We start from the raw sequence: 117,639 nt of genomic DNA on the forward strand, positions 1-117,639 counted from the left end.
TTGCCGCCTCTCATAAAACACTGTCTTCTGACATAAAGTGCTGCGTGGGTGTCACTATTTTTATTTTTCCCTTCTACCGCGAAAAAGGGGCTTGTTTTTTTGCAGAGGCTTCCCAGCCTTGCCCGCGGAGGGGGGTGCTGTGCCTCCCCCTCGCCGGCTCCGGCCGCTGTCTGCGGCGGGGATCGCCCCCCCCACGCTTCCACGCCTCCAATTATTGGCGGTGGCCGCCGCCGCCCGCGCCGTGCCTCCGCGCCCCTCCGCGCCCTGCCGCCGCTCCGCGCCTCCCGCCGCGCCGCGCCCGCCCGCCCGCTCCCCCTCTCTCTCCCCGGCACTGCAGCAGAGGCTTCACCGCAACACAGCCACTCCGGTCCGCCCCTCCTCTGGTCTGTCACGCTTGGCGGCTCCTCCGGGAGGCTCCTCGCTCCCTCCCGCAGCCTCACGCCGCGAGCAGGAGGCAGGCGGCAGCGGGAGCGGAGGGAGCCGGGAACGCCCCGCAGCCCGGCCGCGCCGCGGCTCTCCGCCGCCTGCCCCGCCGGTAAGTGATGCTCCGGGCAGTCAGGCGGCCGCTGCTGCTCCCGGGCAACTTTTCCCTTTTTTTTCCTTTTCTTTTTCGCATGCTTGCGGCGGCGGAGGACTTCTACTTTTCCACGGGACTCATAGGGGGTTTGCTCGCCGGGGAGGGGGGAGAGCTCTCTTCGGGGCAGGTCGAAGGTTACAGGGAGCGCGGGGTTCCCTCGCATCTCGGCGGTGAGCGGGAGCCGTCTTCGCTCGGCTGCTGCTCGCTCCAGCTCTATCCAGAGCTCGCTCGCTCTTTTGCACAGAGAGAGCAGGTTGCACGGATGCGAGGCGGTGTGAGCGTCTAATCTCTGCTTTTGAAGCTGACTGGCATATTAAGGCTGGCAGAACTTTTGCACGCTAGGGGAGCAAAACCCAGGGGTGTTGAGGTTCACAGACTCCAGATGTTAGAAGAAAACAAGCTTGCAGACGTCCTAGCGGTAAGGCTGCTGAGGAAAATAAAAGATGCAGGAAGGGTGTCGAGATTCCAGCTCCTTAGGGAACCGGCACTTTGTAAGATGCGTTTAGAAGGGAACAGGCAGACCCTGCAACAGAAAAGAAAAAAAAAAAAAAGAAAAGAAAGAAAGAAATAAACCGTTTAAGTGCTTTTGAAAACTATGTTGCTTTTCTCGCTGTAGGTTGCCTTCAAAGATCATAACTCACATTGACTATGTTGGGAGAATAGTTTAGCATTCATGACCCATAAGGGGGAGAGGGAGGCTCCCTTCCTTGCAGCTACAGGACTTGTTCAAGACATGCTAAGTTACTGCTTTCCTGGTGCTTTGGGAATTTAGATCCCAAGGCGCCTGCAGCAGTATATGGGGAGGGGAGCATGGAGAAGGCATAGTGTGGAAAATCATAAGTCAAGTCCCAGGGTTAGGAAGAGCCTTGGGATGATGAGTTTTTCCAAGGCAACCCGCATCTAATTTAAAGAGGATTGCAGGGCAGAAGAGCCTGAGGGATGCAAAGTGGCAGAGGAGCTGGTCTGGCAGTCCTGAGTGGAGGAAGGACACCCCAGGGACCTGAGGACCAGGTGACATGGGGGTAATTGAGCATGGAGGTCACTGATGAGTCTTGGGAGCTTAACCCTGCAAAGCACTGTGGGCGCAGTGCGAGTGGGGGGCGAGGGTGGGAGCTGAGTCATGCTGGCTGGGGCGGCCACAGCACATCTGTACAGAAAGAGAGGCCGAGGAGAGAAGGAAGAGATGGGGAAGAAGTGCATAAAGATAGGCGGGGAGGAGGGAGATCGTCTCATCGAAAGATGCTGAGATCATCCAGAGGCTTCTCTGTGATTGATAGTATCCTGCTCTCCTTCCCGTAAAGGGTTAGGAGGCTGATGAGTGTATCTCTGATGGGGGGGCGGGGGGAGTGCGGATTGCAGAGGTTAGTACAACACAAGGGAAACCTACTCAAACACAATTGGTACTGCTGATACTTGGGCTGCATTGCACTGCAGTGCAGGGAGCTCACAGCGACTTCTGCCTTAGGAGAGAGAGGGAGATGCTGAATTGATCTGTAGAGGTGGCACAAACTATGCCAAAAATTACTGCTTTGAGAGGGAATTACAGATAGAACTGGAAGTAGAGCTGTAAGGAGATATTGGAAGGAACTTCCTGATGAATTTATAATTAATCACAAAGGATTTTAGGAAAAAAAAACCAACACCCAAACCAAATAAAGTTCTCAGATTAGAATAACTGTAAATGGTATGCTTCTGTTGGAAGTGGTTTTCCTCTGAGTTCCCCATGGGGAAGAGCCCTGCTTTAACTATGCCATATGTCCTCCTGAATCATTGAAGTTTTACAATGGATCTTCTTTTCATGGATTGAGGTCCCTGTGGGAATGAAAACTACCATTGCACTGTTATTAAGCATTTATTCAGCATTTTCATAGAGAACAAGGCACCGTGATAAACCGGAGACCCCAGTCCTTCCCTCTCACCTAGCCATTTTCTGCAAATTTACTGAATGGTAACATGCATTAAATCTTACTCTTTTGGTGCTTATTTTGTTTTTTTTTAATCTCTTTCCATAATGTGAGAGTGATAAGCATTGCTTTTCTGTATTTGAAAGAAATGCAGCATTCGCTAAAATATAGTCACAGTAAGTTCCAAGTGGACTTTTATATATTTTTTGGAGGAAAGATTTGTGTAGGCCAAATATTGACAAAAAGACAGTCTCAATTAAAATTATTGACACACATTGAGCCTCCAAACATCTTCAAATGATACTTGAAGAAAAAGAAGAAACAATCGTTTAATGTCTCTATTTCTGAAGCTGTATTCCTACTGCTTATTCAATAAAGATGACCCTGAATATCAGTAGTACACACTAGACATAGACTTTCGCTGATGGCAACTTGATGTAAAATCACATGTCATTGCATTCTGGAAAAATGGATTTGTATTTGGCCAAATGAGATCAAACCAAGTGTTTTCTGATTATATATTTGAGATATCTAATTAATTGTTAATAATAGTAAAGCAAAGGCGTTAAGTTTTTTCTCAGTTCTGAGCAACATGCAAGAAAAATGTTTGCAACAAAGGAAAATCACATGAAGCGCTCAGTTACGTTTGCAAAACATGGTGTTACCTCAGGTGACAACGTGAAACCTATAATCGAGTTTACATGTACCTGAGTGTATAAGCTTGTATAAGTTGTTCAAGTAATGGCGGATTTCAAATTAATTTTTTAAATTATGTGTTCCAAAACACAGAGGACAGACATTTATCCACAATGGTCCTGATCGTCCCATTAAAATCAGTGTGAATTGTATTGTAAATTTCAGTGGGAACCAGAATGAATCCACCTATATAATTATATAGGGGTTTTTGTATGAAAATATATTAATGAAGATAGTTCACATTTTCACAACAGAAAAGTTGATTCAGCGTCACAGGCAGACTGCTTGGGCTGTATGTTGCTGTGAATCTTTGCAACCCATATGCATCACAGGATGCATATCAATGCTTGTTTAAACAAAAGCTGATCAATTAGATTAAATGTGTTTGTAAACCTGTGATAGGGAACCTACAGCTGATGCCACCGCCTTCATATTATGTAGTGCATAACATTTTCCTCTTAAAACAGAATGGAGTCCTTTTTAAAATGATTCAGAGGACTGGATTTAGAGCTTGTCTTCTTTTAAGTGTTTGTAAGCAGTAAAATGGAAAAATTAATTGAAAGTATGCTCAAAGTATTTGCTCTGGGAAGAAAAAGGTAGCTAAATTTTTCTTTTAAATTAGCAAACTGTTTCAGTTTTAAATTAAATGTGATATATTCTCTAGTAACTATATTACAAAACATAGTGGGCCTTTTTTTCCAAAAAAACACTGGTTGATAGCCTCACAGGCTTTTAATTTACCTTTGATTTTGTGTATTGCTACGTGGTTCTTCTAGAGATGTTCTTAACATGCAGAGCACCTATTCTCCTGTAAATATATATGTTGCCGGTCTGTGATATGTTAGTCAGGTTTCGTTTCAAATTACCATTTTTATGTCAGTGAGAGATAAATACCTGTGCATTAAATATAATCAAATGCAAATTTCTTTAGCGTGATTATTATTGAAGCTGTTGTCCGTTTATTAAAAAACCAAACGAGGGGTAAAGCAATGCCGAGCACGTCTCCTTCTCCGTGGTTCAAACTCCTAGTCACTTTCCCACACAGAGAGGCTAATAAAAGTTTAAATGTTGCAGACACAACAATGAAATTGCTTAAGGTATAACACAGTGTAATGTAGTGTAATGCGATTAAGATATCGTAATGTCCTTTCTTTTTTAAGACTGAATTCTTACCTCTGTTTTTCTGCATTTCCGCTGATCGACTGCTGACAGTAAAGGCTTGCCGTGCATCAACAAAACATCAGAGACTTTCATGATTAGGTGGGCATTCCATCCAAATATTTCTAATTCAACTAAAAATGCACCGTATTGAAAACACGAACGACACCTACCACGTAATGTAGCTGTTTCAGCACACAAGGCATATAGCTTTATATGGATCTGAGACTCATGAAAAATATGGTGTTGCTGCAGCTTCATGTTTCCTTGCCAGCAGCAAGATTTTTTAAAGATAATGCAGCATCCCTGTAGCTGGCTCTGTCCTTCTCAGCAGGTTGTTTTTGTGGTCATGGCCGTGTGGGTCTGGTTACGTGCTTTGTTCTAGGATGGTAGTCTATGTCTCACAAGCACGTCTAGTTTTTTGACTGAAAATTCACGTTACAATGAATACAGTCGGTGGCAGCGTTAAAGCATCCTGCAGAATTTTTCTCCCTTTAATGATCATGTGAGTTTTTATATCAGGAAAAGCTTTGTGAAATACGTCATGGAAACTAATTATTTAGAAATACAGGTAACCATGGAATTGAGAGGTGACTTTGCTCATAGAATCTCATAGGGCCTCTGGGTCTTTAAGTGGCACCATTTTCATGCCATACAGAGCTGGGGGATAAACTTCCCTTTCTGTAAGAGTAACAGTGCTAATTCCAAGAAGCTGGTTTTGCAAACTGGATTCCAGCCGCCCCGCCACGGGACGTGTTGCTTTTATCGGGGAATCCCAGCCATTGCTGCAGCCTTACAAATGAAGTGGTCTTCTGAACGGCTCCTAAGGCTGAGAAATGAGTGATTCCTTGGAGCAGCACTTCCAGCTGGAAGTCACTGCTCTCTAACATGTAGCTTTTTGGTTTCTCTTTTATTTGTGTGGATTCTTGAAATCCTGCCTCTTGGACAGCTGATGATATGTCTCACATACTTGCTGTCTATAAAAATAGGACAAAATACATATTTATTTTCATTAAAAAGGAATGCACTTGAAAATTCCATCACAAAATATATCCAAGCACCAAACAATAAAGATAAGATCAACAGTGTATTTTTCCATTTCCTGATCATGTTGAAAGCTCTCTGCAGCGCACTTGTGATATCTTTCTTGTACAGGTATGAAGACAGCAGATACTGTTTGGCATTTTCCTTTTTAACTCTCAAGCCAACAAATTAAATTGCTTGGTACAGGCTATGGAAAATCCTATAGCGACGGCTTGTTAGTGCTTTTTGAGGGGATTTCTGGATCTGTGAATGGTTGGGGTGCTTCTTCATAGGTCATACGAGGCTGGTTCTGAAAGGTAAGGTAAGGTAAGACCAAGTGTTACCATGATCTCCTGTGAGTCTAGAAAATGCATATTCTTGATTTTACAGAGCAAAGTTCTCCTCAGTTTTTACTGAGCTGCATTTGAGCTGGTTTTAATCAAGAAGTTAAAAGAAGATAATTGTAAGTGCAGTAGGTGAAGATACCAAATGTAAACATTTCACGCATCTTGGCCTCCTACTTTTCATGTCAGCATGTAACTGTGCAGTTGATGGTGGCTTTTGCTTTTGGACAGTATTCTTCTTGGTGTCTAGACATCACCTCTCATGAGCAGGACTCACTGCCTTTCTTCATGTGTAGCTTGTGCACAGACAGCCACTGACAGCGGATTCACTTATCTTTTTAACATTCTTTCTCAGTGTGCGAGCAGCACCTTGTTTTCAAATAACTCAATTGTTATTTCCTCTCAGCTTTGTTAAACAAATCAAGTTCCAGCAACAGGGAGAGTATCAGAGAAAAATGCACTTAGTGATGTAAGACATATAACTAACAAACTCATTACTGTGCCTGGAAATCTTGTAGGGGTGATCTGTTCAGAAAAAAAAAAAAGAGGAGTATTAAGGCTTGTGGGAGTCTCTGCTATGCAGATGGAGTCTGTCTTTCTCTCAGTATGCCATTCATCACTGGCTGCACTATACTCTAGACATGATGGAGACGTTTAAAATATCTAGTTTCTGTGGCAGCCTAGTAGACCAGTATGACGCTCTGAACAAATTGCAGACATGCTTGAGGTTATCCTACAGTGTGGACTGTGATGCAGATAGATCGCCCTCCAATCAAAGCTGACTAGTTTAAAACTTGCAAGAGGGTTTCTGCACAACACTGCAGCAATGCAAGAGAATAATGGAATAATCTACATTTGAAGGGACTCCTTGAAGTAATTTCATCCAGTCCCCTTCTAAAAGCTGGGCCAACTTTCATATATCGGATTGCTCAGGGCCTTGCCCAGTCAAAGTTTGAATATCTCCAGGGATGGGGACCCCAAAGCTTCTCTGTGCAACCATTCCCATGCTTCACCAGCCTCATCATGAAGAATTTCTTCCTTATAACTAGGTGTTGGTAAGGGGGGCAAAATTGGCCATACTAATCCAGATGTAGCTTCACAAGCGGAGGGGAATAATTACTGCAGGTAAAACTCCTGTTAATGCATCCCAGGATGTGGTTATCCTTCAATACCACAGGGTACCCTGTGGTGTATAGCAACATAAGTTAAAATGGGACCCCTTTGCCTTAATACTGGCATTGGTACAGAGGCCCTGATTTTTCTCGTAGAAAACATTTCCCATTATCTCTTAGGAAGATGTTACTGTGCATGATTTTTGAAGTGTGATAATCCATGAAAAATATTTTGAGACATGACTGCCTATAAACAGCATGAAGATAAATGTCCCACTGAGATACCAGGTATTATGTCAGGGCTCAAGAGTCAGTTAACAAAGATGTCCTCCACAGGTGGCTTCACCTCAGTTGTGAAAGAAGGGACACCACAGATTACTACAGATATACATACATACATATCTTGACTATTTAAGTCCCAGTATAACCCACTGTAATTCAAATGAGGTGAGTGGAACTGCATTCAGTGGGGATTTGGCTCAGAATCTGTCAGTCTAGACGTTTTGTTGGAGAAAAAGGGCTATATAAGTCATTGATCTTTTTCTCTGATAATTATTTTCTCTTTGATTTTAAGTGGTCTTAACTACATTGATAAATAAATAAGCATTTGACCAGAAAATGTGTATCCTGCTAAGATTCCACGTATCTGGAAATATCTAAAACTTGTATTTAAATAGAACCTACATGGTTAGCCTTGGCAGATATTGTCATGTTAGCATGGAAAAATTCAGACGGATGTGTTTGTCAGTACCATAAATAAAAAAATCACGTATCTTCTTTGTGGGTGTATACCTACCTTATACAATCTTATAAAGATTATAAAGCCATACCTTCAGCTTTAAAGAGAAAAAACTGTATTTTCTGTATGTACGTTTTAATACTTTTGTAGTTGTTTATTACACCTAAAAGGACTGAAGTTGAAGATGACAAAAGGAAAAATCACTTTTAAAGGAATTAAAAGCCTTTTCCCATATATTTTATGCATTGCACACTATTTTATATATAGCTGCCCTCACAGATTTCCCCCACGTATCTTGTAACTTAAAAGGGTTATGCACTCGCACGGATCTGACGTAAAAACAGGAGAGAGGAGAGCATGAAAAATGAAAGCTATATATATTGTGGTAGTAATGTCACAAAAACTGGTAGGAAAACCAGTGGTATATCTGCAATCACTTTCAAATACTTTTTAAAACAGAGTGTTGTCTAGTTGATGGCATCCCTTTAGTTCCATTTATCATCATGGTCTCATCTAGCCTTATTAGAATTTATGAAGTGTCGCTCCTATCAGTTTCATAATTTGACTATTTACATGTTGAACTCAGAACAAAGCTTTTCCTTATAGCATAACCTCTGTATGGAGTGAGTGGTCAGAAGAATAAATGTTTTGTAGTATTCCAGTTTTTAAATGTTAGGATACACAATGTAAATGAGGAATGCTATTTGGTTTTGTAAATGTATATACGTACTTACTGTGTAAAGAACAGAGAATTATTAAACCAAATCACACTCTGACTTAAAAAAAAAAAATACATCTTCTGTAAGTGTATGACATTCAGATTTCTAACTTATTTTAGGTCACTACATTTCCCTGTTGAGGGGGTAGTCCCTATGGGTAACAGTAAGTGTACACTTAAAGTGTATTCTTTGGTGTTGTAAACTATCAAATAGATTCCTAAGTCTAATACATTTCATAGGGCTTTCCAAGTTGGGTAGGCCAAGACTGATGCAGCAAAAATTCAGCCCATTTATTGGGAAAACCAGGAAAGTCTTACATGTTAGTCTTTGATAATTTCTTTGGTCCATTTAGCTGGAATAATAATTCCTTTCCAGTCCTCTTCTTTCCTGCATATGAAGTCCTGAAAAGAAGAAAAGAAACAACTTGGACATGGAGAAGTGAGGATGCTTTTCTTTTTTTTCTCAGAAAACACAAAAAGTTGGTAGAAGCGTTAGACACTATATAAGAACATCTAGCAGCTGTCTGCTAAAATGAATTCAATTTTGTTTAATTTTTGTTTCTTCAAATAAAATTCCATGTTCAGTTCACATCTGAACTTGGGAGACTCCAAGCACTTACTAATTGTAAATCTCTTAAAAGCTTTGTTTAGTACGTGGTGCTAAGGATCTGAGCCATCTTCTACTCCATAGACACACTCCTTAAACTTCGAGTATCTAAACATAAATATTTAGACCCATATTTATAATCATAAATATCATGGTCTGACTTTCAGAGACCCTGGAAATTCTCTCACTAGAAGACATATTCCAGTTGAATGCAGTACATACCTGTATTAAAAAAATAATTGTCAGTTCTTGTACACCTTGAACAACCAAACAGCAAATTCCCAGAAATTAAAAGATAATGCCATCAGGGTGGTTCTGTGTATTTGCTCAGAAGAACTACAAGGCAGGGGAAAAAAACCCAAACCGCTAACCAATTGTCCAAACACATTTTAGCAAATGGATGTCTAGAAAATGGTGTTAATTGGCTAAAATGAGTTCTTGTCAAAGACCATTATTTTTTAGGTCCTATATGGAACAGAGCAAAATTTGCTCCTACCTTAAGAACCTTAACAGCTAAAATAAAAATGAACAAAACATAAACATCCGATATGGTATTTGCTGGAGTTATGGCTTGGCCCTCCACTGTCTGTCCATGACCATGTCTGTCCACGGAGAAAGTAGCCGTCCAAGACGTGGCACTACTCATTAGTAGTCTAGAAGCAACCCTAATACTTTGGTACTGGACACCTTACCTCCTCAAGGCAGTTTTGTCTGGAATGCTGCTTGTTTTGGACTAGCTTCCTTTGTAGAAATAGAGAGAATCCTGGAAATTCTCTTTCAGTTCACAATTGTTCAACGGTTAAAACAATGAGCTTTTTTTTCATTACGGTTTTGATTACAAAACTGGAACAACCAATGAAAATAAAGCGTTGAAAAAAATACTGAGAATTTCTCTGAGACAGGTTTTGACTGAAGTGACTAAGGACTACCTCAAGAGTAGCCCATTCAGGGTGCTTTCCTCTATTGTATCAAAGCCATTCTTTGGCTTATCAATGACTTTAGAAAATATTAGTGTACTTCAATTTGTGAAAATTCAGGAAATGTTTCTCAAATCCCTGTCTGGGATTGAAATTCATAAAACCTTTGAGTAATAGTTATTTCTGATATCTGGCTCACCCTCTTGCCTAGGAATATGACTGAATTGCCTCCTGTGTGATATTCACTCTCCCACATAGCATGAAAAACTTTCTATGATGTCATAATAACTTAAAGATGTTAAGTATCATCTTCCTTCTCACTTTTAAAGTTTCAGTTTTATTCCAGCTACAGTTTCATGGCAGAAAACTACCAAAAGTCACAGAATTAATTTAAGTTCTTTTTTTTTCAGTATTTAGTGAATGTTTGCCATTCACGTGGTCTTGGAGCACAATATAGAAAATTCCTTACTATGACTAACTGTACAAAATGGTTAAGTAGAATGGCACTTCGCTGTCATTCTACTTAATCATTTAGTAGATGGGAAAACTGTTTTTTCCTGGGAAATTAGGTATCTCTGAGAAGAACAAATTTTCACTGGAGAAATTGCTTGCTAATTTCTGTATTACAGTAAGAAATGAGTATGGTGACTCCCTGCTCCATAGTCCAAAGGAAGAAAATCTGTTTTCCAGTATTTGCAAAACTATTGCAAACCAACTTCTGTCAATCTGTTGGTGGTATGACTGCTCTCTAAAGTAAATGTTACTTGTAGAAATCACCAAAGGGTCATTTTATTGTGTGTATTTGCTGAAATACGAGTAACTCAAGTGTGCAAACACTTGGTGTTTTAAGGGATGTGTGTTGTTCTGGTAGGGAGAGGAAGAAAATGTTTGCTAAATGTTCTAGGCTTCTGGAGCACTTGGTCCATGTACAGTCTTTCGGAATAGAACAACTACAGTCTGCACCCAGTGAAGAAAGACACTGACTGACTGACAGTCTAGCAGGCGGTTGGGGCACACGATACGTAAGAGGCTCTGGGTTTGCTCAGTTGGGAAGAGAAGGCCAAAGGAAGATGGGGGGGATCTAATTGCTGTCTTCCATCATCTAATGAGTGATTAGAAAGAAGATGGGGTCAGGAAAGGGAATGGAAATTTGAACAAGATAGAAGGAAGAAATTCTTCACTGTATGGGTGGTGAAGTAGTAGAGTAGGTGCCCAGGAATGCTGTGGCATCTCTGTCCTTGGAGATGCTCAAAACTTGCCTAGACATGGCCCTGGGCAACCTGATCTAATTTTGAGGCTAGCCTGGCTTTCAGCAGGAGACTGGAGTAGCAAACCTCCAGAAATCCCTTCTGACCTTCATTATTCTGTAATTCTACTGATATAAGGGACTACTGGTACTACTGGACCATGTACTACTAAAAGTTAGTAAATCAGGGAATTCAGTCTCCCTCTCCTGTGAGCACTTCTACTCATGTCAGAATAGTATCTGGTCAAGATCAGGGCGTCTTTTTACAATTGTTTACAAATTCAGTAAATGTATATCTAGGAGAGAAGAATTTAGAGGGAATTTGATTACTAAAAGCAAAATACTCCATCCTGTTAAACTGTATTCTGTAAAATCTCTCTTATCTGGCTAGAAATTCTTGTACTGGCACAGACTGAGAGGCAAAATCAAGATAATTACCTTGATCAAAAAATTGGTTTAGCTCATAAATGATGTAATTTGTTCTATTCTTAAAGGGCCAAACTGTAGAACTGCTGAATCATTTAATTCTCTGTTTATGGAGATGCAGTAGCTTATAGTGTCAGCTCATAGCTGGCCATGATTTGACTTTCCGGCCACTTTTCTCCTCCTAGGGAACTGTACACAGATAGAATTTGAGTAAAAGTTACTGTAATTTATAGTTAAATACAGTTATTTTAAGGCTGAAATAATAAAATATGTTGAATAAATCTCCTCACATGGGATCAGAAAACACAGAGACAGTAGGAGTTTTTTTACCAGTCCAAGCTGCTTTGTGTAGTGCTTGCTCATGAGATACAAAGTTCACCTGCAGTATCCAAGTTCACATCTGACAGGTATAGTTAATTATTTTCTTTTCTTGGAAACACATAAGGGTTTTTGTATGCTGGGCTGCTGAGTTTTTCCTGACTTGGAGGGGCACAAGAGCTTTGGCATATTTTCCTTGAGATTTTCTCATATGGTTTATCTTAAAAATAATGCAATCAGATGCACCATTTCATTTTCACCAATACTCACTTTTACTAGCTCTATGGCCAATGTTGTACAGAAGCAGACTGTGAGAATTCAAAACACAGAAATGTTATTCCTAAAAAACATCTAGTGGAGGTTGTTCCCCCTGCATTGCCTTCCTCTGAGGCTGGGTGATTTACAGGAGTGCTTTCTTGTAGTTTGTGCACTTAGCTCCTATCCCAGAGGAGGATAGAGGAATACATTGCTGTTCTTACAAATATTTTTTTATATATATAATCTAATTTATTGCAATAGGTTTGTTTATATGAATTATTTTACTCAAGGGCATAAGTTCTTGCAGAATAAGACCACTTGCTTGATAAAGTGGAAATCTTGTGGCAAGTAAGTGTTGACAGTGTAAGCCTCTGCCAGGAGACAGGTAGGAAATGGAACTGAATTACCAATTAAAACTTTTTCAGTCAAACACTGATGATTCTTTATTAAATGTGTAATGTGTTTTTGGGTCTATTTTATTTTTGGTTATTGGGTAAAAATGTATTTTTTCCTAGTTGGGAGAAATTGTTTTATACTGTACCTCTTATACTTGAAATAAATGGAAGCTGTTATGTATGTCTGTATTTCAATATCTAGTAACAGGAATGAGTTACAGGTTCCACACTGCCTTCCTCCACTCCTGTGACTGGGAAAACTAATTTCTGTGAGCAGAAATATCCTGTCATTGGCTGAACTCTATGCCAGAAATTTTCTTTAAACTATGGCTTTTGTTAAAATATTAAATTCAATTTTATTTAATATTTTAAAACAGTGGAAGTAGTAATTCTGTGATGCCTTTGGTCTTTAATATTCTAGTAATGTGCATTTTTAATTAGGAAGCTATTTTCATTCAATAAAACTTTCTGAGAAAGTGTATGGCATAACTGGAATAGGGTTGATGCAAGGAAACTGTTGCTCTACTTCATAAGGGCTCTCTAAACATGTAGAAGTTTTTAAAAAGATCCAAGTAAATGTTAAAAATACAATTAAGAAAACCTGTTGCCTGCTGGTTTAACAGTGCTATAACAGCATAGAATGCAAGGGTTATATACTGCGCGTGTGAACTGTACCACTGAAAGCTGTGGAGGGATTAGAAGAAGAGCACATGCAGTGGACAGAAAGGATATACTGATTCAAATTCCTGTGAAATTTTGGATTAAATTAAAAACTGCTCTTCCTTAATGGAAGAGCTCTAGTCCCTTGCTCTAGGAGTGCAAGCACTGATCATTGCATCTGCAAAACTATTTTCAACGATAGCTGGTACACATACATTCAAGGAACTAAGCACTTAATCAATTTGTTGTATATCCAGAGGCCACCACAATGACATGCTTTTAAAAAGCTTGTAAGCTATAAGCGAGAACTAATTGCCTGATGAAGCAAGAATTTCTTTTCTAAAATTGCTTTGCCTATTAAATTTAAACATTTATGACATCTGATTGTTTTTCTCTTGTTTTTTTTTTTTTTTTTTCCTAGAACAGGAAAATTACTTTAAGAGCTTGGCTGCTGTGTTTTACTGGGATTTAACTTGTTGTTTATTTTGCTTACTTTGGAGCTATGCCTCTGCATACACACAAGTGAAGTGTTTCTTCTTATACTCTCTTCAGCCTCCCCCAGTCACTGAACAGGCAAGAAACCTGCTTGGAGCATAACACCAATTTCCCTCATTAGTCAGCTGGCACTGGCGGCATACAGATCACTTTCTGTCCTTGAATCAAAAATATTATCTGATATGAGTCATCCAGGACCCCCCTTTGTGGGTGGGTAAGGGGAGTCTTAATGTTTCTTTTGAATAAGAAAAGTGATAATAATAGGCCTGAAGAGAAAAAAATGGAAATGCATATAAATGCCCATTAGTAATGTAGAATATTTAAATAGTTTGCTGCCCGAGTATGAGGGTAAATGAGAACCCACTGGAGGAGCCTGCCAAGTGTGAATAGTGGTCCTTCAGTGTGCTTTGTGAGTGTGTGTAATTGAAGTGCTGATAAAGGGATGGTCCACCTTATCTGTGGCATTCAGGGGACGTTATTGATGTGGCATTTCTTCCCTGATTTACTAATACTAGCAATGTCTTTAGTTACACAAAAAGCACACGTGAACATGGTACCACTATGCACACTTTTGTACTCGATTACCTGCTGAAGAGCCAGGATTGGTTTTGTTCAAGGGCAATATCATTAAAAAGCCAAAATGTAAAATAGCGATAATGATTAATCAAGTTGAAGACAGAAATTCAAGAGAAATTTCTTCGGAACACAGCCGGGCTGGGATGGTACCTGTCCTGGTTCCAGCTGGGACAGAGTTAACTTTCTTCCCAGTAGCTTGGGGGGTGTGCTGTGTTTTGGGTTCGGTGTGAAAGGAGCGTTGACGCTTTGGCTGTTGCTGGGTGATGCTTGCACCGGGAGGGGGGAGCACAGCCGGGGTGGTGGACCCAGCTGGCCAATGGGGTATTCTATACCATGTGACATCACGCTCAGTATAAAAACCGGGGGGGGGGCCTCGCCCCCCGTTCGTGACACGCGGTCGGTGAGCGGTTGTGTTGCGCACTGCCTGTTTTGTGTATTCTGTTATTGTTGTTGTTCTCATTGTTATTATTACTGTTCTGCTTAGTTTTATTTCAACTATTAAACTGTTTTTATCTCAACCCGGGAGCTTTTCCTACTTGTGCCCTCCCGATTCTCTCCCCCATCCCACCGGGGGGCGGGGGGTGATCGAGTGGCTGCGTGGCGTTTATTTTTGCTGGCTGGGATTAAACCCCGACAGTACCTTATTGACCTTTCCAGTGTCAGAAAGCAAGAACATTGTTGCTATAAGTCTAGCAAAGATAAAACCAAGTTGGTGAAAACTTGGAGTAATTCTTACCTCTTGGGGAATGTATGGTTTTTAGGGATTGAGCCAGTCTGAAGTTAGACTTCAGGAAATTACCAGATACTTTTTATTTTGTAACAGATATTCTTGATATGTTTTTTGCTTTCCTGACTGTCACATTAAGTGCTCTAAACATGGCCGATATTCCACCTTTTAAAACATGGAGGTAACATGAAAAATTAAATAAGGCTGCTGTGTACTCTGTCTCTTAATGGTTTGGTTTATGAAATTATGTTGAATCTTGGGGGTTAGAAGAAAACCATTAATACAACTGTGTAGCTCCTCTGTGCTACAGTCCACGTTGCTATTAAGAACAAATACTTCCTTTAGCAGGAAGACATGCAATAAGATGCAGGGATTTTTTCATTATTAAGCAACTATTGCTCATTTTTCAATCTGTAAAGAATAATTTTGACTTTTTTCCCCACATTTTTATTCCAGTTCCTTTTCATGAAAACCCTTTTAAGGTGAATTAAGAAAGGAGAGGAATTCATACATTCAGTCCCAGCAACTGGCAGCAGTAGTATGTTGTCCTCCCTTCAGAACTGTGAGGTTAAATTTTTCTTAGTGTACTCCAAACCTAAGACTCAACCAACTTAAGACTTTTGATATCACCCCCTCCAGAAAATGTCTAATTGCTCCTACTCCTGTCTTTATATATGATAGAATAGATCCTGCTCTGATAATATTTCTAATATGCTATTTGAGTGGCAGCAGAGGAAATCAAACCCATGGCCCCCAAGCGCAGTAGCATCGCAAAGATCCTGTTCTTTCAGCATTCTGTTCTTTCAAGGGTTTCTTTCAATGATGTTTTTCTCCTTGCATATTCATTCATTATGTAAAAAATGACGAATTGCTATAAATTCATAATCCCAGTTAATGGTAAAAGTTGTGCAAAATTTTGGGTTGTTTCTTACATGTTTTTAGCATGCACTCCTAATAAACTGCTGAACCACTCCATAAAAGCTGGTACGTGTTCATTCCAAATCGCACTGGCTTCAGAGTAAGCATTTTAATTAATTCTAATCCAGTCCCAAATGTTCATTCTTAACGTCCCTTGCAAACAGCCTCTTCAGACTTGAAGTGTGTGTTGCTGTTTCGTGTAGCAGAATAGAAAAACAAGATCACAGACAGATAACAGAGGCTTGATGCTAAAACTGGCAGTTCGTCAGCTGAAATGCAGTGTGTATTCCCCATGTCTCACCAGAAAGGAGAACTAAACCAACATCTGTTTGTAGACTAGACTTGCTACATATGCCAAAAGTGAGCTTTCTACTAGCCATTCTGATAACAGCTATAATCAGTGATTGCTAATGAAAAATATTGCCACGTTTTCCAATACATGTCTTTCTCTAGCTCTTACTGGCGCTCTTCTAGATGGTATTTTGGTCACAACAAGCTTCGTAGTTTTGGATATACCATTCTGTATGCATAAAGCAGTTTTCAACCTTTTGGAGTTTAGAGATGCCTTCAGATTTTCCAGTGGAGGTAAGGAGCCATGTGTAGAGAATTTCAGCCTGCTGGCAGTAGTCTGTCTGTTTTTAGTGAGCTTTCGCAGACCTAAGGGTGGTCTGCAAGTCGGGCACATACCCTCAGTCTCTGTGAGGATGCTGAGTGCCCTAACAGACCTTTGTTTGCCCTGATGAGCCTCACCTGGATCCCTCATGCAAGCGCCTTCTGCCTGCTGGTCCAGGAGCTCTGTTCAAGCTCAGGCTTTAGTCTTTGTGAGAGCTGCCAGGGAGCAGCAACCATGAGACTGCTCCAGGAGGGAAAAGAAGGCAGGAGCTGAGGGGGACACAGTGCAGGCAGGGCAGTGCCTTCGCTGGAGCACGGTCCCCAGGCAGGGTGTGCAGAGAAGGCAAAAGCAACAGCTTTCCATTAACAGTCTGGTGCTCATCAGACAAGGTGAGGCAGTGTTATGTCCAAGATCAGTCAGTTAAATCCAGTCTGAGATTCAGGAGCAACAGGGGATAGGAGACAGGTACCCTATGGTGTAGCTCAGGCAGAGTTGGGGTGCCCAGGTCTTAAAGGGAGCTTGAGTCCATAGCAGAAGATACGAGTGCCTGGGAGAGGTCCCAGGTGACACTAGTCAGGGCGACTAAGGCCTCTTGAGGCACTTGGGGCCCTGACAGTCAACTAAAACTCTCCAGGAGAAGAAAGAAAAAAAATTTAAAAGCAGGGAACTGCAGGAAGATGGTCAACTTCGCTGTTGGGTGTCAAGTGTTTTAAGAACTAGACTAAGAATTAGGCTAAGAATAAGTGGAAAGACTGAGGATCTCAGTGAACTGGAGAATTGTCCATGTCCATAAAGCACACACTGAGAAAAAAGGTTGTCATGGGTCATTCTGCTTTAAAATAAAACAGAAATGGTTTCATATGACAGAATTTATTTCTGAGATGTTTCAGCTCACCACACCTTGTTGCTATGTAGAGTCAAACACAGGGAACAGAACATTTTTTTCAGGTTGGCAAGTAGGTTGTTTTCAAAATAAGCTGCAGGAAGCTTACTGAAATTGAAAAAAATGTTCACCAGCTCTTCTATCTTCATTTTGCTGTCTATTCTGTGCTTTTGATGACAGAGCACTGTGTTTGTTCAGTTGTGCTATCCACCTCTACATATTCTACTCAAGGGAAGAAAGCCACACTGAGGTAGTGCTCAGATTGCATAATGCACTCCGACATATAGATAAATCCCATTTTGTCAGATATCTAAGCTGCAGAATCTGAAAAACTAGGGACTGCTGCATTTTCAGTACAGACTCTGTTCATCAGTCCATTATTTTAGTCTCTTTCTGTGCTCCCTTCTCACCTATGTTATCAAATCTACAAAATAAAGGCTTATGAAGTTTAGTGAACCAGATAGGGATATAAAATATAAGCTGCTAAAATATTAAAATTGTGATTTAATGGAAGCCACACACCTGCAGCCACTTGGATTCATTTACTTTAGAACTGAAGTTTTCTTACACTTACTGAAAAACTGCATGTGCTAAGGCACATGTGCGCTGTGCAACTTGCAATAATAGTGTGATTCAGGATAACAAAATGAAGAGACCTAATTAAACCTGTTGTCAGCAGTCTGAATATGGCTAAAACCTGAGTTTATGGGAATCTTTGAGAAGTTTTTTTTTTTCCAGTGTGGAATAAAAATTATTTTAACAATTTGTACAATTATAAGTCAGTGCAACCTTAAAAAAATGCAATTGGATTTTTAGCAGCAGCATTTATATTTGGGGAGTTTAGAGTGCTCATGATTTCCTTTCTTACCCAGTTAAAGCCTAGAAGACAATGAGTCAGCCTTAATTGTGAAAAAAGTAATTTCCACTTGAATCTGTTAAATTTTCCCCAGGGAGAGGTAAGACTTTATGAGTGTGCAGAATCACTCTTTTTAATGCAGCAGAACTAGCACTCTATTTGGATATCATGTTCCCTAATCTTTGATAGCCAAGGTATGTCTGAAGCAGAGGGATACGTTACTGTGATCACAGGCTTCCAGTAAAAACACTGTATCTAGCACGCTGCAGAAAACAGTCCTAGGAAAACCCTAAAGGAACAGGATGAAATAGAAAAGATTGGTGTACATCATCTGGAATATACACAGTACAGTTTTTTTCAGCCAAATAATTTAGAAAGTACCCTGTTCTTTAAGAATAACAGAGAAAAGCTAAGGTGGATGTAAAACCTAATCACTTTGTTTGCAAGAAGGAACCTAGCGCTCTTGGTTGTACTTGTACAAAAATGTTTGAGAAGAATTTAGGTTTGCAGGCTTGTCCTAGTTTCAGCTGGGATAGGGTTAAATTTCTTCCTAGTGCTGTGTTTTGGATTTAGTATGAGGAAAATGTTGATAACACACCAATGTTTTCAGTTGTTGCTAAGTGCCCTCCTAGTCCAAGGACAGCTCCCGTGCCTACTTACTGAGCTAGGTACACAAGGTGGGAGGGAACATAATCAGGACAGCCAGCCCAGCTGGCCAATGGGGTATTCCATACCATGTGACGTCATGCTCAGTATATGAATGGTAGGCGTGATCCAGGAAGTGCCGATCGCTACTTGGTTATCGGTCAGCGCGGGTGGTGAGCAATTGTATTGTGCATCACTCATTTTGTATATTCTATTATTATTATTATTATTATTTTCCCTCTTCTGTTCTATTAAACTGTCTTTATCTCAACCCACGAGTTTTTCTCACTCCTACCCTTCCGATTCTCTCCCCGTCCCACTGGGAGGGGCGGGGGGAGTGAGCGAGCGGCTGTGTGGTATTTGGCTGCCTGCTAGGTTAAACCACGACAAGGCTACTTTTAAAATACAATAATCTGTTCATTAACATCCTTCCTCTTTTATACGAGATGCCAAGATGTTTTAAAACAGATCATCAACTTTTAATTGTTTCAGAATGAAAAATAAAGTAAAAGTATGTAAAGCTTTTAAATTTAATGCCTACTTAAATATGCAGGAAAATTTTTTTGCTATTTATAAACCTATTTTGAAAGCACTGAAAGTACATTTTGCCAAGGTACCTGTATCTGCATATTATCAGACTGTTTTTATGACAGCTCTCTATGAATGTTCTTCCTGTCATTCTTGATTTTAGCTGAGTTCCCATATTGATGAATTTCCATATCACAGATTCTGAAAGTCATTGTTACTTCTTATGTGCAAGTTCCCTTCTTATCAACTTTGTTATGGCCTTATTCTGTGTAATGATCTGTACCTGACATGTACAGCTTTTCCTTCTGTAGGTAGGCAGCTTTCTATTTTGAGTTTGGGTTTTTTTGAGTTGTTTTCTCTCAGAAGTAGCAAGTTCATGGAAAAACACAAGGAACAAATGATCTACAATTCAAAGAGCAATGTGTTGAAATTACCAAATACTAATTTTAAGTCCTATTTTGATGCATGCCCATGTCAAGTTGGCCAAGTGACCTAACTTTTCTGTGCTTCAGTTGCCACTATTTCAGAGCAGGAAAGAGAAAATTATTAATTACCCTGCCTGTGTAGTTTATCTAAGGTACTCATCTAAAAGCAAATTCTGTCTAAAGCATTTGTTATGTATTTCCTGTATATCCTAATTCATTTGCAACAAGAAACATAGAGGCTATATGCCATCTAGTTTTGCTTTTCAAAACAGCAAAAATAGTAGGCATATTCACCAAAGTGACATTTTTTTGTGTTTCAAAATCACTAAAGATCAGACCTTTTGAACTAGAACAAAATCATAAAAATGTTAGCATTTTTATGGCACGACAGGGACGTGACAAATACCTGATCTATATTTAATCACTGTTCAGATCTGACATCTTTGCCAAATGCTTCTCCAAGACCAAATTTGTATGAAAACAGAAGACTCTCTTACTTTTCTCACATGGGCAATGGTTGTTTAACCAGTTTTAGCTAACCATTTAGGCTTTGTGACCTTTGGGTGCATATATGCCACCTGTCCTCCAGAGTCTGCTGAGGTGTCCCTTACTCTCTTTCTAGTCTTCCAGACTGGATTCTGAACCTTTTCAGTTATTCTATGAAAGATATATTTTTACACTGTCATATTCAGCACTTGACACTTAATCTTTATTTATAAAAATGAGCTCTTCATTTAATATGGGACAATTGAATTAAAAAAAAAGGTATTAGAATATTAGAATAATTTAGGTGGGGAAGGACCTCTGGAGGTCATCTAGTCTCAAACCTGGACTTAGGTAGCTCAGAGTCTTGTCCAGTTGAGTTTTGAATACCTCCAAGGCTGGGGACCCCAGAGTTCCTCTGCAGCCATTCCAGCCTCACCATGAAGAATTTCTTCCTTAGAAATGGCTGGAATTTCCCTTGCTGCAGGTTGCAGCTGTTTCCTCTTTTCTTTTAGTTCTTTACCCCTGAAAAGAGCCTGATCCCATTGTCTTTATAATCCCTCAATAGATGATGGAACATGATGATTAGATTCCTCCGTAAGCTTTCTTCTCTGGAGGCTGAGCAAACACAGCTCCCTCTCTTTGTGTATCATGCATCCCAGGCCTTTAACCACCCTGGTAATCCTCTCCCTCTCCAGTTTGTCATTGTCTTTTTTAGATTGTGGTGGTGGTGAGGAGGGCGAAATAGGAAGTGGTAGTCTAGATGTGGCTGCACAGGTGGAGGGGAAAAACTCCCTTCAGGCAGCGGGCGGCACTGCTGCTAATGCAACCCAGGATGCAACCCATGTCTCATGGGAGAAAGGGCACTCCGCAGGTTTGTGTTCAGACTGTTATTCACCTGGACCCTCAGGTCCATTTCTGCAGACTAAATGCAGTGACTTAAATCTAACCTATGTAAACATTGATTTAACTCAGAGAATACATTCCCCATCTTAAATTTGCATTTTGGTGTAATTCGCTTAATGAGATATAGTAATGACACACCTCTATATTAAAATTGTTATCAGAGAATGCTTTGTTTGTTCATTTCCTTCATTGCTTTCTAGCACTAGTGGGATAACAAACTCCAAACAAACCAGCCTATGCCACTGTGGTGGATTGACCCTGGCTGGATGTCAGGTGCCCACCAAGCTGCTCTATCACTCCCTCTCCTCAGCTGGACAGGGGAGAGAAAATATAATGAAAGGCTCGTGGGTCGAGATAAGGACAGGGAGCCATTCACCAATGGGCAAAACAGACTCAACTAGGGGAAATTAATTTAATTTATTACCAACGAAATCAGAGTTGGATAATGAGAAGTAAAAACTAAACCTTAAAACCCCTTCGCCCCACCCCTCCCTTCTTCCTGCACTCAACTTTACTCCCTAATTCTCCACCTCCTCCCCCCGAGCAGCACAGGGGAACGGGCAATGGGGGTTCCGGTCAGTTCACCACATGTTATCTCTGCTGCTCCTTCCTCCTCAGGGGGGGGACGACTCCCCACACTCTTCCCCTGCTCCAGCGTGGGTTCCCTCCTATGGGAGACAGTCCCCCACGAACTGCTCCAACGTGAGTCCTTTCCAGGGGATGCAGTCCTTCAGGAACTGACTACTCCAGTGTGGGTCCCCCGTGAGGCCACAGGTCCTGACAGAAGACCTGCTTCAGTGTAGGCTCCTCTCATTGGACCACAGGTCCTGACACGAGCCTGCTCCAGCGCAGGCTTTCCACAGGGTCACAGCCTCCTTCAGGCAACCACCTGCTCCGGCACGGGGTCCTCCACAGGCTGCAGGTGGATATCTGCTCTACCATGAACTCCATGCGCTGCAGGGGGACAGCCTGCCTCACCATGGTCTTCACCACGGGCCGCAGGGGTGATATATTATCCCAGAGGTGCTACCACCGTGGCTGATGGGCTCAGCCTTGGCCACCGGCAGGTCTGTTTTGGAGCCGGCTGGCATTGGCTCTGTTGACATGGGGGAGGCTTCCAGCAGCTTCTCACAGAAGCCACCCCTATAGCCCCCCTGCTACCAAAACCTTGCCATGCAAGCCCAATACAGCCACCAAGCACAAGTGTTTCTTTTTTGATTGAACTTGTGAATTCTTCCCATCTAGTTAGTAGTCACTAATGATTTGTTTATAGTGAAGCATTTTGTTATATACATGCATATGCATACAATATATTAATATATTAATTATATGTATATATGAATAGAGATACATGTATCTATACATATATATGTAATTTTTTTTTAGTTAGACACACTGATATATTTCATGTTCTCCACCCAGACTCACTTCATTTTGCTATACACCTGGAATTATTCCGTTTTTTCCCCTCACTATTTAGGTCAAATTGACGAATGCTCAGTTTCTTCTCAGATTCCCACAGCTGAAGCAGTCACCACAAAAGCATAGTATTTCATTCTTGTTTTTATTATTTATCTATTTTCACAAGATATTTTGGCAAGGATGCTGGCTGAATGCCAGTGAGAAAATGGGCTTTCAGTCACAGAAAGAACTATATGTAGTTTGTCACTTTTTTTGCTCAGGAGAGACAATGCAAACATCTTTCACTGAAGGACAGCAGGTTAAAATGAGTTCTTGGGATTCTCAGAACTAGCATCAGTCTGATGTTGAGCTTGTGAAACACAGAAATAAAACTGAAATAGCAAGTTCAGCTGTTACCATGCTGAAAATGCAGCGAAATAAAATATTTAGGAAATGAGAACTATGGAATTCTAAAAAAGGATTTTTTTTTCTGACTTTTCATATCCTGTTACAAACAATAAAAAGTAACAGGTGCTAAAGATAAAAAAGAAAGAATATGTGCTTTGGGTGAATAGTAAAATGCCTGGAACGCAGCGTGGGTTAAAAACCAGAATGTTAAAGTATCTTTTAACATTATGCCAAGGAACCACTCATCTCTTACCAAGGTTTCTTGGCCACAACAGCTGATTCCCCGTGAGGCGGCCAATATAAACCAGCAGCAAAGAAGGAGGGACTTGGCAGACCATATTAGCTCAGAACTGAGAAGAGTCTTGGGACTCTAATTCTGCAGGTGCGGGGATGACGTGCCCCAGCAGAAAGCCGGCAGCATGAAAAGCTGATTCTTTTCAGAAAGTTTTTCCCAGTGGGAGCTGAGACTGTGACCTTGTATTTCCTCCTGAAATGTAAAGAATGCTTGCCTATTTTATTCCAGGAGGAAAGGAAAGGTGCTTAATTCCAGCTTGTAATACAGCTTGCCTTACAAGATGCCCTTCAACCTTCCCGTGTTTTCCCTAAGCTCCGGCTCTGTTCTGTGGCATCTGTCAGTCTAGTATTTGTATGGTTGCTGTTTCATAGTACCGGCGCATCACATTTTTGCAGAGTAATTCCAGAAACGGCTGCTTGAGTGGTTGAGGCTTGTCCTGTTGCGTTTGCAGATTTTATTCCCTGGAGACTTTCTACAATGCATTATTTTTTTACTTTTTTTCCAGGGTAGGACTTCTCGGCTATCGTTCTTAGAACTTCACTTCAGTCTCGGCACTTTTAAAATACATTTTTCTAGATACCTATCCCCAGGTTTTCTATCTGTCTTCTGCATTGTGAGGAGAATTATTTTACTTTCTTTTTTCTGACCTTGAGCCATTGTTGACACTGGTGGGCTTTTACTTTCAGAGGAAACTCTTGTCTGCTTTCTGTGCAGCAGCAAACATGGTCATGGTGGATACAAGAAAGAAAGTGCTGGTTGGTGTGATTTTGGTAGGGCTTTTTTTTGGTTGGTAGTGTTGAGCAATGAAATCTTGCTTGTCTACCTGTTTTATGCTATTTCTTCACTATTGAAATGCAGGATAATTGTTTTCACTGTGATTTTGTACGGAAAAATACAAAACATATCGGATGCATATACCACAACGAAGAAAGTGAATTTTCAAGAGAAATAAGTATGAAAAGGAGGATAGCTCTCAGCTCCAGTGGGAAATACAATTTTCTTTTACTGTGATAGTCTGAAAAGTGCAGAAGTATGTTTAAATATGTTTGGTTAAAATGAAAGTTTTGAAAATAATGACATTTCAACTTCCCCAAGATTTGGGTAGTCATTGCAGGTAATGTGGGTACAGTATGCAATCTCATTGACTTTCACTGTAAAGACTTAGTTTATGTCATCCAGTCTGGCTGAAATTTCTCCTTGCTTGATTCTTGTCAATACTTATTGAACCAGTTGATTATTTTAGTAACCATCACTCAACACAGATCCTGGAAATGTTCATTTAAGAGGTCCACAGGAAGCATGGAAGAGAGTTCAAAGTGCAAATTAAAACCACAATGTTGGAAGAGCATTCCAACGGTCCTGCCTTGCCTTTAATGAGAACAAATTTTTCATTGTTTGCCAAGTAAAAGCAACAAGTAGCATCTTTAAGTGGCCAGATAGTGATCAGACTGATTGCAAAACCAACAAAAGCAATTAAAACTCCGGTATTTAAGTACAATAAGGCAAAGCAAGTAATTAGCATTAGATTTTAAAAAAACTTATTAGTACAGTTATTTTCTTTGTATGTGCTATTCTCCATTATTAGTTTACTGTGTAAAAGATAACAAGAAATTTCAAAGTATGTCCTATTTTTTTGTTCAATCACCTTTTCCTAGAAAAGTAAGCTTTTGATTCAAAAAAATTCAAAGGAAAGGATCACTGCACTGTAGAGTCTTATTGGTTTACTGCTATAATTTAATTAATAGATATGACTATTTCAGTTTTGTAGTCCAGTCCTACTATTGGGAGAGCATTGAGCAGAATCTGCTTCTAAGGAATTACATGGTTTGGTAAGTCTTGCAACCAGAAAGTAGAAAGCATCTTCCCTTACAGTAATAAAGCTATTTTGTAGGTCAAAAGAAAGCATGAAAAGAGCTTAATAAGAGAGGGTGGACCACAGATGAATCCTCAATCCAGACCATGACCTCAGGTGGAACTGTGGATCAGAGGGGTTTAGAAGCCTGAGTGTATTTAATGAGGACAGCTGCATTAGACATATCTATGTCACTGTTTAAAAGGATGGTGGTGTTCATAAAACTTATCAGCATTGTGGCACCCTGCTTCAGGATTTCTTTGAAAGATATTTAGAGCACAGAAGTAATGCAGGGAGGAGTAATGTAGTGCAAGTATAAGGTGAAGAATGGCCCACCTCCTAACTTTGCATCTACCATTTTCTACTCTGGCTCCCATGGTTAAAGGAGAATTCATTTTTACAATATTATTGAATTTTTATCACAGATGATTCAGTTAAGATTTCCTCATTTTCACTGGACAGAGTTTTTCATTTTTGGTCTTATGTACGTATTTGGTCTGATTTCATTGTGCCATTAGCTTTTAGGGTTTGTACTGTTTTAAGCAGAGCTTTTACAGATCATGTTTCTGTGCTTATATATCCAGTTGTAAGTGAGGAAGAATTAGGCCTGTGATCAAAAGCACTGTGAGAAAAGAATTAATAGACTTATTTGTTTTTGGTGATACTTTAAGGCCCTAAGAGGCAGTTAAAGATAGTATTTTTTGTAAATGGCTGATGTATACAGAAAAAATGAACATGTTTTCAGGCAATAATGTCCCTTTTTTTTTTTTTCTGATGAAGTTTATCAGATTTCAAGCAAAAAAACAAGTTAAAAGCAATCCCTCTGGTTTTATTCTAATTAGGTAAAGTTAAATACCTTAAGAGAAGCTGGGCAGATAGAGCATATAGTGCAGAGAGAGAAACAGTTATCTCTGCTGGTTTAATGAGGAAGGAAAGGAATAAAATGGGAAGGGAGAGATTGCAGTGTACCATGAAACCCCCGTCTCTGCTGAGCTCATGACCATTGATATACACTAGACTAATGAATTCCCAGGCTCATCCTGTGTATGTGTTTTGTAACTGCACTGAGGATGAATAGTGAAAAGTGCTGGTACAGGACAAGTTGTGAGAATGCCATCCGAACTGGGAGAGGGCTGGGGACGGCCGCTGTTTGTGGCACTGCAGCCTTACAGTGATTTATATGGCTTTGGCAACTGCAGCCGAAGATAGCAGAGTTGCAGCCTGGGTGTGTGACTCTCAACATGAGAGAAAGAAAATTTGTTTAGACTATAGAAGCTTATCTTTTAATCTACTAACATTACCCGAAAAGAATCCCACTCTCACCAGCTTTGGCGCCAGCTCTTATTTACTATAAGTACCTCTATAAATAAATATATATAATACTTCTATAAATAAATACCTTTTATTGAGGTATCTATTCTTTATCGGGGGATACTGAAGCAAGTACTACCCTGAAACAATAAAAGAACAGCTCTTCCAGAACAGTTTTGTGCATGAAGAGATGAGGAGGACGTTTGCTGGTATCCCACTAAATTCAAAGATGGGTTGTACCTCTGCATCTGGCTCTGGTCTGTGGTGACTTGTAGGATTGCATCCTTTGTGTTATTTGAACTGTACCATGTAAAAATTTTTGGAGAACTTTAGTACAATTTGAATACCATTGCTCTTTGTCATGACACAGCAATGCGTAATACTTTTCTATTTTTTCTTACCCTTTTTTTATAACAGAGGGCACATGCAAGAAAAAAGCATCCTCTGTTTGTGAGTTTACATAGTTCAGGTTCCTATATTTCACCTGGAAATAAAATCATTTGACACATCTGAGTAGTATAATTAGAAGTAGTTATGATCTAACAGAAGATTTTATCTTCAGATGAAGACTAACTTGGAGCAACAGATAAACTCAGAAGAAATAAAACACTTGTATCCATGCAAAGGTCATTGATAATAAAAAATGAAGGTAGAAAAGCAGAAATCAAACCAGAATCAAAATGTTGGGTAAAATGTGCATTTAAAAAGGCATCAACTTAAATAAGAAATGGTTTTTAGTATTTTCTTTTTCTCTGAAAAGGAATTACAGATTCAAAAGAAAAGCAGGAAAGATACTATACTAGGTCCCCAAGTGTATGTGAAATGCCATAGCTCCATTTGAGTGTGACTTCCAGGTCTATTCTGAAAAATTTGTTGTCTGAAGATATGCATATAGTTAATATCATGTGTTGTTAGTCTTCAGTGAGTCTTCTCATGGCGTATGTTAAGCAAAGATGTAAGTCTTTGTGGGATTGGGTTTTCTGACATCTCATAGATTTACATCTTCATGGGACATTGCTGATTTAGTTTGTAATGTCCGACCTTTATTTCAGATGTAACACAATATGTACGAAGTACTAACTGAAATTTGTGAATATAACAGGATGGAAAAGAATAAACATTAGAGCAAACAAAAAATTTTTTTTTTTTTTGTGCATGCATCTTCGAGGGTTTTGGTAAAAAATTTTTGTATTTCTTGAAATAGTATTTTTATTTCAGGTGAAATCACTATTTTCTTGGGATTTTTTTTTTTAATTGAAGGAATTGAATAGGAATGTGGTGTTTAGATTAGTCAAAGTAAGCAGGCTTGTTGGGTAAGACAGATGGCACAAACAGGAGTATATGGCTAGACCCTCATCTGTGCTTTTGCTGCTTTATGCTACTCAGGTAGTCATTAATCCTCACTCTTTCAGACTTTCCAGTTGCTTACTTGTATCGATCAGTCCAACATAATTAAAAGGGTGGGGAGCTATCATGCATGGGCTGTAAATAGTTCCTCTTTGTACTTATCACCCTTAAGGCAGGGATTTCAGTTCATTGAGAAAGCAAAGCTGTTTAAAAGAACAGTGTTCAACTTAGGTGTGCTGCTTGGAAACTTAGGCAAGATAAAGAGAAATTTCTGCTTTCATACTCAGTAAATCTTTCAGAAATTTGACTTGGTCTATGTGCAGGCTTTTGCTGGCAGAGTTATGCTGTTAATGAGTTGGAACAGGTGTTCCTTATTGACATACCAGGTCTAGCATAAACTATAGTGTAAGCTCAGTTGCTTTTGCAAATTTGTGTTTTTAGAGTCTGCTGAACTCATGTGGTAGGTGTCACTATAGGAGTGCAAAGCACGGTTTTGCCAGTGTTGGCATTTAGACTTTATGGTCATTCACTATTCCTAAACTCGTGCTGTCTTCCCTCTGTAGACACACCCTACAGGAAAATGAATTTGACAACTAAAAATCCTTAAAAGAAGACTGTACTCACTGGAAAAAAACGCCCAGTAATCTAAGAATTAGAGGAATTCAGAGTTTAGGTTAAATAGGGTGCATATGCACTCTAAAATAATCTAAAATGGTCAAAATCTAAGAACACTTTGTAACGATTAACCCTCAGAAGAGTGCCTGTTAGGAGTTCATGAAGGTCTTGCAAGTATTTGCAGAAGGCTACAGCAGAGCCAGTGAATGTTTTTATGCATTGCAGGTTCAATAACAGCTAGTAGATCCCGTAGTCATACACAGGTAGCACTAAGGATCAGATGCCTAATTCAGTGCACAAAAAATAACTTCTAAGGAGCGCCTTGAAAACTGAAAAGCTCTAATTAGAGAAACTGCCTTAGCATAAAAGATTCACCAGGATGACCTATTTAGAAGGATTGTCATGTACCTAAAATCAGGCTACAGTTTTCAGTCATAAATATTACATCTTGCATTTCTCTTCCAGTAAATGCTTCAGTTTGCATTGAATAGCTGAATAGTGTCATCACATCTGATTTCTTTGAGAAACATTCACAGTGTATGAAATCAATCTAGAGGAAAGGACTAAAAATAAAGATATTTTCCACTATAGGTGAATTTCTATAGTCATTATAAAAAAAGCCAGGGAATTATCTTTTAGCTTCTTAAGTCATATTACCTGCATGTTTGTGTGATTTTAGTGTTGTTTTTCTTTTATCAGAAGTACCTCATGTGCTTAGTTTATCTAATGCAGTCCGTAGTTCTTCCTATCCCTCAAAATAGTATCAGTCTTAAAACTGATGTCTGGAAATTACTTCTGGGGACAGTGTTTACAACCAAATGAATAAAGGACAGCTTCTAAAAGCACTACCCTGATCTTCACCCATGGAGCTCAGGGGACAGTTCACACTACTTAGGATTTGCTTCAGAAATTTCCAGCCATTTATTCTTACTCCTGCATTACATCTCACTGCCTCCTTAAGTGGTGCTACTGCATCTTTTTCTGAGGTTATCCCGGAAAATAGATCATTAAAATTATCATGGTTAAAAATAACCTTTTCCCCAAGCTGGAAGTAGGCAGTGTTTTCTTGGAAGCACTGCTACAGAAATTTTAGCTTGCTTTCTCCCAGAGGTGAGGCTTCTCAGTGCCCAGTGCCCCGCCTCAGCTTTAGACACATGAGTAATGGTGCAGTTTTGCAATTGATTTCAGGTGTTCCAACTATGGACTGTTGCCAAAGAAGGATCCTGCATTTCTTCCCTCCCTCTGCTTGCAGGCTGCTGCTGTTTCTTTCTACTACCCCTAGTGATTGTGCAGATGTGTGATGAGCAAATTGCCTTGCTGATATGTCTGAAAACTGCCCAGAAAAGAAGGGAATGGTTAGTCTTTGGTCAAATAAGCAAGCTGCTCTTGACGCATTGTGTCCGCATGTGTGATTTTGGGGCTGCATGAAGGAAGAGATGGAAAGGCACAGCAGGGGAGCAGGGAGGGTGACTGGGACAAAATGTCTTGGTGCTTTCATGCCACTAGATTGGTGTGAGCTCACGCCGGACTAACACACTCTGGGGTGAATTAGCAGATGCTGTACAGTTGCTCCAGGCTGCCCTTACTGTCACTATGGACAGGAGAGAGAGGCATGTGTCTGTCCATGATTTAGGTATAAGAAACCTTCAAAGTTTGAAAGTGCCACCAATTCCATCCACCCAGCTCCTTGCGCTGATTTTTTTAGGGTGGAACGACATACTGTTAACACTCAGTGTGAATGGACTGTGAATGCATTGGCCAAGTTCAGTCAGCTTTGAAAGACTGGTACAGATCTCAGGAATAATAACTCCATACAAGATTCGTATAAGTGGGAGGCTGGACAGAGAACAGATGTTTCATGGCAACTCATGGAGAGAAAAGCTAATATTTTATTACATAGCAGGGTGTTCAAATGGGGAAGGACAGTGCAGACAGAGTCAATATGATGTATGGTGCATGGAATTGCTTGTTCTCTTGGTATCCATTGAAAGACTAGAGTGTAATAAATTTCACTCTGAAAAATGGTATCAATTTTAGATTTCTCTTCAGAGTATTTTCCTTGTAACCTGGGATATTTGCATCTCTGAAGAAAATCCAGATTTGTATATTTGAAGTCCTGAACTGTGGTGTCCAGTGCTTAAATGAAGCTTGGTATGGTACCATATCAGTGTGTTGTGCTTTAAACCCAACTGGCGGCTGAGCACCACACAGCCGCTCACTCACTCCTCACCCCGGTGGGATGGGGGAGAGAATCAGAACAGTAAAAGTGACAAAACTCGTGGATTGAGATAAGGACAGTTTAATAATTGAAATAAAATAAAATAGTAATAGTAATAATAAAATTAATAAAATTAATAATAATAATAATAATAATAATAATAATAATAATAATAATAGAATATGCAAAGCAAGTGATGCGCGATGCAATTGGTCACCACCCTCTGACCGATGCCCAGCCCAGTCCCCAAACAGCGGCTCTCTGGCCAGCTTTCCCCTATTTTATATACTGAGCATGAAGCATGACGTCATATGGTGTGGAATATCCCTTTGGCCAGTTTGGGTCAGCTGTCCTGGCTGTGCCCCCTCCCAGCTTCTTGTGCGTCTCCAGCCTTCTCAATCGGTAGAGCATGAAAAGCTGAAAAGACCTTGGCAATGTAAGCACTACTTATAAACAACTAAAATACCAGTGTGTTATCATTATTTTCATATTACATCCAAAACACAACACTATACCAGCTACTAGGAAGAAAATTAACTCTATCCCAGCCGAAATCAGGACACAGTGTGAAGAAGCAACTAAGAAGGAGCAAAGTATAAACTTTTTTCTCTCATATTTTGCAGGTTGAATATTACAGCTTCACATGTGCTTGCGTTTTTTCTACTGATGTCCAACACGCAACAGATATTCTAAACGGTATTCAGCAGGTCTCTCTGCAGCACAACATCAGTTCTTCTTTGATACAAGATGGAGGAAACATACAAAGATAGGACTTCATTTGTGAAAGGGGCAAAAGATATTGCCAAAGAGGTGAAGAGGCAAGCGGTGAAAAAAGTGAATAAAGCTGTTGACAAAGCTCAGGATGGCTACACACAGAGGTCCTACAACCGATTCCAGGATGAGGAAGATGACGATGATTACTATGTCCAAGGAGGAAATTATGGTGTAGAAGCTAATGATGATGAAGGATCGAGTGAAGCAACTGAAGGGCATGATGAAGATGATGAAATTTATGAAGGGGAGTATCAGGGAATCCCCAAAATGGGGCAGGGCAAGGATGGCATGGTGGCCTTAGGTCAGCCTATGGGTGATGAATATAAGGATCGTCATGAACTTGAAACAGAGAGGAAAGCTGATGAAGAAGAGCTAGCACAGCAGTACGAGCTGATAATACAGGAATGTGGCCATGGTCGTTTCCAGTGGGCCCTCTTCTTTGTGTTGGGAATGGCCCTAATGGCTGATGGGGTTGAAGTTTTTGTAGTTGGATTTGTGTTGCCCAGTGCTGAAACAGATATGTGTATACCCAATTCAGGATCAGGATGGCTTGGTGAGTAAAATCTTTGCTCTGTCTTTGTGCTATTACACGTGTTGCTTACAGTACGCCTAAATATGTATTTGTCAACACCAATGCTTATACAAAAATATGTTTGTATTGAATATAAATAAGTAAGCCACAAGTGCATTAATAGATAATATGGATTTAATGAAGATTATAATTTTATTTTTGGATAATTGTTTTCTTTTTCAGTCAGTAAGTATAAATAAATCACTAAAGTGGAAGACTGCACAGTAAAATTTAAGAGGAGAGGGATACATTTTGTTCTCGTGTACAAGAATAGACATCCAGATGAACTAATTTGAAAAAACAAACAAACAAACCACAGTTGGAGTATTGGAGTTCTGCTGCATTTATACAGGTGTAATAAAGAGTAGATAATATAACTGTCCAGCAACATTGTCATACTGTGTGGGAGCCTTCCCAAGGGCGAGCCGGAATGCAATCTGGGAAATGTAGGAAATCCAGGGAAAATGCTGTCTAGTCTTTTCCCTCCTTTTGTCTCTTACTCCTTTTACCCCAATGACTGTTCTCTAACCATCAAAAAAGTATGATGTTTATTTTGAGTTGGGGGGGGCAGAAGTCAGCAGGACAAATGGCTGAAGATGAGCCTGGGGTATGAGTTTTATGTCTGTTCAGTTGAGGATAAGCTGTGTCTCATCCTGCTGCCTCTTCCCTCCAGCGGTGTGGCAAACAGCAGGCTAAGCCAGCCTTGTGTGACTCGGTGAGAGCAGTAGCACTGCGAGCAGGTCCGTGTTTGCCCTCCCTGGGCGTGCCCGGGCACAGCAGAGAAAGCAAGGCTGTCATGGGGCAGGGCTGGGGGGAAAAGACGTAGAAATGTTTCCCGGAGGAAGAGGGGAGGTAGGAGCATGGGGGCTTGGGACGTGGCAGAAAATGGAATATACGTGTGTAGATAAGCGGCTCGGGCCTGAAGGACACAGGCTATTACAGAAAAGGAGGGCTTCTTATAAAATATTTAGGAACCTTTGTCTTCTAACAGATGTACTGTTTGTTCCCTGCATCTTTACAGCACATAGTTCTGTTGCAACAGTCTCATTTTAACTTAGCTCAGTTTCCTGATTTTATTCCTTTGCTCACTATCAATTAGAAGGACCCTAAGATACCAACTGCATCAAAATTAGATTCGGAATTTTATATAGCACAAGGTTATTTGTGCTATTTAAATAACACAGAAGCTTTCTCAGTAGACCATTAAGCCCATGACAGATTGGATTCCTGACATATCGTTACTTACAGTGTGGCTTTATAGGTTTCAATAAAGTGGACTGTATTCACCCTCATTTATATATCTGAGCCTCTCTCCAGTCAGAGGATCATAAGTGGAAACGGGAGCTGAGTTCTCAGATGGTTGGATCCTTTGAGGCATTCCTTGCCATTTGATCATTTGTTGTTAGAAATGACCTACTCTGCCTATTTATACAGTGCGTTGATTAAACTTATAATAAAATAAATTAAATTATCTAAGTTTTTATGGTTAAAGAGGCTGCATGCATGTAATCTGTTTGATACTGCTTGTTTACACAAATTTACAAACATCATATTTGTCATGCTTGGACTCGTGAGTTTTTCAGATCTACTTTTTACAGAAAGAACGTGCATAAACATGTCTATTTATAGCCATTTTGGAGCTCTAGAAGTAATTCAAGGAGTAGAGAGAAAGAAGAGAAACCAAAGCAGCCCCAAAAGGTATCTCTAGATAAATGTTACTGTGTCAGTGCAGATAATAACACAGAATACATTTTACAAAAGCCCAATGCTTTTAATGTGATTTTCTTACCCGGTACTTGGCAGTTGAGGACATCTTTGAACTCTACTAATCGATTTTTATAAGTCCTCTCTATTGTTGGAACAAAAATGATGGATCTAAACCCCCTTTTTTAATTACTGATAACCCTGTTTGTTTTACCACATGCACCCTTCCAATACATTGAATGGTCAAAGTTGTCTTTGTTCTCTAGGATGATAACAGTGAAAGGGTAGCCACCAAATCTCTCTGCAATTAGTTCGTATGGGGTTAAGGAAAAGAACAAAGTTATGCAACATTAAGAAGGAGCTTCATGATGCTTGCACATCTGGTAGCTTACTGTTCCTTCCACTTCCAATGTGCAGTTCCTTCCACTTACATTAAATGTTAAACTGGGAAATGGATATTTTAATGATTAAGACATTCTGAACACTTTAGTACTCCTGGCTTCTCTGATTGTCAAGTTACAAGTGTGGAGAACATGGCCATAACATTTTTCTTTGTTACACCTGCTATATAGAATTGAAATTTGGAGGCAAATACATTATATTTTCTAAAAATAGTGTTTCATTTAAACAGTTACTGTAAGCATTATGAAGGTGTCTAGAATTGGGAGTATTGTCCCTACAGTAGCAGGTGGCCATGAGGATTCACAGCCACCTCTTAAGGTGTGACACATGTCAAGAAGAGGGTTGAGGACTTCCCTGTCGGTAGACTTCTTATGATGCGGTCGTGAGATATATCAGAATGACTCTCAATGTTTAACTAAAATTCAATGTAGAAGCTGTAAAATACCTCAGAGAGATATATGTGTGTGTGTATATATATATAAAAGATGCTTGCTGATAAAATTAAGAAAACAGCTCTGGAAGGCTTAAGTGTGCAAACAATGTGTTCTCATGCCTAAAATACAGAAGTTGTAATGGATATCCCCATATCTTCCTTTTGTAATAATATAACACTAGCCCCTGTGTTGTGGTATTAGCAAACAAATAATTCTATGCTAAAAGATTAACACACAAAAGCAGGAAAGAACAGAGATAAAGCAGTTTCTTTCCAAGTATGTATCGAAGGCATTGCAACACGTGGTGGTTTTATCAATAATTTCACATAAATGATATTACTTGCGCATTGCTGATAGAAATATATTGTAGACTGCAATCCGTCAGTACACTGATGAACGTATTGCTTATAACCAGTGTAGATATACAGCTTTTGCAGCATAACCATAATTCCAGTGATACAAAATATTCATCAGGGCAGTGAATGCTTAATGAAAGCATTTTTATATGATCATAACTAGGCCCTCACAGCCATGTATTTCTATTACTTTGCTGTTGTGATTTCACATCATAATTACATCCTAACTGGGGTCTTCCAGACAGGCATAATTTGTTTTCATGATTATAATTCCATAATGCAGAGGGTTTTAATGTTGTTAGAATACTAAAGTCATGGGACCAGTGCTAGGAGTTATAAAGTGGAATTGGTACACATACACAATATTTATTTTCCAGGCAATTTTCTAGACTGCTAAGTAACAGAATAAGAACATGATAATTTGTCATTGAAAAAGCACTCATTGATGGAGTTGTAAAAACTGATTTCTCATATGTCATGCCATGATAGTTTACTAGGGAACACGAGCTAATTAAAAGCATGTGACAACATTCATAGAGCCTTCCTGTTGCATTTTTTTAAATTTACTTGCACCAGGACAATTTCCCAAATTCCCTCCCTATTGACCCTTGTATGAGCTTGAAGTCACTGTTGATTGATCACCAGCAGCATTTCAGAGCCCATAAAGCTACATGATGAAAGCGTTGATCAAAATCATGAACTGGTTTCTCAATGCCTTTGGGTTAAATAATAATATATTTTTTCATCTCCAAGCAGTTGTTTTATTAAAAATAGGGAATCTGACTTGCTTAAACTCTTCCAAGATTATAGTGACGTGTCACTAAGTGTGTGGGAAAGGCCTCCTCTCCCTGCTCTATAACTTGGCTGTGTTTGTGAACTCCTGCACGTATGTGGGTCCATTTTGACCTCTTGGGTTCTGGCACCAATGAGGAAGGACTGTATCTTCATGAGACAGGTTGGAGGCTCAGGCCTGAAGACGTTGTTTTACCTCTTTTCCTGCCTGCATCTTATCCCTTTGATTTTACATGCAGCTCAGAACTTGACTGATTTTAGGTTAATTCTCTGGGCTCTGATTTGGATGTACTTTTCTCTGTAACTTTGTTTCTATGTCTTCACATGCAGATTGTTCTTAAGTTTTATACATAATTTTTTTTCTATAAAGTTTAAATTACAGCCTTTTCTTTCCTCAGCATCTCTGCATCTGAAATAATGAACCGTTCTTTTCCCTAAGCTAGGCAAAGCTAGACTTTCCCAGCTGTATCTCTTCAGGATGCCATGCCACTGCTGACCATCTCCTTAATGGTTCCCCTATGGAACCTGTAAGCGGTCACCTTCACATGCAAGACTCTTGATAGCTGCACTGCTGTCACCAGTGCTAGCAGTAGATACAGGCTGACTCCTGCTTGATTGGCCCATGATGCCAGTCTTCATGGCCTCGGCACATTTTTCAGGCGGATAACTCTATCCCTTTTTTGTACTTTATCACATCAGCACTAGAAAAAAAATCATATAAATGTCCCAGGATTAAGTGATTATCTTCTTGAAACCTTTTTTGCATTCATGACAACAAAACCTGACAACAGGTTAGCCACTCATATGCTCTGATTGCCATCTTTTCCAGAGACCAATGGTTCCTCATTGCTTCCTTATAGTCTTCCTGATCTGTTTTGAATTTATATATCATCCTGTGTATGAAGTTTAGACTGAATGATCTCTTGAACATGAATAGTCTTTTTTTGTTCTGTGTTACTTACCATTGTGTTAAGCAATGTGTTATCCAAGTCCTTGATAAGGGCTCATAGATGGTACAATAACAAAACCGGAAATAATGTCTATATGTAAAATATATTCTTAGTTGATTAGCCATACAGACAGTTTCTTCCATCTAAAACACTCAAGTACCATGGTAAATCACTGGTATTGTGGATACCTGGATAATACAGGTGCTGTGAATATGACTAGCAACAAACAGCTTAGAATTATAGAGTCATAGACTCGTTTAGGTTGCAAAAGACCCTTAAGATCATCAAGTCCAACCGTTAACCTAAGGCTGCCAAGTTCACCATGAAACCATGTCCCTAAGTGCCACATCTACACCTCTTTTAAATACCTCCAGGGATGGTGACTCAACTATTTCCCTGGGCAGCCTGTTCCAATGATTGACAACCCTTTTGGTGAAGAAATTTTTCCCACTATCCAATCTAAACCTCCCCAGTGCAACTTGAGGCTGTTTCCTTTCGTCCTATCGCTTGTTACTTGGGAGAAGAGACCGACCCCCACCTCGCTACAACCTCCTTTCAGGTAGTTATAGAGTGCAATAAGGTCTTCCCTCAGCCTCCTTTTCTCCAGACTAAACAACCCCAGTTCCCTCAGCCGCTCCTCAAGGATCTAGACTTGTGCTCTAGACCCTTCACCAGCTTCGTTGCCCTTCTTTGGACATGCTCCAGCACCTCAACGTCCTTCTTGTAGTGAGGGACCCAAAACTGAACACAGTATTCGAGCTGCGGCCTCACCAGTGCCGAGTACAGGGGCACGATCACCTCCCTACTCCTGCTGGCCACACTATCTCTGATACAGGCCAGGATGCCATTGGCCTTCTTGGCCACCTGGGCACACTGCTGGCTCATGTTCAGCCGGCTGTCAATCAGCACCCCCAGGTCCTTTTCCTCCGGGCAGCTTTCCAGCCACTCTTCCCCAAGCCTGTAGCATTGCCTGGGGTTGTTGTGACCCAAGTGCAGGAGCCGGCACTTGGCCTTGTTGAACCTCATACAGTTGGCCTCAGCCCATCGATCCAGCCTGTCCAGGTCCCTCTGCAGAGCCTTCCTACCCTCAAGCAGATCAACACTCCTGCCCAGCTTGGTGTCATCTGTAAACTTACTGAGGGTGCACTCGATCTCCTTGTCCAGATCATTGATAAAGATATTAAACAGAACTGGCCCTAATACTGAGCCCAGGACCACTTGTGACCAGCTGCCAACTGGATTTAACTCCATTCATCACAACTCTTTGGGCCCTGCCATCCCGCTAGCTTCTTACCCAGCGAAGAGTGCACCTGTCTAAGCCGTGAGCTGCCAGTTTCTCCAGCGGAATGCTGTGGGAAATGGTGTCAAAGGCTTTACTAAAGTCTAGGTAGACAACATCCACAGTCTTTCCCTCATCCACTAAAGAGGTCATCTTGTCATAGAAGGAGATCAGGTTAGTCAAGCAGGACCTGCCTTTCATAAACCCATGCTGACTGGGCCTGATCACCTGGTTGTCCTGTACGTGCCGTGTGACGGCACTCAAGATGATCTGCTCCATAACCTTCCCCAGCACCGAGGTCAGACTGAGAGGCCTGTAGTTCCCTGGATCCTCCTTCCGGCCCTTCTTGTAGATGGGCATCACATTTGCTAACTTCCAGTCAGCTGGGACCTCCCTGGGCCTGCTGATAAATTATCAAAAGTGGCTTAGTGAGCACTTCCACCAGCTTCCTCAGTACCCTTGGGCGGATCCCATCCAGCCCTGTAGACTTGTGTGTGACTAAGTGGTGTAGCAGGTTGCTAATGATTTCCCCTTGGATTATGGGGGCTTCATTCTGCTCCCTGTCCCTGTCTTCCAGCTCAGGGGGCTGGGTACCCCGAGAACAATTGGTTTTACTATTAAAGGCTGAGGCAAAGAAGGCATTAAGTACCTCAGCCTTTTCCTCATCCGTTGTCACTATATTTCCCCCCACATCCAATAAAGGATGGAGATTCTTCTTAGCTCTCCTTTTGTTGCTAATGTATTTATAGAAACATTTTTTATTGTCTTTTATGGCAGTAGCCAGATTAAGTTCTAGTTGGGCTTTGGCCCTTCTAATTTTCTCCCTGCATAGCCTCACAACATCCTTGTAGTCCTCCTGAGTTGCCTGCCCCTTCTTCCAGAGGTCACAAACTCTTCTTTTTTTCCTGAGTTCCAGCCAAAGCTCTCTGTTCAGCCAGGCCACTCTTCTTCCCCCCAGGCTTGTCTTTTGGCACATGGGGACAGCCTGCTCCTGCACCTTTAAGATTTCCTTCTTGAAGAATATCCAGCCTTCCTGGACTCCTTTGAAAGTCCCTTCAGAACTGCCTCCCAAGGGACACTGTCAACCAGTCTCCTGAACAGGCCGAAGTCTGCCCTCCGGAAGTCCAGGGTAGCAGTTCTGCTGACCCCCATCCTTACTTCTCTAAGAATCGAAAACTCCATCATTTTGTGATCGCTATGCCCAAGATGGCCTTGCTTCAGAAATCAAAAGATTTTCTGAAATCCCACATTTAGTGCCAAATAATGCCTTGATGTAATAGCTTTGTCTATTATCAGAATATAATATTCACATTTTGTGTAATATTTGTAGGAAGAAGAGTGTCAGAGGTGTTAACTAGGTCTTTTGGGCTGAAGTAGTTTTCAGTCTGGGACAACAGGCATGCACCTGCCTGCATTGATTGCCAATTTGCATAGTAGCTAGTTTAATGTAATGCTTCCTACATCTACTCTGTCTTAAAACCTACTAAACAAAGCCCAGCATAATTCTAATCCAGACAGTTCTTCCTCTTACGTGTGAGAAAGTGCTCCCCAGAGGCTCAGTAGTTGATGTGAAGTGCTTATAAACTCCGCATATAGGGAATACCAGATGATGAATACTGAATTTCCGCCCCTCCCCCAACCCCCCGGTTTAAAAAAGTACTAGCTTGCCAGATCTTTGCTACTTAATTTCATTCTGGTTTTGCACTGATCTTTGGCAACGACTTTATATTCAACAACAAATACTTTCCATGAAATTTATCAATGACAAATACAAGTCCTTCACCTGGGATAGAATTACCCAAATCACTGGTACAGGCTAGGTACTGACCTGCTTGGTACAAAACAGCTCTGCGGAAGACAATCTAGGGCTCCTAGTAAGAAACACGTTGAACCATGGGTCAGCAATGCCTTGCAGCAATAAAGGCTAACAGCATTCTGGGCTGCGTTGGCAAGAGAGGCCAGTAAGTAGAGGGAAGTGATTATTTTCCTTTCTCAATGCTAGTGAGGCCACATGTGGGATTCTCTGTCCTGTTGTGGAGCCACCTGAAAGAACAGATTAACAAGTTAGGGCAAATCCAGTAAAGGACCAGCAAGGTCGTTAGAGGTCTGGAATACCTGGCATGTAAAAAGAAGCAAAAGGAACTGGGCTTGTTTAGCTTGGAGGAAAGAGATCTAAGAGGGGATCTGTCTGTACTATTTGATGATGTAATTGAAGAAGGCTATAGAGAAGGTGGAGTCAAATTTTTCTCAGAAGGGCACAGGAGGTCAGAAGTTGCAACCAGGAAATCTCTGGTATAACGAAGAAAGTTCACAGTGAGGTGGTCAACCACTGGGAGCACAGAGAAGCTGTGGGATCTTTTGGAGATTTTCAAAAGTTGATTGAAGAAGGCCCAAAACAATGTGCTTTCACTCTGAAAGTAACCCTGTTTTTAGCAGGAGTTCAGACTAGAGCTCTCCAAAGGTCCCTCCCAACTCAAGTTTTTCTGATTCCATAAATTAAAAAATACCTGTCTGTAAATGTACAATACTTCCAGCTTTTTATAATTAAGAGAGATACTGCAGTTACACTTGACTGAACCTTTAAAGAAAAGAGTGTTCTGAAGTCATGGGTTGTACACAGGCTTTCTGTTTTAAACACAGACTAGAGTCTAGATTCATTTGGGCAAGATCATATAGCTTGAGTTATTTGTACCCCTTCTGAGCCTGTATGGATTTTCTCTGAATCTGCAGAAATCTGCGATCATTCCACAAAATGTCAGTGTATAAAGGACTGCAGGACCATTTTGTAAACATTCAGACATCTACATGCCTAGAGGGATTCTCCAACATGCTTAGGGACCTCACTACATCACTGGACACTTTGCACACATTCTTAGAGACATAAATATATGGACAAATCTGGAATCAAATTGTTATTCTCAGACTGTGGTTACCCTTTTTCATGCTTGGGTTGGTTTCCTTCACGTAACTTCTTGTTGAGGCAACAAACTTCCCTTTTAGAGAGATTTCTCGTGTAGTAGAGGTTGAAAATAAAATTATCTTAAGCAAAATTTTATGTTGAGTTTTCTTTGACATTCAGTGCTTGTGATATTGCTTTGTTTTCCCACCTATTAAGTAGCTATACATCCTCTGTGTAGGCCATATACTTAGACCCATCGTGATTTGGAGGGGAGGAGGAGCTTTACTGGGATTGTTAATCTTTTTGACGACTATGTTTTAATACGGAAGCTAAAGATTTTGTCTTGTTAATTGATGGTTAAGTAAATGTTTTATCACAAGTTTTTCTTTTTGCCAGTTGTAAATAAAAGTGCTTTTAAAGCTTGAAAAAATGCCATAAAAATATATTGATCTTAATGATCAATTAAGATTACTCCTGTTTGTGTATTCATTAAAACTGTTTTTAACCAGCCTCATTTATGCTAGGTTATACTACACTTGTGGCTTAACTGAAATCTTCAGGGCCAAGTCCAGAATTCAACAACTGAAAACTAAGGAAGTATAATACTGAGCAGCTGATTTTCAGTTTTGCATTTTTTCTTAAAATTCAGACATTTAAGACTTTATTTCAAAACAAAATCTACTGCAGGCATTATGGTTTTCTCTTATCTACTCAATTCCAGTGATACTTAGTTTTGACAGCGTGGTTCCTCCATATACGGTCATGCAGAATACATGAACAGTTAACCATATATTTGACACTTCTTTACTTATTAAAAGACCTGGATTTTAATAGATTGTCACAAAGCTGTCCTTACATAGCAGTGAGCAAAACTCCTTCCTGCTGCTATAAATAGGCATCTCTGTATAGGACTGTTCTCTGTTATTGTTAAATATTATTATAGGTCGTTAGATACAGGTGAGATTTATTGCATGTTCCTGCATAGCATACAGTAGGAGAAAGTGAGTGAGTGTCTTCTGGTTATTGCAGCGTACCAGATTTTTGATGACATAATAGACTACAAGTGACGTAAAATAAAGGAAAACCAGGCTCTGCCACTCTATATTTTACTGTTATGTGCAGCTAGTAGATGTGCTCCTATAGAGTTGAAACTTCCTGGGGAAGATCTATATTTTTATTATGGAAAGCATGTTGAAGTTTTTTTTTTTTAAATGATCTTAGACTTCAGGGATAGAGGAAGAGATTCAGTACTAATTTTTTAAGGTGGACTCTTGGCCATGGTATAAATTTTATTGAAGAGAGCACAGATGTCAAAATGTTAGGTACTTTTATATGTGTCTGAGAATTACTGTATTCACAGGAAATGCATCTAGGTTAAGAATACTTAGTGAAACCATAGCAGACCTTTGAGTGTGAGGAATCTCATTGAAATAACAGTGAGAGTCCATTGCACTTACAGTTAATAGTAGCAATAAATCTTTAGCAGCAATAGAGAGATTTAGAAATGGAGCTGCAGTCATTGAAATGTGCGCTAAATATTCTGGAGCAAGGTGAAAACTGGTATGTAGGATTAATGTCTTATTTCTTCTGAAGGAGATGCCAGAAATACAAATGCCATCATGCATGCTGTTCACCTTTGGTACAGTCCAGTTCCCTTGCAATTACATTATTAAAGCACTCCTACTGCGGTGTTTTTTCTGCTTGCCTTCCAAACACAATTATTTGAGGGAGAAAAATTAAAAGACAGATCCTTCTCCATTCTAAGCAGCTACATTATGTGGACCAGTAGACATGGTGGTTATATTTGTTTTTCTTTTCTGAGGGGAATAAAGGGACAGTAGAGAGAGTATGCAATGTAATTTTTGTCTGTTACAAACTGGACTAAACCTGTATCACATGGAATATCATGGGCTTGTCACAAGACAGGAACTGGGAGCACAGATTTGAAACATTAGCGAAACACAGTGTATTCAGTCCTCTGCGCTGTTGCAGACTCCCATTATAAGCCAGTATTTAAGATGGGTCACAGCTGTCGCCTTCGTACGGCGTGGCGACCTGGTTCAGGAACGGCACGGCGACCCCCCTCCCCGGGGCACTCGGGCCATCGACTCGCAGACACCAATGTGGTGGACGGCAAATGGCGTTTATTGGTAGATAACACGGTGTTATATACCTTGGGTTTACGACGTCATTTCCGCCTGCTTACTTCACACCTAAATGCTACTGGCTATTAGGGGAGGGGGTCCTATCTTTCCGTACAGCGCGATATCTTCCGGCTGCCTGATCCTAACTACCCACACACAGCTGCCCTCCTTTTCTGAGGATGATGTTGTTCCTAAACCACCTTATTGAAGCTGGTGCTAACAGGGAGAACAATACCACCAATGTCAAATGTTTTTCCTCTTTTACGGCATTCCTGCATGCAGCTTTACTGAGAAATACAAGCTATTGGACACCGTTAACTTACACGTTCACTCCTTGCTTTTAAGAGGTTCACCATTTAGCCTAGGGTTAAATATATTTCCCTGGCTCAATACCCAGTTTCAGTCATGCAGTTCTAACCTGAATAACACACTCAATACAAGCCAACATGAAATGACTGCATTGCAGTTCATAGCCGAGAGCCTTGGTGTTTGCATGCATTTTCAGCACAGCCAAATGCAGTTTTAACCAACTTATCTTTTGAGAGCTCCGTAAGTAGTGTAATACTTACTTATTACTTTTTTTAGTTAAGTGGACCTAACTACACTTGCATACCTTGCAATAATGTCAGAGACCAATCAGTGTACATACAGCTAGTAAAGTACTAGGTTACTTTTTGAGCAAGACATTTCTTGCCAGAATATAACATTTCTTCAAGGTTTCAGCTATGCTTGTTTCAACTGAATTCGATGAGTACAGTGGATATTGGGAAACTTACTTTTATTTAAATGATGAAAAATACAGCCTGCAATTGGGATAACGTATGTATATGTGAAGATTGTATGAGTAGCCAGTACATTTAAGCACCTACAAACATGCATTACCACCATGTGCAAATATGCCTGTACTGTTTATTTGCACACAAAAATAAAGCTAAATAATTATGTGCTTGTAGTTATCTTCAAATCTGTGTCTCGGAGATTGATTGTGTCTAAAATAGTTGAAGATCACTGGGCTGCTTTTTTATGCACTGCAGGTTATTTTCTGACTCTGCCTATCCCATCAGAGATCAGTGATTTTACCATTTATGCCACACAAATTTATAATCTTACAAAAGTGGCCAAAAGAAGGAAATGCCTCCCAAAGGAAAAGCCTGAGGGCCATGGTGATTTCACACATTTAATTTGGCTGTCGCCTACAGTTTTTCCTCCCTCTCTCAAATGCCATGGGATCTCTGGCTGATGATACATCACTTCTTAAATCAATGTGTCAAATGGAGTTTTTTAATCAAAATGAACATTTTAAATATGATGGTGCACTCTCTTCCAAGTCCCTGTTTGATTAATTCTGCAAAGTATTTAAGTTACGATCTGCAAGCTTTCATTTATAGAAATGTTCATCTTCATTATTTGTGTATTTGTAGCTCTAACTTTGCATCTTGCATCAAACTTTGGGCTATGAAATGAAAGAGAGGACGTATGAGCTCCTTGGCAAGAAGAAGAAATATTTTCACAGAGAAAATGTTAATGAACTTCATTAAGACATGGAACGAAAATAATTTAATGGCTCTTTGTCACAGCTGAGTAAATGTCTTCCTTCCAAATGTTGTTGTTGGATTTAATCAAACAAGGATCTTAGAACCTTTCGAAGTCTGACTTGTCATTTTATCTTATACTACTAGTATTTCAAAGAATTGGAAGCAAATTGTATATTGTGATAGATACGATTTGAAATAGCTACTTATTCCGGACCTTTGGCTTGTTTAAGGGAATGACAGTGCTGAAAAGTATGGAACACAATTAATTTTTTAACCTACTCTGACTCTATTTTAGAGCAGATGTAATTCTTTCCTTGAGATGGGTACATATATTCTCATTGTACACACCTGGTTCCCCTGTTTGAAGTACCAGTTTGGTATTGTTTCAAATGTATGGAATATCACTACTTTCATAGCTGATGCAGAATCAAAGTCACTATACTATACAAGTATAAATACTTAAATGAAGGAATCATCCCGAGTTACTGCTAGAATAGGTACATGAATATGACATATGTAAATTTTTTAAACTATTCATGCAAAAACTTGTTTAACAACAGCTATGGGGATAATTAACAGTTTATCCAGGACACTGTTATTTACTGACATTTATAATACAGTTTATTTTTTCATTTATTCTTACCCACTTTGTCAGCCCTATACCGAATGGGAAGGCTTGATAGGAGGGGATGATATAAATGTAATGTTTTGCAGTTTCATGTACTACAACAAACTAACAGGCCACAGGAGTCCGAGAGGAATTACTCGCAGATTTATTATGTGACTGGAACAGTGGGCGACTTAGCAAAGTTCTGTCCATATTTTTTTTTTGTTGAAGAATCTCGGATTTTACACCCAGGCCAACTCTACTTATTACTCAGACTTCTAGATGAGCAAGAGAATGAACTATTCTCTTCCCTACTAACTGTAAAATATTGTTCTCTGGCTCTCTTAAACCAATGACCCTTTTACCCAACATCTAGAAGTCTTTGTTCCAGCTAGTGGAAAAAAACCCAAGAGTTTTTGATGACATGTTACATACGTCAAGTTATTCCAGTTTTTCTTAATAAGTAAGCTTTTCTCGGGACAAACATGTCATGGACAAGTGTCTTCAAAGACTCACAAAAACCCATTTATCAGGCAGACAGATGTTTTTATCTGACTTTTTTGGGGGATTGTAGAAAGTTGGAGAGTAATGTAAAGTAGGAAAATTAAGAAAATGGTGTAAAGTGACACTGGCTTTAAATCCATAGTGTTAAAAAAGATCTACATTCTCAAGGATAGGCAAAGGGGGCCCATTTGCAAATTTTTTCATGTTACGTTAGCTGGACTGAAATTATTTGCTGTATACTGGTTAGCAGTGGAGAGCCTCATATGAAGTTGAGGGAGTATGGATGAACATAACCCATGTGATGTGTGATTCTCTATTGTACTGTGTATTGCTTTTGTCTGGCATTTGTCAGACCTGCTCATTTTCACAGAGCACAAATATTTTTCTAATCCGCTAGAATTCAGGGTGATTTTCAAGGTTGGTTCTGAAGTTGCCACTAGCAAGTCTTGTTAAACGGAGATCATGAACTGATAGATACAGCCATCTAAACAATTTTCCATTTAGACATTTTAACAGTGCCTTCTGGCACTATTGTAAATACGTAATTAAAAAGCCTGTTTAGCATCACCAGCACCTGCAGGTGTATTGGCACCACGCAGAGGATTATTCTGATCTGTTATTCTTCATTCTGACATTGGATTAGTTAATCTATTTCATTGACTCTAAATGGGAAAGCAGAAATAAGATGTGGGACCATTAGCAATGGAAGTTTCCTTTTTCATTCGTATGCTGTTGTGTGCTAGATGAGGTAGACCAGGTCTTTTGTCAGGCACTCTGAGGGATGTGTGAGTTTCAGACCTTTATTAATTTTGCTAACCTCTTCCTAATGAGGTTAGGCCTAATTCAATGTCTTTTTCTGAAACCAGTGGAAGGTCTTTGGTTTGGGGTGGGGTTTTTTTGTTGTTGTTGGTTTTTTAAATTTTTTTTTAACATCGTTTCTCTTGCCCCACCCTTTCACTTCTTTGGAACAAAGGTGGTAACAGCCACTCTATGGATAATGCAAAATAAAAAAAGTTATTTCCGCCCATTTACAAGGAAAGAAGTTTACACAGTAGTGGAATATAGTTACAGTAAGGGGAGTTAATGGCTGATTAAACACTGAAGAAATAATCAACTCTTAGCTTTAATATCGTACAGATACCTTCACTAGGAGCATAGTTTTATTAATTAGTTCTTAGTATCATATGCTTTGATCTGCTGAGTTGGATACATCTGTTATTAATGTAGGTGTATATACTTTGGGCTTTTTGTTTTAATTCAGCACACTAATTAAAAGTTAGTGATATTCATGGACTCTGCTCTGTTTTGAGTCAGAAGCAGGACTAGGCAAATAAGAAATTAACATTCAGGCAATAAAACATGTAGCCAAAATGAACAGTTTTGATATGAAATGAGATGATTAGCGTAGATGATTGCGTGGGCAATTTAAAGCTTTAGTGAAATACACTTTTTTGCTTTGAAAGTTAATTAATCCTAACACATTGCACAGTGCTATGCACTGTTCCATCATATGCAGCATTTATAATCATTCTCATTCCCAGCATTGCCATGGAAGGGCATTTCAAATTGCAAAGTCACAGCAATTTCTAGCATGCCAGGGTCAATTCAGAGATGGGCAAAAGAGGCATTGAATTTAGCATCTAAATCTGAGAGCAGAAAAATCCAGAGGAACCTCCACAGTTGCAGTGAAAGCAAACAGGAATTAGGGGTATTAGGACAGCTTAACTACGTGTATTTTATCTGAAGCTTGTCTGTTAGGGTATTCTCGCTAATGCCAGGGAGAACTGTTGGATCAAAGGAGAAGAGAGTGTGAAAATCATATGTTCAGTGATAACACCTAGGGAATCTGTCAACAGCTTCACATCATCACCTGGGATTATCTGAGTTTTTGTTAAAGTCTGTGCTCTATATAGTGCATATTAGTAACAACCATCTTGTAAAAATATTGTTTATGTGGAAAGAAAAATATCACGTATTGGCTGGTTCTTACAGCCCTGTGTTGCTAAATTTGAATGCTGATTGATTATTTCTGTTGTGAGTATCAAGGAAGCAGTGCTTTGGTCTTTTTCTTTATAATGCATTGTTGATTTAGCTAGCCAAGCAATGTGCTGCTGTTTGCTGCAATAATCACTACCAGTATTCAGTTTGTAAAGGATTCTAATGAAGAAAATGGAATAACTCTGATCAATTTTGTTTCTGAGAAATCTGTTATGGAATAAATAAAAATGATGTTAACATCTGGTAGTAGATGGCACTTTTTTAAAAGACTTACTTATTGATATGATAACGTTCTTAAAACAGAAGTGATGATGACAATGTACTGCAAAGGTTTACCATATTCTCTATTTTGCTGCCTTATCAGAAAATACAGCTATGAAGAAAATTGCCCATCCTAGCAAGTAATCTATTACCTGTCACAATCTCTGCAGTTACTGAGCTTCTTCTATGCATTTATTAATTTATCTAATTTGGATCTGAGGAAAAGCAGGAGCAGTTATTCCTTTTGTTAGTACAGTGTTTCAATTAAAACAATATCTGAGTACACGGGAAACTCATCTGTTAAGACAGAGTATTATTTCATTAGTAAAAAAACATATATCAGCACACTTCCTTGTGTAAATTTTAGATATATTATAAGGTGAACATCCCTAGAACTGTAAGAAGAGTTTAGCACACAGACTCTTAAAGCAAGAAAATATTTTATTTTTCAAAATTAACAGATAATGTAAAGGTCCAGAGCTAAATCACCTTGTTCTGCACTTAATCCATGAACCAGAATTAGTCTCATTGACCCAATGAGAGGAAACATGGAAGCAAAATGCCAATTTTTTTTTCCTGTTGGAATTAAATCGAGCCTATACCACAAACACTTCGGGTCATAAAACTCACACCTGAGATACAGGAAACAAATGAAAAGTAGACATATTAACTACATAAATTTAATACAAGCATGCCAGAGGAAACAAAAATATTAACTAATACCTCAATGAAATTTGTGTGAATGATTGTTGTGGAACCTTTGACTTCCATGTGGATGGTATTTCTGTTATAGCACTGGAAAAGCTTTGGTCAAACCTTTCCAGCTATGGATTTTCATGTCTGGAATTTCCTTCAGGGTGGACACACACTGGAGTAGATTCATGATGTGGAAATACATGCAAGTTGTTTTCCTGGAAAAAACTGTGGTGGTTTTTTTTTAATTTAATGGAGAGGACAGAACTGCTCTCACTTCTCCTTTCTTCCCAAGGAAAAAAATTGTCTTCCTGGCTCATCTTTGATCTTTGTAAGAGCACAGCTGGGTGATGAGTTTGGGTAACCATGCCATGAGACAATTTTCACTTCAGTCTCAATGTTAAATCAAGACAAATATATTGTAGGTCTAAATTGGTCTAAAATTTTGCTGACCAATTTTGTATTGTCAAATTTTGTCTTGCATTAGATGCTTTCTGCTTTCTGAGCATTCCATATGTCCTATTCACTTAGTTTCAGTTGTCTTCCAACTATCTTGGAGGTTCAATAGTGGGCTTCTACATCTACTTCACTTTTTCAGTTTGGTTGTCTGGAAAATTTGGACTTGATCCTTTTAAAAGGGAAAAAATTATGGAAAAAATTGTGGTGTTTTTTTTTTAATTTCCATTTAATATTTTGGACTTTTTCTAGGCTTTATCTTTGTTTTGTATTTGTGAGACTTCTCTTTAGAAGTACAGTACTTGCCTACCTCATGACAGTTTTCCTTTGGTTAAATCAATCATCAAATTATGCCTGTCATACTATTACAAACCTGTATTGTTTGAGTTGCTTGTGTTGCTGATGATGTTTTTTCCCTTATTATCTTAAAGGTCGTAAATCAGTTTACACGTAGAACTCTTGAGTTACTTGCTCTTTCATTTTCCTATCTATGCTGGTCAACTGAGTGTGATCTTGCTTTTGCTCAGCTTTGCTTTTCGTTCCATTTTCCTGGCTTTCATGGTTGAGTTCTTCTATCTAATATTGCAGTTCATCAGTATTGTCTGAGAACAGGATCATTTTGTCTGAGAACCAGATACAGTTCACTTGATTTCTATTTATGTGGAGTTTCTGGATTGGTATCAGATTGAATGTCATCAGATATTTTGTAGGTATATTTGAAAGTGGTATAAGAAGGTGCTTGTTTTCTTTTTTTCTCTTGATAGAGCAAAAGGACTATTTATTGTATTGTTTTTATTTGATTTATTTGTGCTAGGAATTATATGCTGTGTATTTTTGTAGCCTTTACATCAGAGCATTTCCCTGAGTTGTTTTCCTGTGTAAATAGTAGAGAAACGGACTTTTAGAAATTAATAAACATTTTTTAAAACTTGTTTTCGATTGAAACAATGTTTTTTAGTTTTCTTCCTTTCACGAAAACATTAACATTTCTGTATTGCTCAGCATGTTTCAGAAGAGGAGACGAGGTTGTCTTTTTTTTCACTGATCTCGCTGGGATTCATTCATTCATTGCAATGAGTGTGAATTTATATCTTTCTTTAGTTATTATGGAGATAAAGTTGTCCTTTTTTAGTGACTGTGAAAAATATCCAGAATGTCTACTAAGCTAAAAAAATATACAAAAGCTAAATGGTCTGCCATCCGAAGACTTGTCACTTTGGAATTATTAGTATTAGAGAACTAAGGATGCAGGTTACTCAGCTGCAAGTCACACTCGAAAGTCCAAGAATCACTGCAGTGTGATAGATACTGTACTAACATTTATATTGAGACTGACTACTCAGCATTCATTTTAAAATAGCCTTATACCTTTACTGTATTTAAACAGATAACCCTATTACCATGATTGCTAAAAATACTTCTAATAACGTAATAGTAAGTAAAACTTGACTGTTTGTAAATATATATATCAAGCAGAAGAGCAAAAATCTTCAAAACAAATGTGTAATTAAGCATTTGCACTATAGAGTATGAAATTGCAGATTGAAGCCTGTCCGCAGCTGTCCTGGAAAGGAATGCAGGAGGAGTGGATTAGTCTGAAGAGTAGTAATAGAAAAAGAGCTTGATATGCTGTGGCATTTGGGGATTTGCATATATTGCATATTATTAGGTAAGAGCAATCATTTAACATCTGAAGTTAAAACACAAAATGATTGCTGTGGAAAACAGCTAGCATTTACATAAAGGAAATCCATGGCTTGAGAAGTCTTGCACTTGCAAATACTCATGCAATCTTTTAATTTTAGTTAATATGGTGACTGGCTCACACGTTTTTTGGAAAACAGTACCCATCAACTTTTTCAGATGGCTGAACAATTAATGTTTTACTCCTTTAACCACTTACATCTACACCTTAAAAACTTCCCATTCCATAAATATAGAGTTTGTTGTTCCACCACTTCAAGCGCTGTTTAAAGAAAAGAAGAATAGTTGTTACAGAGGAATATTAGTTTGCGGCAGTTCTTTGTGTAAGAATGTTGGAGTGTTAGTACCTCTGAGGAGGTGAATGGCATAATATAGCAAATAAGAACTGAAGACCCAATATTCTGACTACACAGATGGTTTTAGACATCCAAAGACAGTGGCTTTAGAAAATGGAATTCTTCCACCAATTTTGGATTTATTACAGTTTTCTTATATTTATCATCTTAACGGAAAAGTGTTTGCTTTAATTACCTCCCATTATAAATAGTTAATTAGACGTTATGTTTGACTGAAGTTAGTTGCAGCATGGGCTGCGATTGTTTTCCAAGTCTTTTCTGATCGAAGAAACTAATCACAGATTATAATTAAGTATAGTTCTGAAAGATTATAATCTTTAAACTCTGAATATGCTGTTTATCAGAGTTAAAATAAAGATAAATTTGGATATTCTTACTCATTAGGCTACTTACAGGCATTGGAGTTCTTCACTATGAATTGTTATATTCTCAACAATAGCTATACGGGAAGATCCTACTGCAAGTGAATAGAACACTGATTGAAGTACAGTATAACTCTTATGAAAGGAGTTTTTCTTCTCCTGGAGCTCTCTTAGGACCACATCTATAATCTCATTTTCCAAAATACAAATAATATTTTAATCTTTTTTTTTAGAGTCTTTTTTTTTAATGAGAGTACTTTTCCCAGTTGTATGAAATGCATTCCTCACTCAGACAAATGACCTGAACAACACAACAGGAAAAAAACAAATTCAGGCTAGTTTTATATCATCTTTATAATAGGTGTGTTAAAGCAAAAGACGACCATCAGTGAGTCCCACAGCCTGAGTCTTCCTGTTTCAAGGAAGTTTGACTCTACTTTCATTGCTTTATTTTCTGGTGGTGAAGTTGTATGCTTACAGACTGATTTCTCAGAAGGGTTTGACTATCATTCAGATACCAGGCTATGAATTGCAACAGACAGTGGCAAGTAATGAAGTTATGACAGCACAAGGAGTAAAATACTGTTTAACTGAACCTCAGTGACTGATCATGCATGTGTTCTTATCCCATTGCTTAAATTGCCCATAACTAGCATTTGGATACCGAGGGAGTTGTTGGTCAGCTGCTTTGTAAGGTTAAGCTGTTGCTAGCAACCTGAAAGATGCTGTGTGCACATTCATTTAAAAAATATCTAGCCACCTGGTAACCAAAGTGTGTGCATGGTGTAAACCAATTCCAGACTCGGGTCCCCTCATCTGAAGAGCATGCAAATGTGTATTTTGCACATATGTACAATGAGGAAAATCATTGAAGTATGTAGAATTTCTGCTGTGGAAAGAAAGTACAGGTTGTTAAAACTTGATAGAAGACAATATTCATTTTAGCATGGTGTGAGTTTCTTTTCAGCTGCCAGTTGCCTCTTCTCAGTGCCTTTCCATCAAATGACAGAGTTTGAGATTACACATTATTTTGTGGGGAAAATCGATGACTTGTGTTACAGATATCATTAGTAGTCTTTGTATTTTAAAATAAAGATTGATTTTTAAAAATGTGTTCCTAGGATCATGCTGGATGTCAAATCAGTGTGTGCCTTGTGCCAAATAAGCTAACTTCTTTAGAGGCACAAGTGTGCTGTAGCAAAAAGAAAAAGAAAACCAGCTAGTTTTGTGATGAGTAGTAGCTGCTCAAAAAGGGAGTACAACCCTCAGAATGACATGCTAGATTAAAATCTGTATACATATATGTACACCCATACAGTTATTGTTTTGATGACCAGTGTTTAAAGATAATGAGAAAAGGGAGCAAGGTCTGACCAACAACAGGGTATTTAATTTTTATGTAAAATGTAATATGTGATTTATGAAAGATGTACAAAAAAATTATAGTGTTTTCCCCATGAGATTTATGTTCTGACCAGTGGCATGACATAGAGCTACAAAGTTTGGAAAGGAAGGGATGATGAAGGGTAAAATGATAATCTGATGTCATTGGTTACTTGCATCTGTTTGTTAAGTGGTTTTCAGCTATTTTAACTGTTCATAGTTAAGAGTTCCCCTTTGTCACTTTCATGGCTTATTGTGAATGTTGCTGCAGGGGCGAAAGGTCTTAAAGAATGATTTGAAAGTTGAAAGGAACAGGACTTCCTTTATGGGCTGCAGGCAGGGTTATGTTCTGTGTAAAGAGAGACAGAAAATATGAAAAAGAAGACAGACAGGAAAATACACTGAAACAGGTAGTATTGGTAGCTGCAGTAGGTTCAGGATGGAAGGAATAGAGATCTTTGGTGGGCGTGAGGGATTGTGGAGGGTCTGCAAGGCACTTAGGAAAAAATTCGAAGTTAATATAATGGGAAAGAATAAGCTAATGGTGCAGCTCAGAGAGCAGCTTATTTATAGCAGTTTATTGATAGGAGGAGAATATTATTTTTAGCAGCATTTTTTGAATGCTTTTCAGAAGAATTACATGGGTATAAGAGAGGCCAAAGCACAGTACAATGACCAAAGGACTTGTCATGAAAAAGAAAGGTTAATGTTTTTAAACTTTTTTCATTCATCATTCACAATGTTTTGATATTTCTGGGCATCACAAGGAGAGTAGTTACTTGTAAAATTAAGATTATTTGCATAAAATATTTAAAAGTTATCTCTATAAAGAAATACAAAACTATTCGATTGGCCTTCTCTGAGTATTTCTAATATTAGAGTGTTGACTGGGAAAGCCCAACAATGTTTACGTATGAAAGAATGTAAGGAATTTCATTTTAACAGTAAAAATTAACAATTTTATTTGCCTTTTTGAAATCAGTCCACTGGCAATGCAGCTATTGAACTATTTTTGCTAAGTTCTTTCAACCAATATTGACAAGCAAGCACCAGCTCTGCTGGATAGAGTTTCCAAACTGCTTGTGAGCACTGGTCTACCTGCAGCATGGTACAGTAACCTTGCCCACAGGAGAGATCTTAAAGCAGTTGAGCGAATATGCTAAGCCACTTGCGAAGCTTTGTCTCTTTAGGACCAGAAAATGTATGAGCTGTGTGTGCATTCTCAGGAAAATCTCAATTATTGGAATAAAAATTTCTGATCAGAATGAAGGAGCTATCTGATAAAGGTCTGTTGCTAAACACCTCTAAATCAAAAAGAATATTGTAATGTCTGTGTCCTTCCTGGGCTAAGACGAAAGAGAACAAAGATACCTTAGGAATTCTGTGAATTCTGGATTTACCTACATTCTCATCAATATCCTTTGATGAAAGACTAAGATCCCAGTAATAGCTAGAAAATGTCCATTGACAAAAGTTGTCTTGAGAGGACATTTAACTTGTTCTTAAGGAACTTTTTGGTCTTGCTTAGGTAAAGAGATAGTTAATGCTTCTGTGATGAGCAGCAACGGATCTGTCATCCTGTCCTGAGGGACTCATGGAGAAGACAGTCAGTCTAGAAATATCCTGTTCTTATTTTATGTTGGCTAAAAAGGCAGCTTCAGGAAAGACTGATTCGCTAGTATTAGTGACAGTCAATGGCAAAGGGCATTGATAAAAACAGCATACTCAACCTAACCAAAATATAAATATCTTGCTAATCATTTAACACAATGTGTGTTCTATCAAATGTTTTAAAATGATGTCTCATAAGGAAGCAGCAGTTGAAACTACTTGTACAAAACAGGAGGGGGAACACGGACATTTTGGAGTGCATGAGACCCTGCAGATGTCAGCACTTCAGATGTTAACATCTGGAATTCCAAGCATGGAAATACTGATGAATGATCTCTACATTAATATGCAGTTAACCAAGCCCAGGCATTTAAGTATTTCTTTCCGTTTTCTTTCCTTCCAACTGCCTTCTGCAAGACAGAGGGGATTCTTTGGGAGGCCAGAATTTTACACAACAGCAATTAAAGCCCAGCAGAGTTGCTGGGGAATTTGTCTGTTCTTGTTCTTGTTCTTGATCGAAAAGAGACACAGGACAAGGATTGCTAGTATTTTAGCTGCTTCCAGCTACTTTATATTTAATTCCTGCTCTGTAGTAGACGTATAAGATAGTAGCAACTGCTAGGTAGATAAAACCCAATCTGGGAAGTTCAATAAGAAAGTAGGTGGAAAAAGAATAATACGTGTGTCAAACAAAATACAAATCTGGTTGGTTCTGTCCAAAGCTTTGGGCAAAGGGAACTACTTTTTCTTCTGACAGTCTGCTCAATGTGTTGTGCATCTTTGCCAAATGTCCCACAGAAGGTTTGTCCCTGGAATGGAAATAATGTACAATATGCTAAGATGTGAATGGTCAGAGTGTTAAATATTTAATATACCTTTCTGGGGAAAGTACTTCACGTTGAAAACATCATTAATGTTAAAAAAAAATCACTCCAAAATAATTTTTCCCTATCTCTTTCTAATGTATGTAGCTAAATAGTAATGTATCTGTTCAAAATTTTTTTTTTTTTGGGGGGGGGGGGCAATCAAAACATTCCAGTGCTCTTCTGTATACAGGACAGTGCCTTTTTAAATAAAGCAGTACACTGAAGTAGGAGGGAGAAAAAAAACAATCAAGCTGAACATCTTTAATTCTATAGATCTCAAATGGAAAGTGTCTGTTTCATAAGCAGCTTCCTTTAGACTTAACATTTCTTACTACCAGTGGTTAATCCCCTACAGAACTGCTTTTATTCTAGAAATGTTCAGACAATTTGTTTCTGTAGGGGAAGTTACATTTTTTGCAGTATTTAACATGAATGCAGTTTATTACTGAGGAAATAGAGGCATTCTTTCTCCCATTCAGTCTTATTTGCCTGTATTTTAATTGTTTTAGCTAGAGGCACCTTGTTTAATAATTATGTTAAGCTTCAGTATGTCTGGTAACAGATGACAAAGACACAATAGGAAATCTGTTCTCCCTAGATACATTGGCAAAGCTATGCATATAATTTCTATTCACTGAGAAAGGATAAATTAATCTCTATACTGTTTGTTTTGTAAATATAGAAGATCAACTACTTTTGGTGTGGTCAATTGTGGTCAGTTATGTAGCTCACAAAACAACATCTTTTTTTTTTGTGTATTGCAGGTAGCATAGTGTACCTTGGGATGATGGTGGGGGCATTCTTCTGGGGAGGCTTGGCAGACAAGGTGGGAAGGAGACAGTCACTCCTGATATGCATGTCTGTCAATGGATTCTTTGCCTTCCTTTCATCATTTGTCCAGGGCTATGGCTTCTTCCTCTTCTGTCGCTTGTTTTCTGGATTTGGGTAAGCTCCTCTGGTTTTGTTCATTTCCACAATTCTGTGTGATGATAAAACTTTCCTATTTGCAAAAACACATTATTTAATGTAGAAATACAGTCTGTGTCAGGGGCGGGAGAATTAAACAAGGCAGCTATTACACTCCTAAATAACAACCTGAAGGGGAAGAATAATGATTTTAGGGGAAAGACACAGACTGCAAATTGTGAGATTGGGTCCTGTTCTTATTTTGCAACAGACTGTTTTGTGAACTTGATCAACTTGTTTAACTCTTTTATGCCTCTATTGCTTGTTCAGTCAGCAAAAAAATACCCTCCTCACAGGTGTACTGTAACATTTCAGTAATGTTTGTAAAGTTTCTCATGTCTTTCTGTGCATAATATTGTTTATAATATCACTGCAGTCAAGACTGTCAAATTTAAAATGGGGCCCTAGAGTGTGCCAAATGTTATTGCTGTCTCCAGAAGAATGGTGTTTGTGGCCCTGTGTTTGCTTTACTTTTCTTTCCATTTAAATAACTTCTCAGTTGTTGGAAAAGTTTAAGATAGTATGGTGTTTGATTAAGTTTATAATTTTAAACTTACATGAGCAGAGATTGAGATATACAAGTAAATTACTATGAGAAAGCTCTACCTTTACTGCACCCTTGGATAATCAAGAGTTCTGTTCTGCAGAGTGGTTGGTTTAGCACTTCTGATAATTGTTTAATTCAGATTAAAACTCCCAATTACAATTCCATTTTAGGCCACTATCAATCTTTAGGATGCTGAACAGGCAGGAGCAAGTGAGAGAACAGTATGCTGTGTCATAAAGCCATGTACATGAAGTCCACTGTTTGTGTGGTTTGTTGGCTTTGGTTTATGTAGCCTTCACTTGTGTGATGTTTGCAGTTTTAGAAACCCCAGAACTGGTCTGAAGTAGGGTAGGGCTAGACACCCATACCAAAAAGAAACTGCCTTAGCACTGAGTACTATTAAACTGATTTAGGAAGGGGGATGGAAGGACAAGGGGAGAGAGGAAGGAGATGTGATGAGTCCTCTTGCTAGAGGAATCTCCTTAGTCTGTCACCAAAATGTCAGATATGACTCTAAAAGAGATCAAGAGGAAAAGGCAACTGTTCTAATTCTTTAAAAAAACTTAGAAAAACAAAACAAAAAAATTCCATCCAGCTTCTTTACATGTTTTTCATATCATAGGTCATTATTAGTTCCAGGTGCTATGTTTTGTCTCTCCATAGAGAAACATAAGTCATATTGCATGACACTTTCACTCTTCCATGATCCTGTCAAAGTTCAGAAGCTTGTTGTATTCCCACTTAGCCTGCCCAATTCATGAGGGCAGTACTGAACCCTTGTGCCACAAAGGTTTTTCTTTTGGCAGACATGTTTGTGACACTGTTGGCTTTCACCCAGATTGTCCCTCTTGGGGCATGCGGCAAAATATGTATTTGTCATGCCTCATGCCAAACTTGCCTGCAGGGTCTCCTCCTCACCAGTAGCAGTAGCTTTTCCAGTAACGTACAGTGCCTGGAGCTTTACTTGTGATAGATGAATGTCCTGGATTGAGAAGCATGTTCCATTGTGTACCCAGCTTATAATTAATGGTTTTTGAAGGAGCAGACCCTTCATATCTGTATCTTATACCTCTGTGTGGGTCCCCACTGTGTCCTCCTACCTCATCTTTGAGAGCTGCATGAATAGATGATAGATAATTTGCCACCATGTACTACTATTTTAAACCCCCCCCAAAAAAACCAACCAACCAACCAACCACAACAACAACAAAACCAAGGCAGCATGAGCTGCAGAGTCATTACTCACAGCAATTACTGCAGAGAAAGATTCATGACTGGCTCACATTTGCTGTTTTCTTCAAAGACCGGATTTTTCCCCAGAATAACCTCTTTCAGCTGCTATCAGAGTTGTATTGTAAAAGCCACGAGACTTCTAGAACTGAATCTGTGCTTCATACTCTCAAGATGAGGGGAAGCTCTTCCTTCTTCTGTTCTCACTGTTTGCCTGTGGTGATGCAGTTTTCCCACCAGACTTTACATGTTTGGAGCCCTTCTTTTGCATCTGCTCACTCACTCTCAGAGAAGGATTACTTTTCACTTAAGAGCGATATTCAAGATGGTATTTGTGTCACATCTGCCTTTCCTCTTTTTTTTGATCCCGTTTTGGGTATGATCTTATGTTGAGAGCAGCTGTAACAGCAACAGACACATCATATGCCAAGCACCAGGAAAGAAGGGGGAGGCTAGACTGTTTCAGCTGCAGAGGCAGGAAAATAAAATCTTCTCAATTTAAACAGCTGGGCACAAATATACCCGCTATTAGAGCATACATCTTACAGGTCTCTGTTTCCAGATACTTTGCATCAGCTGCTGTGCAAGAAGGCATATTCTTTTTTGTATTGCTTACTGAGGAACTCCCAGATATTTGCACCAGCTTTGAAGCCGTATCTTCTTGCAGTATGACAGGAAATTTACTTAAAGGGTTTGAATCAAATCTTAAACATTTATTGCATTCTTTACTACATACCATGTCTTGCTTGAATGAAAAAGAAGTTGTGTCAGTTGAATGGGAATAGAAATTCAACTTAATTTGCCTTTATAACCTCTCCTCATCTTAGAGGTCCTGTCTTTGGACAGCAGATGTAAGTTCCCCTTTCTTACTGATATATACTGAATATCTATCTCTGTTACCAACTGAGGAGGCTTTGTTCCAGTAATTTTGTGTGCATCAAAGAGCCCAAATGTGAAATAGGAGTAATATTAAGCAAAGAACTGAATAGTATGTTTTAAAGGCAAAATAGTACCATTATTCAGATTGGAGAAGAGCTTTCTCAAGGGGTAGGGAGTTATCTGGACAATTTCATATAATTAAAAGTCAATAAAATATTAAGAAGTATTCAAAAGATATAAAATCATTTAGGTGTATAGAGTTTAAACTGTTCTGTTATCTTCCAGATAATATAAAAACAGATTCAGAAGCATGAAAAATAAAACCAGTATCTGATAGAAGATTTTATTTATAAAAAATAGTATAAAATCAATTCTTCTCAGATTCTCTTGCAGTCAAAATGCGTTTATACAAGTAAACTGCTCAAGGAAAAAAAATCCCTTCTCATCATTTTTTTTTGCATCTGAAAAACCTAAAATTAGTAAAAATTTTGCATGCGAAAAAGTGATTTGGAATACAAAACAGTATAAATAATATTAAGATATTGCTGCGTAAAGAGCATTGAGGAATATGAAAATCTGAATGGTGAACTTAACTTAGTGAAAAGAATAAAGAAATGTTGGACAGTCTGCAAAATCATTTCCTCTTACAGAAAATATCATAACTGTGATTCTTCCATTGATTAATCCAAAATCAAAACTCAAAAGGAAATTGAATCCAAAAGCCTGATAAAGGTCTAGGGGCTTTAGACAGGGCTTCCTATCAAGTAAAAAGACCTAGATAAGAAACTGTAAGCTGTATTCATCATTAGCCATTGGGGGAATGTGCAAAGATTTATCATCAAAAAGCACCTTGTTACATCTGTCTTTGAAATTGTCAAAGGAAGGTGTCTCTCATACCAGAACATAACTCATAACATCGCTGCTAACTTGAATGGAACTGGAGTTGTTGCCTATTCAACACTGCCATTGTGAAGTATTATTCTCAGCTAGAGAATTTTATCTAACTTCTACTACAAAAACAATGTATTTATTTAATTTAAGCTATTACTTTACTATTTTTTATACTTTTAGAAACTGCAGTTTTTCTAAGCACAACAACTCAATTTAGAATAAAGTGCTTAAAATGCACTATATATTTGTATTATCCTAGCAAATTTCATTTTGTTTGTTTTGAAATAACCAAAGATGATACACGTTGGGAAAATGTATCATGCTTATCCAGCCCAAATGTTAATTCTAAAAGTAATAGAAATTTTCATGCAGTAGGAAGCTAGCTGAAATAAACATCCTGAGATGAACTACAGTTTAGAAATTCTTCAGACAACCTCATATGTTTGCTCCCATATGAAACAGATTGTTTTTCATAAGCAAAATAAAAAATGCTAAATAAATGTGTCCTATTTTACAAACCAGACATTATGTCCAGACTACAGAGATTTCTCTTAATTTGCCAAAACTGCCAGTTTGGCCAAATTTCTTCTCCAAACACACAGAAATATTGCCCCTTGTAAATAAGAGTCTTTCTCAAGATGTACTATCATATAGGGTTTTTTTTCCAGAATACTTTAGGCTATACTTCCTTAAATGTGAGACGCACCTTCAGACAGTTTTCTTAACACTTCCTCAGAAAATATCTCTAAAGCTACCTGCAGTACTCCTTCCACATTACTGGAATCTACCAAAGAATGCAGGTGTCAATGTAGTAGCACTAAACTCATCATTTAGATCTTTTCTCAAATTCTTCACACTCTTGTGAGGAATCAACAGTTAGCAAAAATCCAAAACTGTGGATGAAATTTCTTGTAACTAGCAGTTTTGAGGTGATTGCCTGTGCAAATCCACCCACACTAACTTTAACCACCACTTTTGTACATTATGTGTAGTGTTGTATATTCCCCTTCTCTTAATGGCCAAGACAGGAAGGACATATAAGCAGTCCATATGCATAACAACTGTAAAAATGTTCCAGCAGAGATATGGACCATGTGGACACAGCACAAGATTGTTGCCCTACACAAGCAGTTGCCTTTAGGAACTTCAGATCTAGACCAACAGGCTGCTTTTATCATAGAATCATAAAATCATAGAATAGTTTGGGTTGGAAGGGACCTTTAAAGGTCATCTTGTTCAACCCCCCCTGCCTCGGGCAGCGACATTTTCAACTAGATCAGGTTGCTCAGAGCCCCGTCCAATCTGACCTTGAATGTTTCCATTCAAGGAAATGGGGCATCTACCACCTCTCTGGGCAACCTGTTCCAACGTTTCACCATGCTCATTGTAAAATATTTCTTCCTTATATCTAGTCTAAATCTACCCTCCTTTAGTTTAAAACCATTCCCCCTTGTCCTGGCGCCACAGGCCCTGCTAAAAAGTCTGTCCACATCTTTCTTATAAGCCCCCTTTAAGTACTGGAAGGCTGCAATAAGGTCTCCCCGGGGCCTTCTCTTCTCTTCTAAACAACCCCAACTCTCTCAGCCTTTCCTCATAGGAGAGGTGTTCCACCCCCCTGATCATTTTTGTGGCCCTCCGCTGGACCTGCTCCAACAGGTCCATGTCTTTCCTGGGCTGAGAGCTCCAGAGCTGGACGCAGTACTCCAGGTGGGGTCTCACCAGAGCAGAGTAGAGGGGCAGAATCACCTCCCTCGACCTGCTGGCCACGCTTCTTTTGATGTAGGCCAGGATACGGTTGGCCTTCTGGGCTGCGAGTGCACATTGCTGGCTTATGTTCAGCTTTTCCTCCACCAGTAGCCCCAAGTCTTTCTCGGCAGGGCTGCTCTCAATCCCTTCATCCCCCAGCCTGTATTGACACCAGTTGCCCCAGCCCAGCTGCTGGACCTTGCCCTTGGCCTTGTTGAACCTCATGAGGTTCACACAGGCCCACTTCTCGAGCTTGTCCAGGTCCCTCTGGATGGTATCCCGTCCCTCAGGTGTGTCAACCGCACCACTCAGTTTGGTGTCATCTGCAAACTTGCTGAGGGTGCACTCGATCCCACTGTCTATGTCATTGATGAAGATATTAAACAGTACTGGTCCCAATACGGACCCCTGTGGGACACCACTCGACACCAATCTCGCTCCGGACATTGAGCCGTTGACCACTACTCTCTGGATATGTCCATCCAATCCAATTCCTCACCCACTGGACAGTCCACCTATCAAGTCTGTCTCTCTCCAACTTAGGGAGAAGGACGTTAGTAGGGGACCGTGTCAAAGGCCTTGCAGAGGTCCAGATAGATGACATCTGTAGCCCTTCCCGTGTCCACTGATGTAGTCACTCCATCATAGAAGGCCACTAGGTTGATTAGGCAGGACTTGCCCTTGGTGAAGACTTGCTGGTTGTCTCGAATCACCTCCCTGTCTTCCATGTGCCTTAGCATAGCTCCCAGGAGGATCTGTTCCATGATTTTCCCAGGCACAGAGGTGACACTGACTGCCCTGTAGTTCTAACTGCCTGTAGTTATAATTGTGTGTTATCAGTATTTAGTATCATGTTGTGTTTATCTTTTACCTCTTCATACCCACTTGCTCCACTTCTTTCTCATGAAACACCTTGTGTCCTCTCACCCTCAAAAGGTTGTAATCCTACCGCGTCTAATTCCTCTCCAGCTCCCAGCTGTCTCCCACCCATGGCTATCAATGTTTTCACACCGTGAGCTAATCGATAGCTCTGCAGGTGACTGGCTTCAAAGCTGATAGTGTATGCCAAAAGGGTAAATATGCTTCTTAGTCAAAACAAGGAAGCAGCTGGCAAGATCTGAGCTTTCCAAATAGCTTTGATCCAGCCCTTGCAGCTTCAGCTGTGGGTAAAGGATGCCTAATGTAAACCTGGGATAGCTGGGAGAGAAGTGGTCTTTCCTAAGACTGTTAGGAGAAGAGGACAGTATTCTTACGTGAAAAGGAAGACTATACAAAAGGGAGAGAAAGACTAGATAAGGGAAACATGTCAATAAGGTGGAGAGCCTACATGACAGAAAACAATCAAAAGAAAAAGTAAAAACTTGAAAAGAGCAATGAAAAAGAAGCAGCAGCAGCAGAAGAAAATCTGCAAAAGAAAGTGTTCATAGACAATGATTTTGTGATTACCCATACTGGCAGATCTGAAAGCAATTTGTCTGACCTATCTAGCTGAGCAAGTACTGCAGGCAAATTCTTTGCAATTATATGCTTGAATTTGACATCAAATTTGACTTCATTTTTTAAATAGTGTTGGGTAAATTTAGGGAATGAATTATTTACTCATCAGTTCAGCTTCCATCAGAACTGACAGCACTGTAGAGTTCAGTAAATAATCACATGAATCTTTACCACAAAGACTCTCTTGCTATTAACAGCATACAGACCACATGTGTACCTGAAAGACAACATCTCTAGTATACATAGTCCAAAGAGGCACTTGTATTTAAACATAGGTAGAATGATCAGCAAAGCTTAACCTATAGCATGCAGCAGCTTTGTAGGGCTTTATCAAGCCAGTTCTCAAGGAGAGCTGGTCAATCTGGCTGCTCACTCTTAGATACTTTGCCAGTCTAATGGCAGTTCTGAAAGGAAAACAACAGAGATGTTTTTTAATGAGATTTGTGGTAGTGGGGGTACAGAACTGTTAATAAGAAGAGGGAAGAGTAGGTGCAATTGGACAGAAGGACAAAGGGTGGTGCGTTGTTTCCAAATCTCAGGAGTGTAACACTGAGTCTACGTTTTGAGCTCTATCACTTTTTAACAAATCGAAGATAACAAGGTGACAACTTGAAAATGCCATCTCACACAGACACTATCTTTATTTTTAGTCTGGATGTTGTCTATGTTTAAAAGAGAAGAAGACAAGGCATGTTAGAAGAAGACCATCGTACCTTGTGCATTTAGTATTCTGTAAGGGTTTTTTTCATACAAGGATCTCTATTCCTTGTATGCTTTTGCATTTCAAACCCCTTTGGCTAGTGAATCTGCAAATACACAAAGGCTTCTGCCTGAAGCCAGAGGTTCCTGAATACCTTGCCGAAGTGTTTTCATACCAGCTGTCACACTGTGCAGTTGCCAAAATCTGTTGTGACAAATCAGAGCTCTGAAGGTAGGTTAGCAGACATTTATCATTTTTCTTTGTGACAAAGAAAACCCAAATGTACCTTAGCTTATTGTTTGTTTCACTGAATCCTACTCTCCTAGGGTGTATCACTTAAATGTCCTTTTGGTGTCTCCCTCCCCATAATTTCACAGAACAAACATGAATAGAGAGTGTAGAGAAATAACATTATAAAGGCATAGCTTTCAGTTTGGATGATTTTCTGGGGTCAGAAATTGAACCTTCTTTTGCTGAAAAGTGGGATTAGATCAGTTATTTCTGTATTGACATTTGCCCCTGAATAACTGTTGTTCTTTTTGCATCTAAAATTAAAAAAAAAAAAAATTGCATCAAAATGTTGGCTAAGGAGCCACCCTTCCTTGTGAATAAATAGAAGAAATGGTACAACTTTTTTTTTTGAAATAACAGAACTGAGCAAATATGACCTACCGCTCAAAACACATGCCATATGCATGCTGAGTGGAAGCTGAACTATGCAGGAGATGGCTTTCACTAGAGACTAAATGCAGCTGCAGGGCATAGGTACCAGACAGCGGAAGACTCTGTGTATATGAGTCTGTATATAAGCAAAAGCAGACAGAAAGAGGTAGCCAAAACCTAAAAATGTAGCTAGAAAGATACTAAGAACATAATTCTGAAAAAAAACAGAGTAAGAAGTAAGAGTAAAATAAGAATTTGGGAGCATCAAATAACATGTTCAGTCATTATTTTTTTCTCCAAACAGAAGTAACCCATAAGGCTCCAAAACCAGCTCGTCTTTTGCATCAAAAAGAGTAACAATATGCTGATTAGTTGTATTTCCTCCCAATTGAATTACATGTTTCTGAGAAAATACCAAAAATTTATGCATTCTGCTCTTGCTCTGCCTACTTCTGATGGGGTTTATTACAGAAGATGAAGAATAACTGAAAAAGATCATGACTGATGTTTGTCATTCTTTTGACTGACATTTATGCCATTCTTTCCATATATGGAGCAATATGTGAAGTAGAAAAAGGCTCCTGCTGTTTGTTAAGTGTTGTTCTTGCATATATTCCTATATATTTATTAAAAAAGACAAGGCTGAAGGAATGCATCCTGTTGTTTTAGGTGCAGAGACTGATCCTTATAGAGTGAGAGAGTTTATTTTATGGTCTTGAGCCAAGCTCACGATCATCAACCCAGAGGTTTAGACCAGTGGTTTTTTAATTTAAAAAAAAGTGTTCAGGCTCTACACAATTTTCCAGTGGAGGTATAAAAACCCCGTATAGTTAATTTGTACATACTCACAATATATTTGCACCTCATAGATACTTTTTGTGACCCTTTAGGAAGTAATGCATGGACTCCCCTCTGTGATCTGTGAATAACAAGTTTATGTCCGCTGCTTTGGCTGTGATGACAGAAGAAGTAACATACATGAATTACAGATGAGATGTAAAAACTTCAGTTTGCTTGAATCATTTGTATTTAAGGAAGTTAAAATCCTTCCCATCTTTTAGAATAAACATTCTTCTCAAGTCAGCATGGTTTTCACAGGCTTTTCATTTGCACATGCAGACGTGTGAAGGGAAGAATGTAGTTTCATGTATCAAAATCTTTTCTATGAATGAGGATGAGCCATATAATTTATAAACACAATAATAGCAAACAGCCCACTGTATTGAACCAACTAATTGCCAGAAGCAGACTTAATACTGTATCCTTGGGAAAATAGTGTTTGCATTTCCCGTAAAACAAAAGATGAAGTCTTCCTACTTTAAAATCAGTGGAAACTCTGCCTTCGATTTTGTGTGGAATTCCCTCCTCTGCATGCCGCCATCCATTCCACACAGTGTTGGTGGGATACCAAAGAAGCAGTCTGCTTTCAAACTTGTAATATAAAAATGTTGAGGATCAAATTCTGTTCCTTCCATGTAAATATGGAAGGGCTCAACTGGAGCCACTGAATTATTAAGGTCTTATATGAGTGTAAGTGAAGGTGGGATCTATCCTTGGATTTTTTTTACTATAGAAAGTGCATTCTTCCTTGCAGCTGTTGGGTGATATGGTGGGGTTTTTTTTAATATGAACATTTGATTAATTAATTCATAATGTGCAATAGCTGCTGAAGTATGTGAAAGATCCTCACAAGACAGTGATGGATTGCTCTGATCTTCTCTTGCCCAAGTCTTTGAGAGATAGTTTATGCTTCTGCTAGCAATGTTCAGGATACCAGATACCACATTAGTTCTATAACAGTAAATGGCTGTGGTACCAAGCACACATTAAAATTTCTGCAAGACTCAGACAGAAATTTCTTTGCTCCTTAACAATGTCCACTAGGTCCACGCAGTTTTTAAGGAGTTTCCTCGTTTGTTGTGATAACAGCTGTAACTCTTCCTGCTCTCCTTTTCTGCTGTCACTTGCTCTGCATTTGGGAGCAAGTTTTACAGAGCGGACGCATGGCTACTGCCACCCTCAGATTGTCCAGCATAAGAGCAAAAGAACGGTATTCTGCAGCAGGATGCTTCCTTTCCATCTCCTTCCTCTCTCCTCCAATTCAGCTGTTGATTAACCTCTCTAAGATTTTCATAATAGTTTCTTAGTCATTGTAATAGCTTTGCATTAGTGACATAGGAAGAGCTTTTTAGGTACTGGTATCCTAAAACCTTCTAGCAGTATCTCTCCACACTTAAATGAGGCCAGAAGGAAGAATATAACCAACTGAGAATTAAGTTTTCCATTCACACCATTAAGGTGTGAAGAAGTGCACAACACACTTCACTACACAGTTGCTATGAAACAGAGACATACAACTCTAAAAAGCAGCTGTTGTCTGTATGATGAAAACACATCCTTTATTTCTCCTTTAGACAGCAGACAAGTTGTTTTCACTGTTTAATCAATATGAACATAGTATCTGGACTTTTAAGCTTTTCTTAGCTTGTTGGTGTACTTACTGGAAATGTCAACTTAATCGCATCAGATGAAACAGAAAAACTGGGTTTTTTCAAAGCTGATTAATTTTTTTTCTGTTTATTTGCATATCCTAAATAATCATTTAGGTTTGCTGGCTCCAAAGTTCCTCTTCCATGTCTAAAAGGTCTATTTGTTAGAAACTTGCCCTATTAAATTGGTCAGTACAGACAATGCTTCTGTAGCCTTGGAGGACCATTAGGACATAGCATATGAGTCAACCCACCTAAACCAGCATCAACCTCCCATCCTCCATGGTACAGTTGTTTCATGCTGACAGGTAGGAGATGCCTTTTTTGCTGCCTCTGGTCAGGATCTCTGTACATTTTATGACATTAAGATAGGTATGTTCTTTCCACTTGAAGCATCCACCCATTTCCTAAACCATCATCCCATAAACATTTGTATGACCTACAGATGCATGACTTACTCCACCCATTGGAAACTCTACACAAGACCCACTTCATCGGAATTCCAGCCTAGGAAATTTAAGGGGGATTTCAAGAAGATTATATGTTGAGTCTTGAATTTCATAAGCATAAGGACTGTGTTTGCCTGAAACAAATCCTTTATAGAGAACGTTTTCAAGCACTTTGCAATAGGAAAACTATTAAAGTGTTAAATGTGATTTATTATCAATTGTGCTATATAGCACAGATGGTTTCAGGCTATATTTGCTACCATAGTAACTGCATTATAAAATAAAGAGAAGATACTGTACTTCATGAAAAGACATATGAAATGAAGAAAATTGTAAATTTAGAAGAACAGATTGGATAATGCAGCAGGAAAATTACCAAATATATATTTACTTACCACTCTCCATACTTTTCTTAATAAGCAGAAGCAATCAGAGAAAAAAGCACTTACCAAAATTATTCTCTTTAGGTGTAGGGTGTTATCGCATGAATGATACTGCCCTACATGCCACGAGCAATCTACTACATTAGGTCCTCTTGAAAGTGGGCACCTATAACTCCTCTTCAGCAGTTTCCAGCTTAGGCAGGAAAGAGGAAGACCTTGTTTGTGGTTCTGCTAATGAATTTTCAACATCAGAAAAAGAACTCTAATTAGATCCATGAGTACTGTATTTGGGCAATATTGTGGGAGTGCAATTCAAAGCTGTGCCTGAGCCCTGGAGGGTTAAGAAATCATAGCTGTAATCTGCTTACAGTTTGGGAACTGGAGACCCCCGAGTCCATAGCACCACTGAGGCGGCAGAGCTTCCCCACCACAGGAAAATGAGCTGTGATTCCGCGCTTGACCATGCCCCTTCCACTGTTCCTCACTCCAGGCTTGCAGGAGAACCTCGGAGGACAATGTCTCCCGTTGCCTATGACAGGGCAGTTCACTAGTGAAGACTTTTAATGTTTTCATCCATGAGAAGAAATGAGATATAGCCCTTGTTAGCTCTATATCTTACAAGAATTCATGGAGGTATAAACCTTTGCAGAACTGGCAGAGAGTATAAGAGCTAGCAGGCTCAACTATGGGAAACATTCATTGTAAAGCTAAGAGTTAACCAGTGGTACTTCATGAAGAGCTGTCTAGAAGGAAGTGACAAAGCAGCAGATCCCTAAACAAGTATAACAGCTCAATCCAATATTTCATCGTTGTACCTGAAGACGTCTTAAAATAAACTGTATTGCTATGGCACTGAATTTTCTTAGAGGTGAAATACCATTTCTCTATTCATGTTTTCCTTTTCAATATTTGTTTTAATCTGTTTCAAGCTTCCTTCTTTTTGCTCTCAGTTTGGCAGCTCCCAGATGACAGCATAAATATGCATTTATCTTTAAAATTCAGTTAAAAATTCAAACCATGCAAGATACTGCTTTAAAGTATGTAATGTGGTATGTGAGAATATCTCTTCAAGCTTGACCAGTATTTTCTTCAACAGGAAAAATAAAATCCACAAGGACTTGTTCTGTTGTGGAACGTTTGACAGCTTGCATTGATAGTGAAGAGATAAAGACAGTAAAAGATGATCTGGAGGCTGATACTGAAAATTATACATAATTTGAGTTACTCTAATTTTTATAAAATCAAGTAGAACTCTTATTTTTGTCCAACAAGCCTTCAGACAGTGTTTATTTTTACCATGTGAAAAACTGAATATTATATGAATGTATAGGCTTTTCATAAAAAACTTAAGTAAAAAAACAGCATGGGCTTAGCAAATCACATAGTGCAACTGAATAGAACATCTTTTTAAATATGCGTAAAATAAAATGTATTAGTAATGTAGTTGGCATTTAGTCACTTCTTGATTATCTAAAGCATCGGAGATAAGACTTGGAGAAATATGTATTATTCCTTGCAAAAATGACTAATATTTTCAGTTAAAAGCAATGTATTTTGACAGGTGTCAGTAGACTGCCTTGATTTCAGGATTTTTGTATGGTGAAAGTCAACGCTTTGTGCTGGTTTCTGTTCCAGCTGCTGGCATATTGACAATCCCCTTGAATCACTGAATGCAACGAATTGTACACAGAGTTTTCAAGGAAACATTTGACTAAAACTGTGTCCAAACAGGAAAGTTTCCTCAAGAGTTCCCCAATACATGGTGCAATTTGAGAAAAAACACTCTTGCCAGAAAAGCTGCTTCTAGTTTGGATTTTCAATGACTGCAGCTTGTTCAATGGGCTTGTTCAAACTTCAACTAGCTGTTACTCTCTCACTTAATCCATGATCTGTATCTCCTTTTAGGATTGGTGGAGCTGTGCCTACAGTCTTCTCCTATTTTTCGGAAGTGCTTGCTCGAGAGAAACGAGGTGAACACCTGAGTTGGCTCTGTATGTTTTGGATGATTGGCGGCATCTATGCTTCTGCAATGGCTTGGGCAATAATTCCTCATTATGGTAAGAAAAACATCTCCTTGTGATTTGTAGCTCTTCTAGTATGAAAGTACTCCTGAAGTGTAGTTTAAAGAGAAGGCTTCATGTCTGTTCTCAAAATACTAACCCTGCTGTTAAGAAAAATACTGATTCCTTTTGGTGAAAATAATAAGAATAGGTTGTACCCTAAATAACAAACAATATATTAAAAAGCACAAAAATTAGTCAATACCCATGTTTAGTCAGATTCTTCAGATTACTGAAAAACTGGACACATGAAAATATAATTGGAGTTATTGTTGATTCTGGAGAAAATAGGGAATGTGGAGACTTGCATCAGAGAAAATAAATTTTAAACTGCTAGATGTGAAATTTTTGCTCGCTTTGTTTGTTTGTTTGATACAGAGGTAAAATGTCAATTATTCAATCTTGAGAAAGAAGAGTAAGGACTATCTTAATGTTTGTAGCACTAGTTCTGAATATAATGCTGTGCTGTATGTTTCATTCTTAGTAGATCTTTTTAATGGTGTAGAAATGGAGAAATTGAACAGAGTGCACTTAAATGCTGTAGGGGTGAGTGAGGGCAAATGACAATCTTGCATTGAAAGCTTGCAATGGCTGAAGCTGTACACATATGTAATATAAGCCACTTTGTGAAAGAGCTCTTTACTGCCCTGACATGGTTAAACGTTATGTGGAGGTACAGATTCAATCTCTTGGGCTTGCCTTTTAGAAGAGTTAAGTGCTCATGGGTCTCCAGGATTGCTGAGACTGCTCAGGGATTCTTAAAAATCAGCCTCTGCAAGCGCTTCTCCCTGGCACTCCTCAAGACAAGTAAAGCAGCACTGTGAGTTAGCTGGCGTCCAAAGCAGCTTCCTTTAGCCAAGCAATGAGGTTTATCGCAGTTGGATTGTGAAAGAGAGAACAACTTCGTAAGGTTTGCCCAAAGTGATTGGAACATTTAGCAAGCGGTAATGGCCAGAAATAAATTATAATCATGCAGACTAATCAAATTTCTAGACTGTTGCATTAAAATTAATTTTAGAGTCCAGTACACCCAACCTGAATCTATGTCTTCAACCTTGCCTTTTGGCTTTGAATTGCTGGAATCAAAGAGAGGAATTTTTGCGGACAAGGCACATGTGGATAATTTATTTTTTTTTCCAATTAGTAAATTGCTCTGGATGCCAAGTACTTTTTGCTTTCCTATGGATTTTTATTTTCTTTATCTTTCAGTGGAAAATGCAAACATTATGACAGACTGATTTACATAGGTTGTCTAATTTCATTGTAGATTTTTTAAATAACTCAATAACCCTTACTGAGGTGCTTTTAAAATGTCACATGGCAGTATATCTCAATGAATAATAATGCACTTCCTGATACCGAAGCAGTGGCACTAGAGGAAATAATTTTCTTCTGTCTTTAACAGTGGAAGAATATCAGCAACAAAAAGCTATGCCGCACTGATTTCTTTTTTGTGTCCTTTTGCAAAACTCTTATGAAATCTCTTAAGAAAAAAGAATGTAAAAACCAATTTTAAAAGACAGTATTCTTCGGATATAAATCACTCTTCTTGCAGAATATTAAGGAAGGTTGTAATAGCCAAAAGGAGGGCTAAAAAGCAAGCTATAAACAACAGAAACAATCCTTTCTCACAGGAAAAGTAGTCAGTTTACACATCGTTTTGGCAAAATTAAACAGAATTTATTTATGGGGTTTGATAGGGTCTTAAAATTGTCTTCACTTTAAATTAGACTTTTTTGTTATGTTGTGAAGTTTAAAACCTGTGTCTTAGTTCCTAGTACAAATGTGGAATCACCCCAGCTCAGGACCAGAGGCAAACGGCTTTGTTGTCAGGATGCTGTGCTGAGCTCTCAGGCATTGCCAAGGACTCCCAGGGCAAACCCTGCTCTGGTACTCGGGAGAATGTGGTCACACGTTTGCTGTACCATTCTGGAAATGCTCCAGTCCAGACGAATACCAGCACAGATGTCTGCACCGTTTGTATCCCATGCTCTCATGAGGAGGTTCTTGTAGTGGTATTTTCTCTTGTTTCTACATGGTTTCCATGGAATTATTTTGCCAGAATTAAGGAAAGGTGCAGATTTTAATCCAAATCACTTCCAGTTCTTCTCATCATTCACACCTCTGACCAGGAAGCAAAACATAATTATAAACAAAGCAGCCCACCTACTTCTAAGGCTCATTTATATAGTGCATAGGGATTTCTGAACTCTCTATTTCTCACATGAGGAGTAAACAGAGTTGATTTTTCCCAGCTGAACTCAGAAGTTACTCGACGTCAGTGAATGTAGTTGCATCTGTTGAAAAGCAATAAACCGCCATTGAGCCCAGTGGAATTATTCTTAAATGAATAGAAAAATACCAGGCCAACAGACTAGAATAATTTAGTAGATTTTTTTTTCCTCCCTCTTTCACAAATATATTCCGTTCATTTGTACTGCCTCTTACATAAACCACTTTAAAAAGTCCTAGATTCACAGCCTGTATACATTAACTAGCCCAAGGCAGCCAATGGAGGTATACAAGTTTACCAGTTGAACATTCAGCTCTATCTTTCTGTGAGAATACAAAGATTACATTCTCTATATATAAGTTTATCTCTGTTTCTGTTCAAGCAGCACAGGACTGTCTGAAACCTGAGTAATGCTCTGAAAAACAAAATAAAGGGAAGCTAACAGTTGCCTTGGCATCAGTGTGTTGTTCAGAGGAATCAGCGTGATGTAGTGCTTCAGTGGCCACATGTGGAAAGGCTAATATCTGGAAGACAAGCACCTCTGTCTCAGGGCTTCTTGAAGTCTATAGCTGTTGGCTTTTGTTTAAAAATTGAAAATGGATGTAGATTTGTTCAGGATCTCTGAAAGAGGAGTTCAGGTCATGGAGAAGACATTAGAAGAAACATCAGTAAAGAAATGCTTTTAATTGCTGCCAATCAACAAAGTCCCAGGTTAGGCTGTTACAAAGAAATTGCTTTATGCACTACTTAGGTCAGGCTGGATAAGAAGGATAATTACCATTTTATAAATCATTTTGCAAGTGCAACTTTAAATTTAGCGTCATGTTTCAAGGTAGATTACTTCAAAGACTCAAATGCATCAAAAGTGTATTACAATATTCTTTAAAAAGTTCATTTTTCAAATAATGAAGAATCTTAAGAGTGAGAAATTACATTTCAGTTTAAAATCCAGATATTACCATTTCGTTACACCAAGTTTATGTGTTAGTCTGAGGATAGGAATCAAAAAGAATTATGCAAGTTGTTCTAGCCATTTTACCTCTTTAAATAAAAAAAAAACAAAAGGAAGTTATAAAATTATCAGTTCTACAAAAAAAAAAAAAAAGTTGCCTGTCATACACATGTATTATTTTAAAAATCAGTCTTGATTTTTATTGTGCCGTATCTCCAAACTAAAAATCAGGGGAAACTGGATGAAGATTTCAGTGTATTTAACCTATCTGTTTTGATATTCCATGTAGTTTTATGTTTTACATATATGATGCATACAAGCCTTTTCTGGCTTCATAAACTACAGGAAAACCTTTTGGAATTTGAAACATTCCCTGGAGTATTTTACTTAGTGACAAACAAATATTGACCTCACTGATTTGTAAATCTTATTCCTGAACAAGAAGGGGACTACATGGCCAAAAAGAAATTAGATTGCAAGGCAGAGAACTGGAAGTGATGTGGAGTATGACCAGGATGGTGCAGGTGTCCAGGCTGCTACAGCATAAGCTGCACTTGAAATCTGAAGCTTTCCCCACACTCTAGCCCCCACTTCTGGTATTTAGCAGGGGAGAGAGGAGACAACCATGTCAAATGGCTTTAGTGAACAAATCTCCAAGGTATGATCAGAGGCAGAGACATTATTCCATATATATCCATCAAATTCCAAATAAATTATGCTAGATTATTCACTAAAAGACTACAAAATTAATAACACGGAATCAAGAAAATAGGAACATGCTACTTGCTAACGCACTTAATGCAAAAAGCAGATTTAAGTCTTTAGTCTAAACATTTTATTCAGACTGGTGTAATCACATTGTATAACAGATCTTCATCTAAACTATTCATTTTTCATCAGTAGAACGTTTTTTCCATTTAACTGAGGACCAGCTACTTGTGCTCATAAGAGAGGTATTTCACACCATTCACGGAACACAAATTTGGAGGAGAAAGAAGTGGAATAAGAAATCTAAGGGAACAGCATTCAATTTCAGAATAGAAGATTTCTTCTCTTGGTTTAAGTAGGAAAGTATTAACTTGCTCGCTACTTAAGCAGATTTTTCCATTGCATCTGCAAACGACTGGTATTTTGTCTTGTGACTGAAAGAGGACAAGTTACAAATGATATTTCTACTCAAGTCATTAGAATTTTACTAAACTAAAGAAAACCATTTTTAATGAATATTTAAGTTTTTTTTTTTAGATAATAACTTTTTTTAAGTAATACAGAACTTAAAAATGCAGACATAGAAGTGTCCAAATAATGGACTCACACTTGACTTGCAAAACATTGTATTTAAAAGATTAATGGTAACTTGTGTTTTTAAAATGTTTAATTCTGTCTCCTACTGGAAATTTTGTATTCTTTTCCTGGTTTGTAAAATATATTTGCTCATACTTTTCTCTGAATATCTTCGCCTTTTACTTTTCTCCTGCCAATATCCTTAAATGAGTTTAAATGACAGAAAATGGGATTTAGTTTAGACAGGAAATAAGCTAAGTTTTAAATACAGATGTAATAAAGTACTAACAAAAACTGCCAAATGCGGTTACAGAATCTCCATCACTGGAGATTTTCAAGGGCACATCAAATCACAGCCTGTCCTCAGTAGTTTAGGAGCATGTTAAATTCACCAAACCTACTATTGAAGACCCATTGCCCATTCTTAATTCTACTTTCTGTAAGCAAATAAGTCTTCTTATAGGCACAGGAGTTCATAAATGTCTTCTGTTTCTAACCGAGTGTAATTGTGATTAGAGTGGAGAAATCTGGGTGTTTTTTGAGTAAGTGCTTTGTGAAGTGGCCTAAAAAACATTTCTCAGTTTGTAGCAGAAGATTGTTGAGGTGAAACAGAACAATTTGCCTGAAGAAATTAACTTTACTGGCAATCAAAAAGATCTTTTAATCACCTTTTTGGTAGGTGGGTCGAGAGTAGTTTCTGTAGTATTTTCTATTGTCATGTTTGTTTTGTTCTTGTGTCGTCCAGTTGGAAATAAAAAAGGTAAACATATTTTCAAAACTGCAATAAAATCCCCTTCTGTATGAAACCTTCGTGAACTATACTGTAGTGAAACAGGCAAGGAGGTAAGCAGAGCTGCATGCAGCAGCTATGCAGATGAGCAGATGGAGAGCTACTGGGTCACTGTGCAACTCGGAGCGTGTACAGCACCAGGCAGTGTTAACAGAAGGGTTAATGTCTCAGCCTGTGGCAGTCTAAACTGAGAACATGATGGACTAAAACTGTTTAGTGGCAATGAAGTCAGAAAAACTTTTAACTCTCTTATTCTATCTTTTTTTGTTGGGCTAAAGGGTTTCTCAGTGGCACATGGCAGCAGCAGTTTTGGGATAAAAAATCCTATGCCATTATCAGTGTATTGTCAGTGGGGTTATAGGGCATGGCAAGTACTTGATTAGCAAGTAGATTAGCAGAAGAATCTTAGGAGCCATCCATCTTCCAGCACTTCTGATGAGCAGAACTGGATTCTTCTAAGTGATGGGAGCTGCAAGTGTAGACATACAGAGATTTCAGTCTGGCCTGGTGGTCTCCTCCCATTATAAGGAGACAAGAGTTTATTGCTTTAGCAAAGTGGAGTCAAAAGGTTGCACTCTTCTGTGTGATGATTACTCCAAGATGAAAGACATGAAACAATTGTTCCCTGGTACATTAATGTTACATGGTATATGTTTTAGACAATGTAAGGAAAAAGTGGTGCTTTTTCTGTTTGTCAGCATTTATTTTTGTAGAAATTTAAAGGTTAATAAATGACTTTGTTACTAAGATGAAGGACTAGAAGCCAAATTTTTTGCTAGCAGCTTGTATAGGCTGCATTTTTTTCAACAGTAACCCATGAACTTGGGTATGTCAAACCCTAGGTCAGGGTTGTACCTGGATGAGTATAGAAAATTATTGACTACTTTGAAAAGTTAGGGTCTTAACCTCATTATTTTTTGTCTGTAGAAAAAAGCACTATTAATTACTTCGTTGAGATTGCACAGATTAATATCTGTAAAGTGTCTTTAGACACAATTTGTCTGCTCAAATCTATAAGCTTCAAAGTGTCAAAGTTAATGGTGATGCTGTAAATAAGTGTCTGTTACTTTTACAGATATGGCTGCATTTCAAATATTTCTTGTAGCGCTTCTAAATTCTGAAATGTATGTTAGAGGTGGGTCTGAGCATCAGAGGAACAGCTTGATTTCACTCATGGCTATTTCATCAGCTGCTTCCAGCATTTCTTCAGCAGCGAGGTGCTCAGCAGCTTTTAAATGTGTTATAAATCACGGTTTTATCTTAGGGAAAGGATCACCAAGTTCCGTCTTCCACCCTTCCTTTGCTGTAGTCCCCAGAGGGACTTTGACTATCTCTGATGCAGTGCACCCACCCAATCAAAAGACCGGGATGTGCTTACGTGATTTATAATAAAGAAAAGCCATACTTGACTGATTTCATGTTGCTGCATCATTGTGATGACTGTGCCCAAAACATCCAGGGAAAGAAACTATGCTCAGTAGTCATACCTACAGAGATGATTTACTGCAGTTCCTTGTACTTCAACACCTGATTAATGTGAGTTGGAAATAGGAGAAACAGTTTTGTGATGGCTATTTGGTTTCGAAGCTTGTTCGAAGCTGGAACATACTGAAATAGGATGCCATCAATGATTTAGTCATGCAAGAGGTGCATCAGAGATGTCATCTTTAATCTTGCAGAACGCAAATAGGAGAAAAGCATGATTAGCTGCAAGGGAAAAGGAATAAACTGCTTACTGATGATAAGACAAAAAGTAACGAGCTGAAATTTCTGTCAAGGGGAGACAGTGTAGATAATGAAAAAGACTTTCTAATGGTGTGTTAGTTAAGCATCTGAATAAAACTGCTATGGAAGTAGTGAAATCTCAGTCACTGTAAGTCTTAAAGAAAATATTAGATGAACATGGTTTGTGAATATTGTAGGGGCCATCATTGATTCTGGTTTGGAGCAAGTGGATACACTGGATGCCCCCTCAAGGTCCTACCCGCCCCTGTTCTCAGGGAACTATTAAACAGACACTGTTGCTCCAGAGGGTGCTGGGATAGGCCAGAAAAGAGCAAATGAAGAAAAGAAAGACAAAAGGAGGGGAGAACTTCAGAAATTAGAAGAAAAAAAGAAGAGAAAAAGGAGCAGCATCAGACATTCCAAATGTAGGGAAAATGTAGGAAAATCCCTGTCTATCAAACTATTCTAGCTGGTAGCTCCAAAAGGGAGACAGAATGTTTCTCTGCTGAATAACCCTGCACTGCTAGAAAGAGAAATGAAAAAGTCTATCCTTCTCTAATCTTGAAAATTCTGGACTCTCAATTTAAAAACCATTATTTTCCTAATTTTTCTCAAACTTTCCCTACTAGTCTGGCTTTTCATGGTGGTTCAGAACAAATCCAAGCTGCAGCAGCAGCTGGTTTGGAAAAAGCTGAGCCCAAGGCTCCATTTTTATATCACAGTAGCTTTTGTTTTCTGCAGAAGATGTCTGAAATTTGCTAGTCGTCCAGAACAACAAGAGATGCCAAAGAAGATGGCCTGGGGAAGAGCTGCACATGTCTCTTCTCAGTTATAAAAAGTCCATGTAAAATGAATGGACTAATAAATCTGTAGAATTTTAGATCAATATATTCTTTTTTTTTAACTTAGAGGAAACATTTGATCCAAATTTTAAGACTAGGAGCAGCTCTTCAATTTTGTCTTCTCCATACAATTGCCTTTCTGATACATCTTCTGCCTTCAGAATCCATGAATCTATGGATACCTTAACCAATGAAAAATACTGTTTGAGATCTAAAAGAAGAAGTCGGAGCTTTGTTAAGGTTGAATCTGCATTCGCAATGGGACTGTGTCATGCTGAACAAATGGAATAGATCAGAGATAAAGGCATCTACTATATAACGCCACATCTGCTGATCTGTTTTGCATTCCACTAAGAGGCAAAATGATCCCTGATGTACTGTGCTTCCCCCCATACTTAGTGCACTTCCATTAATCTGGTACTCCACTATACTTTTTAAATCCAAGTTAATTAAAGTAGGTACGAGGCAGTTTTAACGTTGAGTTATCATCTCCTACTCGTGAATTTCTCTTCGTTTGAAATAATCTTATTAAATTAGATTATACTGAATGTTTATGCTTTAAAAAAACCTTCATCTTTGGGAACAACAAGAATGACAGAACACAGCAGAATTCGGGACAGCTACTTATGCAAATCCAGCTAGGAAAGCAAAACAAATCACTTTGTTTATCAGTTTGCTATTTTCTGTGCCCTAATGAAGGGTTTGATATGGTCATTTAAATGTTTATATTTGCAAGCGTTAGAAGCTTAAGTAGCTTTTAGCACATCTACTTAATGAGCACTGAAGATGCTCATTAGTGAGCTTCAAATATAACCTTCTCCTGGGCTCTTTAGGTTGACTGTGAAAGAGAAAATTTGTTTATTGAGAGGTTCATTAAAAAGCTAGCAAGTTGTTTTATGAGCAGAGAAGTTATGAGGCTCAGTTTCCTACGGGTTTCTATCAATGCCCCTGTGACCCTGGCTAACCCCTTTCTCTCCAGCCTTCCTCTATATCTCTTACAAGGCACCTCAGCAATACTGTAAGTTTCTCCTTGCTTTTTCCAGATCCCTTTCTGCTATAGTCTCTACAGTTGCCCTTTCTTGTCCTCAGCACTGTGCAATAAGAAACAATCAGCTTCCCACACCCTCACCAAGCTCCCTGCTGCACTACAGCCCAGCTCCTGTCTACCTGCTGTCAGGGAGGAGGTGGCACCTTTTGGCTTGGTTCAGACCAGTGCCAGAGCTGATGGATGGATGATGTGGCCACGGGGCAGTCCCAGCCCCCAGGCTGGCTGCAGCACCCCTGAGGGATCACTAACTTCTCCTGCCTTTTCCTCCATCCTCTGATGGGGTCTCACCCCTCTGCCTAGGCAGTGCATTTCACAACGCTTTCGGGAATGAGATTATCTTTGAGACTATTTCTTCCTGTCAGATTTGACTGAAGTAGGTCAATGGCGTTAAATGATGCTGGTGGAGGAACTGACAGACAGGTGAACAGACTGTTGCTATAAACATCACTGTCCAATGCCACAAACATCATTTTCCACAGAAACCATAGTAATAGTCAATCATCCTTATGGCCATAAAATAATGGCAACTCCTCAGCCTTAGTTTTAATGAAAACTCAGTTTCACACAATGAATTGGCCTTGAGTATAAATTAAGAAAAATTACATACAAGTTAATGAAGCTGCCTTAGAAGTCTGGACAGTGGCCATCAGAAATATCTGTGGTGTCAGGCAAAACCCTTGCTTTTCACTTCCAAAATCAAATAAGATGCTAATCTGATGAGATTCCTTCTTTGTTCAAATTTTTAATGTTAAAAAGAAAAAAAAGCTTTTGGTTTTGTGATTGGTCTATAACAGATGAAAAATTCAGGTGGCTTGTACAGATGGGCAAAAGCAGAGGTCACTGGTCTTACTCTATGGTTCTTTAGATACACAAATATATTAATTTTCTCTGGTACACTATATGACAGTACAAATTTGTCAACCATACTTCCATATTGTTTTTATGGCTTATAAAACTGTCTGCTCTGAAGGAATTAGTGATTGTCCTTTTAGTAGCAGTTTCTTTTCACTTCAATAATATATTCTGTCTGTGGATTAGATATACAACTGGAATATCATTTTTCAATTTGCAGTGCAGTTGCCTCTCAAATAAAATTAACATAATCAATTGCAGAATGGCATTGGATTTCTTTTTCAGGAAGTTTGTTTATGCTTTTCCTCAAAGAAAAATATTAAATGTTACTTTTGAAAATCATGCCTACTTCAGTGAAAGTAATTCCATCAAGGTATATTCAATCATCCATGCATATCTGAGTATCTGAGTACAACATCTCAGTATATTCTTTCTGCTCATATTTATAAGGGAGGGACCTGTACAAATGTAAGGGGAAAAACTGACCTACCTCCACTATAATGTTTGTGTACTTAATATTCCCAACATGGCTGTATTTTTACACTTTCCAAAGATGCCAGCAGAAAACCGTATGAAATGAGCAAAGAGAAACAGTAAGATTTAGTAGTGAGGGTTCTGGGCTGAGGTTTCAGTTCCTGATCTCCTCAGCTTTGATACTGGCTGAGGTGAGGAGATGCTGCCTTCTACCACTCTCTGTTCCTCTCTTGCTGTTTGAGTCTGTATTATCTTGTTTCCTTTCTAGTACAGGGGCTATTTGTTTTGGGGCATTTAAAGTTTTGGCCCCCCTCCTAGTTTTTTCCTGAAGGCAGTATTGCCATATAATAAAAAAGTGAGGAATCACAGCTAAAGAGATCAAGGTAAAGCTTTTAGATTGTTTTATTTTCCCACAGGAACCTTATATATTTCAATCTGATATGAGCGTCTGATTCCTTCATGGTATTTGGATATTCTAGACTCTGTAAAGAAGTCATGAAGCTTTATAAAAGGAAAAATATAATATAATTCTCTGTTTATTTAATATATTGTATTTTCCTTGTTCCCTTTGATAATTACATTTCAAACACTATGACTGCCTCTCCGTAGGCAAAATCCACCTCCCCCACCACCACCACTTGGATGATTGATAGATTATAACTGAAGATCATTAGTACTTGATTTGTGAGTGCAAGTAATATTTGTGTTGGAAGTGTTTGACCAAAGTTTGAATTCAGGACTGCTCACCCATGGTTCACAGTATGTACAGAAAAGCTCCACATATTCAACTAACCAGGTTTGTTTAATTGACGGCTGTTAGATTAGAAAATAATTCTTAGAATGTACATCTGATCTAATTATTAGATCACATAAACTGCCTGTTTAGTCTATCTATCTCTTTCTTAGTGACAGGATATTGCTCCTTTTTGTTTAAAATTAAAAAGAAGATAATGAAGTAAATTAAATAGCAAAAAAGGAAATGAGACTTAAATCCAGCACTGAAATGCTCATTAAAAAAGATTTTTTTTGCAACAACTTTTAAGCAAATAAAATATAATAAAGTTAAATTTTGAAAGAGTTTCTTGAATTGCATAGATGTTCTGTTGTTACACTGCAGCAGCATGTGAAAGGTAAAACGCACATCGCTGGTAAAAGACATGTCCTCTCTGTATTCTTCAGAAAACGTTCCAGCATTTCAGTGACTGTTTTGTTTGTAAAAGCTAGGCTAGATAAATAGGCCCCATTTTCTTTTCACAAACTGCAATGCTTTATTGTGCCTTTTTCTGATTGTCTTTTTTGATTAATTGCTTCTCTTTTCTTCTTCACTGTGAGCCCATCATTTAAATATCCTTAGTCCAGATGCACATAAATCACTGGAAGTCCCGGACCAGGACTTGAACACTTACATTTTCAATTAGCTTCCACATTTAACAGCTGCTGCTAGCAGTGTCTACAACAACTTATCTCATCAAATATAATGCAATTTGTGAGCTCAGAGCTATGGATAGGCCATGGAGGGCACTACACAAAAATACGTAGAGATCATTGTATCTGTGTTTTGTATATTAGTAGGACAACAATGTAATCAGATTTTGTTGCAGAGAAGTGTTTTCTTTCACACTTGGTTCATAATGACTACTGCACAGGGCATTTGGCAATTTTACATTGTCTACTTATGAAAGCGGATTTTGTCTGCTGTTGAAGATTTACTCTTATTGTACTCTTTAGCACTGTCCAAACAGATGTTTTGAACTTCGTACGCAAACCATTTTTCAATTCTTGATTAGGTGTAATAAAATAAAGTAGTGGAAACCACTAAGCACATGTAGGAGACCAGAGGTAGAATCTTAACAAGAAATCAAAAGTAAGGTCATACAAACAAAATTTGAAGCACGTTTTAGTGACATCTGATTGCACAGTCTCAATGTTGACACTGATCATGACTATTTTTAAGCTCTGACAGTAGCATCTTTTAACATGTCTCTCCCCCACTTTTTTTGACGTTAGTTGCATCTGCATGATCTGTCATCTCTGGAAAGCATGACATGGCCTTTTCTTCTTAGACTGATGAGCCTGTAAGTTATGATGTTGTCAGAGTCGTGGCCAGCAGATTTTAACTCTTTGGTTTGCAGATTGTGAAGTGCCTTCACTGAACAGCCGCACAGAGCTAGACCCAAGCGAGGACTTTGCAGAAATGCATGAGTACATAAATCTCTGGGGCCACTGACTCAGTCAGCCAAACAGTCAGATCAGTTATGTGCCACAGTGTACGTAATGAGATTTTTGATGGTATCAGCTAATTCTTAATCCTTGTTGGCCTATTCTGGATTGTTTTTTTTTATATGCGAGTAATTAGAACATCATCTTTCCAGTTTTTCAGTCTCCTTTTTGCTTTACCTATAATGTAAACTCAGTGTAATTATTGAATAGCTCTTGCTCGTATTAGAAAAATGCATTTTAATTTTTATGCTCACATTTTATCTGGTTGTTAAGCTAAGAAAATTCTTAGAGCATTCTTTGATACAGTTTTCTTTCCAGATGCTACCAGCTACTGCTGTGGTTTTCAATAGAGGGGATTTCATAAAATGCTTCTAGACTATATGCCCATAAAAATAATGAAGACAAATAAATCTTTCATCCATAGGTCTTAGTTAGCCATGTAGGACTCTACAAATCCATTCGAAAAATGTCTAGTGGCCATTAAATTCAGGAAGGTCACAAACCACTGACCTATTGCATCCCAGCACTACTTTTGATTTTTTCTCACTCCATAGTATTAAAAGGGCATTGGGAAGATTGCAAATGTATGTACGAAAGAATCTTACATCCAAGCACTTACAGCAATTGGTTTCCACAGGACTGAGGAGGGTGCCATATGAGTCCTAATATCTCTACTTACAAGAAGATGTAGATCTATATCAGATCTTCAATTGAAAGGAGAAAATTTTCCAAATCCAATTTAGGTGCAGAAATGTGACAAAAGCAGCCATTTATAGGGAAATTAAACATCTGAGCTTTTGATTACAAATAGCAGCTCTTTTCAAGTTTTGCATCTGAACCCTGGACAAAATTTCACCTGTGTCCATCTACATTAATTTCTAGTAGTCTTGGGCAATTTTCTCTGAATGAGTGCATGTAAGGGAGGTGCAGAACATTCTAGCTTGGAATATGTATATTTACTTACTTAATAATTTCAATTGCAACATGGTGTTTCTCATTTTAAATTTCAGAAATACACAATTAACATAAGTTTTAAGAGAGTTTTTGCCCTGACTTGTTTTTTATAAAGTATGAAGTAGAGAGGAAGAAAGGGGTTTTGAAGACACACAAGTAGAATGTTTTAGAAACACTGATTTAAGATCTAGGCAGAAAATTACATATTTGCCCTAGAAAATTTACAAAATCTATGCTCATTATCCAGGGACTGTAATGACTGAGAATATACCCCCTTCCCAAGGAATATAATGATATTTGCATTCAGAACAAAGCTATGTAGAAGTTACTCAGGCTTGATTCCCGGTAATAGGTGTCTGAAGTCTGGCAAAATGACTCAGGACAGAGATGAAGCTCTTAATGGTGACCAAAGTCAAGAGATTGCAATTCTGTGTTGAAGTGCTTTGAGATTTGGTAGATTTCCAGCCCTATAGGATAGTTGCATTGTGTTTGTATTCAGAATTGCTAAGGTACAAAATTGGATCCTGCGTGGTGGTGGCCAGGTGGAGACGTTTACATCAGCATGACATTTTAGCAAAGTGCATTTCTACTATTTCTCCCTATTTTGAGAATGGAAAATTCTAAGTGGCCAAAGTTAAACAAACAGAAGTAGAGGACTGCAGGTTTGTCTCCACTCCTCAGCAGTGACATCCTTTGTTCCTTTCCTGTAAGTGGAACACTTTGCTCTTAGCCCTTTCTTTCATGCAGTATCATATTAATCGATGCAACGAATAGTTTAAATCAAGGGATCAATCTAGGAAAGGCTCACAAAGTTCTGTCTGATGATCCACATCAGCTGAGCATCTCTCCAGGTGAAAGAACCCTAATTCTCTTAGGAATGAGGTGCAGGTATATCAAGAAACCGTGTAGAGGATTTTGTACAAATTTGATATTTATCCTTTCCCTCTCCCCTTGTGGGGTGATGGCTCCGCATTTCGTGTCAATGTCTTCCTCTATGGATTTGGACAGTACAGTCTCCTACCAAACTCTGTATATTTTGTTTCTGATATTTCTCTGATTTTCCTGCCTCTTCAGTGTTACCGAAATCTTCCAGCACTGAGTTAAGACTTAACCTATGTAAGTATTATTGTTCTTGTTTTATAGATAGGGATGTAGCATATAAATATGCAGAAAAGCACAATGAAACACTACAGATTGCCAGTAAATTTCCACGTAACTGGATGATGTTAGGGAGAGCGGTGGCTTGGAGACTAAATAAAGTGAATAAACAAACATGTATACCTCTATGTAAGATAAATAACTTAAGAGGGAGAAGGATTTTCATCTCCTGTCAGCTAGTTTGCTGTCAGCTGACGCTTACAACTGCCGTTCAAACCAGAAAGTTCGCTGCGAAGTTCACTACCCAAAATCTTTTCTCTTTTTTTCTTTTTAACATGCTTTTTGTATATACAGGTAATAATTAAAATTTATTTGTTTCAGCACTGTTTTACATGAGTAAAAAGGTTATTTGTCCAGCTCTGTGAAGTGTACAGGAATCCTCTTTTTATCACACCTTTCTCAGTAGTATAGTAAGTGCAGAAGAGGCAAAACCAATTCTGAAAATGCCATAAGCTGCCTCTTGTGAAAGCTCTTCTACTCTTTTGCCACTGTTTGTTATAACTATTGTGTCTTTGGAATAGTCCACTGAAGGGGAGAATATGGGGCAAATATGTAGAAAATTTATAATGGTCCATTTAGTTTGCAAGTCCGTTCTCTCTGGTTCTGCATAACTTCCCTTCTGCCCTGTAAGACGTCATAAAATATGAACTGCTAATGAGTGATTTTGCCTTATTCATATCTCTGTTTTATTTAGTTGGCCCAATATCCTTCCCAGTAAAGAAAATTGAAGTGCAAGAATAGCTTTCTTTGTTGAAGTCAAGATACAGATGTGCCATTCCCATTAGGCTCAGTACAGACAACAGCCTACTTCAAGTCCCTACAAGTATTCATGTTTATGTAGCTAGGGAGGCAAGTGAGATCCTGATTTCCTAATCATAAATAGACCACTAATTAAACACCCTTTGCCACCTCTAGCATCTGCCAAGATTAGACAGATGACATGACCAGGCTGTTGTGTACTTGCAGTTCTCTTATTAGAAATTGCTGCTTTAATTCTCTTATACGATTACACCTGTTAATCTCTTCTGCCTTTTCAGAGACAAACTTCTTACCTGTATTGGCTACCGTGAGTCACAGCATCTTGATGCAGCCATATTTTAGGGCCAAATGAAAGTCAGAGTTCAGTCAGACCACTGCAATCCACACACACAGTGACTTACAGACTTCCCTTGTCTTTTTTTCCCCAGCATTGCTAGGTACTCTGATTTGAAACTATTTTTTATGGTTTTTCTATCAGGCCCGTCACAGATCACAGAATCATAGAATCATTAAGGTTGGAAAAGACTTCTAAGATCATCGAGTCCAACCGTCAACCCAACACCACCATGCCCACTAAACCATGTCCCTAAGCGCCTCATCTACTCGTCTTTTAAATACTTCCAGGGATGGTGACTCAACCACTTCCCTGGGCAGCCTGTTCCAAGGCCTGACCACTCTTTCAGTGAAGAAATTTCTCCTAATGTCCAATCTAAACCTCCCTTGGCGCAACTTGAGGCCATTTCCTCTCGTCCTATCACTTGTTACCTGGCAGAAGAGACCAACACCCACCTCGCTACAACCTCCTTCCAGGTAGTTGTAGAGCGCGATGAGGTCTCCCCTCAGCCTCCTCTTCTCCAGACTAAACAGTCCCAGTTCCCCCAGCCGCTCCTCATCAGACTTGTGCTCCAGGCCCTTCACCAGCTTCGTTGCCCTCCCCTGGACACGCTCCAGCAACTCCATGTCCTTCTTGTAGTGAGGGGCCCAAAACTGAACACAGGATTCGAGGTGCAGCCTCACCAGTGCCGAGTACAGGGGGACAATCACCTCCCTACTCCTGCTGGCCACACTGATACAGGCCAGGGTGCCATTGGCCTTCTTGGCCACCTGGGCACACTGCCGGCTCATGTTCAGCCGGCTGTCAACCAGCACCCCCAGGTCCTTTTCCTCTGGGCAGCTTTCCAGCCACTCTTCCCCAAGCCTGTAGCGTTGCCTGGGGTTGTTGCGGCCGAAGTGCAGGACCCGGCCCTTGGCCTTGTTCAACCTCATACAGTTGGCCTCGGCCCATCGATCCAGTCTGTCCAGGTCCCTCTGCAGAGCCTTCCTACCCTCCAGCAGATCAACACTCCCGCCCAGCTTGGTGTCGTCTGCAAACTTACTGAGGGAGCACTCGATCCCCTCATCCAGATCGTTGATAAAGATACATTAGCATTTCCATAACAACGGAAGACACCTAACAGCTCTATCTTCTGTGCAGAGTATATGTAAGTTTAAGTGAAAGGCTGACATATCATTACTAAATCTCGAATTTTGGGCATGTACCATACCACATCATTGTCTGAAGTATGGGAATATACAAACTTCCTCCCCAATTAAAAGTAAAACTGGGCATTACTGCAACAGGTATTAAAAACATTTAAAAAGTGGATTATTGATGTCGCTGTTCAGAGGTACCAGAGCTGGAAACCTCGCCCGGACTACAGTGCACTGGATAGAGGAGTTGTGTCTGATGTTATTAGAGTGCAAATTATTTTCTATGCGATATCAGCCCTGGTTGCAGCTGTCCTAGGGCTTGTTGGAATGGCAGATAATGTTACCAGAGTGATCGGAGACCTAATAATCTCAGGTCTTCAGAAGAAGATCAATGCCAGCAGAGGGAAGTGATGAGTGTCAGTGGCTGACAACCCCCCTCTCTGCGGGAGAGAAACCTTCTTCCTTTTAATCGTAGTTTTAAGTGTCAGCAGACCAAGTCTGAGTTTAATGTATTTGTAAAATATATCTGTTTAACACTATTACTTCCTTCTTTCATTGAACTGCTGATCCTCATGGCTCCCAGGGACTAATAGCATCAGCTAGAGAGCCAGGCAGATGCGGGTAAGAGTTAGAGAGTCTTCTGCAGGCTCCTTTGTTAAGGTACCTCCATCATGGCCTGCCACACTTCAGCTATTTTATTTCCATATTCCTTCTGCAGAAATTACGAGCAGCTGACCTGCTGAGCCAGTGGGTTTGTAGAGTATCTAGCAATCTATATAGACTAAAAATAACAGTCTTTCCCATGTGATATTAATAATCTAATCTCAAGAAAGACAAGTGTTCTACTTTGTGTTACTGGAATTTCACATTAATACAATTACAGAATAATTCTGAAAACATTATTTCTGCATTTGTTAGAAACAATATATTTCACTCAGTCTTGCAAAAATGTCTAACTGAGCTTCCTCAGCTGTGTAACTTACCTGAACTATTTTTTTTTTTCAGTGTCAATGATGTTTTACCATTGTTCTAATCAGTACCACTAAAGTATATGGACTCAAATCCTAGATGTCACACAGTTAACTTGGTAATGCCAGGACAGATTAAATATAAATGCAGTAATAATGTATTTCAGTGCTGACAGCTGCAAAATATTTTCAGTCCTCCTTGTAATTTTGATTTAGCTTAGATTTGGGAAATACTCAATAAAACAACAACATTTGTTGTCTTTCTGCAGAAATATTTAACTTGTTATTTGTACTAAGTGCGGTAACAGTGCCACCACGTGGCAATTTAAAGCAATCACACATTTTAGTTACCGGAAATTTTTCAATTTCAAAACATTAAAAATTGAGGCTAAAAAGTTGGATTCTGACCAAAGATTGTGTGTTAAAACAGAAATAAGAAAAGTTGTAAAATCATGGAAAGGATTCTGCAGAAGAACCTATCAAGTCTGTGAATTCCTATAAATTCCTTGGCTATCTTTCTCCTCCACCCCTGATTTTAGGGATATTCTTGCATCTACCCCCTCCTTTGATCTACCAAAAGACAGCAGTTTATGTAAAATTGGCTTTTGACAATTTCTGACACTGCCATGAATGTAGTTCCCCTGATTCCTACTGAATGACTAACAAAAATAACTATCAAGAATGGTCAGTCTTTAGCTAAACATGCCATAAAATCCCTGTATTTGGTTAGGCTTTCTTTGCCCACATTAATCTCTCAGAAAGGTGTTCCACAACTTTATTCCTGTGGTATTTAGAAACCTTCCCCTTGCCAGCCAGTATTTATACAGAGCCTGTAGGCACCCATGTTTTTCATTGCCCACATTGCTCTTTAGCGTAACCCTTATGGATTTGTAGAGAGCTTTCAGCCCTCATTTTGGAAAGTTAAGCAAATCATCCCCATTAGTCTGCTCTCTAATAACCTGTCCACTGTAAAAGATGATCCTTGCCCTTGAAGATACCCACTGTTTATGAGGTAATATACATTTATAAAATTCAGCATAATATGGACAGGTTTACCTCTATATTTATTCAGAAAGTCTGTGACAGAAATGCTCTTTTCTCTCTGTTGGAGCAAGAACTTGTTTATAATATCCTTTTAATTTATTAATATTATGGAGAGGTTGAAATGCTGTGTTCAGAGGGAAGATTTTGTTGACATTGAATTAAACATATAACTTGGTGATTGGATATAGATTAGCATCTTGTACCTTTTGGTTTTGCTCTGCTGCATGCTGCTGTGTTTCTGTAATCAGTAATTGCCGTATCTGTGACTCACTCGGCCTTTTCCAGCAGTCAGTAAAGTGAGAGGGTGGTATTCAGCACAAAGGTTGCTGCAGTAGCTTCAGATTCAGTCGCTGCGGGTTTTACGTTGCTCTACAGCACATCATTCCCAAGATGCATTTGGGCCAAGTGTTTTAGCAATTCATAAAACATTGGGACTTGCCACCGTTTTCAAGATTAATGACTCTTGCTTGGGAGCATGGGTGAAGTTTAGCTCTAGGTTGCTGTGCAGTGCTCTGAACGCAACCGTGTAGAGCTGCTCTGTCTTTGCTATTGTGCCATAAATCAAGGAAGGGAGAAGCAAATTAAGTTACAGCCAAGAACACGCTTCCATTTGGTTTCAAGACTTACATACAGCAGGAATGAAAGCCATTTTGTGAGCTAAATTCAGAGCTACTCTAATGGCTCCATTTTCCAGATTAGCTCATGGCCTAGGAAAATGGGATGTGTTAAATGTAAGAATAAATCTAAACTTGCTCTGCATTTAAAATACATGTGCTGGTGCTGGAATAGACAGGAAAGCAGCCTTAAGAAAGCTGTGTTGCAGCTGGCTTTTTTCCTACCAATTGCTTCTTCTAATCCTGACATTCACTATTATCATTAATTCAGCAGATACCTTAAATCACAAGATAAATTACAGCAGCTAATACAATGCATAGAGAAAAAAACGGAATAAGAGCAATAAAACCCACAACGAACATTTCACTTGACATGCCCCTCAGATATTTTGAGGAGCAAAAAAGATGTTTTGCAGGTGGTCAGGATGACAGCAGGATGAACGGTGCACTCATTGCTTTTAATTAAGTGTAGTATGGTTCACTTACATTAATAAATGACTCTTTAAAATAAATTATCACCGCCATTTTCCAGGACTGGCTACAGAGCACAAGATGTTGCTGTTGTTTTATAACAAGTATAAAGCCATGCTGATTTCATTTACCACAGACGTGCCCTTTATGCAGCTCAATCTCATAAAACATAAACCAGAGCAGTGAAAGGCAGATTGTCTAAATATACAGTGGCTCTGTGTATTTCTGGGACAGTTTCTAATGACAAGAGCCAGTACCTCGACCACACTGTTGTGAGAGATGAAAACCCCCACCCTGTGCCACTTTCCCCGTGGCACTACAGTTGCACGGCTGCCCAGCAAGTCAGATCAGCTCGCTGCTCTGACTGAAAATTAACTTAACCAAAAAGAAATAATTTTGCGAGTTCTGTATCAGGTGGTTTTATACTACAGTTTAGAATATATCATGAAGAATATGATTCTAATGATTACAATAGAATGTGTACACAATACCCAAAACACAGGTACGGTTTCTAATTGCCTCATTAACCTTTCCTTCTTCATTTCCTTCCCTTCAAAATTTAGGTGTAAACTATGCCCATATTATTTAAGATTTGAAATTCCGTAAGATCAAAAGTTGACATTTTCCAAAAATCGGTAAAAAGTAAATTTTAATACACTTCTACGTGCTTTTTTGTTTGTATTTTTTAATCTTAAATTTTCATTCCAAGTTTTATTTTGGAAAAAATTTTAACATTAAATTTTAAATAGCCTCTTTTTGTTGGAGGGAACTTTGGCGGGGGAAGGTATGTTTATCTGGAGCCTTACTTAAAAAAAAATAACATGACATTCCAAGATCATTGCCAACACTGTCATTTATTTTACCTCAGTCCTCCTGGGGTAAAGATGGCAGGGGTAAATGAGCTGTACAGCAAGCTGATATCATTTCAGAAAAAACAGGTTCCAAGTCTGCAGATCAAAATGTTTCACCGAGCTGTTGATAAAGGGCAAAGAAAAAGCATGGGTTGACTGTATTTTTCATATGGTAACATGTAAGTACTTTAATATGAAAAGAGATTTTTTTCCCAATAATGTATTTATGATCCACAGCATGAGATCTTTAAAATCTTCTAAAAGATTCCAAAATACACTCTACATTTAACAGATAAATACCTCCTTTGAAGAACTATTTAATAGGTTATTTGGTACCATGTTGTATCAGTTGTTTTCTGACATCCAGACAGATTTAATTAACCATGTCTTTTGTCTAGAAAAATCAGTTAGCAAAGAAATATATCAGATTAATCCGGTGTCAGCTCTTTCATTAGCCAGGATTCCATTTTCTTCCAGTAACTTCTTCTGTCCTTTCTCATTATTCTTATCTTCCACTCATCTTTTAATAAGTTATCCTTAAAAATTTTACTTGAAAATTTCTGCTGTATTGAAGCCAGACTAAAAGGCCAGGTAGTTACCCAAATAATATTTTTCTCTTTCTTAAGAGAAATTCTTAGTTTTCTTTCAATTCTAGCATTTCAATAGTCCAGCCATAATATACCAAAGAGTCAGATATATTATCAAAAAGCTGAACTACCAGCCCTGTAGTTTCACGTGCAGGTTTTCCAGTATTTCCTTTTGTGTTCTTCTCAGTATATTTTAACAATGGTTTCTACAGCATGTTACTAGTCAGCACTCAGATGTATCTCAAGATCAATTTTTCAGATGAGGAGAATTGTTTTCCTGTCGTTCTTTTTTCTTAATCTCTTTATATAATCATAAATTTTCTCTCTACTTCAGTGTTAAGGTTGCTCATCTCAGGTAGAAGTTTAAATACTGAGTATTTTTTCCTGTACATCTTGGGGCAGGGGGCATGAGTGTCAGTTTACTTTTAACAGAATTTAAGGAGCGGTATAGTGCTCTGGAACAAGATGGAAACAGAAGTTAAGCACTGTAAATGCTTTATGTGTTGCACTGTATTACATTAGGAGACTCTTATTGAGAGTATTGAAATTAACTCTTCGTAGAAAAAGTTAATAATAATAAGGAAGGCTGTAAAATTCCATACAATATATCATCTGAGTGTAGATTTTTAATTCTCCCTTCTTCCAGTATTCATAGAATCTATTTCTTTGTATATGTATTCTTATGTATGATGATGGTGTTCCTGTTTGGTTCACGTTGGTTCACCTTGATGCAGATTTTGCTAAAAGACTTGAAAGAGGCTTCTTCATCCCTGCATAAGGAAGTCTCCCACTCTGCATAATATGACCATTTTCCAGCATGACTAGTCACATGCAAGATGCTGAAATTCATAGTGTAAGATTATTTGTGAAATCATCGATATTTGTGGAAATAGAAGAGATCAGTCAGGCTTCATTTAAATACAGGTATCACTTTGCATCTCCAAGAAGCTGCAGACTCCCACGTACAATACTCCTTATTTCTCTACATGTTGTGAATTTCTGCTTTCATAGGATGGAGTTTCAGCATGGGCTCTGCCTACCAGTTCCACAGCTGGCGAGTATTTGTGATCGTCTGCGCACTGCCCTGTGTCTCTTCTGTGGTAGCCCTCACCTTTATGCCAGAAAGCCCACGGTTCTTGCTGGAGGTATAACTTTCCAAACGGTTTTTAGATTCCAGTCAAAATTATTTCTGTGTTTACATCATGACTTCTATATAACAGGCATTAAGATTGTTCAGTGACTATTGTGAATATCTTAATCTGTATGTACGTTTTGTTTAAAAGTTTTGATCAAATGTTTAGGTTGGAAAACATGATGAAGCTTGGATGATACTCAAGCAAATTCATGACACAAACATGCGAGCTCGTGGTCAGCCTGAGAAAGTCTTCACTGTGAGTATTGCTTTTAAAGCTAATCGCTTAGCACATCAGCAAGCTTGCTGACTGGCAAGGTCTGGAGGGCTTAAGCAATCAATATTAATACTCTGCATGACAAAGCCAATCACTTGCACTCTAAATACCTAAATATAAAAACTGAATTCCTACTGAAATTGTTATATATATAGCAGATGTTAAAATATCGCCCTTTGGCCAGCATATCCTTGAGCATATGAACCCACAGTGTGATAATCTTCTCTGGCGTACCAAGATAATTAATAGACTCCATCAGTGTTTTATTTATTAAGGTTACTTCGCCCTTAATAATAATAACTGTAGGCACATAGAAGTCCGAATTAGTTGGCTGTTGTGTCTTTACAGTTTTTGAAATTTCTTTTTTTTTTCATTTTTATCAGCTAAAATAATTTTACAAAATTCATTTTCACTTCGGTGAAATAGTAATTTCAGACATTTAATTTTCTCAAAATATCTGGGAAACTCAACTGCATTTTTTTGACTTGCAGGTCTAATGATAAGGCCATATTCAAAGTATAGATAAGTTGTTTCTATTTGGAGGAGAAATTGGCAATTCAGATGTAGGACTTTTTTATGGCATCTTCCTTATTTATGAAGAATATACACAACAATTTTGTCTTCCTGGATACAGTAGGACCAAACAGCAGAAGGCATTTTCTTGCTTTGAAATCCAGTCTGCCTTTCCAGCTTGTGCTATGAGAGTGCTGGCACTCTGCTCCCTCTCAGAGCCATGTGTGAGATGTTTTTCCTCTTCCAGAGGCTTTCTTCTTACTTTAATACACGTGTAACTCAATTAAGAAATCCTCTTAAAGGTTGTGCATTTGCAGGCAGTCTCAAGGAATGACCATCTGACCATATAACTTTATTGCATTGAGACTTGCAGTTTAATGCCTTGGATGTAGTTTCCATTGCCTCCATTTAATTTTTTCCACAAAGAGGCGCAAGAACTCCTATATTAGCCTGAAAAGCTGGTTAGCACAGGTATCATGTTAATTCCACATTCATTCATACACCGGTGACCTACTCCTAATCCCATCTAACCTGATATTTTATTTTCTGATTTCATTTATGAGTAAAGGGATTTGCCTAACACCATACAGCTAGGCTGTAATTTCACAATTGGCTTTTGCTGATCTGAGCGGCTTTCAGACAGAGTATGCCTGCCCCCAGTCACTCTTTGTTTTTCCTCTGCCAGCGCTGATATTCATTGACTGATTGCACAGTCAGCCATAGCACAGACCCTGTCCCCCTGCGGTGTTGGTTTAGGCATGAGAAAGAAGACAGAAATGTGCTGGGACAAAAGGTGGGAGGAAGGATCAGCCACAGTCTCACATCAGTTTGACATAATCGTAATCATGTCCTAAAGCAGCTGTAGAGAAGAAAACAGAGCACATGCTTGTTGTTTCCAGTTCTTGTGATCTAACAAGTTTTTCTCTCTATGGTTGTTAAAATGTGACACTGAACCATGTTGAACGCAGCACTTTATTTATAGCTATTTCTGTTAATTGGTCAGCCCTGAATAAGGCATGAATAAGGAAAAACCACCATTTTTTGATTTTTGCCAGTTTTCTGCCATGAACATTGGGAAAGCTCTACTCCAGATATCGAGGAGTTGAAGGATTAGAAATACTGTACTCTATGTCAAGGTTATACATGTATAGAAGTCCCTATTTTTAGCTTGCATTAATACGATTAGAAAATGCATCATTGTCTCCTCATTGGGCAATATCAGCACTTGACCTTATAAAATCCAGAAAGCAAAGAACTTATGCATAATTTGTTTGGGACATCCTTTTAGTCTCTCTGTTTTTTTAATTTAAGTTAGTCCTGGATATTGTGACATTTTGTCTCAGTAATTTATTCACATAGCTCTCCTAAACCCCGTTGCTTCATCCAGTACCGTTCTATGACTTATGCATTACTATTTTTCTCCACTTCGTGTCACTAGTCACATCAGATACACTTTGATATTAGGTTTTCCAACTCTACAGATGATGTAACTTTTTCTCCATTACTGCTACAGTTTTAGTGTGCTTTCCTTTTATATGTTTTCCTAATTACATTGATGTCATCTTCTCCTAGAAGCTTTTTTCACAAGTCATGTTCATTCTTGTTATTATTGAGAATTTTATCTTCAAACCTTTAGAACAGAGAAGGCATCAACTGATGAACAGTTGGGTTTAGAGTTAGGAACACCAGAACGGATGTACTCTGTTACCGATTGTGGAGGTGGTGGCTCTTAATACTTTTGAAAATCTCTCCTGAGAGCAGTGACATTAACAGAGATGGTAGTAAGTTGATAGTATCTTCTATTATGGGACAACCAAAGTTAAGCATTTCGTACATGCTTAATTACCTTCCTGGGTCCTTAAAATACACATTCATTAGATCTATTGGTTTAAATGTTTAAGTAAAAAAAAAAAACTTTGTATCCTTAAAACCAAAATTCTCTCCATTCTTTCATTGCCATGTATTAATTATTTTTTTTTCTGCAAACTTTTTCCTTTGCCGCATGTCTTGATTTTGTAAAATTTAAAACATTGCATATTTCTAGCTATTTCTTTTAAACAGAAGTTCCATTTTCATTAAAATATGTATTCTTTATTGGTTTTTCTTTCATTTTTCGTATACTGACAGCTGAATATGCATAGTCCAGATGGACCATTGTCCTAATTCAATAGGACTTTTCTTATGTTAAAGAACCATCAAGGCCAGGGGCTTTTTGTCCCCAGTCACATACAGTGGTCCTAGGGTATATACATGTTTCCCCAAACTCCACAGCTTCAAAGAAGCCAGGGCGGTGAAAAGGCTGTCCCGGAGTCTATGAGGGTGGTACTGTTTATACCGTATGATTCAAAACGCATGCCCTTTCTGCCAGGAGGTGTGGCATGTGAGGATGTCTGTATGTACAAGGTCTTAAATAATCTTGGAGGACTCAACTCAGTCTTCTGTATGACATGTTTCATAAAAGCAGTTTAAGAAAAGCTTAAAATCAATGGAATGATGCAGACAGGATTATTGGTATTGGAAGAGGCATGATGAGAAGGGTACACGCTTTTGATATGGTTTGGCAAGACAGTGAGCTGCAGTATTTCAGAAATTAGAGTGGTTATAGCTAAAACTGCTTAGTGGGCTTTGTTCGGTTTTGTTCATGGAATGAGGTTGCTGGTGCACCTTAAACAGTGTACATCTGTAAAAGCAGTGGGCTGAAAATTAGAGCTTTACCATCAATACTGCTATTCCCTGATATCCTGTAAGCCACTATGATACATCTGTGGGTGGTGGTGTCCTCATTCTGTTAGGAAGAAACACAACCTATCGATACCTTCAGAAACCGCAGTCAAACATTGAACACTCAGTCTGTTGCTCTCTCCCTCCTTACATGTCAGTGCCTTTTCCCATTTTATTTATTTTATTTCAATTCTCTATCTGTCTTCTTTTTAAATAAACTGTGGATGAATACACTGCCTTTTGTGGTATCGCTATGAACCTGGGACGAGAGTGGAAGCCAAAACCAAAACCATACAATATAAGTTTGCCAGGTCCTGTGTCTAGAAAAACCATATAACACATTCTTGTTCTGCTACACAGGAGAGTGCAAGTGAAAATTAGCATAGTAAGGCAACATCACATTCTCTGTCACTGGTAATTCCATATTTTTCCCTCTGTTTATTTCACTTTAGATGAAGTAGATGATTGCTCATAACAGCAATAACATGCGTGGTTCCAGAGCATTTCATCTAACTTTTTCTCTCTTCATTAAAAAGGATAGTTAAAGTCAACATCCAAAAGACAAAGAGAGTTAGTTCCCTGTCTAACGCTACAGGAAATAAGAACAAAAGAAAAATATTATTCAACTATTAATTCTTGACATTTCAAATATTTCTATTTTCATTACTGTATCTTTAATCAATAGACTTTCAACAATGTTGGGATAGCAAGTCAGAAACAACTTGATAGCAAACTCTGGACATGGTTAACTGAGGGATTAAAAAATGTTTTATCTTTTGTGGCATTAGGCATATGTACAGCAACACTCTAGCAGAACCTGACAGTAACAGCTTGTTTCAGTCAGAGGAAATGGATTTCCTGCATGCTTTGAAATAGAGCTTTTCCAATACAGCTGCGTCCATAACGAACTTTGGCATTATAGTGTGCTACTATTCCTTTATAATTTTAAAGCATTTCCAGTGTAGACACAGGTTTAAAATCTGCTCATTTTTAGTTTATGGGGTTCATTACAACCTTCCAATACTCCTTGACAGGGAGTTAATGATTCAAGAAAATGCAAATATTTGCTGTTCTGTTTTTATTTCTAGGTTAACAGAATCAAAACTCCGAAGCAGATAGACGAGCTCATAGAAATAGAGAGCGATACAGGAACTTGGTACAGGAGGTGTTTTGTTAGAATTCGCACAGAGCTATATGGTGTAAGTAACATCTCTGTTCATTCTGTGACAACCTTTCTTCTTTTTAATTAGCCTTCAGAAATGAGCTCAGGCTGGTGATAGCTGCAATGCTACATTTTCCATGCAACTGGGAGAATCAGGAACCAGTGTAAGGTTCTGGTTTCCTGATGCAGAAGAGGCACAGTTGAATCACAAAGGTTGGTTCCCAACTTCTGAAGAGGAAAATGCTGCATTGGCCTTCACACAAATGATGGCTAATAGTTACATAGCCATATTCCCAAGCACCACAGTATAATATGTCCTGGGAACGCATGTCGATATATACCTATGGAAAGAGGTGACACATAGTGAGATGAAAACTTATCAGCAGGAACTTAAGGCGGCCACATTACTTACAAATGGTAAAATAGTGAATAAATTGTGTAAATGAATGTCAGTAAAACCCTTATAAGGCATCATATCTGCATCTATTTTTAGGCATGTCAGATGTTTTACCAGAAAACTACGTTAGAGGTATTTCACAGATTTTAATACAAGCTCACTGGGACTGTGCTCCATATCCTTCATATCCTTTTTTACTTTTTTTGCAAAACCAAAATTATGCACTATTTTTTAACCTTGTAATGAACATTGAGAAAAGTCTCATTAATTTAAAAAAAAAAAAAACGTCAATAATAACTTTTCACAACTGTTAAAAATCTGGCATCTTAAAGCTCTCCGGAGCTATGATGAAGTGTTGTAAACCAAGGTTTCTCACAGAATCGCTTTCCTTGGAAAAATGGCATTTTCCTTATGAGAAAAAAAAAAATCCAAAAAATGTCTACTTTCATAGTTATTTGTCCAAAACTGGAATAGTTGAATATTGAACTGTTATTATTTGGCCTTGTTACTAAACCAGCTTCAAAGGAGTTGCAGCTTGGTTGTCTCACACCCTTGTTATCTCACTGGAGTAACCCCTGGGTCAGAGCACCTTCCTTGTTGCACGATGTATGCTGAAACCTCCTAGGACAGACTGCCTCTTCTCTTCAAAAGGAGGATCTTGAGATGAGAGAGAGAGAGAGAGAGAGAGAGGAAAACACCATTCTCAGTCAGCTCTGCTGTAGCGTCTCTGACCTGGGCGTAGTCCCAGCTTTTTCTCATATAGTTAAAGCACCAATTTCTATCTGTGATAGGTAATGATAGATGAGACTCTGAGTGTGTACCTGTTGAATTATGGAATATAGTTTGTCTAAACTTAAAGCAGTGTAATACTGGGAAGTGAGAAGAAAACATTTCTGACAAGATCTCTGGTTTATTTGATAGTGAAATAAAGCTGCCTAGAGATTAGGAAAGTTTGAAGTGATCAGAGCAGAGGGGAATTAATGGACACAGTCCACATTGGTGGATAAAAAATTTGATATCAGCCGGCAACGTGCACTCGCAGCCCAGAAAGCCAATCGTATCCTGGACTGCATCACAAGAAGCGTGGCCAGCAGATCAAGGGAGGTGATTCTGCCCCTCTACTCTGCTCTGGTGAGACCCCACCTGGAGTACTGCATCCAGCTCTGGAGCCCTCAGCAAAGACAGACATGGACCTGTTGGAGCGGGTCCAGAGGAGGGCCACAAAAATGATCAGGGGGATGGAACGTCTCTCCTATGAAGAAAGGCTGAGAGAGTTGGGGTTGTTCAGCCTGGAGTAAAGAAGACTCTGGGGAGACCTTATTGTGGCCTTTCTATATATAAAGAGGGCTTGTAAGAAAGATGGAGAGAGACTTTTTACTAAGGCCTGTAGTGACAGGAGAAGGGATAAAAGTTTTAAACTGAAAGAGGATAGATTTAGATTGGACATTAGGAAGAAATTTTTTTATGATGAAGATAGTGAGACACTGGAAAGATTGCCCAGAGAGGTTCTGGAGGGGATCAAGGTCAGATTGGATGGGGCTTTGAGCAACCTGATCTAGTGGAAGATGTCCCTGCCCATCACAGGGAGATTGGACTAGATGATCTTTAAAGGTCCTTTCCAACCCAAACGATTCTATGATTCTATGAAAAGAAGCTCGGAAGTCATAGAACACGCACAACCTGGCTATAGCTGGAGATTAACATGCTTGTATGAGAAGTACAGCTATGACCAATATCAAAGAGCTGATCTGCTCTCTCTGATGCCCTAAAGAAGCAAGCAAATCAGAATCAAAAATCTTCTATCCTTTAACAAAATTGTTCAAAATACGATTTAAAATAAATGTATTTCCTAATGATTTACAGATTTGGTTGACGTTTATGAGATGCTTCAACTACCCGGTGAAGGATAATACAATCAAACTTACAGCTGTATGGTTCACCCTGTCTTTTGGGTAAGAATGGTTGAGATCTTAAACCTTTTTTTATAGACTTGAGAGGCATAAGAGTCATCTGCATGCAAATCTCTGTCACTATGATTAGCCTTTTTATTTGGAAAGGTTTTATTCAGTATTTTTCCACAAAATGTTATATTTATCGGTTAGTCTGTTCTTTGTTGCAAGCCTGACTCATCAAGAATATCTGCTTCAGAAAACTGGCATCTTCTGGGGTCAACATCTTTCAGTATTTTTATTTCATGGAGGATTTTAGTATGATGGAGCAACTGCTCCGTCATGTAAGCAGCCGAGGGAACTGCTTGTCCTCACCTCGCACAGATTTCCAAACAAGTGAGATTGACGACTGAGCGTTTTCTGTTTTTCACAGCTACTATGGCCTATCTGTCTGGTTTCCTGATGTCATTAAACATCTGCAGTCAGACGAATATGCGTCCCGAGTGAAACATTTCCACAATGAGGAGGTTTCACATTTCGTCTTCAACTTCACACTGGAAAATCAAATTCACAGCAATGGAGAATACATCAATGACAGGTTTAGAGATTTCCTAATATCCTGACCTGGCTGGGATAAACAAATGCATGTTTTAAAGCATGACCTAATTATCCAGTATTTTTCTCTATTAGTTAATGATAGATGGTTTTGTTACTTTTTAATGGGAATTTATTTCTGTTCTTGATTTCTTGTGATTTGTGGAGCATGGGGAGACGTGGTCCTGCACCTGCACATGCCCTGGTGGTTCCTGTGTGAGGACCCCCCATGCAAACCCAGCTTCCTTGTCATCCTGAAAAACAGATCGAAAAGTCTAAGTTAACGATACTTCCGTTCACAGTGGGATTCAAAGGTTTTCAGACCCAACACATGCAGCATATTTTAGGGAGCTGGGGGAAGTACTTTCATCTCTGTTGCCCATTCTTTTCTTATACCGATGAAAGATGCTTCTGTGAAAACGCTGAACACTGAGAGGTTAGGGTCTTATCACAGAAAAATAAAAGCTAAACATTACTGTAAATCAATAAAAAGTATTAACAGCTCTGAAATGGGAAGCAACACGTTGGCAATGCCTTTTGTGTTTTTTAACTGAATCAAAACATATTAAGGCTCTATCTGGACTTTACAGATAACTAGATAACTTAGGGGAAAATTAAACACAGCTGTTTTAGGTATCTGATTTCTCTTAAGAAAAATACAGAACAACCATGTGAATGGTCTCATGGATGTCATACTGCTAAGTAATCATTATTTCCATAGGAAAATCTATATCTAAGTGAATAAAATTAATGATTTTGGTAATATGGGGCTTTTTAAATTATTTTTATAAGATCTTGAATTTTGACAAGTTGTTTTTTTTTTTTACATAGTTAAAGGTTTATGCATTGCAGACAAAAAATAACAGTAATCTCATTTTTAAAATAGCCGTAGCTTCCCAGTTCTGCTCCTTTCCAGGAGGTAGATGTTCTCCTAAAAGCAAAGAACCATTTACTGTCAGTAACAGGCAGCACTCTGTCAACCGAGTTCTTATCAATTTGTACTGAAAATTTTTGTAAAACTCTGAGTTTAACATTAATCTACTCTAAAACACTAATTTACTCTTTCAAATGTGCAAATTTAATAGGCCTCTGACAATTATTTGAGATTCACAGAACATTTTCCACAGAAGTATGAACTAATTTGATATTCTTCCTCCACAAACGTTTCAATACTCCACTCACCCTAAATCTCAGTGTTTCCTTCATGTTCTTTCTTAACTAGAAGATCCATCAATACTTGACTTTTTACTTCATTACATTTCTGTTGGGTTTTAATTCAAATCATCACAACACCAATTTTAATATAGTCACAACATGTTTCCTGTTCAAAGGTAAAAAGTGCATCAGAAGAATATAGGACACATAGTCTGTCATTCCTGTTCCAACTGACTAATCTAATTGCTAAACTTTCTTTGTTCTCCTCTGAAATCAGGCTACATTTTAAAACGGAAAGTGCTATATGAAAAATGATAATGAGTTGACACTGAATGCCAACCTGATTTTAATCAGAGTCTGTCACAAATGATAAATGATATAGTAACTAAAACTAATGGGCTGAAAACACCATTCTTCTGAGCAATACACAAAGAGAATTCATTAGCTAGTAAGTCTTTTCCTGTGATAAACGCAATTAGCTTTTGCTCTCCTTTCTCATAAAGATGTGATTCCAACAACTTTATTGGCGAGAGAATTTAATTCCTACTATTCCATAGGTAGCATATTTTGTGTGTTCCTATTCCTAGTATTGGTCTTGTAATAAGAAAAATACTTAGCTAGTCACATCAAGTTTAATTAGAGCAGAGCCACGTCTATGTCTTGAAACAGAACACACTTGCCATTTTAACAGTTCTCACTGCCATATAACAATTAAAACACTGCTTTTCAAACTGTTGCCATTTTGGTGAAGTCTGCCAGCAAAACTGTCCTTTTTTACTTGTAGCTTTTTCCACACCTTCATGTGAAATAAAAGACATCACAAAAATAATGATATATTGCTACAAAGACATCACAAAAATAATGATGTATTGCTACAGCTGTCTTTTTTCTGTTAGCATAATGATGTTATTTGGTAGAATTATACTAAAAAAAGCTTACAGCGTTGTTTTAGTCTAGTAACATTGAGGTAGAAAGTTACTGCTAGTAATATACTTCGTCTTTGACTTTTTCTATGAATGACTTGGTTGACAGTCATGATCAAAGACCTAGGAGTTAAATGAGAGTCAGTAGGAAGGAGGTTGTTCAGAAATAAGAAAAGCTACTGATAGTTTGTTTATATCTGTTTTATGTACACAGTAATTGCAATTGCATCCACAGACACAGGAGTAACAAACACATACTTCCAGTTAAATATCTAGCTGTGTAACTGGCAATGTAATTGTTGTGTTCATGTTAAACCATTTTGCTGAACCATTTTTTAACATTTGGGCCAGTATGTTTTGCATTTGAGCCTGACACGACGCCCTGTGTGTCCAACTGGAGAAATAAAGGTTCTTTAAAAAATTATTTCTTTCCAGCTTGTTGGTACCAGCAGGTTTGTTTGTTGTTCCAAGATACTGAGTTTCTGGAGCATGATCTCCCAACTTCCAGCTGTAATGTCAAATTACAAGTAATAATGATTTTACAAGGCTATTCGCTGAATGTCATGACATTGGTTTTGGTTGATGATTAAGGACAAGTAATAACAGAAATATTACCAAAGAAATTGTATTACCAGTTGTGGCCGGTAGCTATGTGGAGCTATTTGTTGTATTAATGCTTTTTCTGAACGATAGTATTCTAGAATCAGCTAATCATTAATTACAGCTCCAGAATGCCTTTAAGGAATTACTGTTTCTGTGGTTGAGATTTTTTAGACCTGTATAGCTGCATCAGCTTGACCTGTTGCTCTTTCTAACTTATGAAGGTAGACTGACAGAAATTATTTGTATTGGGCAGGTTTATTATGATGAAGTTTAAATCAGTAACCTTTGAAGATTCACTTTTTAAGAACTGTGTGTTTGAAGACATTACTTCACTGAACACTTACTTCAGGAACTGTACTTTCGTGAATACCACCTTCTACAACACAGGTATTATGAGAAAAAGCCCTGAACATCCATTGTTCAGCTGCGTGTTCTCATCTTATGTTTATAATTTTTGTATTTCTAATAAGGCATATAAGAAGCCCTCTTCTAGGGAATAAAAAGCTATAAGAAGCAACAGGCCTCTGTAATGTTATAACAGAAAAATGAAAGGATGACCTGCTCTAGAGACACCGCAGGCCTAATATTGACTCAGATAATAAACATTTCTTTGATTTGAATCATCTCTAAAGAGATTCAGTCTGGAGAGAAGAAAATATATTTACTCCTTTACTGGTAGCTTTGATTAGTGTACTTTTATTTAGTCTAAATGGGACTGGTGAAATACTTCGTTCATTGTGCTTGCTGTGGCATGGGATTCTGAGTTCAGGATTCAAAATACCTAATCTATAATCATTTCCACCCTCCTAAGTATTCTAACAAAAATAGGAATGCATATTTTCATATGTTTAAACAGATGACTCTCTTTTTATTCAGTTTAATAAAACGTAACTGAAAGTAGAACATGGCCAGCTAAGCTTGTTGGAAAGTCAGGGCACTTCTTACCGCTTTCCTGTAACTCCAGCAATCATAATAGTAATAGAGTTAGGTTTCAGAGCAAGCAACGCCCAGCTTTCTTTCCATGGAAGGAAGGTATTCTTGATTCAGGGTCTTAAGGCTGACAAGAGGCACAGAAAGAAAGTGGAAGTATAGGGAGAGATCTCCCAAATGGTATTGGAAGAAGAATGGCCTGAACAGTTGTATGTAGTAACTCATCCATGTTCGAGCTGAAGATGACAAGGCCTTCTCAGAAATGAAAATTAGTTTAATCTGAATTCTGTAGAAACGTTTCGCTTTGAAAGAAGTCAAACCAAACTGAGCATGATCGGCAATCTCATCTGCAAGGCTGTCTGGTGTGGAAACAGAAGGTCTGATACTGAGCAAGACCAAGTGACAGAGGTTTGCAGTGCTTATTATGCAAGACCAGCTGGTGCTGAAAGGCCTTAACCAAATGCAGTCCATCCAAGCAGAGCTGAGATACATTAATATAACTTGCCTAATTCCAGGCCTTAGTTGCTCTTCTTCACGAGCTTTGCATATTTTTCTATTAAGATAAAAAGATATCAAAATTAACAGCAATAACTAGTCCCATTATACGAAGCAGTGAAAGCTCTGAGTTGTCATTAAAGTTGCCTAAACTTGAAATGTTTTTAATCAAAAGCTGCACATGGAGTCGGCTGTTAGCTGAAATGTTTCTTTTTCTTCTTTCCACAGATCTCGAGCAATATAAATTTGTTGACAGCGAATTGATAAATTGCACATTTTTCCACATCAGGACAGGATGCCAGATTTCTTTCGATGACGACTACAGTGCCTACTGGATTTACTTTGTTAATTTCCTGGGAACTTTGGCGGTGTTACCAGGGAATATTGTGTCCGCTCTCCTGATGGATAGAATTGGACGGTTAACGATGCTAGGTAGGGGCTTCACTTTAAAACAGGGAACAACACCAAAACCTAAAGCTCTCCCGATAAAGTAACATGTTCTCTCTTTAAAGGATTTGGTTCAGAGAAATGCAAAACATTCCTTCTGCAGATACTTCGTTTATGCAGCATCATAAGTGTCATTTTTTAAAGGCCCCAATTTAGAAACTCTAGGAACAAAGGGTTCTGTAACTAGTTCTGCTAGGCCACATTATCAGTCATTGCTCTTCCATGCTGATATTACAAGACCATTATTCAGGCATTTGGGATGAGATTTTGGAGAGTGCTGACCATTGGGTTGTCTTTACTCCAGCTGAAGGAAAGCAAGATGTGCACAGGTGACCCTCAGCTAGCGGAGCAGCTCCTCAGAAGAGTCAGCAATCCTTTGCCTCTTACCTATTTTGCAAAGTAACACAGTTGAAAGATATCTCTTATGGATTATCTGCAATGACAAATCTGTCTTCAATTTACTTAAATAAGTATGTGGTAGTTCATTGTGTTAATTTTCTGGGAGAATATCTGTATATAAATGTAATTCCCATTCAGTGTTTTTATTGCCACAATATAAGAAGGAGTTTCATGTAATTGCAGAAGATGATGAACAAAGAAGAATGGCGGTAGTTTTCCCCAAGCAGCTTGCTTTGGGAGTTCAGAGAGGGCTGCAGCTTAATACTTTACGATATATCCTAATACTTGAGGAGGTTTGGGTTTTTTTTCTATGAGACCCTTAGAACTTTTGTCTGCCTGACTGGTCTTACTGCCAGAGGAGGTCTCTTTAGTTTTTACCTCAAATATATGGGTCAGTTCTTTAGCTACACTGTGTGAATAAAAAACATTAGACAAAACAAACAAAGATCATATTTTAAATACAGCTCCACTTTGTGTTCATTTCACCTGTCTCATACCTAGGTGGTTCCATGGTTCTCTCTGGCATCAGCTGTTTTTTCCTGTGGTTTGGGACCAGTGAATCCATGATGATAGGTATGCTGTGCCTCTACAACGGCCTCACCATCTCAGCGTGGAACTCTCTAGATGTCATCACGGTGGAGCTGTATCCTACAGACAGAAGGTATGTGCAGATACATGTTCCCTAACTTCACTGACGCTACCGTCTATGTACCAGCAGAAATGATAAATAGAAATGGTTACGTACGAGCTTTATAGCGGTAGTGATGTTTTGAGTGTACTGAACAAACAGTTTGTCTTATGAATAACAAAGGGAAAAAAGAGATTTTTTGAGTTATTTGGTATGTGTTTTGCACCCAGTATTACCTAATCAGGAAAATACCACAAATGTAGTTTTATATGAAAAAAGAAGGTGTAACCGCTACTCATTTAAAACACAGCTAATGAGTAGTATTTTTGAAAACAGTAATGGAGTATTTCTGGGTTTCCTCTAGTGCCACTGGCTATGAAGACAATAGTTGGTCCAAAATAGCAATATAGCTGCATTTGTCTGTGAAATGGTGAGGATGATAATAAAAATCACTGTCTGAAGCTGAACAGCATCTTCTGGAAGAGATTGTGGGCTTGAACCATGCTGAGCTGTTAATCAGTCTGCTACGAATTTGTATGCAGGGTCGCTAGGAGTGTACATACTCAGCAATAAGCAGATACAAAAATGTCTGGGGCACTGCTCCTGACTCTTCATGGCTCTTGCAGGAAAGCTCAGGACAATTTTCATGTCCCGCAAGCACTGCTGCTAGACGACGACATGGGGTTTTTTTTTCGGGTACAGGTACTTTTTAATGCTGATCTTATGTCACTTAATGGACTGAAGGAAGAACAGTCGAGTCACACACTGTTGTATGTCGAGTGTAAAAATGTAAAAGCCACATTTTCTTGAATAGACTGAGATATTTCTCCCCCCTCTCCTGCTTAAATGAATTTTATGTAAAATTGCCCAGATTCCTGCCAAAGGACAGTGTATCCTTTCTTCTGTCACAGTGCTATTCCTTATGTCATTCACTAGAAGTTTCAAATATGGTGAAAAATATTTCCAGTTTATAAACGCTTGATGTCTTGCTGGCAAATCTAAGTTTTTTGACAGAGGTGCAATTGACTTTAGTATTGTGCATCAGGAAAGGAAGATTGTAGACTGGCTTCTCTGTTTTCTTTTCATTGGCATTTTAAAAATACATGTTTCTTCACACAAGAAATTGATGTCCATTGTTGTGGTTGTTGTATCGAATAACCATACCAGGCTACTTATGAATCTAAAGCACCACCCTTTAATATTAAGCGCTACTGTTTTTATTACACCTCAGGAAATTGTTCTTCTAGCAAGAATTATTCCATCATCCAAACTCTATGATATAATTCTAATAAGTATCCTTTAGAAATAACTATCTTTTTGATATTCCTGAATGTAGCAGCCACATATATTTTCTTAAAATGAAGTAAAGAAAAATAATTGGAAAAGCCATTGGTGTTAATGGAAGCAAAAATATTCATCATTTCTAGGAATGATAAAAGGAATGTAACTGATACCTATTCTAGAGCATCTGTATTTGTAGCTAAATAGTTGTTTTTAACAGTTTCTGCTAGCTTTGGGATTGTAGCAAATTCTTCCCCATTTTTTTTTTTTAAAGCTTATGAGTGCAATAATAGCTGTCTGCAATTCCACCTCAGAAATTTACTTGCAACTGGGTTGTTAAGGCTTTTTGCAACAACTCAGATAGAAAACTTATCACTTTATATTATTGATATAAAAAGGCTGTTAGGTCAAATCTACCTGTGCCAGGAAAGACATTGCTGATACATACTGTAGATGACATTTTTTTCCCCAAAATTCCAAAAGCGATGGAACCATCACTGCTAGATATTGCCAGCTGGGTAATAAGGAAACAAGCAATTTTAGAAGTCACTTCCTAGACATGTTTTTTTTTTCAGACTGGGGCAAAGCTTCGTCATATTTCATAGAACTATTTGAAAATTAATACCTGCAGGAACTTAAATAACTTTTTTCCCACACTTTTTTCCCTGACATTTTTTTATCCAGACCAGCTACAGTTTATCAGCCACCATTGCCCACCTCTGACAGTCCTCTCTTTCCTTCTAAGACTCTTCTGATCTCCATAGCCTGGCATGACTTGCCACAGTGTGCTGAGAATATCCAGGTTCTGCAAGTATCTGTGGGGCTGAACAGCCTTTCCAGTTCTTGCATACAAGGTCCTTGATGGTTAAGATGATGTCTTCTTTCACTATGAAGCTGCATGCAGAGTGAATTTGGTCCTGAAACTGGCTTTGAGTTTCCCCTCAAAAGGCAATCTAGGCACAACAACTTTGCTCACTCTATCACTATTTTACTATTCCAGTATGTACTTTTTCCCTACTCCCAACCAGTGATATGACCACAAACCAGCAGCAAAGTGCAGCTGGAGGTTGGGCTGAAAGAAAAGTGTGTGGAAGGAGGCCAGTTCGTGCTACCATGCACAAGAGACCAGGCTGGGCAGCCCCTCCTTTTTCTCCTGCACAACTCCTCTTGGAGACCAGCCAGTTGCCAAACCGCTGGGGCTTTGCCAGTGTCATGCAGGGTAGTACAAAAGGTGTTTCATAAAATGTACACCAGGTTATTTAGGGACCATACTGGCTTTTTGCCAGGTAGAGGTGTGGTGAGCAATTTGGGAATGTGCAGTGTATATCATACAAGGCACACATTTCAGTTTCCTCTTCATCAGCTGCCCACAGGGCGAAGTTAAGGTTGCTTCAAAATCTTAACAGATTTGGATTCCGTATGCATTCACACCCATCTACCTATTTACGTTTTGATTTACTAATGCCTGGATTTGAGGTAATTAAGCAGTTTGTCCTAAATTCTTGATGACTACTTTCAAATTTTATGCCATTGTTGCATAGCTTTTGCCTGCGTATTCTTTATAAAATCTCAGTTGATTTGCACAACTGCTAAAATAAGAGATGTTAGAGACTGTATAGATTTCAAACGTCAGATAGATGATGAAATTGTGTTAAAAGGTGAAGATACATTACTACTGCTAGTCATAGGTAGGTTTCTGTCTTCCAGATGACACACATGGTGATAACAAATGATCATTTGATAATTTTTTTTTGTTTTTTACTTTTCAATACACAAATTTTAAAGGATACTCATAATGACTAGCTATCAACTAGCTGATTTCCAATAAGCAAGTTAATTAATCCAGCTCCCCAATGTAAAGAACATGTATTAACTCATCTTTTGTCTCATCTTTTGTCTTGTCTTTTGCCTTATCTTCTTAATGGCCTGTGCTATTCTGGACTGCTCAGCAGTCAGCAGGTTCTGAAAAGTCTTGGTTGGTCATGGCCCTCTTGAGGGCCAAGCCAAACTATTCCATAGCCATGGGGGCTCTGCTCTGAAGGGGAGACATTAAATGCCTTGTGAACCTTTTTGGATGCTCCTAGAGTGCTTTCCTACTCTTTCATAAAATTCCATATTTTCCAAACACTGCTTTGAAAGGAGATGATGTAGAAATTGAGGCACAGCAGAAAAAGACATTGTTAAAACCAACTTCAGGTGCCTCATTTGACATGTGTGGTACCAACAATCCCAGTCACTGAGCATTTTAGAAGAGGGAATTGGCTGAAAGTATAACTTCCACTACAGCTGAAAGTACTCAGCACTTCAGCCACACAAACCTGAAGGTGCTAAGCCGAGCACGCAGAAAATGTGAAATGCATACTTAATGACCGTTTAGTTAGCTTTAAGTAACTTGCTTGCATCATATACTAATTCCGCGGCAGGGGCATGGATTGTATCCTTTCTCCTGACAGCACTCAATTACCTTAACCATGAGACTGCTTTCTCATCTTGCAGTCCTCAGCTTATTCACAGTGCACCTTCCAACTTCTGCAGCAGATGAGGGAAACCAAGTTTTCTTCACTACATTTATGTTTTACCCCTCAAGCTCTCTTCTTTCTATACATTGGCAGAGTGATGCGGAAAAAAAATATTGTGCGATGAGGTAATTATGGCTTGTGTTGTAATGTGTGTGCCCAAGGGGCTTGCAATAACATTGCACAGTTTCCTAGCTCTGCCTGTAATATATATATGAACGGAAGAGAGTGAAAATTCTCTGAAGAAGTAACATTTAGGAGATTTTTTACTTTACAATGCAATCGTTACTTTCACGTAAATGATAAATATCTTCTTGTAAACTAACTTGGGAAGCACCAACTTTTGTCAAGGAGTGGACACAACAAATAAGCCAAACCTAAACAGAAAGTGGAATAGAAATAGGTCATCTCCCGCAGAATAAATCAAGGTCAGATTGCATCAGATAACCAACAATTCATCAGTTTTACTACAGCTGGCAGACATCTGGGTTTGAATCTTGGCCAGGAATATTTAGAATTCAAGGTGTGCTATAAAATGAAGTCATCCTGTTTTGCCTTTTTTTAATACCTCAGAAAGGGGTTGGTCATAATTAAGAAGTAAGTCACCTATCTTCAGTTCATTATATTTATCTTTGCTTTTCTTCTTAAGCCCTGAGAATCCATCCCCAGAGTAATAAACATTATTCACAGGGTATCTTAAGTCTTTTTAAGTCAACTTTTTATTGTTGTGGCTGTCAGAAATGAAGTTTTCTATTCTTTTGAGCCATAACAGCAGTCTTTGACTTACAGTAGACTTCCTATTAGAAAATAGACAGCTATTTTCTACTGCCATCCTGTGGATGTGGTTCCACAGCATTTTGCTGAAATTTCATGTTAACGTTTTTAAGGCATTACATGCTGAACCTATGCAATGCCTTTGGCAGTAGTCCAAGGCAGGAAGGCAAATTCCACAGTTTTACTTGCACACCGAGTGCTGTAATTGGCCAGACTATGATATGCATCTTTGTACTCATTTTTTAAAAGATCTTAAAAGGTCTGGACATCAGAAAATTGTCCATAGTAGATTCAGAAACTCTGTTTTCATAGCCTTTGCATATTATCAACACCCACAAAAGTGATATTCAGAGTTTTTTGTAAAGTGCTGGACAGGCTTAGCACTAGCTCTGGCAAGAAGGTTATCAAATATCTGTGCCACACAGATTTAGTAGCACTCCACTGCAGGACAATGAAGTTTTTAGGTGCTCTGATATCAGCAATGGAAAAGTGGGTCTGAAGTATTTTATGTAGGAATATAAGCACCTGGTCTAAGAAGGAGCATATGTGGCAACCAGGAAACAAGCTCTTTTAATCTAAAGTCTTGGATAATCGCTCTATTTTTAACTGTTTGGACTCTTGCCATTTTTATGTGGGGCTTGGGTGAAAGGAAGCTAAGTGTTTTTCTTTGTCGCAGCTTTTGCAGCAACAGAAGTAAAATACATTGGGGAAAACTCCTTTTTTTCAGCTTTCTCTCAGACCTGACACTTTAATAGGACTTTTGCATTTTTCTCGCATCAATACTAAAATCTGTAACTTTTTTTTTTAAAGGCAATTCCAAAATTTTTCACAGTATTATCTTGCTGATGTGCCTGAAGGATTTATTGACATTTTCTGGCTGGACAAGGGGTTCTTGCTACCAAACTCCCTTGACCAGGAATAAGAATTGCTCATGGAGTCAAAAAGACATTTTTCTGCCAGTGCTTTGCCCAGTAACTGATCAACACAACGGAAATTGGTGTATATAGTAATGGCCTTATGCCTTTGGAATTTTTCACTTAATTCATTCATGATGCTCAGATGACACATCACGTATCTTTGATCATTTGCAGACTTTCTGTACACTCTAGCACTTTCCCGAAACACTAGCAAAGACTCTAGTAGTGTTGCAAGAGAAGACGTATATATATGCTCGTATACGTATATGAAATTGCAGCATATTTATTACCTGCTATTTTTACTCCTCTAGATTCAGTAGAATTAATTATAAAGGCATGAATTAATACAGATTTTAGCTGATTTGAATCACAAACACTGTTCTAAGAAAGATGTTTATAAACGAACAAGTCTGAATTTGCTATCCCTAAAGCTCAACAGTTTGCCTAATGACTTCACTCTGACTATTAGTACACAACAAATTCACATTCAAACACCGTATTAAAGTTGAAGGATATGAAAGCAGAAGGTTGAACAGTGACAATGCCTTTCAGGTACAGGTTGCAACAACATTTTACTTAAGCCTCTAAAAATCTTACTGTTCCTGCCAATGATGTGCATATTTTAGGCAAAAGGACATGCCTGAAAACTTAAAGATCAAAAGATTGAACTTCTGCTGAGTTGTTCATTTTGTATCATTAGGACAGCCAAAGGCTATAAAAATGGGCTTACTTTGTCTTACTCTTCTTTGTTTATAATTTGATAACGTTAATGGGATTAGTCTAATAACGACCCCTTACAGTTGGAAAAACTGAGTAAGTCCATTTTACAAAGTAGAACTGGTATTTCAGTGCCAACAAATTACCTTAATTTTGCTCAGATATGAGAGATACTGCATTACGAAATTACTTTAAACCTTAATAAGGCAATCTTGGGTATATAATATATAACAGATCTAGATCACAGTTGCACCCTGAAGGTGCTATCTATAGAGCCCAGCACATGAAAAGAAATGGTCCAAATTGCTCAGAAAATTATGTTCAGACCCCTGTTATAACTAGTTAATATAAGCAAATAGCATCTGTGAAACAGCTTACCTTTACAAGGCAGTATAAAACAACACAGAATAAAAGTAAAGCATCCCCATATGTTTTGTGCTATTGCCTTTCCGAAGATTTCCTGCCTATATCTATCCAAATTTGCTTTAGCTATATCTATGTATTCTTTGGGGAGTTCTGGTATCTCTCTGAATATACTGAGGCTGTTGAGGACTAAAGTGTCTCTTTTCTCTATGTGAATACTGTTTTTTTCCCATTACTGTTATTTGGGGGCAAGTTTGGCTTTACATTAGTACAGGCAGCTGAAGAAATTGTATTTACATGCACAGACACTGATCACAACCAGACACCACCATAACTTTAAAAATACTTTCTGTGCATAAACAAGGCCGAAATTAGAACAGTTCTGACTCTTTTCTTCTCCTTCTTCCCCTGACTTGTTCAAAATAGCTGCAGCCTGTTATTATCCTATCACATAAACTCTGTTTTCCAGGTTGGCTGTGTTGTCTTTAACCTCTTCCTACCTGTTTGCGATAAAGTCTATTTTACTACAGTCTTTCTTCTTCGTGCTCCTCCTTCCTATCTGCACTCTCATTCACCCTAGAAGATGCATCAGTATGGAGCTCCTTCCCTCTCAGGAACTTCTCCCTGTTCTGGTCAGCTTCCTCCAGCTATTCTTCTGATGCTCTGCTTTATCTGCCCTTGTAGTACAGATGTTTCTGAGGTAGAGATTTGGTCGTCTTCTCATAGGCTTTGAAAGATTACTCCAGTAGGGTGTCTCTTCGCCGCTTCCTTCAGTGCATCTCCCACTCCTCCTTTGGACTGATTCCTCCAAAGTCTTCCTTAAAATGGGCAAGTTTCAACTTTCTCATTTCTCCTCTGCAGAAGGCATTTTCAAGGAGCTGCTGCAAATGTTTCTGTGTCAGAGAGAAGCTTCACAAGCAACACTTCCAAAGTTTCCTTATCTGCTCTCAGCATTGTGCTCTCAGGCAGCCCTCACTGGTCTGCATTGTCGGACAGCAGAGCATGTCACTTTGGAGATGGTTATCTCCAGGATGTGCATATTTAGCTTTTCTTGGCAATAAATAATATGTAAAAGTAGTGTGGTTTAGTCAAATTTAGGAAAAAAAAGGCACATAAGGGCTTTGAACATTCAGGAGGCACATCTGAGTCTCTTCTGCTTGTTTTTCCACAATGTTTCTGGGTAGTTTCTGCTCTGCCAGCAGAATGGCCTGTCTCTCCTTCCTTAGATATCGCTGATACTTACTGTCATGCAGTATCTGGATAGGTGCCACGTTTTGCACAGAGAGGAATTATGATTAATTCAGGGAAAATAATAATTACTTTGATAATTTTAAAGAGACTGAAACACTGCTGTCAATTGCAAGAGACATATAGCCAAACTAACAATAGATTTATTATTATTATAATCACCCAGCAAAAGAGACTAACTTGTGAATTGTCCTGGGGTCAGAAAAGGCATACAATACACAGAGCTGGAACAGTAAGTATCAACACTTCCGATTTTACTTCCATAAGGTTTTAGACAAAGAAGTTTGACTTTGGTCTGCAACCATGGACAAATGAATATTTAACATTAATGGAAAAAAACATTTCTGAGGGTATATTAACTAGCCTGTTCCATGTCTTAATTCTGTTCTGCAAACGTTCTTTTAACGAATTTAAGAATTTGACAGTCAAAGTACCGTTACTTCGAATTAGCACATTTCTGAATCTTGTTCAGATTCTGGTGTTAAATCTCTGGGTTAACTAGAGTTCCGTATCTTAGAGCAAACTACAGATTTAGAAATGTACCAGAAGGATCTAGACCTACCTTCATCATTCTTTTGGTGTAGGTCCTCAGATATACCAGGACTGGTATAATTCTGGAGCACAGCATGTTTCTGTCTTCCTGATTCTTATTATTTTATCTCAGTGAACACAGTGTGAGCTCTGAGTAGTCCTGTCTTTCACTTCTAAGACATTTGAGAAATGTTAGGGATTCTACTATTGTACAGATATTTTTGTTAGGACATTTTCGGTAGAACAAAGTTATTCCTGCAACTATGAATCATACAGTCATGTCAAAACACAATTCATTAAAATGTTGGCAGTTTGCATAATACGTCTACGCATGGGTTACCAAACATCTAAAATACTTAATCCACACATCACTGCAATGCAAAAGCCCCTCTGAGCTGCCCAAATCAACTTTCTTTTGGCAATCTATTTCCTTTCCCTTTTTCCAAAGTTTCTCAGATATCTCTTCTGCACAAAGCAGGGGTTTATTTATGCCCTATTCTCTTTATCTCTAAGAGACAAACATTTATTACTATTGAAGGTCTCATTAGCCTTTTGAAAAAGCATTGGTTGAACATGTACACCACCTGTATATTCTGGTGACTTTTCTGGTGACTTTTTTCTGGTGACTTTTATTCTGGTGACTTCTTTCCCAAATCACCAAGTAGCTCTCAAAAGATTTCCCACCTCCCATCTCCCAATCCAGCATTTTAAGTGTTACTGAATTTCCATTTCCAAGTCCTTTGTTCTACTGTAAAGGTGTAAAGTTACCTATTCAGTCATTCATTTCACATTTTGGTCCCTGAGGCAGCAGAATGAATTCACCTCCATAAAATGCTGTGACAGCTGAGCTTTGATTTTGTATGATAAAGACAGGCACAGAATCCCTGTTGGCATAAATTCTGTTTAGGATATCGGGGCTACTGATTTATTCCCACTGAGGATTTGTCTCAAAGGCTTTACTCTTTCACCCATTTTTTAACGTTCTTCTGTTTTCTCTTCTAGGGCAACAGGCTTTGGCTTTTTGAATGCACTATGCAAAGCAGCAGCTGTACTTGGAAACTTAATATTCGGTTCCCTTGTTGGTATCACCAAAGCAATCCCTATTCTCCTCGCTTCTACTGTTCTAGTATGTGGAGGTCTAGTAGGACTTCGGCTTCCTGACACAAGAACCCAGGTGTTGATGTAACTGGAAAAAGCCATTTACTATTTATTTCCTTCTTCGTACAAATGTCAACTCTCCTGACTGATGGTGCAAAGGCTTCAGATTCTCAATGCTTAGTAGATTGCTCAGATGTCAAAGTCAAAAGATACTTGGAGTGGCAGAGATTTAAAAACCTCTGCATGAAAGTTTTAAATTTCACTTCTGTTTGCTTGCATATATTGCTATTCAAAACCACTTAACTTCAAACTGCAAAGCTACCTCTTAAAACACTTTCAGTGACATGTCCAGGAAGATGAAAACCTTACTGATAATTAGATATTTAAAATGCAAGCAGTTGTATTATTTAAAAATACATCCTAAATTTGGCCATGGCATTGTGAGCTTTTGTAACAGTACAAACATGCAATTCAATTACTTAGCAGTATTGGTGCAGAGAATGTTAATATTACATGTATCAATGCATGCAGCATTAATTGGGAAACTCTACAGACCGCATCAGTACTGAGAATACTGACCTTCTGCGGCTGTGCTTAGATGGTAAAAACTTGTGACAATGCCTCTTTCTTGGGAAACCTTTTTAGGTAGATTCAATCTAAAGTAAAGATTACCAACTACACCCCATATTTCCTGAGGAGAAGGCAACAGCTACTGCAGGGAGATGAAAAGCCCATATGTGCGAGCAGCAAAAAGAATAACAAAATAAACACTTTCCCTCTTTGCTGCGGATCCTCCAGAAAAATTTTGTTTTCTTCTCACTTGTGCCATCTGGAATATTTTGCCATTTTACAACAGTGAATTTGTCTTAATCCAGGAGTGAATCAATGCAAATACTTATGTTGTTATAAGTATGAATAAAAGAAGAATCAGGCCAGTGAACTATATGAAAAATAAGATGCTTTCAGAAAAATTTGTTTGGTATTTACTTTTCTAATACATTTTTCTTTGTCACGGAATGGTTATAAAAATATGTGGCTGTAGAATGTCACCTAGTAAATTTAGTCAGGTCATAACTTCAATATAGAGTATAATATATTTAAACCATCTCAAAAGATTTTTTTTTTAAATAATAGCAAGACAAAGAAAAGCAATAATAAAAAACACCTTCATTATTTTTACAGTTTATACACTTCTTTATATAACCATTTTCTCAGCTGATTTTTAATGGATCTAGAGATATCTCACCATTTAACATTTTCAAATATGTCTCTGAAAGGCCATTAAGAAAGTAGCCATGGCAAGGCTGCAGGGAGTGGTAATGTCTTTATTAGACCAGGTACAAGGATGGAGAGTAAATGGTAGTAAGTATATTCCTTCTAAGCCATATGCTATGGACTGTTCTAGATTAGAGTAGAGAGTTCCTCCCCAGACCTACTGCTCTGCAAAAGGCTATGGGATCTTTTTAAAATGTTAACATTAAAAATTAAATAGAAATACATCTATAAAGTTAGCAGACAAAAGGGGCAGATCCTTTGATGACAGAAACTGGCATTGCTTTCAGAGGAGCTAAGACAACTTGTATCAGCTGATGAACTATCTGCAGTTTCAAGTTTCAAAGAACAAATTTTGTACAAAACGTAAGGGAAAATTTATCAGTATTTTTTCTAATTATGTCTGACAATATTTATTAGGTGGTTGAATCATTGCCAAAGAAATTAGGCTTTCAGATAAGGTCATCGTGTAGTAGAAGAGATTTTTTTTTTTGACAATTTTTCTCTTGCTCATGTATGTGAACTTAGCTTGGGTAGTAATATCTGTCACTGTGTTCTGTGTCAGTCATCGTCTTAGTTGTATTGAAAGAGTCAGTAAAAGTCCACATAGAAGATCATTCATTACATTTAAAGTTCACTGTTTAATTTACTGATTCTAAAAGTTACATTTTTTCAGTTATTAACAAATGACTGTGCCGCACATTGTAGCACCAAAATGTTAGCCTAAGATGTGGTTTTCTGCTATTAACAAATGAGAAAAGTGGCTCAATTAAAAAAAACATGAGTATGGAAAATAGTGGACATTTTTTTGATGTTGATAATTTAAGTATGATATAGTAAGAAACAAATTTTAAGAAGTGTGTTTATTTGGCAATATAAACAGTCAAGATATTTGAGATGAAATATTTTATATTTAAATCTGACTTAAACATGTCTTTTAAATTTCTAAACTATGTTAAAAAAAAGGAGGAAGAATTATTTTTCACCAAGTTCCAGGTTAAGAACAAAATACTGGCCTTAGTTATGCATCTGTGGCTTTTGTCCACTAGTCATAGTCTTAGTATTATTTCAAAGCTGTTTTCTCCAATGAGAATTTTATTTAAGCCCTGTTTCTCTATGCCATTCATTAGTAGCATGTGTCCACCTCCAGTAAGTGTTCTTACTGCACAACTTATTTTGAAATCTGAAGCCTCTGTACGTGTTTGGAGTAAACATCAACAGCAATGGTAAAATATAACATTGTGTTGCTATGCACTGTCCACTTAAAAGTAGTATATTCTGTCCATCTCTGTATGTAATTCCGAAGAACATCCAGATCCAACACCTCATGCCACCTGACCAGTGTGGAGGAAATGGGCCACAGAAAAGTAATGTTCAATTTTTGAGGGTTACAGTTCAAGGCTAAAATCTTATTACATGTAAAATTATGGTGATTTCAATGCTGGTTTTTATCCTAAATCCTGACTATATCATAAATACGTGATTAAGTCTGGATGAAGTGGAGTATAGCAACAACAGGAATTAGGAAAGACGAACAAAATTCCCAACTATGTGGACCTTGCATGGTCCCAGATTGGAGTGAAAGTTCTAAGGTAGGTGAAGGAAAAAAGAAGAATAGTG

The 117,639-nt window shown here is 38.5% G+C and overlaps 1 protein-coding gene across 1 annotated transcript; it reads left to right on the top strand.

Annotated features, from left to right (window-relative positions):
* Positions 1-330: 330 nt before the first annotated feature.
* On the top strand, positions 331-116,976 carry SV2C (synaptic vesicle glycoprotein 2C). Its single transcript, XM_075136775.1, has 13 exons — positions 331-535; positions 31,224-31,927; positions 56,006-56,186; positions 69,587-69,738; positions 92,049-92,182; positions 92,339-92,428; positions 96,769-96,879; positions 99,103-99,191; positions 99,562-99,726; positions 102,657-102,790; positions 104,057-104,260; positions 105,176-105,335; positions 114,652-116,976. The coding sequence occupies exons 2-13, from the start codon at positions 31,348-31,350 to the stop codon at positions 114,833-114,835; spliced, it is 2,184 nt and encodes a 727-aa protein (XP_074992876.1). The 5' UTR covers positions 331-535; positions 31,224-31,347; the 3' UTR covers positions 114,836-116,976.
* The last annotated feature ends 663 nt before the right edge of the window (positions 116,977-117,639 follow it).

Source organism: Calonectris borealis, chromosome Z (genome assembly GCF_964195595.1).
Source record: "Calonectris borealis chromosome Z, bCalBor7.hap1.2, whole genome shotgun sequence".
NCBI classification, from domain to species: Eukaryota; Metazoa; Chordata; class Aves; order Procellariiformes; family Procellariidae; genus Calonectris; species Calonectris borealis.

What these genes read in the sequence shown, in the direction of transcription:
- SV2C (XM_075136775.1), top strand. Translation starts at nt 31,348, where the DNA reads ATGGAGGAAACATACAAAGATAGGACTTCATTTGTGAAAGGGGCAAAA. An exon ending in AGCCTGAGAAAGTCTTCACT is followed by an intron (nt 92,429 to 96,768) that starts GTGAGTATTGCT and finishes TTTTATTTCTAG; the next exon opens with GTTAACAGAATCAAAACTCC. An exon ending in TTCGCACAGAGCTATATGGT is followed by an intron (nt 96,880 to 99,102) that starts GTAAGTAACATC and finishes AATGATTTACAG; the next exon opens with ATTTGGTTGACGTTTATGAG.